The sequence below is a fragment of the Oryctolagus cuniculus genome, chromosome 12, assembly GCF_964237555.1.
Source record: "Oryctolagus cuniculus chromosome 12, mOryCun1.1, whole genome shotgun sequence".
In the NCBI taxonomy this organism is placed as follows: domain Eukaryota; kingdom Metazoa; phylum Chordata; class Mammalia; order Lagomorpha; family Leporidae; genus Oryctolagus; species Oryctolagus cuniculus.
The window spans coordinates 106,191,297-106,315,671 of NC_091443.1; the positions used below are offsets into that span (position 1 = coordinate 106,191,297).

Genomic DNA, 124,375 nt, shown 5'->3' on the forward strand with positions numbered 1-124,375 from the left:
TGAACCAATAGATAGAAAATCTCTCTTCTGTCTCTCTCTTCCTCTCTCTCTCTGTAACTCTGTCAAATAAATAAATAAATCATTTAAAAAAAAAAAAAACAGAAAAACAATTTAACGGCTTTGTCCTTGGTGCGCACGGAGTGTATGGGCTGCACGTGGCTGCTGCCCTCGCAAACACAGCCACTGTTCCTTCTTTTTGTGTTAGCTTAGATGCAAGGACCTGAGTCTAAGCCACACCTTTTAATTCCGTTTTCCCACACACTCTTCGTGTAAGTGTGCAAATGGAAGAATCGGCTCTGTCTCCGTCAAGGGCACATTCAACCTATCCGGGTGGAAGCACAGGCGGAGACTGAGGGCCCACATCCCACACTCACAGTGGAGACTGTGCCCAAGAAGCCGCCAAAGAGGAGAGAGGCTGCAGGACGAGGTCCATGTCCCTCCCTCCCATCAGACCCGGCTGATCAGACTCTTCTGATCCCTTGGCCACACGCTCTAGCCCGGCCACTGACTGCAGCCATGAGCTCTGTGGGTTTCTACGTTGCCACCGGAGGCTGACCAGCCCTGTGACCAGAAGCTGGGTCCTTCCATGGCCCTGGGACTAGAATGAAACAGCGGGTGTGGGATCTGGCTTGCCTGGTGGCTGCCCAACAGGGCTTGGGGACGGGCGGCCATTGTGGTCATTTGGGGAGTGAACCAGCAGACAGAAGCTCTGTGTGTGTGTGTGTGTCTCCCTCCCTCTCTCTCTATGTAAGTCTACCTTTCAAATATATTTTTTTTTAGATTTTATTTTATTTATTTGAGCTGTAGATACAGAGAGACATGTCCTCCATCTGCTGGTTTACTCCCCAAGTGGCTCGAACAGCCAGAGCTGGACCAATCCGAAGCCAGGATCCAGGAGCTTCTTCTGGGTTTCCCACACGGGTGCAGGGGCCCAAGGACTTGGGCCATCTTCTGCTATCCTAGGCCATAGCAGAGAGCTGGATTGAAACAGGAACAGCCAGGACATGAACTGGTGCCCATATGGGATGCCGGCGTCCCACACAGAGGCTTAGCCTACTACGCCACAGCTCTGGCTCCTACCTTTCAAATCTTTAAAAAAAGAAGAAGAGGAAGAGGAAGAGGAAGACACAGTTGGGACACCCGCATCACATGTCAGAGTGGTTATGTTTGAGTCTTGGCTCTGCTGCCAACCCAGCTTCCCACTGATGTGCACCTGGGAGGCAGCGGGAGTTGGCTCAGGTAGTTGGGTCCCTATCACTCACATGGGAGACCGGGACTGAGTTCCAGGTTCCTGGCTTTGGCCTGGCCTAGCCCCAGGACAGTTGCAGGCATTTGGGGAATGAGCCAGCAGGTGGAAGCTCCTCTCTCTCTCTCTCCCTCTCTCTCTGCTGTTCAAGTAAAGTGAACATTAATTAAAGGAAGAAGCGGCCTATGGCCTGCCTTGTCGACAGCCTGAGGGCGTCGTTACCTGGAGAGCATGGTTCTTCGTGATTCTGAGTCAAAGGTGATTGTGCCCTTCGGAAGCGAATTCATTCTTGCTTACATTTTTCTAGAAAAGGGATACCCTACCACACTCTGACGCCTGCAGACGTGTGACAGCTCCGTCAGAGGTCTTGGTGACAACAGGAAAGCCGGAGCCGTGGTTTCACGGGCAATGCATCTTCTCTGTTTCCAGTGGCGCCTCTTAGAACACGCGACCCTGCGTCCCACGGAACGCGCTTCGTAAGCATCTCCACTACCCCTTACAGAGTCTCTCTATTTATTTATTTATTTATTTATTTTTGACAGGCAGAGTGGACAGTGAGAGAGAGAGACAGAGAGAAAGGTCTTCCTTTGCCGTTGGTTCACCCTCCAATGGCCGCTGTGGCTAGCGCACCACACTGATCCGATGGCAGGAGCCAGGTGCTTCTCCTGGTCTCCCATGGGGTGCAGGGCCCAAGCACTTGGGCCATCCTCCACTGCACTCCCTGGCCACAGCAGAGAGCTGGCCTGGAAGAGGGGCAACCGGGACAGAATCTGGCGCCCCGACCGGGACTAGAACCTGGTGTGCTGGCGCCACAGGCCAGAGTCCCTTTAAAGGCACAGTACCCAGTCTACACAGATGATCTCCTCGAATCCACTCCACTGCCCTGTGCTTTGCTAAGGAACAAGAGCAGGAAGTCACTTGTTCAAGGCCGGCAGCTGGCGCGCAGAGCTGGGACCCATCCCAGTGGACTCCACTGCCTGGGCGCTCAGCTTCTCTACCCTCTCCCCGGAGGCTGGTCCCCCAGGGCGTGGCTAGCAATGGCCAGGGTGGCAGAGACAATGAGACCACGTTCAGCTGCATGTGGGCCGGTCCTCCCCCCACCCCACTGCCTCTCCCAGTTGCCAGCACCCCAGCCAGAACCAGGCTCACTGCGCGGCGTCACGTGGGAGCCACTGCGGGCCTCCAAGCTTGCCATGGGAAATAAAATGCATGTGCCGTGGCAGCTGAGAGGGGCTTCACAGGACGGAGATGCTGGCTAGGCTCCGGGTGAAAAAGGTAGTCCCAGGCCAAACCCACACCTCTGCAATTTTCCTTTTATAGGAGGGTCCTGGCCGTGTAGATTCCACCACACTGTGGAACGGCGGGGAGTCCTTGCAGCCCAAAGCCAGGGGGAACGCATGCAGGGCCTTCATCAATGTGCAAATAATAGAGACCCAGCACATGTATCCTATTAGCATCATCAAGACTTCCTCCCCTAAAGCAGCAGGGCCTCCCTGCCACATGGGGTGAGGGTGGGGTGGGGGGGTGCAGGGAGGTGGTGGGCATCATGGTAGGAATCAAAGACCTGTGTCGGACTCTGAAAACGTGTGTGACCTTGGGCAAGTCCCTAGGCTGTGCAGGCCCCACGTCCCCGCTCCCTTCACGTGGACGTGCCAGTTTCTGAAACTAAACGGGGGCTCAAGTTCCCTCTCCCCCAGAAGCCCCGTGAGGTCTGGTTTCCATTCTCATCATCTTGCAGGGCCTCCGAGCAAGTTCCGGTGCCCCGTTCCCCTGCGCGGGGATAACTACTTCCACCTGCCGTGGTAATTCCTGCCCGGGACAAGGAAAGCCCTTGAGGAGGCAGGCCTGCCCCACATATGTGGGAGAAGCTTGGACCGCGGCCGCCTCTCCCCCTCCCCCGCCCCCGCCCCGCCCCAGCACCGAGGCCGGGATGGACGCATCCAGAAGCCCCAGCGCCTGTCTGTGTTCCAGGAGCAGGAGCTTTACTGTTCTCTGAGCACGGAAGAGGGTGGGCTGCGGAGTCTTGGGTTACTCCCTGCCTGTGCGGGACCGGAGCCATGGAGTTGGCAAGTCCAGCCGTTCACTGCACAGACTCAGAGAGGGGAAGGGTTTGCTCAGTGTTGTGCAGCAACTGGTGGGGGCAGAGCCAGCACACGGGTCCTCTGATCTGACTCCCACCCAGCGCTGGGAATGAGGCAGCCCTGGAGGGTACGGGCTGCGGGCTCGAGCCAGCTAGGGTGGAAACCCAGCCCTGCCTCTGGCACAGCGGGGCCTCCTCTGCTTCTTCCTCCTTAGAATGGGAACGTCTAAGAGGAAGGCGGTGAGCACCCACGGGGCGATGAACCAAGCCTGTGCCGTCTACGGCTTAAAGCCAAACAAGAGCCAAGTGGCCAGGGCTTTATTGAAGATGCGGAGAGAATACTGCCAACCTGCACACACGGGGGCTCTATGCTGAGACACCAAGCAGGACACGGAAAATCTCCGCTCGTTTAAACACGTGAAAAGACATGGAGGGGGCAGGCATTGCAGCGCACAGGGTTAAGCCACCACTTGGGGCCCCTATCCAATCCCAGTTCCTGCTAATGCGCGGGGGAAAGCAACAGAAGATGGCCCCAGGATTTGGGTTTCTGCTATGCATGTGGAAGACCCAGATGGAGTTCCTAGCTCCTGGCTATGTCCTGGCTCAGCCACGGCCGTTGTGGCCATCTGGGGAGTGAATCAAGAGATGGAAAATCTCTCTCTCTCTCTCTCTGTGTCCCTCTGCCTTCCAAATAAATAATGTTTTTGGGGGCCCTGCACTGTGGTGTAGCGGGTAAAGCTGCTGCCTGCAGTGCCAGCATCCCATATGGGCACTGGTTCAAGTCCCGGCTGCTCCACTTCCAATCCAGCTCCCTGCTGTGGCCTGGGAAAGCAGTAGAAGATGGGCCAAGTGCTTGGGCCCCTGCACCCAAGTGGGAAAACAGAAAGAAGCTCCTGGCTCCTGGCTTTGGATTGGCGCAGCTCGGGCTGTTGTGGCCATCTGGGGAGTGAACCAGCGGGTGGAAGACCTCTCTCTCTCTCTCTCTCTCTGGCTCTCCTTTCTCTGTGTAACTCTGACTTTCAAGTAAATAAATAAATCTTTTAAAAAAATGAAAGAAAAGATGTGATGTTACAGAAACCTGGGGTGGGAAAAGTCCCTTCATTCAAACAGGCACCAGAGACAGCGGAGGAGCCAAGCGGTTTAGGAACGCCAGGGGCTCAGCTGGAATCAATTCCTGAGACCCGAGCCACCATCCCGAGTTTCCTACAATATGTATAGGTTCATCAGCATCACACCTTAGCCATCATGGCATTGGTGGGTATACATTACAGCCTACGTGACCTAGGACCACACTTCCAATGGCCGGTGGGCCCGGTGTGTTTGTAAAAGAGGCAGATTTCTTAGGACAGATTTATGACTGGAGTTACAGAAGCAGAGCTTAGGACGTCTTCCCTCCCTAGACAACCTCCCTAACAGTAAGCAGCCACTTTCCAAGATTTGTGTGGGGGGGGGAGGGAAGGGAGTCCTCCTCTTCTTTGTCTCTGGTTGCTGCTGTGTTTCCTCCACGGTGGAACCTCACTTGTTAAAGGAACAGACAGGAATCAAAGCTGCCCTGGGCATCACTGAAAACTGTTCCTCAATAAAGCTGATTTTTTTAAAACTTTACCCTGATCTTGGGAAAGATCCAAAAGTCATGGGGGGAGGTGGAGGGAGTGGTGCTGTGGCACAGTGGATAAAGCCTCCGCCTGCAGTGCCGGCATCTCATATGGGCGCCGGTTCAAGTCCTGGCTGCTCCACTTCTGATCCAGCTCTCTGCTGTGGCCTGGGAAAGCAGTGGACGGTGGCCCAAGTCTTTGAGCCCATGTACCTGCATGGGAGACCCAGAAGAAGCTCCTGGCTCCTGGCTTTGGACCAGCCCATTTGAAGAGTGAACCAGCGGATGGAAGATCTCTGTCTCTCTCCTCTCTCTCTGTAACTCTGCCTTTCAAATAAATAAATAAATCTTTTAAAAAATAAAATGTTAAGACACTGATTAAAATGCCCCCGTTCCATATCAGAGTGCCTGAGTTCAATGCCAGGTTCCAGCTCCTGACTCCAGCTCTTCTAATGCAGACCATGAGAGACATCAGCAACACAGAATAATTGAACACATTTATGGGGGGCAGCACATATATAGGGTATGCAGCAGGTTTTGATCAAATTGGGGTCATTAACATTTCCATTTCCTTATCATTTATTTATATTTGGAGTCTATGAGCAGTGCATAGACTAATTTTAAAAAACATTTATTTATTTGTTTGAGAGGCAGAGCTACAGAGAGTGAGAGGGACAGACAGAGGTCTTCCATCTACTGGTTCAGTCCCCAGATGGCTGTAACAACCAGAGCTGGGTCAATCCAAAGCCAGGAGCCAGGAGCTTCTTCTGGGTCTCCCACGCAGGTGCAGGGGCCCAAGGACTTGGGCAATCTTCCACTGCTTTCCCAGGCCACAGCAGAGAGCTGGATCAGAAGTGGAGCAACCGTGACTCCAACCCGCACCCACATGGGAGGCCAAGCCTACTCCTCCATAGCGCCAGCACCCTCTAACGTTTTTTAAGAAACAGAGCAACAGACAGCAAGATCTCCCATCCACTGCTTCTCTCCCCAAATACCTGGGCCAGGTCAAAGCTAGGAGCTGAGAATCTCATCCAGATTTCCCACGTGGGAAAAGACTCAGTCTCCTGCGCCATCACTTTTGCCTCCCAGGGTCTGCGTTAGCGGGAGCAGAGCCTGAACTTGAACCCAGGTACTCTCTGTGGGGTGCAGAGAGCACCACTAGATCAAATGCCCACCCCAAGGCCAGACATGTTTTACCTGAGTGCTTGGAACTTGTCCCTGCCTAAGGATCTTCCATAAAAAGATTGGGACGTTCAGCCCTTGCCTGTGCAGATCTACTCCATCTGGTCCCTTGCATCCAGGTCCTTCGTCCCCCAGGCCCGGGATCACCCACAGACAAGGCCGGCTTCCGCCAAAACAGGGCTGGCTGGGACGATACTAGGCAGGGACGTTGTGGGGGGTGGGGGACGGGGAGGGCGAAGGCGCGCGGTGTTCCTCGGAAACCCCAGCAGAGCAGGAGCCCCCCCCCACCCTCCTTACCACCCACCCTCCACCCCCACCCCGGCTTGGCTGCGTTTGCCTTTTTCTGCCTTTTTGGCGTCTTAGTGCTTAGTGTTTCCAGGTCATTCCCCTGGCCCGGCCCTCCCCGGCTGCACTATAAATTCTCTGTCCACTTCCCGGTCTTGGCGCGGTCCAAGACGTTGACTCAAATTTAGGAAACCAAGAAGCATTGTGACTGCATCAATCCTGCTTCTGGAGCGGCTCATTTTTATTTTTACCAAATTCTTTGATGTTCAAACAGAACCGAAACGAGGGCAAAACTGCCCTTCCTAACCCCCTCCCCCTCCCCCTCTTTGTCTTGGACTCTTAATGGGAGTGGCAGAGCAATCAGTAAGTGAATTGGGCTTTTGAAATCATTAACAAAGCTTTTAAGGAGCCCATGAACTTGCAAATAACAGCTACAGAAGGTTTTAATTAACATGATGTTGGGAAAAAAGTCACTTGACCTTCACATGCCCTTCTTTAAAAAGTGGGATAATGAGACCGGCCACCTGCCTAGTGCACCGAGGTCCCGTGCTCCTTAATGAGACAGGTGGTGACAAGGTGCTGGGGGGCCCTTGGAGCAGACGGGGGCCGCATAAAGCTCTCCAAATACAAACTGTTATAATGATGCCTGCAACCAAAGACCCCGTCATAGCCAGACTCCCTCTGGTGACCAGTTTAGCACTCTGTATCAGATACGTTTGCAATTAATTGGCTTCTGCGGTCTCTCAGGAGCTGGGTGCTGCAGATTGACCGAAGACATGGTGGATCTCGCAGAGGGAGACCGAGAGGAGTGCCCCTGCTGCCTCTGACATCCTAGGCCCCTCATCCCAGCCACTGTGACCAGAATCAATAAAAATACCTTACTTCTGGGGGCCGGCGCTGTGGTGTAGCTGGTGAAGCTGCCACCTGTGGTGCCTGCATCCCATATGGGTGCCGGTTCGAGTCCCAGCTGCTCCACTTCCAATCCAGCTCCCTGCTATGGCCTGGGAAAGCAGTGGAAGATGGCCCAAGTCCTTGGGCCCCTGCACCCATGCGGAAGACCCAGAAGAAGCTCCTGGCTCCTGGCTCCTGGCTCCTGGCTCCTGGCTCCTGGCTTCGGATCAGCACAGCTCTGGCTGTTGCAGCCATCTAGGGAGTAAACCAGTGGATGGAAGACCTCTCTCTCTCTCTCTCTCTCTCTGCCTCTGCCTCTCTGTAACTCTGCCTTTCAAATAAATAAATAAATCTGTAAAAATCTTACTTCTGCTAGTCTCCACGCTGGGTTCAGTATCAAGTCTCTCTTTGGACCGGCTGCGGGGTGAGTTGGTTTATGCAGCTATTCAACCATGGGCCAATCTGGATGTGGACACAGCAGTAAGTCCTTGCCCCCGTGGAGCCTGGCGGGAGACGGTCAGCAAAGCAGCGGAATGCCCAGCATGCTCCTGGCAGGTGTTTGGTCTGGAAGCTAAGATGCCAGTTTCGACACCCACATCCCACTGCATTCCAGGTTCTGGTCCCCAGTTCCAGCTTCCTGCCAGTGTACACCCTGGGAGGCAGCAGAGGTGGCTCAAGTAGTTGGGTCCCTGCCATCCACATGGGAGACCTGGATGGAGTTCCTGGCTTCTAGCCCTAGCCATACATTGTGGGCATTTGGGGAGTGAACCTGTAGATAAGAGCTCTGTGCCTCTCTCTCTCTCTCTCTCTCTCTCTCTCTCTCTCTCTCTGTCTCCTTCTGAAATAAAACCAACCAAAGAAAAATGTATCGCATGGTAGAAGCTGGGAAGTGCCATGAAATAAGAATAATGAATGTGTACCTAGCCAGTGCTGAGGCTTGCCTTGAAGGTAGGCATTCAGGAATGCCCTCACCAAACAAGGAAAAGCAGAGCAGGGAGCCCAAGAATGGGAAGGGACAGGCGTGTGGATGGCAGGGAGCAGTGTCCCAGGCTGAGACCTGCCAGCACCCAGGCCCAGAGAAGGTACTGTGCATGGTGCTCAGGGGTGGACGGGGGTCTCGCAGACCCTGGCGAGGACGCGGTGGAAGTCCAGCAGAGGCCGGCCCAAGCTGGCTCCCACCGCAGTGCAATCCCTGTGCTGGCTGGGTTGACTCTAGCCAGGAGGCTAGTTAGGGGGTGTGGGCTCAGACCAGGATTAGGTATTTTATCAGTGGGGAAGAGTGGGAGTTTGCAGGACACACGCCCAGCGCACCAGGGCTTGAACCTTCTGGGCAGGGGATGAGCCTTCTCGCAAGCAGGTGCTCACCGCCAGCCTGTCTCTCTTCCAGGGCAGCCCAGCTCAGGAGGCTCCCCTGAGAGTCCCACAGTGCTTCCGGTACCTGCAGCCTTGCGTGCAATCGAGCCTGGGGGGCTGGCGCCTTGGAAAGGGCCATTTGGGGGGTCTCAAATGTCGTGTTAAAAATTCACCGTTGTGGCTGGCTGGAAGATGCAGCTGGGAGAATCATTCGCTTATTGTTCCCTTTGCGTTTCATTAAGGGCTTACCTTTAGGGTCTGTGTAACGCTCAGCCTATACAGAGCCTCCCGCTGCTGCCCCCCAGAGGCTACTCTGCCTAACAGCAGCCCGAGCAGTAGCTCCGGCACTCGCCTGGTTCTTTTCCGGGCACAAACCATTCTGCATCTAAGAGCCCTGGGAGCAGTGAGCGGGGACCGGGCTCTAAGAGGGTCAGAGCCCCAGAAGGGGTGCGCACTCCTGGCCTGGAATCTGGTTTCCTGTTCCAAGCAGGACCTAGGCTGTGTACAGAGCTGTTACATCGGCTCTCGTGTTCTCTGGGTGCTCCGACATTTCCAGTGTTTATGAAATCTGTAAATTAAACTGGACACGGGGTCTGCATCACCTCAGATTCTTTTCAGGTTCCTCTCCCCCGAGGTGTCCCTCCTGGCACCCAGCACTGTCCTCTGGCCATCCAGGAAACCGCAGGGCAAGGCATGCCCTGAGGCTCCCTTCCCTGCAGGTACTCCAAGGGCCGGCCCTTTCCTCTTGCCGTGTTCCCATCAGCACGGACTGCCCTCTCCCAGTCCCACCGACAGACCAATGCGTGCTCGTGAAGGGTTATATTTTTCCATGGCCCCGAGCTTCAGTTTTCTTTTCTGTGCAATGAGGCTACTAAGAATATTTACCTTCAAGGTTATGATGAAGACAGCACATAGCTTATGCATGCCATCTGGACAATGTCGGAGACATCCATAAATGGAAGACATTCCTTTAAAATAGATTCAGCCCAGACATTGTTTTTTTCCTAAGAATTTTTGCTTTGATTCCCACCCAGTGGGGTTACATGCTCTTCACCTGTGCTTCAAAGGCTAGGACAATGATTTACTGAGTGCTGGATGTATATGCAGACCGGGATAGAACCCCAGGGTAGGCAGACTCATCCCCCCACCCCCAGCCCTCCGAAGACACCCACAGCCCGACCCCCGGAAGCTGTGACTGTCATGTTCCCTAGCAAGGCTGCAGTGGGGTTCGGTTTGCTTTTCTTCTGACTGGAGATTCCCCCAGACTATGCAGAGGGGCTCGGGCTATCCCGTGCGTCTCCATGCAGGGGGACTCAGGCTATCCCATGCGTCTCCTTGCAGGGGACTCAGGCCATCCCGCGTGTTTCCATGCAGGGGGGCTCGGGCCATCCCACGTGTCTCCTTGCAGGGGACTCAGGCCATCCTGTGCGTCTCCTTGCAGGGGGCTCAGGCCATCCCGCGTGTCTCCTTGCAGGGGGCTCGGGCTATCCCGCGTGTCTCCATGCAGGGGGTCTGGGCCATCCTGTGCATCTCCATGCAGGGGGGCTCGGGCCATCCCATGTGTCTCCTTGCAGGGGGCTCGGGCCATCCCATGTGTCTCCTTGCAGGGGGGCTCGGGCTATCCCGCGTGTCTCCATGCAGGGGGCTCGGGCCATCCCACGTGTCTCCTTGCAGGGGGCTCGGGCTATCCCGCGTGTCTCCATGCAGGGGGGCTCGGGCCATCCCATGCGTCTCCTTGCAGGGGTTCTGGGCCATCCCGCGTGTCTCCTTGCAGGGGGTCTGGGCCATCCCATGCGTCTCCATGCAGGGGGTCTCAGGCCATCCCATGCGTCTCCATATAGGGGGTCTGGGCCATCCCGCGTGTCTCCATGCAGGGGGTCTGGGCCATCCCATGCGTCTCCATATAGGGGGTCTGGGCCATCCCGCGTGTCTCCATGCAGGGGGTCTGGGCCATCCTGTGCATCTCCATGCAGGGGGGCTCGGGCCATCCCATGCGTCTCCTTGCAGGGGTCTCAGGCCATCCCGCATGTCTCCATGCAAGGGGCTCGGGCCATCCCACGTGTCTCCTTGGCAGTGGCAGAGGGAGGAGGAGAGTGAGAGGAAGGCACAACGGCACAGGCCAAGGTCTCAGCGAGAGCCCTGCTGGCTTCCAAGACGGAAGGGCGCCGGGGAGCGAGATGCGGCCAGAAGCTGGAAGAGCTGGGGCGCTGAGTTTCCCAGAGGCCTTCCGGAGAGGAGCGTTGCCCAGTGGCCCCTCAACTTCAGTCCATGGAGACCCGTTTCAGACCCAGACCCAGACCCAGACCTGGGACAGACAAGAAACACATGTGGTTTTAAGCGATCACTTGCTAACAGCCGCAGCTGGCAACGAACACAACCCCTCGCGTGCATTCGAGTGGCACAAACATCCAAGGAGTCTGCGTTCTCACGCTCGCATTACAGTCGAAGAAGCTGCCGCGCGGAGAGTCTACGGATCGTGCCCAACACTGCACAGCTGCGAGACGGCTCTACCAGTTAGGTTGCTGTGACGTAAGTCCCCCAAATCAAAAAACGCAAATCGACTTAAACTACTGCCAAAGAGGAACTGGTGATCGGAGGCAGTTCAGAGACCCACCCGACTCTCATCTGTGACTCTGGAGTTGGGCGGCACCTCGCACTGGAACCCAGAACGAGCTGAGCAGGGCGTGGGCTTCAGAGACACACAGGGTGGGAGAAGGCAGATTCTGAGCAGAGAGGAGCGCGGTCCTTTCCCAGCCGCTCTCCTTGTTCAGATAAAGGACGGAGGATTTCCTTCCCGTGCCTGCTAAGACACGCCCGACCGGAGAGCTGGCTGTTAGCTCTTGCTGTCTCTTTTTGTTTGTTTGTTTTGAAGGCCAGATAAACCACTTAGACCTTCAACATAAGTAACTGCATTTTGGTTTGGTCTGTTGGGCCTGTTGCAGGAGCCTGCTCCAAACCACTGACCTTCTATAAATTTTATTTGACACAGAAAGGCAGGAGTGTTGGCTCGCAACACTGAAAGGAGCTCCAGAAGAAGTTCTTGTAGGGGCTGGTGCTGTGGTACAGCGGGTACAAGCCGCTGCCTGCAGTGCCGGCATCCTGTGTGGGCGCCAGTTCGAGTCCCGGCTGCTCCATTTTGGAACCAGCTCTCTGCTCTGGCCTGGGAAAGCAGAAGAAGATGACCCAAGTCCTTGGGCCCCTGCACCTGCATGGGAGACCTGGAAGAAGCTCCTGGCTCCTGGCTTTGGATTAGTGCAGCTCCAGCCATTGCAGCCATCTGGGGAGTGAACCAGCAGATGGAAGACCTCTCTCTCTCTCTCTCTCTCTCTCTCTCTCTCTCTCTCTCTCCCTCTCTTCTCTCTGAGTTAACTCTTTCAAGTAAATATATAATCTTTTTTTTTTTTTTTTAAGAAAGTTTCCTTCTCTTAGAAGCCCCAGGAAGTCTTGTGATTTGTTGCTTCTGCTTTAATTATATCCCTGATTCCTGAGCTCAGAAGTGGGTCCAACGGTGGACTGTGCCGGCCTGCGGCACAATGAACTGGGTCTTCCTGAAACTGAGAGTGGGAATGCGGGGACAAGGACGCAAAGAATGGAGCCAAGACAAGTCCTGATCAAGGCTCGTTTATTGAATAAATCCAGTAGTATTTAAACATGACCAGTTGTTTACAAGAAGGAGCACAAAAGATTTACATATCAAAAAGGCTCTTAAGGTTACAAAGAGTTCCCAATAAGGTTCTTAATTATTGATTACAAGGGTACAATAAAACACTGAGGTGATAAATGCAGGTTACAGGTGTGACTGATTATCTATATTATCTCTTGTGAGAGGTTTAGGTTCTTCCTGCCTCTTCCCAGAATCTCCCTAGCCCAATTGTCTGTGCCCGGGAAGTCTCCATTCATATGTTTAAGTGTAAACAAAGGGAGTGACTACCTGTGGCTGCCCACAGTGGACCAGTGACAGGATGGCAGGAGGGAACTTCAAAGGACATTCAGAGTTGCAGGAGGAGCAAGAAATGGATATCAAACGTCCGCAAAGATCCCGAGCACAAAGGCTCTGAGTTCAAACCCTGTCCCCTCCCCACCCCACATCATCTCCCACTTCAGACACATCATTGTGGTCTGTTTACTTCTCAGCGTCCCTGCCCCAGACTTAGGGGCGAGCCCACAGCCATCCCTATGGCTCCTGCATCCCCAGCCCGTGTCGCAGGGCCTGGCTGAGATCAGCTCGCTCGGCAGGGGTGCCCTCGGGGCTTGCTCAGTGCACCTGCCCGTGATGCTGGAAGGGAGCCGGGCCGACGCCCCTGCACCGGGCTGCCTGGTCCTGGGATAACGTGAGTGTGTCTGTGGGGACAAGCAGTGGCTTAGATTCAAGCTGGTTCGGGTTGGATGCTTCTTGGCTGGTAGCTGAAGCATCCTCACGGAAACCAGGCCTTCCAGGAGCGTTCGCAGATTGAAACGAGATAATGCAAGAAGCACTCAACAAGGTTTAATAGGTGTTAGCCGTCATTATTTTCATTACCACATTCTCTATTTATGGGCTCCCCGAGGGCAGGCCCCACCCTCCTCGCTAGCAGAGAATGCTCACACGGCCCTGGACCAAATTGTTCAAGTCATTGCTCAGCAGGAGCCAAGCTTCCATCAGATGATTTTTTTTTTAATCTAAAAAGATTTATTTATTTATTGGAGAGGCAGAGCTACAGACAGAGAGGGAGAGGCAGAGAGATCTTCCATCTGCTGGTTCACTCCCCAGATGCTGCAATGGCTGGAGCTGCTCCAATCTGAAGCCAGGAGCCAGGAGCTTCTTCTGGGTCTCCCATGCAGGTGCAGGGGCCCAAGCACTTGGGCCATCTTCCACCGCTTTCCCAGGCCACAGCAGAGAGCTGGATCGGAAATGGAATTAGGATAAGAAATAATGAGAATCTTATTGTGCCATATGTAATATAGAAGATAAAGCAATTATAACAAAATGTTAATGGTAATTATCTGGTACTCTTTCTATATTTTTTTCCAAAATAAAAAATTTAATTAGAAAAAAGAATGGAGACGAACCAGCTTGGACACTGTCCAGGATGCTGATCTGAATAGGCACTAAAATTACCACTGGAGATGTGACTTGAAAATGTACCGTGGAAACACAGTGGTTTGGTTCCCGTGTACCGTAAACGGGAGAATGGATTAGTCACTCCGGGGACAGGGATGAGGAAGGGGCAGCTTAGCAGGACAGCTGCTGCGGTTATGGGAGGGCAGTTTGAGGACCGTCGGAGGCGCTCTGCATTCTGACTGTAGTGGGGGGGTCACACGGATCTACACGTGTAAGCACACACCCTAGAAAGGAAACTGTGAAACCGCCCGAATCGGAAACCGGCGAAAGGACCGCTTCAACGTCAGGTCCCTTGCTTTGACATCAGGCTGTGTTGCCTGCAGCCCAGGCTCCTCTTCCGATCCGGCTCTCCGCCTGCAGCCTGGGAGAGCCGTGGAGGATGACCCAAGTGCCTGGTGGGCCCTGCACCCGCGTGGGAGACCCGGATGGAGCTCCAGGCTCCTGGCTTCGGCCTGGCCCAGCATCGGTCCTTGCGGCCATTGGTGGTTGGGGGAGGTGAACCAGCAGGTGGAAGATCTCTCTCTCTCTCTCTCTCCAACTTTGCCTTTCAAGTAAAAAAAAAAAAAACAAAAAAACAAACAAAACACAAAGTGGTGTTGGTTGGATAGGGTGTAGAACTCCTGGTTTAATTTCTGGTCCATGAGAGGCCTACTGAGGGTCTTCGGGAAAATATTCTCTTTTCTGATAAAAAGGGAGAAGCGCTCTGGGTCCCTTTCCCTCCTGCTCTTGAAGGTGTAGCTGCGATGACGTCATGCTGCGGTCCCCAGGAGCAAAGCCCGGTGCTGAGAAGTGCAGGGCCAAAGTAGCGGGCCTGGGTCTTTGATGGCGCCGTTGCTTCTTTGTGCCAACTCGGGGACCGCCTACTGCGGACATCGTGAGGTGAGATAATTACAGGTCTGGGGTGTTTAAGCCGTGGTTAGCGGGGTGTTCTCTTGCATGCATTTGAAAGCATCTGAGACATGAGAAATACAGCCCGTGGACAATCACACTCATGTGTAGAAGTGTCTTAACTGAAATACAGGATGTGAGGGAGGCCATTTCTTCATGGTCCCAACCCAGACGGGGAGGCAATCAGAGAAGACTCCCGGTAGGAAGTGACAACAAATGGACAGAGGCCCGAAGGAGGAGGAGCAGGTGTTAGCCCGACGGGGAAACACAGAGCGACGGCGATACTCCAGCGGTGACGGACAGGACAGTCTGCCTAAAAGGTCTGAGCAAAAGGGTAGAACAGCACGCGTGAGGGCCCAAGTCGGACACGTGTGCGTGTGCACCCGTCCGAAGGGAGTTCAAATCCCGAGTCAGCCCTCTGGGAGCTGGGGAACGCTGGGTAAGTTACTTAAGCCCCCGATGCAGGTTCAGTTCCCTGGCGGTGAAAATGGGGCTTGCGGCAGGTGCTCGGGCCTTTCTCAGAAAAAGGCCCCAGCCATCTAGACCTGCAAGCCTTAACGGGTATCTACAGCTAGGAAGGCGGGTACGGCGTGGGAATCGGGGCTTGCGTGGACAGGGTTTGGGTCAACGGCTGAAGGCGCCATGGACAGAACGTGCCGGCTGGCGGCCTGGGCGAGTGCACACACTACTGACGGCCCAGATGCAGAGGCAGCCATGGCTGTAAGGGGAAAACCTTGAGTTGGGTTTTGGGGTGCTGGCCCAGCAGGTACCAGGATGCCCACCTCCCGGCTTAGGAGGTGGACTGGATCCCAGGCGGAGCCAAGAGAGAGGCTGAGAGGGGCGGGGAGAACTCGGGGAGACCTGGGGTGCACCTGCTGCCCGGTGGGAGGAGGGGGCGGAGGAGCGCAACCGGAGGGGTAGGAAGGGAAGGAAAATGCAGGCTCTGGGACCCCAGGCGCTGGGGCACGCTGCGGCGCGCGAGTCGGACTGCGGGACGCGAGGTCAGCGGGCAGCCACGGCCGACCTCGGCCCCGGGCACGAGTGGGCGCGGAAGCCGCGTGGGCGATAAGGCGCCCCGCGGCGGGGCCCGGGGCGGAGGAGACACGTCAGCACGCTTTCGTACGGAACATCTCCTGCCTCAGCAACCGCCCGCCAGCGGCCCGGCCCCGCGCTCTCGAGGACGCGCGTGGGGGCTGCCCGCGTCAGACGCGCTAACGTCACGGACGCCTTAACGTTCGCAGAACCCGCTTCTTGAGCGGTTTCCCGCGACCCCTCCCCGAATCTGCTCCCCACCCCTGTTCCCGAAGACCCCCCAGCAGGAACCCGCCCCCGCAGCCCCACCTCGGAACCCCCAAAATGGACACTGCGAGCTACGGCCCGGTAACGGGTCGCTACGAGGCCACGCTAGTGACGCCAACGCCGCAGCCTCACCCCCGCGCCCCGCCTACGCTCGCGAGAACAGCCGCGGCTGCGCCCCGAATCGCCTTGCGCGTAGCCCCGCCCCCTTCTCTTTCTTTGTTTCCCCGTCGGAAGATCTCGCGGGAGTTCGGCGCCAAATCCCGCGAGCGCAGACCCGGGGCTGTCTCCGCGGCTCTCGCGGTGTTTGCGCGCGAGACTGCTTCCTTCCTTCCTCCCTCACCAAGTCCGCCTGTCTTCCTCCCCCTCCTCCCCGCCCGGCCTTCCCCCCCAACCTTACCCCGCCGGCCCCCTCCCCGCGGGGAGAATATGGTCTCCGGCGATGGATGCCCCAAGCGCAGGTCAGTTGCGGGCCGCCGCACTCGGGTCTGGCTGCTGCAGACGCGCGCTGCGCGGGCGCCGGGCCCCCTCGCTCCTGTCGCCCACTGTGGTGGCTCGGCCGGCGTCCGAGGCGCGCGGGGCTCGGGTGGTGCTGCCCTCAAGGCCGCTGGGTGTCGAGGCCGCGGCCGCCGGGCCTGCTCGCCCCTCACGCCCTGCTGCTGCCAGGCAGGGCCGCCCTTGAGGCCGCCGGCCTGGACTCGCAGCTCCCGGCGCCGGGCAGTGACCCCTGGAGCGGGGAGCAGCCCGCCGTCTGCCCCCCCCCCCCATGGCGAGCGGGGAGGGTGGGCGCCGGGGCCGGGGTCTCCTGCGGCTTCCCCGTTGGTTCCGCTGGCGCACTTGAGCCGCCCCTCCCCCGTGTGCCTGGGGAGCGCAGCGAGGGCCGGTCAAGGCCGAGGTCTCCCCGAGGTCTCGTCCCCCGCCCACCCTCGCAAGACCCCCCCCCCCAAAAAAAAATAGCCGGAAAAAAAAACAGAGGAGAGGCTACTCATTCTGAAAGTGGCCTGGACCGGTCGCTTCTCGTTTTGGACGGCGGCCCCGGCCGTCCCGGGGGTCGCGCCCACCCACCGCCGGGAGCCTGCACAAAAGGTCTGGGGGTGCTTTGCAGCCTCAGCCTCCCTGCCACGGCCCCCCAAGAGCGCTTAGAAGCTGGGGCGCGTTCCGAGGAGGCCGCCTCCCACCCCCAGCCCGGCCCCCGGCCCCGCGGGGACCGTGCCCGCTTGCCTAGCTAGGTGTTGTGTTGCCTTTTGTCTTCGGGCCTCATAAGGTCTTACCCGAGAAGTTTGCGTTGTGTCTGAGTGCTCTGTAACTGTCTTTTGACTTTCGGAGTTTTTTTTTTTTTTTTTTTTTTTAATTTCTAATGTGACGGTGAAGTTTTCTCGTTATTCTGCCTGTGCTTAGGGAACTTGCAAGACCCGTCTCTCCCCAACTCGCTTAGGCGTCGTGTCCTTTTCCAGGGCTTTGCAGAAGCGAGTGATCTGCTGGGACTGTCCCATAGGGTGGGCCGTGGCGACCTGTCGGCTGAATTGGGATTAAGTCTCCGCCGCCACACGGCCAGCGCTCAGTAGCCACACGTGGCCAGTGGCTGCCTCACTGGACAGCGCAAACATTGCAGAAAATTCTCTGGGATCGCGCTGTTTTTACTTTGAATAAAATAGGCGGTAGCCGTGTGTAGTGCGAAGCCGTTTAATGAACACGTGATTTTTCTCCCTGCAGGATCTGCCTTTGAGCACCTTATTGAAACGTTAGGTGACAGCTCACAGAAGAAGTTCTTCAATGTACCCAGACTTGGAGGCGCCAAGTATGGTAATGTCGCTTACACTTTCTTTTGGAATTTGTTTAGTTTTTGATAACTACAATGCCTTTGTCAAGCCGAGCTGACAAGGTTTCGAATCTACGTCCACTCTGTTGTGAGAGGTACACCCGCATTTATCTCTATTTAAAAAGCTCCTCGTGGGGTGGTTTTTGTTGGAGGAAGAAGAAAGCCCGTGACTTCTCATTCAAAAATCTGCATTGATTAAGCAGTAAGTATTTTCCCTGAAGAAACTACTGTTGCAATTTTTGGTTTTGTTTTGCTTTTTAAAGTTTTGTTCATTTGAAAGGCAGAGAGATGAAGAGAGACAGCGCGGTCTCCCATCTGCTGGTTCATTCGCCAGATCTGCAACAGCCAGGGCTGGGCCAGGAGCCGGGAACTCAGTCCAGCCCTTCCACATGGGTGGCAGGGACCCAACTACTTGAGCCGTCTCCTGCTGCCTCCTGGGGTGCACATTGGCAGGGAGCTGGAGCCAGGAGCGAGCAGGACTCACACCCAGGCAAAATCGCACCTGCTGTGCCAGCCACCTGTCCTTAGGTTTGGTATCGTGTGGTTTTGTTTTTTCATGTTTAGCGTTTATCTTTGCATGGTAGTGGGATCTTCTGGAATTTTTTTTTTAATGATTTATTTATTTATTTGAGAGGCAGAGGCAGAGAGAGAGAGAGAGAGAGAGAAGTCTTCCATGCATTGGTTCACTCCCCAATTGGCCACAATGGCCGGAACTGGGCCAATCCGAAGCCAGGAGCCAGGAGCTTCTTCTGGGTCTCCCACGTAGGCGCAGGGGTCCAAGGACTTGGGCCATCTTCTACTGCTTTCCAGGCCATAGCAGAGAGCTGGATGGGAAGCGGAGCAGCTGGGACACGAACTGGTGCCCATATGAGATGCCGGCTTATTTTTACCCGCTATGCCACAGCGCCCACCCTTGTTTTGTTCTTTGAAAGCCTGACTGATGTCACTCCACAGCAGTTCGTGTGTCTCGCGCTGTCACATGGTCGGTGCCCGCAAGCTTTCCTCATGCTGTTCTTGGTTTGGAATTGACAGCAGCGCCCCGTGATCTGCCTGGCTCTCCAGGACCCGCCCCCCCTTGCAGCAGACACCTACGTGCACCTGTCACCCTGGTCTCAGGAAGCTGACCTTGGCCGCCCTCCGGGCCGCCGGATGCGAGTTGAGTTTAGTGATGGTTGAGAAACTCTCACTCAGGGCAGTGAGGGGAAGACTGTCTCAGAGTGAAGGTTACTCTTTGGGAGCTTCCCTGTGAGAACTGCGTGAAAGACAGGCGCCAGATCTCCTGCAGGGGCCTTGGAGGGAGCGTCCCTGCAGTCTCGAGGTTTTGGTTTGTTTTCTTTCTTGCATCAAATAAGAGGATTGTTCTTGTAATTTTCCTGTAGATTGTGAATAAATAGCTGCCGTGTGCAGGTTTTTTGCGAGATTTAGGTATCTTGGCGTACCTGATGTCTGTCGTAGAGTTAGGTTGCCATTTAAAGCAAGAGCGGTCTGCTGCACCGTGCATGTTAGTTGCGGTGGTTTGCCAGCCATGCCTGTTAAGAGAGCTTGGTCTTCGGCGCCATGTGAGTTCTACATTTATTTTATTCCTTCAATGGTGAGGAGTTTACATTAGTTCTGAAAAAGGAACAATGAAATTGATGGTAAACAAGAAAGACCTTTTATTTCCTTTCCCCATATGAGAAGAGTGTGTGTGAGGGTATAAGTAGATAATTTCCATGGAGCTCTTGTGGCGGTGCACCTACTTGATGAGTGGCCTGTATTTGCCAAGTGCAGGGGATGAAAAACAACTATTAAGTGCATAGGAAGGTAGTGACTAATTCTGTGAAAGTTAAGTATCTCTAAGGAAAAATAAGCTGGCATGGGCATCTGTACCTAACTTTTTTTTTTTTTTTTTTTAAGGTTTATTTATTTGAAAGCGTGAGAGGGAGAAAGAGATCTTTGATCTGCTGGTTCACTCCCCAAATGATTGCAGCACCCAGCATCTGGGCCAAGCTGAAGCCAGCAGCCAGGAACTCCCTTCTGGTCTCCCACGTGGGTGGCAGGGGTACCTCACTGTCTCCTCTGGATTGGAAACAGAGTAGCCAGGACTCGAACCAGCACTGCACTGTGGCCTGCGGGCATCGTGAGTGGCAGCTTACTGTGCTGTACCACAGTGCTGGCTTTTTTTCTTTTTTTAAAAAGAATTTTATGTATTTATTTAAGAGGCAGAGAGAGAGAGAGGTCAGTCTTCTGTCTGCTGGTTCACTTGCTGGATGGCTGCAAAGGCCAGAGCTGCGCCTATCTGAAGCCAGGAACCAGGAGCTTCTTCTGGGTCTCCCAAGCAGGTGCAGGGCCCAAGGACTTGGCCATCCTCTACTGCTTTCCCAGGCCATAGCAGAGAGCTGGATCAGAAGCGGAACAGCCAGGACTTGAACTGGCGCCCATGTGGGATGTGCCAGCACTGCAGGCGGCAGCTGTACCTGCTACACCACAGCGCTGCCTCCCCCCCCCCCTTTAAAAATTTGTTTACTTATTTGAAAGGGAGGGTGACAGGGATAATTTCCATCCACTAGTTCATCCCCCCAGGTGTCTGCAACACCCGGAGTTGGGCTGGGCCAGAGCCAGGAGCTCCGTCTGGGGTATCACGCATGGGTGGCAGGACTCAACTGCTGGCTCTGCGGTACCTTAGCAGGCTGTGTCTGAGACATGAGGAGCCAGGACTGGAACCAGGCATCCGTATGGAATCGTGTGTCCCGAGCAGAGGCCTGACTTGCTGTGCTACCACTGCCCTGTATATGACTTTGAGAGTGCATGCATAGGTAACCTAAATCAAGAGTTGCCCAAGTCTTTACAGCCATGCTGAATGGAATCATGGGATGCTTGTAAACATAAATGCCTTTAAAACAAATTTGTATTGGGATCAATACCATGGTTTTCTTCATAGAGTGTGTTGTGAGAGGTTTATGAAAAATTGCCTTAGTCATTTCTTAAATGGGAAAAAAATTTCCAAAAAAGAAGGGACTTTTAAAGAAAGGAGCACCTTGGGTACAGAGTATTTTGTTTGTTCAGTGTCTGAACAGAAACCCTTGCTGTGTTGTGGAGACCCGATGGAGTGGCCCCTCCGACGTGTGCCCAGAGGGGCCCTTGCTTCGCAGTCACCGGGACTCAGGGCCGCCGCGTTCTGACGCCTGCCAGGCCGAGAGGCATGACAAGTAGTTACTCGCTGCTTTGTTAGGGAGTGATGAATGAAGAGTGTGTGCCGTCCCTGTGTAAGTCGGGGAGGAAAGACAGTCAACCACTGTGTAGGCTCCAGGGTAACTAGAACAAGGACGCCTGCAGCTGCCAGGACTTAAAAGCATTGGAAAGGCAGAGTTACAGAGAGAGGGGAGACAGGTCTTCCATCCGCTGGTTCACTCCCCAAATAGCCACAATAGCTGGGGCCTGACCAGGCCAAAGCCAGGAGCTGGACCTCCATCTGTGTCTCCCGTGGGGGTGACAGAGGCCCAAGCACTCAGCCATCTTCTGCTGCTCTCCTAGGCACATGAGAGGGAGCGGATCGGAAGGGGAGCAGCCGGGACTTGAATCGGCCCCCGCGTGGGATGCTGGCGTTGCAGGTGGAGGCTTAGCCCCCTGCACAACACTGACCCCGCTTTGATTCTTTTGGTTGCACCTCCAGGCGTTGTATTCTTGTTCCAAGAAGCTGGAAAGCAAAAGAAGAAAATCCCTACACATAGGCTTTTGGCTCTTTGGCCAGAATGTCAGGGGCCACTCTTACCTTAAGGAAGCCTAGAATAGGAAGGGTTTTAGCTTTACAGCTTTTACAGTAGAGAAGGACAGAGAGGGGGCGGGGCATGGTGGTGAGGGAGCCGGCCCAGGCCGCCCGCCTTGCTTACTTTCCTTATCTCAGGAGTACAGCGCAGGTATGTGAGCGCTGCTTCCCACTGCCGCTTTCTCTGTGCGCCCAGGTTAGGCTCAGGAGCCTTTATACACGTGGGCACGCAGACACTGGTCTCACAGGCACTCGGGTGTTGACCAGCAGCAGACTTGGAGGGACGCGGTAGCAGGTCTCTGAGTGGGAAAGCATGCCTCTGTGCGGGGAGGGGGAGACATGCCTGTTGGCTGGAGCAGTCAGACTGCTTTCTGAGGAGTGGAGCCTTGAATTGTGTCAGACAGGGGGCATGATGGCAGCCAGTCCGTGTGGGGAGTCAGAGTGAAGGTGAGAGTGAGGAGGAGGATGGTGGAGGCGGGGCCTGGCAGGAGGGGGCGTTTATTTCAGGCTGGGAGTAGCTGTTGGCCGTGGGACTTCCATCGGGGCTCTTGGTCATCTCACGCACCCTTTCCTTTGTCCTGCCTGCTGGCTTGTGCAGCCGCAGTCCCACTCAGTCTTCAGTAGAGCCAGGGCTTCGTGTCTTTGAAAGGCGATCTGTGTGTGCATTCTTCAGAGAGTTTTTCTTGTTTGTGACAATCATGAAAAGTCAAGAACATCAGACACCACAGGAAGCCTTATTTTTATGTGTATATGCAAAAAATGTAAATGCTGCTTTCAGCAAAAATACAGTGTACGTTGTTTTGTAGCCTTTTCTTCCCACCTGATATATCATGCACATCTTTCCATGTCATTGAATACAGGTGTCCCTTGCTATCTGCATCTGTTTGGTTTCTGAGTGAGGGGATGAGTTAGGTGGAAAGGGATACCTGTGCCTCTCTGCGGCCTTCTCACGGCTGCACCGTGCTGTTGTGTGAATGCCTCATGGCTTAGTTAACAGACCTTTGAGTATTTTACTTATAAATAAAGCAGCTGTAAGTGCTGGTTTTTAAAATTATTTATTTATTTATTTATTTGAAAAGTAGAATTACAGAGAGGAGGCAGAGAGAGAGGGAGAAAAAAGGAGAGGCAGAGAGAAAAGTCTTCCATCCAGTGGTTCACTCTCCAAATGACTGCAGCGGCTGGAGCTGCACCAAACCGAAGCCAGGATCCAGGGGCTTCTTCCAGGTCTCCCATGTGGGTGCAGGGGCCCAAGGACTTGGGCCATCTGCTGCTGCTCTCCCAGGCCGTAGCAGAGAGCTGGATGGGAAGAGGAGCAGCCGGGACACCAGCTGGTGCCCATATGGGATGCCGGCACTGCAGGTGGAGGATTAGCCAACCCCGGTGCAGCGCTGGCCCCAGATAGTAACCTGACTATGGTGAGGTATGGGCATGAGTTCATCCTGTTGCCGAGTCAGGTGGGGTTGCAGGCTTTTAAAAAAATTTTTATTTTTAGCCAGCGCCGCGGCTCACTAGGCTAATACTCCACCTTGCGGCGCCAGCACACCGGGTTCTAGTCCTGGTCGGGGCGCCGGATTCTGTCCTGGTTGCCCCTCTTCCAGGCCAGCTCTCTGCTGTGGCCCGGGAGTGCAGTGGAGGATGGCCCAAGTGCTTGGGCCCTGCACCCCATGGGAGACCAGGAGAAGCACCTGGCTCCTGGCTTCGGATCAGCGCGGTGCGTCGGCCGCAGTGCGCTGGCCGCAGCGGCCATTGGAGGGTGAACCAACGGCAAAGGAAGACCTTTCTCTCTGTCTCTCTCTCTCACTGTCCACTCTGCCTGTCAAAAAAAAAAAAAATTTTTTTAAGGCTTTCCTTAGCCCTGTAATAGTTACCTGCTGTATTCCACCTGCCTGATGCTGTCTCCCTCCCCCCCGCCCCCCCCCGGTTTATTTATTTATTTGAAAGTAAGAGTTACAGCCAGGGAGAGTGATCTTCCATCTGCTGCTTCAGTCCCCAGATGGCTGCAACAGCCAGGGCCGAACCAGGCTGAAGCCAGGAACCAGGAGCTTCATCCCCGTGGGTGGCAGGGGTCCGAGTAGTTGGGCTATCTATCTTTCACGGCTTTTTCCAGGCCATTAGCTGAATGGAAAGTGAAGCAGCTGGGACTCGAACCAGGGCCCATATGGGATACTGCCGGCAGCTTAGCCCGCTACGCCACAGTGCCAGCTCCAAGAAGGCTCTCTAGAACAGATCCCTAACCTTTTCCCTGGGGCCCTGGTCTTGAGCAGGGTTTTCATGTTTTCCCTACAGGTACTGCTGCTCACTGTTGGTCCTAGCCCCCTCTTTCCCAGAATGGACTCCCAAGACCACCGTCTCTGTGGGACTTCACAGGCCCAGCACACTGTGACTCCAGTCCTGAGTGCTTCTCCCTGTGGTCTGGTGGTCTTCCCAGTGTTGTCTAAAGCTTACCAGCTGTGTTAATGTTGGTACTCCCTGTGGGTGCTTCCTTCATCTACTGTTGCAACCTGGAATTTTCCACTTTTGCAAATGACAGAACGCTTTTCCTTCAGTACGTTGCGTCTTGGTACAGGGAGGGTAGTTTTAAGTCCACTGTATGCAGACACAGTGAGGGTACGAGTCTGAAGTGATTTCCCTATGGTTAAGACATCTTTTATGGAAGGAAACAGTTTTAGATCCGTATCTTATGATTTAAAATAGAAACCGGCTGTACTCCTCTGTTTCCCACCTTAATAATGGCAGTAATAAACTGCTTGTATGTATTGTTTACTGTATCCAGTTCTAAATACTTGTAATATCCACTTGACCAAGATCGCAGAAGTCTGATTCCACATCTCCTGCTTGTGAGAATCTGTCACAACACAGGTGGCAAGCTGGTGCTTCCAGAACCAGAGAGGCAGTTGGAACAAGTGGATGGCCTGGGTAGGGAACATGTGCCCTTTATAAGGGGTGAGGTGCTGGTGAAATTACCCACCAGGTTTTTATCTTGAAGCCAGAGATTTGTGGTTTCTTTTAAATTTATTTATTTATTTTGAAAAAGTTACAGAGACTGTGGGGGAGACAGAAAGAGAAATTGATCTTCCACCCACTGGTTCACTACCCCAAAAGGCCACAATGACCAGGGCTGGGCCAGACTGGAACCAGGAGCCAGGAGCTTCATCTGGGTCTCCCACCTGCGAACCCTTGGGTCATCTTCCACTGCTTTTTCCGGGCCACTGGCAGGATTGAAAGTGAGGCAGCTGGGACACGTTGTAGGTGGTAGCTTTACCCACTATGCCACAGCACCAGCCCTGCAGAGACTGGTATTTTCATGTGAAAAATGTCTGGGTTTTAAATGTTGGCAGTTAAACTTGAAAATGTTAAAAGTCTGCAGAAGAAACAAAACATGTGTAGGCCTGCAGCTTGGGACCCGTGTACTGAGAGGTGCACTGTACTGCCTGGTGCAGAGGGAGCCGTTCAGCCTGGAGTAGCGGGAAACCGGGGGTGCCTTTCCCCCGGCTGCCTCCGCCGGAGCTCAGCGACTGTCGCGGAGCCTCAACCACCTGCTGGGTTTTCCACTGAGTTACTGTTACCAGCTCATTTCAGAAGTGTGATCATGTGCATTAGGTTTTCCCAGGGTCAGTTAAGCTACGACACCAGCAGTTTTACTCACCGTTGGTTCTGAACCATTTGTGCCAATGTCAGAATGGTGGAAAAGAACAAATAACATCTCAGTTGACCGCAGAAGGGTCCCTGAAAGGGTTTTAGGGTCCTCCAGGAGTCCAGGGGCCACACTTGGAAAACCACTGGTTCAGGGCGAGTCGTGGGAGTGGGAGGATGACCTGGAGAACTAGGACGAGAGGAGGTGTGGTGGTGGTGATACAGGTAGGCAGGCAGGGCTGTGAGAGGTGTCGAGGGTGGTGTCCAGCGTCTGGCGTGAGCATCTGCACAGGTGGGTGGCAGTGCTCCTCAGTGAGGGGCCCGAGAGCAGGTGGTGATAGGAACAGGGCAGCGAGGACTTCCAGAATTCAGCCGAGGGCACTCAGGAATTTGGGTACATGTCAGTATGTGTTCAAGAGGCTTTTTTTTTTCCATCGGGGGCTAGGCGGACTGTGGTATTGAGATAGACGTAGGAGCAGCTAAGCCCTGTGGGAGACGGTATAGAAGGAGAAAAGCAGGAGCCTGGGTAGGAATTCTGAGCAACTCCTGCATGTAAGATCGGGGAAGGAGTGGAGGCTGGCGAGGAGACCGGGGCAGGGCCGCAGGGGGTGAAGAGCTGTACAGGGTCTGAACCTTCACCGTCCTCGCAGGTGTGCACGTTACCCTGACGGAGTTCCACGGATATGGGCAGGGGGTCTGGCAACTCGTGTGTCAGACGATGGACAGTGTTTACCCGGAGCTCTGCAGTGCCCTCAGTATCAGCAGTTGTGTTGCTTTCCCAGGCTCCGGGTTCTGCAGGGTGGTGTGGAAGAGGGCCGAGAACTCCTGTACACACAGGCTGTGCTACAGGGGAACTGTGACTCAGCGCACCCAGTTCTCAGTAATGGGCAGTGAGCATGTCTGCCCTTTGCTCCAGAGGGAGGCCTCTTCCCTCCAAGGCTGTTCCTACACGTCCTTTAAGGAAAAGGCTAGAACAAAGGCAGGCATTGCGTCTGTTCTTGCGTCATGCAGAAATGGGGGATGGGAGACATGGGACATTGTCTTCCAGGCGTTGTGGAATCCAGTAGATAATGTTCCAAGGAGGCCATTGTTCATCCTGTGCAGTCGCTGAGGGGAGATCAGGACTGTCAGGTGGGGAACGTCGGGCCATGTAGAGCTCACAAAATCATTCTGTTTGGTCGAGGCCGCCGCAGGCAGGGCTCAGAATTCAGTCAATCTGTAGCAGGCTAATTTTAAGTTGACAATTTTTGTATGGCCCATGAATGATGTTATAAATATCCAAATGGCCCTTGACAGGCATAAGGTTCCCACCCCTGCTCCAGCTAGACTTTCTTAGGTTTGCAGGCTGGACATCAGATGGTGTGGGCTGAGGGAGTGAATGGAAGGTGGAAAAGTAGGCACCAGCAACAAAGATAATTCTTTAAAGAAAAACTTGGTGTGGAGAATTCAAAGAAAGCAGTTCTTGGAAACTTTAATTTTGTTAAACCAAGACTAGAAGCTGTTTAAATGTTGTTTAACTTCCAGTTGAAGGGTAGATTGTTTTAAAAAGTAAATAAAAGGGGCTGGTGCTGTGGCGCAGTGGCGCAGTGGTGCAGTGGGTTAACGCCCTGGCCTGAAATGCCGGCATCCCATATGGGCGCCGGTTCTAGTCCTGGCTGCTCCACTTTCAATCCAACTCTGTGCTGTGGCCTGGGAATGCAGTAGAAGATGGCCCAGGTCCTTGGGCCCCTGCACTCGCGTGGGAGACCCAGAAGAAGCTCCTGGCTCCTGGCTTAGGATTGGCACCGTTCTGGCTGTTGTGGCCAATTGGGGAGTGAACCAGAGGATGGAAGACTTCTCTCTCTCTCTCTCTCTCTCTCTCTCTCTCTCCCCCCCCCCCTCTCCCCCTCTCTCCCTCTCCATGTAACTCTGACTTTCGAATAAATAAATAAACCTTAAAAAAAAAAAAAAAAAAGAGCGGCGCCTCGGCTCCCTTGGTTAATCCTCCTCCTGCAACATCAACATAAATAAAAAAGTAAATAAGAAAGGAGAGAGGACCGGACTGGTTGCTGACTGCCTGGGAGTGGGCTGCAGCTGTCCCCGGAGCTGTTGACTGTAGGAGACGTCCTGTTCTTCCCTTCTCCACCCAGGAACGGTGGGTCTCGGGGCTTGTGGGTCGAGGGCAAGGGAGGTAGGAAGGAACTGCTACTTTTTAGGGAGAGTGGATGAAGGTGTGAATGAATGATTGGGGAGTGTGGAGAAATGAGCATGTAAGAGGAACAAAGGACAGATCTGGGCGAGCAGTGGAGACCCAGCAGACGTTTTCAGCATGTGTCTGTCTGTGCTGACCCCGGTTGCCCTGGGTTGATGATTAGTTTGTTTCTCTTCCTTGTCCTCACACCACTGAACAGCACAAGAATGGGTGTGGTAGGAAATAACAAATGCTGGGGCGTGTATGGAGAAACGTAACCTGAACATTGCTGGTAGGAATGTAAAATGGTGCCAATTTGGAAAACAGGCATTTTCTTTTCTTTTCTTTTCTTTCTTTCTTTTTTTTTTTTTTTTTTTTTTTGACAGGCAGAGTGGACAGTGACAGAGACAGAGAGAAAGGTCTTCCTTTTCCTTTGCCGTTGGTTCACCCTCCAGTGGCCGCCGCGTTTGGCGCGGTGCAGCCGGCACACCGCAGTGATCCAATGGCAGGAGCCAGGTGCTTCTCCTGGTCTCCCATGGGGTGCAGGGCCCAAGCACTTGGGCCATCCTCCACTGTACTCCCGGGCCACAGCAGAGAGTTGGCCTGGAAGAGGGGCAACCGGGACAGAATCCGGCGCCCCGACCGGGACTAGAACCCGGTGTGCCAGCACCGCTAGGCGGAGGATTAGCCTAGTGAGCTGTGGCGCCGGCCTAAACATAGATTTACCACATGACCCAGCAAGTGGAAACATTTGTCCACACAAAGATTTGCAGACAGGCATCTTCTAGCAGCATCCGTAATAGCTGAAAACTGGAAGAAACCCGGCTGTCCTTCAGTGGGTGATTGGATGGGCCACACGTGGCACGTGACAGCATACTGCTCAGCAGAGAGATGCTAATGCAGATGCTGCAAGGAGCGTGCTCGGTGAAAAAGCTGGCCAGCGAGACCTTGTGTGATGTCATCCAATAGCCAGAAATGGCACGAGTAGATGAGCGGTTTCCCGGGTTTGGGCTGGAAGGGGAGGAATTAACAGTAAATGGGCATGTGGGATCTTTTTGGATGATGAAAATGCTCTCAGACTGATGGATGGTGCTGTTTGCATGACTCGGTTCAGTTACTGAAGATTCATTAAATTACACACTTGGAAAGAACAACTTACAGGATAGGCAAAATATAGTTCAGCACAGTTATTTTTTTTAAAAATGAAAGGACAGGTTTTTTTTTTTTTTTAATATTTATTTGAAAGATTTACAGAGAGAGGGAAGGACAGAGAGAGAGATCTTCATCCGCTGGTTCACTCCACAAAAGGCCGCAACGGCCAGAGCTGAGCTGATCCAGAGCCAGGAGCCTCTTCAGCATCTCCCACGCGGGTGCAGGGGCCCAACACTTGGTTCGTCCTCTGCTGCTGTCCCAGACTCGTTACAGGGAGCTGAAATGGGGCAGCCAGGACTCAAACAGGCATCCGTGTGGAATGCTGGTGCTGCGGGCCAAGGCTTTAATCTGCTGTGCCACAGCACTGGCCCCGAAAGGACTGTTTTTTATGAGCAAGGAAATGATATGGGGTGCACCAGCTTCAAAATAGGGTCATCGTTTTCTTGGACAGATCAGGTGGAAAAAAAAAAAAAAGGTGGGGGAGAGATGAAACCGAGTAGACCCCGAGTGCATAAGGAGGGAAGGTGTGGGGGCCCGGTGCCGCCAGGTAAGGGAGGAGGACATGCGTGCTGAGGTGGGCGTCAGCGAGTTTGGAAGTGTAGGGAGTTTTTATGATGGCAGAGTTGGAGCATGGGACTATGCGGGATGGGCTGGAGAGTGGGGAGGGAGAAAGGACCTTCCTGAACGCTGTTCCTGTTCCAAAATGGGCAAGACAGGCAGAGCATCTGTGCCCATTTCCCACAGTTGCTGGCTTGCTGTCCACTTTGGTACTGGAATATGCCTGTGGGCCTACTTTAAGGTCTAAATGAGGTAATGCATGTGAAGCACCTCAGTATTTGCCCCTTAGTGGGTCCTAAATAACTGCTTATGTTATTGTTTAAAAAGTTGAGGAAGAAAATTATATTTGTTTGTGCATAACAAGTTAAGCCAAAAACTGGCTGTGCAGCAGCAGTAAACATTTATCTCTTACAGTTCCCGTGTGTCGGGTTGTGGATGCCTTAGCTGAGAAGTGTGAGGTAATGGGCAGGTGTCACTGGCGCAGAGGCCGGTGCCTGCCCTCAGGGCTGGGTGCTTGGCCCGGTACCAGGTGATCAAGAGAGGAAGCCTGAGGCCGCCGTGCTTTCCTAGACGTGCCTTGGAAGCCCCACACAGCCGTGTTTGTTGGTCACATAGGCAGAACTGGTTCAGTGCAGTCTGAAGTACACCAGGGAGGGAAGGGTTTGGTGTTGTCTGGAGACCAGCTGGGGGGGCGGGGGGGGGGATGTTCATTTGCATCTTTTCTTGCAGTAGGCAAGTTAATTAAAGCTTTGAAATTGGATAGAATTGTAATAGCGCTTCTTAATGACAATTATTTCAATAACAAAAAGCCCAGTTAACATCTGTGATTAGCTTTCTCTCCTAACACTCTTTGAAAATTGCTTGTTAAATTTTCAAATGATAGATTTTATTTTGTTTTATTTTAAAGATTTATTTATTTATTTGAAAGTTACACGAAGAGAGAAGGGGGGGGGGGAGTCTTCTATCCACTGGTTCACTCCCCAGATGGCCGCAATGGCAGGAGCTGTGCGGATCCGAAGCCAGGAGCCAGGAACTTCTTCTGGGTCTCCCATGTGGGTGCAGGAGCCCAAGGACTTGGGCCATCTTCTACTGCTTTCCCAGGCCATAGCAGAGAGCTGGAATTGGAAGTGGAGCAGCCGGGACTCGAACTGGTGCCCACATGGGATGCCTGCGCTCAGGCCAGGGCTTTAACCCACTGTGCCACAGCACTGGCCCCTCAAATGATAGATTTTAAAGCCCCCACCCAGGTAATAAACATACAAAGTAGTAGTCCCTTAATCCCTTAATCCCCGGTTTCTACTCCCCACAGAATATTTTCAAAGCTTTGGTGGCTTTTTCTGTACTAAATAACTTTGCTTATATACAACTTTGTTTTTTGATTTTTTTCACTTTTAGGCTTTTCAGTTTTAGACTTTCCATGATAGAAAATGACACTTTGACACTTCTACATATGAGAGTATATCAAAAAGTTTGTAGAAAAATGGGATGAAAAGGAAAGTTGCTTTTGGTGCAAAAAAATTTGAAATCCATGCAGTTTTTTTTCATAGTACACCTTTTCCATGAACTTTTTGACGATCCCAGAAATGCAGATTTCAAAATTTCTTGCACCAAAATGAACTTGACCTTTTAATTCCATTTTCCATGAATTTTTTGAAGTGTCCTCTCCATGGACTCATCATAATTTTTGGTAAGATACTGAATGTTGTTATGACTGATAGTTCTCAGCCAGTCCAGGTCCAGACGGGGATGACATCTCATTTCTCTCACAATTTTGTATTTTTACTAGATTTTATTTTTTAAATGTAAACGAAGTTTTATTATTTTTATTTTTTCCACCTTATGTGAAAGACAGAGCTCTTCCACCTGCTGGGTCATTCCTCACTCACATGCCCACAACAGCCAGGGCTGGGCCAGGCTGAAGCCAGGAGCCTGAACTCCGCCTGGATTTCCCATGTGGGTGTCAGAGACCAAAGCACTTGAGCCATTACCCTGCCTCCTGGGGTGCACGTGATCAGGAATTTGGGTCGGAAGCAGAGTAGCTGGACTCGCAGCCAGGCATTTGATACGGGATGCGGATGGCCAAAGCGATGACTTCAGCACTGTGCCCGCCCTGTTGTGTCTTTGCTTGCGTGGTTTTCTGTGACTTAGTCATCCCCAGACTCTGCCGCGTGTAGTCAGGTAGTCACCAGCTGACCCCCCCCTCTGACAGTGTCCCACCTGGACTTCATCTGCTGCTGCGATTGAGGCCGAGTGCTCTGTGGCTTTTGTCCTTGAAGGCCTCCTGGCTCTTGCTCCTGTGCTGAACACTGTTCTAGATTTCATGGTTTTCTAATTTTCTGCTCTTGTTTTATATGGCACATCTTCCAGCAGCTTCCTAAGAAAGGGTGCCTGGGAAATAGATTTTTGATACCTTGCATAATTAAGTGAAAGTTTGCCTAAGTGTAAATTTCTAGGCTGGAAATTATTTTCACTTGGAACTTGGAACACTTTGTTCCATTGTCCTTTAGTTTCCCTTTTCTTTTAGTGAGAGGGAGAGATCAGTCCATCCATCTTCTATCCATTGGTTTACTCCCCAAATGGCTGCCACAACCAAGGCTATTCCAGGCCAGAGCCAGGAACCCAGCACTCCATCTGAGTCTCCCAAACACCTGGGCCAGCTTCCACTGCCTTCCCAGGTGCATCAGCAGGGAGCCGGGTTGGAAGCAGAGCAGCTGAGACTTGAAGTGGTGCTCTGGTATGGGATGCCTGCATTGCAGGCAGCTGCTAGCTCACTGTGCCACAATGCCGGCCTCTGTCCTCTAGTTTCTGATGCTCCTGCGAAATCCAGGGAATCCCAGTTCCTCCTCTTGGTGTTGGCATTTTAGTTTCAGAGTGCCACGGGTTAGCACTCACCTGCGCACTTTCTGTTTTCCTGGATTTTGTTGGTTTTGCTTCTCCTTGTGGGTTTATAGTGTTGATATTTTTCATCTCTTGTCTTAGTGGGATTCAGGAGGGAGCAGAGGTAAGTGCTGTGTTTACCATGTTTAGCTAAGTATTTAATGGAATTCTTAAAAAGTATTTCTGAGATTGTTTTTGTAGACTGATTAACCAAATTAAAAGGTTAATCTTGTGTATTACCTTCGATGATATATTTTCCTTCTTGTTATTTCCAAATGGTCTGTTAAAAATTTTTTGGGGCCAGCACTTATAGTGTAGTGGGTAAATCCGCCTCCAGCAGTGCCGGCAACCTGGCTGCTCCACTTCTGATCCGGCTCTCTGCTGTGGGCTGGGAAAGCAGTAGAAGATGGCCCACGTCCTTGGGCCCCTGCACCCACGAGGGAGACCTGGAAGAAGCTCTTGGCTTCGGATTGGCGCAGCTCTGGCCATCGTGGCCAGTTAAGGAGTGAAGCAGCTTCTTCTCTCTCTGTATAACTCTGACTTCCAAATAAATAAATTAATTAATTTTAAAAAATTGGTTTTCTTGGGGCCTACGCTGTGGCATGTGGGTAAAGCCGCCGGCTGCAGTGCAGGTATCCCATAAGGGCTCTGAATCTTTAAAAAAAAGGGGATTTTGTTTTGTTTTAAAAAAGGCCATCCCACTTTCTGAGAGATGGCCTCACTGCTTACTGCAACCAAGGAAGTCCGCGTCGTCTTTGCTGCCGAATCCTCCTCACGTCCCTTGCAGTGCCTGCTGCTGTTTGTACACTTCTGTTTGTGTTCTGTGGTCTGAACCTCTCAGGACAGATGCCACGTCTGATTAGTTCTCTCCGTGCTGGAACAGTCTCGAAGAGTCAGTAAATTTTTTTTTTTTTTTTTTAAGATTTATTTATTTGAAAGGCAGAGTTACAGAGGCAGAGGCAAAGAGAGAGTGATAGAGAGATCTTCTCCCCACTAGTTCACTCCCCAAATGGCTGCAACAGCTGGAGCTGTGTGGATCAGATGCCAGGAGCCAGAGCTTCTTCCTAGTCTGCCATGCGGGTGCTGGAGCCCAAGGACTTGGGGCATCTTCCACTGCTTTCCCAGGCCACAGCAGAGAGCTGGATCAGAAGCGGAGCAGCTGGGACTCGAACCAGCTCCCATATGGGATGCCGCCACTGCAGGCGGCGGCTTTACCTGCGACGCCATTGTGTCAGCCCCAGTAAATACTTTCTTAATGAAAAAAAAAAATGTAGGGAGAGAATAGTATAATGCATTATGTATTTATCAGCCAGGTATCATCATTTCATTAGTGTTTTTCAAATATTCCTGCATTTTCTTAACTGAAAATATTGTCCTATATCATAGCTGGTGTCTAAAAGGACCGACAGAATCATAGTGTCCTTCTTACACTAAGAAAATAGTCATTCCTTACTAAAGTCTAAAACCTGGTCCAATTTAAATTTCTCTGCCTCAAAAGTGTAATTATTAATTTGGTTTGATCAGCTGATATCCAAATACGGGGCGCACACCTCGCGTCTGGCTGAGTGAAGTCTCGGTCTCCAGCAGTCCTCCTCCTCCCCCCGCTGCTCCCGTGCTGGGGACGCTGGATGTCTGTCCTGCGTCTCGCAGGTTGCTGCTTTCTGGTTTCACTGCGTTCCACGCTCCCTCAGACCTCCTGGTAACTGAAGGTTGAGGCTGCTGTCTTGATGAGACTCACGGTATTTAAGGGCACTGTTTGTTTACTTTTGCAAGAACATGTCCTAATCCAGGATGGCGAACGCCTGGTTCTCCCAAGGCAACTGCAGCTGAGACCTGGAATTCACTAACTCTATAGCAGGCTGTATGGCTGGCCTGTGAACGATGTCACAAATACCCAGTGGCCCTTGGTGGAACAAAGGTGCCCTGGCCCTGGCCTTGTTGCTGCTTGTTTCTGTTGTGTGAGGAGACGAATGGTATCTCACTCTGATGGCAGTGAGTCTGGTTGTTAGCAGCCTGATGGCCCTCACCTGTTCCCCATGCACACAGAACCTTCTGATGGTAGTACTCTGATCATTGTCCAGATCCATTCACAGGGTGCTGCTCATTGGTGGTTTTTCTAATTATAACATTCTAAGTTTATTAGAATTTTTATTAGCTCATCTGTAACAAAGAACTTTGAGTTAACTACTTGGTGATTTGAAAGCAGGAAAGGACAGTAATGATTTTTCACTTTGTCACCTTTCGGAAGTTGCCCTAGCAGCTTCACTGGTGATGGTTGCAGGGGTTTTTAAGAGTCAGTGTGAACTCAGGGCTGTTAATCTGTCTGACGGGTGTCGGTGAATTGCAGTCAGCAGTCGCGGATGCTCACCTTGACCCAGCAGTGTCCCCATTAGTCTTTGGTAACTGAGAGAGGATGTCCTGGGCTCATTTGTGTATCATTCTTCTCCAGACATAGAAATTGGCCGTTTCTCCTGAGAGCTTTTTGACTTTTTTAGATGAGAAATAGTATTTACAAACAATAAACTGATTTCCCTAGGAGTTTGTTACTGTTAGGTTGTCATTGTTTTGGGTGTGTTCAGTGGATAGAACTAGGAAATACGTGTGTTTTTAGAAAGAGAAGAATAAAGCATGAGTTCATACCCTTGTTTTCAATTGAAAAAACTGAAATTGTTAATTTTTTAAACGTAGCTACTCTGATTTTGTACATGTGTATCATTCCTCAGGAAACCCTTGTCTCCAACCATAGTAACAAAAATACTTACTTGCTTTCTTATACCGTATAGGACAATAACAGTGCTAACGACTTTATGTGGTTTGTTTTCTCAGTCTTTCTTCTTTTCCTTAGTGTATATCTCACTGAGGAGCCCAGTCGGAAGTGCTGTGTGGGACACATGCTGGGTTCTTCAGATCAGCCTTGCATTGTTCTCTTGGGAAAAAACACTGTAAATGTATACTTTAAATTTATGTTTTGTTATTATTTTTAAAGATTTATTCATTTATTTGAAAGGCGGCTTTAAGAGGTATATAGAGAGGAGAGAGATCTCCCATCTGCTGGTTCCCTCCCCAGGTTGCCGTGATGGCTGGAGCTGGGCCGATCCAGAGCCTGGAGCCAGGAGCCTGGAGCCTGGAGCCTGGAGCCTCCATCTGGGTCTTCTGTGTGGGTGGAGAGGCCCCACAGGGCCATAGCAGGGAGCTGGATCAGAAGTAGAGCAGCCAGAACCTGAACTGGCGCCCATATGGGACGCTGGCACTGCTGGTGGTGGCTTTATGTAACCACTGTGCCACTGTGCCACAGCGCTGGCCCCTTTAATTATTTTGCATGTGTGTGTTTAACCTCCTTTCTTGAGGAAAGGTGGTCTACTGTGAACATGGCTCATGCTGCTTTATTTATTTTTTTTTAATATATAAAGGAAGTCCTTTACAGGATTTTTTAAAAAAGATTTATTTATTTATTTGAAAGGCAGAGTTACAGAGAGGCAGAGGCAGAGAAGGAAGGGAAAGAGAGGTCTTCCATCCGCTGGTTCACTCCCCAAATGGCTGCAGTGGTCAAAGCTGAGCCAATCTGAAGCCAGGAGCCAGGAGCTTCCTCTGGGTCTCCCACATGGGTGCAGGGGCCCAAAGACTTGGGCCATCATCTACTGCTTTCCCAGGCCATAGCAGAGAGCTGGATCGGAAGTGGAGCAGCCAGGACTAGAACCAGCGCCCATGTGAGATGCCGGCACTGCAGGTGGCAGCTTTACCTGCCATGCCACAGCGCTGGCCCCATCATGCTGCTTTTCCCTTGAGGACAGAATTCTGGCGATCACTCCTTATCAGTGTGTAGAACCCTTCGTTCCTTTAATGTGAGCTAGCATGATTTATTCCCTCAGTCTTCCCTTTAAGTACTGAGGAAACACTGTGACAGAATCTGATGTGAGAATTAAATAGGACTAAAAGTTTAAAAATAGCAAAATCTGTCTCCTTGATACCCTTAAACTAGTAATCAAGAGTGAATGAGGTTCCCTGAAATGAATTTTAATCACCCAAGCGTCCTAATGGAATTTAGACAGCATAACCATTTTTTTTGCCACAATAAGAGTTTTTTTCATTATTGTGTTGAGTTGACATTGTGTGCTTTTCAGTTTTTTTGTGTCTTCCCTGAATGTCAGCTGTTCATTTTTCACGATCATAGGCCGATAGGTCCAGATCAGAGCGTCTGTTCCTTGGAGGTTTTCTTCTCTGCCTTACGTGTGGTGAAGTAGTTACAGAAGGCCTGCTGTTACAAGGGGTGGGGTCGGATTCCAGGTGTACTCACCTGAGCAGTGAGTGTTTTTGAGAGAAAAATGCATCTTTTTGTTATTGTGATTTTTAGAATATGTAGGTATGACTGTTCTCTCACTAATAGTCATCTTTTCTTTTGGATCAGATGTTCTGCCTTACTCAATACGGGTCCTGTTGGAAGCTGCTGTACGAAATTGTGATGGCTTTTTAATGAAAAAGGAAGATGTTATGAACATTTTAGACTGGAAAACCAAACAAAGCAATGTTGAAGTGCCCTTTTTCCCAGCCCGTGTTCTTCTTCAAGATTTTACGTGAGTGATAGTTTTTTGCATAGTGAATCTTCATTGTTCCCTTATTAGAAATCAGTCTCCTTGGTGGATGGCTTTTTTTTTTTTTTTAATTTTGAAGATGGGTTTATGAATTTTAAAAATTTCCCTTTCTAAAGTGAAGCAGTTCAGTAGAAACTAGACATGTATTCCTTAAAGCATTTATTCTTAAACCATTTATTATTTATTTTTGCTTAATTGCCTGCTTGTTACCTCCACATAGCTGATAGGTTTCTCAGACAACCCACCCAGTACTTGATTTCTTGACTGCCCGGCCCACGTCACCTGTTCCTTTCTAAGCCCTCTGTCCTACTGACCGGCACCATTGCCTCCCAATGGTTTAGGCCAAAAATCTAGTAGTTAGCCTTGGCTCCTCTTTGCTTAGTACTGCGTATTCTGTCAGCATATCCTGTCAGTGCTGCCTTTGAAATGTGTCTGTGTTCAAATATTTCCTACCATCTCTACCACTGTCACCCGGTCCTAGCCCCTTCCTTATCTGGACGACAGCTGCTGTAGTCTGGTAGTCTTGATTCCACACTTGCAATCTGCAGTCTGTCTTTTACATAGTAGATGGGGTGGCTTAGTTAAAAATATTATTCGGGCCTTATCATTCCTCCATGCACCAGTTGGCTTCCATCAGACTTAAAAGAAAATCCCAAGTCTTTACAATAGCCTGAAAGACTGCCTGGAATTAATCACCGTAAGAGTTAGCCTTGGCCTAAGTTTTAAAGGGTCCTAAGAGTTAGGTAGAACATTCCCTTCACGTGCCCACCAAATCTGATTTGTGTGCCCCTGCTCTGGGTTCCTGGTGTATAGTACTATCTCAGTACTTATTCTGTAAGCATTGCTATGCCTTCGCTACAGATTCCTTGAGAGCCAGAGCTATGTGGTACTTGGCCTTGTTTCATTGGTGTCTAGCACATTGAAGGCATTTGGTAAATACTTGTTACAAAAATATGTGTATGTTAGTTGTTTATTAGACAATATAAAAAGCAATTAAAACCATATTATGATTTGACCATTTTTTGTTTTGTAGTGGAATCCCAGCTATGGTGGACTTTGCTGCTATGAGGGAGGCGGTGAAGGCTCTTGGAGGTGACCCTAAGAAAGTGCATCCTGCCTGTCCGACAGATCTCACAGTCGACCATTCTTTACAGATCGACTTCAGTAAATGGTACTTAAAGACAGATGCTTGGGAAGACGCCATGCAAGTTAACCAGAGTGTGTGGTGTGGAGGGAAGGATAGAGGTGGTTTGTCCAGAGGAAAGTGTGCTAGCATACAAGAGGACAAAAGTCAGTGCATTGGCCAGGTTGCTTGTACACAGACTGAGTATAGAGCTGTTATCACCTTGTGTATTTTTGTTGCCATATTGGATGGAAATATAAGCTTTTTGGAGTGACCATCTGAGTTCAGTCTTTGTTTCCTTTTTGTTTTTTGACCTACTTACCTTTCAGAGAGAATAAGGATTTGAGCCATGCATGTCTTTAATTAATTGATTGGAAACACTGAGCTCACTACAGCTCTGTTTTCCTTCCGCTGAGATCGGTTTGTTCTGTTTCTGAAGCCCCTTGACCAAGGCCAAACTAGAGAACACGCATTTCTGTTGCCGGGCATCCACATTCTCTTACACTCCTGGAGTGACCGAGGTAGACTCCAGTGTGTTACAGCCTGCGGGAGACTTTGCCTTGTGTTTTTAGACTGTAGCTCTGAGCATCTCCTAATTTGTTAGATGAAAGAAAAAAAATTTATTTCCAAATTCTTGATAAAAGTTATTGAGGCTGATAGAACATGAGAATGATTTAATTGAGTGTGAATGTGTAGCATTATGTTTTTATCTTCATAAATGAAACTAACCTGTTTCTGTTTGTTTTTTTCTTTAAATCTGAGATTTGATTTTGTTAAATTATACATTAGCTTTCAGACATCATCCAGTTATGTTGTGTATGTTATTTGAAGACCTAACTTTTCCGTCACTTGAAACGGTTTTATTTTGTCTCCTTTTCGGCATGCCAGTGCAATACAGAACGCGCCGAATCCTGGAGGTGGTGAGCTGCAGAAGGCAGGCAAGCTCTCTCCACTCAGAGCGCAGCCCAAGAAGCTACCCTGCAGAGGCCAGACTGCCTGCCGAGGGCCCTGCGACTCTGCAGACCTGGGCCGGCACCCGGGAGCCTTCGCTTCGCAGATCGAGAACACGCCCATCCTGTGTCCTTTCCATCTGCAGCCAGTGCCTGAGTATGAGAGCGCTCTGTTAATACGCATTGGTGCAGGGGGCTCTGCGCTTCGGCAGGGGTGCCTGAGTGGGAGACGTGCTCTCCGACATGTTAGTGCCAGGCGGTGTTCTCTTGAGGAGATCAGCCCCTTCCTGCCTGATGCCTGGTGCATTCATTGCCCTGACACTCATGTGCTAGATTGCACTTACACTGTATCTCCTATGTTTCTGAAAGAGGCAAACTTAAATAAAATGATAGTCTACCACTCTTGATTTCTGCTCCTTAGGAAGCAAACCTTTCTTAAGATGTATCTGAATATATATATATTTTTTTTTTTTTTTGACAGGCAGAGTGAACAGTGAGAGAGAGAGACAGAGAGAAAGGTCTTCCTTTGCCGTTGGTTCACCCTCCAATGGCCGCCGCTGCAGCCGGCGCACCGCGCTGATCCGATGGCAGGAGCCAGGATCCAGGTGCTTTTCCTGGTCTCCCATGGGGTGCAGGGCCCAAGCACCTGGGCCATCCTCCACTGCACTCCCTGGCCACAGCAGAGAGCTGGCCTGGAAGAGGGGCAACCGGGACAGAATCCGGCGCCCTGACCGGGACTAGAACCCGGTGTGCCGGCGCCGCAAGGTGGAGGATTAGCCTATTGAGCCACGGCGCCGGCCTCTGAATATATTTTGTATCTATGACTGATGCAGGCAGAAAACAGGATCTCATTTTCAATTGGGTTTTATATTTTCGTGAATTTGTGTCATTCATACGCTGGTTCTCAATCTTGATTTCCCTTGGGTATCAGGTACCCAAGTATTTGAGCCATTTTTTGGTGCCTTCTAGGGTGTGAATAGGGAGCAGAACTGGACTGAAACCCAGGCACTCCCGTGTGGGATGCCGGTGTCTCGAGCGGCGTCTCCGTTACTGCCCCGAGTGCCCTCTCCTCCAGTATTTCATAAAGCCAGGGCTACAGTGAGCTCCTATGCTCGCTCTTTCTAGCAACTCGATATAATCCCTGTGCTTGGCTCTCAAATTGTGACAGGCTCGTGTTGTCACTCCTTATTCCTGCTACCTGTTTGTACTGGTGGTTAGCAGCCTGTTGCTTTTGTGGTTAATGTCTTTTGTATGGAAAATAATTCCAGAAAAGGAAGATTTATTGATTTAAAAATAATTGATTCTTTAGTTGCCTTTTTGTAACTTGCAGAGAATGAGTGAGTTACTGTATATTTTCATTTCTAAAATTCAATCAAATTTCCCCTCAGTGTTGCCTCTAAATTAAGAACGATTGTATTGTAATTCTTGGCTGTGTGACATAGTAAAGAATTCTTTTGTGTTCTTTAGTTCTTCTGTAAAATGTTAATTGTAGGTTCAGGCAAGAAGTTGAGGGCTAGAACGTTGCGAGCATGACATCTGACACTTGAACTCAGTGCCTGATTTGCAGGCCGGTTCAGCACTGCGTGTTTGGCCCTGTGTCGCGTCGTGCAGTGGAAAGGTGAAGTCACTCCAGTGGCTCCAGAAAGCTGTGTCCCTGAGGTCCTGAGAAGAACCTCACTGTGCTGTGGCTTCAAGTCATCAATGTGCAATGAATTCCTTTTTTTTTTTTTTTTTAAGTTTTATTTTTATTATTTATTTGAAATAGTTACACAGAGAAGGGGAGAGAGAGAGAGAGAGAGAGAGAGAGAGGTAGAGAGGTGTCTTCCATTCTCCAGTTCACTCCCTAACTGGCCGCAACGGCCAGAGCTGCACCGACCCAAAGCCAGGAGCTTCTTCCAGGTCTCCCTAGCAGGTGCAGGGTCCCAAAGACTTGGGTCATCTTCTACTGCTTTCCCAGGCCATAGCAGAGAGCTGGATCAGAAGTGGAACTGCTGGGACTTGAACCTACACCCATATGGGATGCCAGCACCGCAGGCGGTGGCTTTTCCTGCTATGCCACAGCACCGGTCCTGCAATGCGTTTTTTTTTTTTTTTTTTTTTTTCAAAAAAAGATTTATTTATTTATCTGAAAGAGTTACACAGAGAGAGAAGGAGAGGCAGAGAGAGAGAGAGAAAGATCTTTCATCTGCTGATTCACTTCCCAACTGGCCACAGTGGGCGGAGCTGTGCCAAACCGAAGCCAGGAGCCAGGAGCTTTTCAGGGTCTCCCACACAAGTTCAGGGGCCCAAGGCTTTGAGCCATCTTCTGCTGCTTTCCCAGGCCATAGCAGAGAGCTGGATCAGAAGTGGAGCAGCCGGGTCTTGACCTGGCGCCCGAATGGGATGCTGGCACTGCAGGCGGCAGCTTTACCTGCTGTGCCACAGCACCAGCCCCTGTCCCTGTTCTTTAAAAATACTGACAGATGACTGCAGATCCTGGAGGACCTGTGTAATTTAGGTTAGATTGATGTTTAGTCAGTGTCTAATCTCCAGCTGGCGGGTGGAATAAATAAATGCTGTTTGAAATAATTTTTAAAAAATATCTATTAGGTAAAATTAGTTTCCCCACGGTGGTATGATATTTACTGCTTAGAGGTGAGTTATTGTTGTCTCTTAGTTGAAATAATTAACATAAAATGCATTTATAATCCATTTAAAGAAAATTATTGATACATAAAAAAAGAGCCCTCCATTTTGGGTGAGATGAATAAAAGATTTTCACCAAAAGCTGTTTAAGCCATAAATGTGGTCAGGTGTACTGCCTCATGTCAATAATCAACACCCGTTTCCCAGTGTAACCGTGTAGGAGCTAACTGCTAAATAAGCATGTACAGGCCCCTCCTTTTTTTTTAATTGCAGTGGAAAACAAAACATACCATTTATTGAGCTTGTAGCCAAGTCTTTCATAATAATGCATTTTAAGTATAGCTTTGGACACTGGTGTGGACATTGCTTTGTTGTACCTAGTAAAATAGTAACTCCTTTCTATGCCTGTCGGGGAAGTTATTTAAAGCACAACTTCCTTGTTGGAAAAAAAAAAACCCTAATTCTGAGAAGTCTGGTAAATTGTTCTAAGGCTTTAAAAAAGTGCTTAATACACAGAAGGAGAAATACTTAGAAACAAGGCTTTTCTGTAAGATGTGAATTTAACAACAGCTCTTCTTTTCAGACCTGAAACAGTATTAAAAAATCAAGAAGTAGAATTTGGCAGAAATCGCGAGAGGCTTCAATTTTTCAAGGTATAAAAAGATTTGGGGGAGCTTTTGTACTGAAATTTGTAAAATATTGATAGGTGCAATTTTTTATTTGTATCTTTAGTGTGTTTTTAAAATTTATTTATTTGAAAGGCAGAGTTACAGAGAAAGGAAAAGACAGAGAAGGATCTTCCATCCGCTGGTTCACTCTCCAGCTGGCCACAGTGACCAGGGCGGGCCCCGATGGAAGCCAGGACCTTCTTCCAGGTCTCCCACATGGGTGCAGGGTGCTCAGGCACTTGGGCCATCTTCCACAGCTTTCCCAGGCGCATGAGTGGGGAGCTGGCTCAGAAGTGTGGAGCAGCTGGGACTCGAGCCAGCGCCCACATGGGATGCCAGTGTCGCAGGTGGCAGCTTTACCTACCATGTCACAAAGCCAGCCCCTCTTTGGTGCTTTTTAAAGCTGTTATGGTAGTTGAAAGCTTTGTTCAAATAAAATCTTACTGGAAACCCCAGTGGCAGAAGTGTCTCTGGTTCAAGGGAGTTTGGCGAGTTTGTGCCTGGGGTCTTCCTATCTGCTCATCTCTGGGAATCTTTGAAACATGAGTAGATCATTTACTGGAGCTATTGGAACATACTTCTTTGACCTAACTTAGTTTTGTTTTAAATATCTGTAAAGCAGATGTTAGGTTGAATATCTGCACATTTGTTTTTAAGGATGTGCTATAAACTTTGAACTGACCATATTGGACATTGATTATTTTTATGTGTCAATATATTTTGATTATGAATACAATCACATTCCAGTACTAACCCTTGTGTTTCTTTGAACAAAATCTAGTGGAGTTCCCGAGTGTTTAAGAATGTGGCTGTGATCCCTCCTGGAACTGGAATGGCTCATCAAGTAAACCTAGAGTACTTGTCAAGAGTAGTGTCTGAGGAAGAGAACCTCCTCTTCCCAGACAGCGTGGTCGGCACGGATTCTCACATAACCATGGTGAATGGCTTGGGGATTCTAGGCTGGGGTAAGTGCGCCAAGAACGTTGTAACGGGACGTAGATGGTGGGTGCATACCCTCTCTGAGGCGCTTGTCTTCATCAGTCGTCTTTGTGAACTGAGTAGTAAGAGAGGTTTTCTGAAAAGAGATTTGCTCCATGCCCAGCACAGCTCTACTGCCGGTGAAGCAATTGGGGTGAGGGTGAGGGTGAGGGTGAAGGGTCAAGTCCTTCAGCACCTCTTCCTGACCTTGGTTATGAATCCAGATTCCTTGGTGTTGTATGCAGAGCCCTTCCCAAGCTGCTGCTCTGAGGCCCTTGGCCACACAGGCCTCAGAAACCTGACCCCCATTTCCTGAGTGGGCCATGCTCTCTGTCAGGCTTCGCACAGACCGTTGTCCCTGGCAGAAGAAATTGTGCCAGCTGCAGCTTTCGCTGTTGAAATATGGTCGCAGTCCACCTGCTTCGAGGCCGAGCTTGTGGCCCTGGAAGCGTGAACTTGCCACACTGAGTTAAGGGTGCCTCGCTCTGTGCTTAACTCTTCACAGGGTGGCATGCGATTATTAGGGTGTTTCCTTTTTCTTTAGATTGAGCTTCTTGAGGGCCATAAGGCTGGGTTTACACAGTTGTGTCTTTCACACTTGCGTCTTAGCACCATGCAGTGCCAAACGGAAGTTCCGTGAATGCTTGTTGGGTTGTTTATGTGGGTGGGGTGATTCCTCCCAGCAGGGCTGTTTGCAGTCCCTGCAAGACGAGCAGTTAGCGAGTCTGTAAGGTCCTGTGTAAGACGAGGTTGTGAAACCCCCAGGGATAAAGTGTCTGCAGATGTGTTCTGCTGACCCGCCTGCTCTTTCCTTAGGGGTTGGAGGCATTGAAACAGAGGCTGTGATGCTTGGTCTGCCAGTTTCTCTTACTTTGCCAGAGGTGGTTGGATGTGAGTTGATGGGGTCGTCAAACCCCTTTGTTACATCCATAGATGTCGTCCTTGGCATTACGAAGGTAAGCATAAGGTGATAAGGTGTGGTGGCTCTCTGACTTAGTGCACACTGACTGTATTAGGGATCAGGGCTCTATCCTGATCCTTAGGGCTCTCACGTTAATGACACCATCATAATTAGCACAGCAGTAGTAGCAGCGATATGTAATATTTGCTTTGTATGATTGTTGTCACTGTTCACTTAACATGTTAATTTATTTGCTCCTCATTAGAAGCCTGTGAGGTAGGTACTGTTACAATCAGCATTTTCATTCTGAGAAATCTGAATGTTTAAGGATTGAACAAAGGGTCATGGGGTTGGACAGGAAGTGGGCAAACAGGGATTCTAGTCCAGCAGCCAGGGTCTTGAGTCCATGAGGGTGCCATTATGTCATTGCCTCATTTTCTTCTGACTACATGAAATTTAGAAATGCCATACTAAACAAGAACTTGATTGCATCTCCTTTAATATTTAATCATTACATTAAATGAAGCATTACTACATAATACTTTACATGATGGTATCAAATGTTTCTATGGGCTATTTTAACATTTTTTTGAAGATGCAGAAACTTTTTGTATGGATTTGAAAATATTGACTGCATGCCTTTAACAGCTGTCCACAAGAAGTGTTAATTCTCCATTCTGAATTTCTGGTTTTCACTCACTTTGTCTTAATGATGAAGTCCTGGGGCAGGCGTTTAGCTCAGTGGTTAAGATCCTGCTGGGGATGCCTGCACCCCATGTAAAGTGCCAAGGGCTGAGTCCTGGCCCTGCTTGCAGTCTTGCTTCTTGCTAGTTTTGAGGGTATTGGAGGAGTGAACCAGCAGATAGACAGTCTCCCTCTGTCTCTCTGCCTTTTTAATAAAACAAAAATAATTAATCTTTGAGGTGTCATTTTAAGAGGCACTTAAAAATGTCTCTTATGTAGTTCTATTGTGGATCCCAGTGTCTCCGCATTTTTGGGGATGGTTGAGTCTGAAGGCTTCCAGGTCCTCCACAAGGTGAGAAAACACTAATGCCTCCCCGGTAGGCTTTGGCTTTGATTCTTCTTCCTGTTTGGAGGAAATGTGGCATCTTAGGGAAATGACTGATTCAGTGGATGTACCAGAAGATCAGGAAGTTACATTGAGAAAGCAGGATTATTCCCAGAGGAAAAGTAATAGACCATTTAGAAAAGTCAGTTCTTCAGACATCCTGAAAGCTACGCTGCTTTTCAGATCCCCCTGGCTCTGCTTTTTTCTGAACAGTCTTACTCTGTGTTTTTGACATTTTAGCATGCTAATGTAGTATGTATGTTTACATTTGTTGAATATATTATTTTTGAGGTTCTGTTCTTGTTCTATTCATTATCTTTAAGAGGTTAGTCATGTATTGTTGGTTCAAACATACACTGTGATGCCTCCTTAATTTGAGGAAGGCAGCATTTGGTGTAGTGTATCTAATACGTGTTTTCTGTAACCCTCGGAAATAGAATCGTAAATATAAGGAAGTGTCCTTGTGTAAGACTTGTTCCTGTAAGCAGGAGTTCTGAAATGCTAGGGTTCACTTCAGCTCTCCCTGTGCCAATCAGAGACAGTTTTACAACCTAGGAAAGATGTGTGGCTAGCCTTGGTAGTCGTGAAGAAAGTTTTAGGGGCAGGAGTTTGACCTAGTGGTTAAGGTGCTGCTTGGGATACCCATCTCTTCTTTGTTATTTAATTTTTAATTTTTATTTATTTATTTTTCGCCTACCCATCTCTTCCATCAGAGTGCCTGGGTTCAAGGCCAGACTCTTCTCAATTGTAGCTTCCTGCTAATGCATGCGCTGAGAGGCAGCAGGTGATAGCTTAAGTACTTGGGTCCCTGCCGCCCACCTGGACCTGGGAGACCTGATGTTGGCCTGTCCTGGCCCAGCTGTTGTGGGCATTGTGACGTGAGCCAGCAGACGGGCACCCTCCCCCCTATAAAATTTACTTGTTTACTTTCGTTTATTTGAAAGTCAGAGAACATCCATCCACTCTCCAAATGCCTGCAACAACTGGGCCTAAGTCAAGCCAGAGCCAGGAACTCAGAATTTATCCAGGTTTCCCATGAGGGTAGCAGGGACCCAAGAACTTAAGCAGTTATCTGCCTCCCAGGGTGCTCATTAGCAGGAAGGTAGACTGGAAGCAGAGGTGGGACTTGATCCCCAGCACTCTGATATGGGATGCAGTTGTTCAAAGAAGCAATGTACCTGCCACAACACCCGCCCCCTGCCATCCATCTCTGCCTTTCAAGTAAAACAAGTACAAGTTCTTTTGTTGTTGTTGTTGTGTGTGTGTGTGTTTTTTTTTTTTTTTTTTTTTTTTTTTTTTGACAGGCAGAGTGGACAATGAGAGAGAGAGACAGAGAGAAAGGTCTTCCTTTGCCGTTGGTTCACCCTCTAATGGCCGCCATGGCTGGCGCGCTACAGCCGGTGCACTGCGCTGATCCGATGGCAGGAGCCAGGTACTTCTCCTAGTCTCCCATGGGGTGCAGGGCCCAAGCACTTGGGCCATCCTCCACTGTACTCCCTGGCCACAGCAGAGAGCTGGCCTGGAAGAGGGGCAACCAGAACAGAATCCGGTGCCCTGACCGGGACTAGAACCCGGTGTGCCGGCGCCGCAAGGTGGAGGATTAGCCTAGTGAGCCACGGCGCCGGCCACAAGTACAAGTTTTTAAAAATAGTTGAAAAAGGGGGCTGGTGCTGTGGCACAGCAGGTTAACGCCATGGCCTGAAGCGCTGGCATCCCATATGGTCACCGGTTTGAGACCCGGCTGCTCCACTTCCGATCCAGCTCTCTGCTATGGCCTGGGAAAGCAGTGGAAGATGGCCCAAGTGCTTGGGCCCCTGCACCCACATGGGAGACCCAAAAAATCTCCTGGCTCCTGGCTTCGGATTGGCGCAGCTCTGGCCGTCGCAGCCGATTGGGGAGTGAACCATCGAATGGAAGACCTCTCTCTCTCTCTCTCTCTCTCTCTCTCTCTCTCTCTCCCCTCTCTCCCCTCTCCTCTCTCCCTCTCTCCTCTCTCTGTGTAACTCTTTCAAATAAATAAATAAATCTTTAAAAAATATAGTTGAACAAGAAAAAGCTATTTTAGAAGAAATGAAGTTTGAAGCTGCATGTTAAATCCTACCAAAATTGGATTTATTTATAATTAATAATATTTCCAGTATTTGGGCTGGTAGCTATAATTTGGAGAGTTTTTGTTTCAATGCACAGCTCATCACCACTTAGTGTTTGGTAAATCTGAGATGCCATCAGTGGTTGGAGCGCCATTGCCTTATGTGCTGCTAGGAAAAGAGGGGGACTGCCTGCTAAACAGACGGGCGTCCCAGTGCGCCTGTTCCCAGAGACGCTGAGTGTGAGCTGTGCAGCCCTGACCTGTCAGCCCCTTTCTACCGTGATTGTCAGCGACGTTGGGCTACCTTGTGTGGACTGTGAAAATACTTGCGGAACTAAAATGAGTTGATATGTCCTAACTGAAGGATCTCATTCCTTCAGTACTGCTAGAATTGGTTTAACAATTGGGTTTTCTAGTTTTCAGGGAATCCATGCTAATCTCGTCTTTGCGGTTTTCTGTGTGTTTCTGTGTTCTTGTTCAGCACCTCAGGCAAGTAGGAGTTGCTGGAAAGTTTGTCGAGTTCTTTGGCAGTGGAGTTTCTCAGCTGTCCATCGTTGATCGGACTACAATAGCAAACATGTGTCCAGAATATGGTGCTGTCCTCAGCTTTTTCCCTGTTGACAATGTGACGCTGAAACACTTAGAACACACAGGTAAGGTTCGTGGCCCTGAGATGGAACGTCTGTCCGACGGTATTGCCGTCTCACGTGCCAGTGAATGTTCATGACGTTCCCTTATTTTGAACCAACGACTCTCAGACTGCACATGGTGACTTGACAGAGTCACCTCAACCCCGATGGGATTACTCACACCACTCACACCACTGGCCCTCACGTCCTCCCTTTCCACGCGTACTCGGCACGGAGGGTGCATGTGATGCAGTCAGGCTTGTGCACAGTCACACCTGTCCGTCTCCACGCAGGAGGACAGGAGCAGCTGACAGGAGAGCTTGGGATCGGGGTTCTTGCGGAAGAATAGCAAGTGCGTCTTTTTGTGAAATCCAGTCTAGGTGCCGAGTGTTTTTATCATCTTTTTGTTTGTTTGCTTGTTTGTTTTATCATCTTATTAGGGACATGGACCACTGTTGTGTTGATTTTTTTTTTTTAAGATTTTTTTTTTTTATTTGAAAGGCAGAGTGGTAGGAGAGGGAGAGACAGAGAGAAAGAGATCTTTCCGTTGGTTAACTTCCCGAGTGGCTGCAGCAGTTGGGACTGGGACTGGCTGAAGCCAGGAGCCAGGAACTCTGTGTCTCCCACGTGGGTGCAGGGGTCCAAGACTTGGGCCGTCTTCTGCTGCCTTCCCAGGCACATCAGCAGGGAGCTAGATTGGAAACAGAGCAGCCGGGACTGGAACCGGCACTTCAATATGGGATCCGGTACATCAGGCTGCAGCCACAGTGCTGGCCGTTTTATTTACTTGAAAAGCAGAGTTAGGGAGAGAGAGATTGACTGATCGATCTTCTGTATACTAGTTCACTCCCTGAGTGGCTGCAGTGGTCAGGGCTGGGCCAGGCCAAAGCTAGGATCCTGGAATTATATCTGTGTCTCCCACATGGGTAGCAGGGCCCAAGTGTATGGGCCATTTTCTGCCTCTCTCCCAGATGCATTTGCAGGGAGCTGGATGGGAAGTGTAACAGCTGGGACTCAAACCAGTGCCCACATGGGATCAGTGTCACAGGCGGTGGTTTAACCTGCTGTGCCCACATGGGATCAGTGTCACAGGCGGTGGTTTAATCTGCTGTGCCACAACGCTGACCCCTGTTGATTGAAGTTGGCCCAAGTGCTTGGGCTCCTGCAGCTGCGTGGGAGACTTGGAAGAAGCTCCTGGCTTTGGATTGGCCCAACTCAGGCCATTGTGGCCATTTGGGGAGTGAACTAGCAGATGGACAATCTCTCTCTTTCCCTCCCTCCCTCCCTCTCCCTCTCCCTCTCCCTCTCCCTCTCCCTCTCCCTCTCCCTCTCCCTCTCCCTCTCCCTCTCCCTCTCCCTCTGCCTCTGCCTCTGCCTCTGCCTCTGCCTCTGCCTCTGCCTCTGCCTCTGCCTCTGCCTTTCAAATAAGTGAATAAATCTTAAGAGAAAAAAAATGTATCTGTAAAACCAGAAGGTGTTGGTATTTCGTAAGGCTACTGTTCTTCAGTCTCTCTCTCTTTTTTTTTAATTCCATCCATTTCCCTTTGTGAAGAGATCATCGCTAAGCTACTCATCTGTAATCATAGAAAGTCTGGGGGATGTATTCTTCAGCTCGGGGCAGACAGATAAGTCAATGACTGAAATGCAAAGTGGATGACTGGCTCTGTGGGACCTGGGTGGAATGTTCCTCATAAAATGGGAAACTTCCCTGTATCTGGTTTTGGGTTGCCAGAGCATTCCAGAGAAATGATTAGAGCTGCCTCACTACTTCACACTAATCTTACTACTTCACACTAATCTTACTACTTCACACTAATCTTACTACTTCACACTAATCTGAGTTAAGATATTAGTGATCTGTTATGTAACAAATTATCCTAAACTCAGTGGCATTGAACAGTAGTAATCCTTCATGGCCTGTGGGTACAGTGGGCCAGTGGTTCAGACGGGGGTAGTGGGGACATGGTGCCCTGCTTCATGATATCTCGGGTCTCAGCCGTCAGGGTCTGACAGAGCCTTGGATCCTGAAGACTCCTGCCATGCTGGCTGGCAGCTGGGGCTCAGTGAGATCCATAGCAGACCACACTCCCATGGCCTCGAAGGCGGGAGAGGGGCATGAATAGGTGTGGGCAGCGGTTTCTCGCCCAGCTCTGGGTTTCAGAACTCCTTAACAGATTTTGTCCCTGTTCATCTTTTCAGGTTTTGACAAAGCCAGACTCAAGTCCATGGAAACATACCTTAAAGCTGTGAAATTGTTTCGAAATGACCAGAATCCTGGAGAACCTGAGTATTCCCAGGTATGTACAGATAAGCCACAGACTGGTAGTTAAAGGTGTACATTCTGGTTTGAATCCCAGCTCTAAGCCTTATAGCTGTCTAACCTGGTGTAATTGTACAGTCTTTCTGCCTCAGTTACCTCTTCTCTAAAATATGGTCAAATGCAACATAAGATTCTTAGATTAAATACAAATGCATACAGTAAGTGCTTAATAGGGGCTTTTTTTTTTAAGAACTTTCATTTGTAGCCCAATCCTTTGATTTTATTAATTTTTAAAAAACATTTATTTATTTATTTAAAAGTCAGAGTTAACACAGAAAGAGAAGAGGCAGAGAGAGAGGTCTTCATCTGCTGGTTCACTCCCCAATTGGCCACAATAGCTGGAGCTGCGCCAATCCAAAGCCAGGAACTAGCAGCTTCTTCGAAGTCTCCCACACAGGCGCAGGGGCCCTGTCGCTCCCCCTCTTCGTGGAGGAACGACACGGGACCCTGCGCTGTTCTTTCGTCTGCTCGGCCCTCCCCGGGTTTGCTGCTGGTTCTTCCCGGGTTGGCTACTATCCCTTCCACCTCCGTGGAAGGGCAGTTCCCCCTGGCCACATTCCCCACTTCCGCAGGGGAGCGGCACACCGCCGGCCGGCTCTCTCGGGGGCTGCACGGGTGTTCCTTCAGCTAGATGTTCCCCTTAGATGTTCCTGGTGCGTGCCGTCTCTCTCCCCCTTTATAGTCCTCCTCTGCCAATCCCAACTCGGCTGCCCACACGCCGAGTACGCTGCTCTCCTCCAATCAGGAGCAAGTCCTACAGTTTATTGGTTGAACTGGAGGCAGCTGTGCAGAAGCTGTTTACTTCTCTCCCAGCGCCATATTGTGGGAGAGCAGATGCATAGAATAAGTCCCAATTCCAGTAACTCAGTCTAGTCCGGGCTGCTCCCCACAGGCCCAAGCACTTGGGCCATCTTCCACTGGTTTCCTAGGCCATAGCAGAGAGCTCGATTGGAAGAGGAACAGCCGGGACTAGAACCATGCAACCATATGGGATGCCAGCGCTTCAGACCAGGATGTTAACCCACTGTGCCATAGTGCTGGGCCCTGATTTTATTAATTTTATCTAGATTCCTGTATAGTAAATTTTGTAGCATTTTCTGGTCCTATTTTTAGTAGTGATGTAAAGATTTATTTATTTGAAAGAGTTAAGAGGAAAAGACAGAGAGCAAGACCTCTCACATGCCAGTCCACTCCCAAATGGCCGGGTCTTGATCAAGTCAGAGCCAGGAGCCAGGAGCCTCCTCCTCGTCTCCCACGTGGGTGCCGGGGCCCAAGCATTTGAGCCATCCTCTGCTGCTTTCCCAGGCCACAGCAGGGAGATGAGCAGGGAGCAGCTGGGACTGGTGCCCACATGGGATTCTGGCGTCGCAGAATAGCTCCACCCGCTGTTCCACAGTACCGACCTCCTTTTTCAGTATTTAAAGTTGACTCAATTCTTTAACTTTTTTTTTGACAAGTACTGTTCCTCCGAAGCAACAATTTTGGTGTCTCTACTTCTGCTTTATGATTGTGTCTTGTTTTTATTGTTGTTTTTGGATTTGTTTATTAATCGAAAGGCAGAGTTAGAGAGATGGAGAGACAGAGTAAAGTCTTCCATTTGCTGGTTCACTGCCCAAATGGCTGTAGAGGGCAGAGCTGGGCCAGGCTGAAGCCAGGAGCCAGGAGCTCCGTCTAGGTGTCTCCCATGTCTATGCAGGGGCCCAAGCACTTGAGCCATCTGCTGGTGCTTTCCCAGGCACATTAGTAGGGAGCTGCGTTTGAAGTGTAGCAGCTGGGACTTGAACCGGCACTCATCTGGGATGCTGGCATCATTGCAGGTGGCCCCTTAACCCGCTGCACCACATCAGCGCCTGTGACTTCATCTCGGAAAGTTCTGTTGTCAGAGATCACGGCTACATGATCTTAAATGTTTGTTTTAAAGATATTTTATAATCTAAGTAAATATTTTATCTGTTATAAAATTATATTGAACTCACATTCAGGAAAGTCTTAACTTGAATAAAATTCATTTTCTAGGAGTGTGTCAGGCCTGTAACAACTTGGTGTAAGTTGTTAAGCTAATTTTTACAAGAAAATATTTTTTCCCCAGACTTATTTTTCTTCATGGCATGTGCCAACCTGTACACTTGTTTGTCTTTCCCCACTGGGATGCCAGTGTGTGCTTTGGGGCCAGGAGTGCGGTTTGGCTGGGTCTCGGGTCCCTGGCAGATGTTCAGGAAGCACGTTAGGCTAGTAAATGAATAAATGCAGACATACTGAAGACCAGCATAGAACCACAGGGATTGAATTCATGTGGCACTTTGGACAAATCTTTCAACTTCTCTGATAGTTTTCTAATTCCTTTTGCTTCCCTTGGACTTAGTGATTTGTCTCATTAAAAGAAAACAGAGGGGCCAGCGCTGTGGCAGAGTGGGTAAATTCATCGCCTGCAGTGCCCGTATCCCATATGGGCACTGGTTCAAGTCCCGGCTGCTCCGCTTCTGATTCAGCTCTCTGCTGTGGCCTGGGAAAGCAGTGGAAGGTGGCTCAAGTCCTTTGGCCCCTACACCCATGTGGGAGACCCAGAAAAAACTCCTGGCTTTGGATTGGCCCAGCTATGGCCGTTGTGGGCATTTGGGGAGTGAACCAGTGGATGGAAGAGTTCTTTTTCTACCTTTCAAATAAAGAAATAAATAAGGGGAAAACAAAACAAAACACCAGAATTATCAGTGAGCCAACTATTGCTGCTAATGCTTAAAAAAAAAAAAAAAAAAAGGAAATAGAAACAAATAAAAAGAATAAAAAATATTAAATAGAAAAACTTGGGTGGTAGAATAAAATACAATAAATTTATCTGGAAAGAATCCTGATCACATAAAGAAACTATAATGTCAGGATACTGATTTTTTTTTTAAAAGGTTTATTTATTTGAAAGAATTACACAGATAGAGAAGGAGTGGCAGAGAGAGAGGTCTTCCATCCACTGGTTCATTCCCCAAATGGTCACAATTGCTGGAGCTGCGCTGATCCGAAGCCAGGAGCCAGGAGCTTCTTCTGGGTCTCCCTTGTGGATGCATGGCTCAAGGACTTGGTCATCTTCCACTTCTTTCCCTGGCCATAGCTGAATGTTGGACTAGAACCGGTGCCCATATGGGATGCCAGTACTGCAGGTGGTGGCGTTACCCGCTACGCTGCAGTGCCAGCCCTCAGAGACAATACATTGATGACTGGCAGAGGCATCTTGTTACAACAGGTTATCATTATCAGGAGAAAACATTTGGGGAGCTCTGCTTTTTATTTTTATTTTTTATTTTTATTTTATTTTTTTTTTTTATTTTTGACAGGCAGAGTGGACAGTGAGAGAGAGAGAGACAGAGAGAAAGGTCTTCCTTTGCCGTTGGTTCACCCTCCAATGGCCGCCGCTGCAGCCGGCGCACCGCGCTGATCCGATGGCAGGAGCCAGGATCCAGGTGCTTTTCCTGGTCTCCCATGGGGTGCAGGGCCCAAGCACCTGGGCCATCCTCCACTGCACTCCCTGGCCATAGCAGAGAGCTGGCCTGGAAGAGGGGCACCGGGACAGAATCCGGCGCCCTGACCGGGACTAGAACCCGGTGTGCTGGCACCGCAAGGTGGAGGATTAGCCTATTGAGCCACGGCGCCGGCCGAGCTCTGCTTTTTATACAGCTAATTTTATACAGCGAATTCAGTCAGTGGTGTGGTAGTTTGATTGCCTACTAATTTACTAGCTTGTCTTTAACAAATGTTCATATGTTTCACAAGTTTAAATGAACTAATTTTAAATTTTGATTTCTGGGGGCATGTTTTACCATTTAAACAAACCAGTGTTAAAAGAAATGTGAGTGTAATGATTCTCCTTTAGAAAGTAATGCTTGAATGGGAATCTGTTTAGGAATTCTTTTTTTTTTTTTTTAAAGATTTATTTATTATTTGAAATTCAGTGTTACACAGAGAGAGGAGAGGCAGAGAGAGAGAGAGAGAGAGAGAGAGAGAGGTCTTCCATCTGGTGTTTACTCCCCAATTGGCTGCAACTGCTGGAGCTGTGCCGATCCGAAGCCAGGAGCCAGGAGCTTCTTCTGGGTCTCCCACATGGGTGCAGGGGCCCAAGGCCTTGGACGATTTTCTACTGTTTTCCCAGGCCATAGCAGAGAGCTGGATTGGAAGTGGAGCAGCCAGGTCTCGAACCGGTGCCCATATGGGATGCCGGCACTTCAGGCCAGGGCGTTAACCCACTGCGCCACGGCGCTGGCCCCTGTGTTTAGGAATTCTGATTCTTTCTCTGCCCTTTCTCCCTCATCTCCTAGGTCATCCAGATCAACCTGAATTCAATAGTTGCATCTGTCAGTGGTCCAAAGAGACCTCAGGATAGAGTTGCTGTGACAGACATGAAAAGTGATTTCCAGGCTTGCTTGAATGAAAAGGTTGGTTGCTTTTATTGTTGTCTTCGTCAAATGCCTTTGTGCTAAATAGTCAAGATCCAAGAAAGTGACGTGTTCACTCAGTCCCCAGCCATTCTATATGGTCACCCAGCGTTCACACATTTATTGCTTCTGACCAGCATGCAAGTCAGTTTTGTTTTTTTAAGATTTTGTTTGTTTATTTGAGAGGTAGAGTTACAGACAGTGAGAGGGAGAGAGAGAAAGGTCTTCCATCCACTGGTTCACTCCCTAGATGGCTGCAACGGCCGAAGCTGCACCAATCTGAAGCCAGGAGCTTCCTCCACATCTCCCACGTGGGTGTGGGGCCCAAGGACTTGGGCCATCGTCCACTGCTTTCCCAGGCCACAGCAGAGAGCTGGATCGGAAGTGGAAGACCCGAGACACGATCCAGCACCCATATGGGATGCTGGCGCCGCAGGCGGAGGCTTAACCTACTGCACTGGCCCCACATGGTCAGAACCTTGAATGTTAAATCAGCCAGCGAGGATCTGCTATGTTTTCTACCAGTCTTTTTTTCCTCTACATATCCATAATGCTTGTTTTTTTTTTTTTTATGTACAAATTTGCGTAGGTTGGATTTAAAGGCTTCCAAGTTGCAGCTGAAAAGCAAAAGGATGTCGTGTCTCTTCACTATGAAGGAAGTGAGTATAAGCTGTCTCACGGGTCCGTGGTCATCGCCGCCGTCATCAGCTGCACCAACAATTGCAACCCTTCCGTCATGCTCGCTGCAGGTAGGTGTCCTTCACTGCCACAGCTTTGCTTCCTTCTTTTTTTCTTTTTTCTTTTCTTTCTTTTTTTTTTTTTTTTTTTTTTTAGTAATTTTGCTTTTTTATAACATAAAAGAAATTTTTTTGTGTTGTGACTTACCTATTAGTTTCTGGTCATAGGGCCAGGACCGTGGCTCAGTAGGCTAATCCTCTGCCTTGTGGCGCCAGCACACCGGGTTCTAGTCCCGGTCGGGGCGCCGGATTCTGTCCCGGTTGCCCCTCTTCCAGGCCAGCTCTCTGCTGTGGCCAGGGAGTGCAGTGGAGGATGGCCCAAGTGCTTGGGCCCTGCACCCCATGGGAGACCAGAAGAAGCACCTGGCTCCTGCCTTCGGATCAGCACGGTGCGCCGGCTGCAGCACGCCGGCCACGGCGACCTTTGGAGGGTGAACCAATGGCGGAGGAGGACCTTTCTCTCTGTCTCTCTCTCTCACTGTCCACTCTGCCTGTCAACAACAACAACAACAAAAAAATAAAATAAAATTCAGGTCATAGCCAGGTTTTTTGTGTTAATTTAGAAATATAGTTCATTACCAAGCCTTTATTGATATTCTACAAGAAGTTTCCCAAATTCCAGAGATTTTTATTTATTTATTTTTTGACAGGCAGAGTTAGACAGTGAGAGAGAGACAGAGAAAGGTCTTCCTTTTTCCGTTGGTTCACCCCCAAAGTGGCCGCTACTGGCAACACATTGCGGCCGGTGTGCTGCGCTTATTCGAAGCCAGGAGCCAGGTGCTTTCTCCTGGTCTCCCATGCGGGTGCAGGGCCCAAGCACTTGGGCCATCCTCCACTGCCTTCCTGGGCCACACCAGAAAGCTGGACTGCAAGAGGAGCAACCAAGACAGAACCGGCGCCCCAACCAGGACTAGAACCTGGGGTGCTGGCGCCACAGGCAGAGGATTAGCCTAGTGAGCCATGGCGCCAGCCAATTGCAGAGATTTTTAACAATGGTTGTAAATGAAATCAAATTGTATAAACTATGGAGCAATTTGTTAATAGTAGAAGACTGTGCGTGGTGTTAGATTGTTCTTAGTTTATTATGATTGTGGCATTTAAAATGGTTCAGTTAATGACATCTGTTATACCAGAGGTCTCCAGAAAGTTTGTGGAAATCATGTATTATGGAAAAGTAACACTTGCGTGTTCTCTGTACCAGAGTAACCATCTTTCAGTTCCATTTTCCACAAACTTCTGAGGTCCCTTCTGTGTGCACATTTTTCTAATTGTTTCCTTGAGGCCACAGTATCAACGTACCTTAATAATGTACAACCTAAGGGCTTACATGTCTACTGCAGTTTTTAAATTGTTGTTAGTAATGCGAATCAGTAGAATAAAACGGCCACGATAATGGCAGTAAGTTGATGAGTGTGGGCTTTCACTGTAATCTGAACAGGAGACTGGTCTGTTTGCTTCCTGCCGTGGTATGCATGACGGGGAAGACGCGCTGCACTAACCAGCGTTGTTTGTTGCCTGCAGGTCTTTTGGCTAAAAAGGCTGTGGAAGCTGGACTGCGAGTTAAGCCTTACATCAGAACCAGCTTGTCGCCAGGCAGTGGCATGGTCACACATTACCTCAGTTCAAGCGGTGTGTTACCGTATCTCAGTAAGCTCGGGTGAGTGACGGTCGTCACTGTTGACACTGATGCGTGTCGAGCAGCAGGTGCGGAAGCTGCCACCTGTTACAGCCTTTCCTGTGAAGAGAGGATGGGACACTCGTGCTTTAGTTGTTGCTCAGCCGGCACTTACTGGACGTGTCCAGTGAGCAAGGGCTGTGCTGGCGCTGAGAAGTGGGAGACCTGGCCTCTCCCTTCAGGATACTGGGCAGGGAGGACGAGGCAGCACAAGCCAACCAAGTGGCAGTGACGGACGGTCTAAGTGATGGTACCAAGTCATACTTGACTATCTTAAATTAAAATAAAGTAAAATTAAGATTTATTTAAAAGGCAGAGTTAGAGTGAGAGAAGGAGAGAGAGCTTCCATCTGCTAATTCACTCCTCAAGTGGCTGCAATGGCCAGGATGGGATCAGGCCAAAGCCAGCCACCAGGAGCTTCCTCAGGGTCTCCCACGTGGGTGTAAGGGCCCAAGCACTTGGGCCATCTTCTGCTGCTTTCTCAGCCAGAACTTGAACAGGTGTATGGGATGCCTACATTGCAGGTGGCAGCTTAACCCTCTGTGCCATACACAACGCTGGGCCCAATACTCAGTTTTTGTGAGTTGTGTAGATCTGTTGAGACTGGGATCTTACAGATTGCATTTATTAACTCAGTAAATTGCCATAATTGAGGTTTTGTGAGGTTACTGGATCTCTAATACATAAAGTTGTCCCTGAACATTGAAGAAAATTAATTTTACATTTTTTATGTAATAAAAAATTGATGCTGATTGTGATTTTGATGTATCTTTTGGAATGTATCTTCTCACCTAAATTATCAGTTCCTTTGTGAGTGTGATAAAGTGTAGGTTTCCTGCTTTTCCAACAGTAGTTGAAACTGGTTTAGAGGATTATATTTCTAATCTTCTAGCTATGTTGTCTTGGACCTGTTTTCAGAGGCTCCAGGAGAGTTTAGTTGGCTGAGAATGGATTTGTGTCCAGTGAGTGCTGGGTCAGAGCACCTTTGTAGGTCTTCATTCCGATTGTTACGGGGCGAGGCCTCCTGGCACTTAACAGCTTGAGGAAACCCCAAGGATGGAGATACAGTATGAGTTTTTTAAGAGGTCACGTTTCATTCCTAGCAAGTAGTATCTGAGGGATTCCCTTGTGTGGCGTGGTCGGTGCTGTTGACCTAGCAGGGATTGTTGTGGGTACTGGGCCTCCTCCCAGGCTTGTGTAGGGTTCAGGTAGCACGCGCGTGCCTAAGGGTCAGATGTGGGATGAACATAGCGACGGAGGTGAACTGTGGGTTGTGTGTGCTAAGCGCTCTCATTGTAGGATGGAAATGAGAGAAGGCTCGTCCTTTCTTTACAAACATGAGATGCTGTCCAATCACATTTACTTTCTGAAATGCAGGTTTGAAATAGTTGGCTATGGATGTTCAACATGTGTGGGGAACACAGCACCCTTGTCAGAAGCAGTTTTAAATGCAGTAAAGCAGGTAAGAGGTGTGCATTTGCAAGATGTCCCAGTGGGTTGTCCTAACTGCGCTCTCTTCTAGATTGTAGGAAGTACAGTTGTTGCATTGATAATTCTGTATCCCAGGTGAAGATGGGTCAGCAGATCATTTCTGGCTCTTAGAAGTAATGTCCTGATAACGTAAGGGGTTACTCACTCTGTTTGCCGGATTGATAATTCTGGGCCTAAACGTTACTGCTGGGTTTTTGGTTGTCTTGCCCTCAGAACTGTAATGTTGGAGGCTGCTTATATGTGATGATCCAAGTGTGTTGCATCTCTTGAATATATTTATATGTGTGTGGTTTTTTTCAGGGTGATTTGGTTACCTGTGGAGTTTTTTCTGGAAACAAAAATTTTGAAGGTCGTCTTTGTGATTGTGTTCGTGCCAATTACCTTGCCTCTCCACCCCTAGTGGTGGCTTATGCCATAGCCGGCACAGTGGATATAGATTTCCTGACGGAGCCTTTAGGTATCGTTCCTGTTATTATGTATGTATGTCTGCACACACCTTTTTTCCATAAAAATTTTACCATCTTTGAGATGCTTCTTGGACCATCCACTTTGTGATGTGTTTCAGGAAAATTTATGATAATGCGCAGTTAATAATTCCAGTGCTCGTGAGAATGTGAAGTGTGTGATTCTTCCAGCTGCTAAGTGAGCAGCCTGTTGTTGAGTGATTTACTTGATTTCTGTGATATGTTTTTGAAAAGGTTTGAACATTTTGGGGGTTGTTTTTTTGCCATAAATACCATGCTAAAATCTTTTTATCAGGGACTGACTCTACTGGCAAGAATATTTATCTGCATGATATTTGGCCTGATAGAGAAGAAGTTCATCGGATCGAGGAAGAACATGTTATATTTTCCATGTTTAAATCATTAAAGGAAAAGGTAGAGGTAAGAGAAGAACTCACTTGTTTGCAGAAATAGTCTAAGTTACATGTTCTTTTATGCATCCTGCTTTCTGAATGGAATAAAAATTACACTGTTTTTAATCCTTGGATATTAGTGAGTAATACTCATTTTATATCTGGAATCACTAATTTTAAAAAGAACAGAGTTTTAGAATTTATTTACTTACTAAAAATGCATAGCACTTATCTAATACTTAGTACTGTGTAAGCTCAAGTCCTTGTATTTGGCTTCCTGAATGTGGCACACTTCACAGAAACTGCCCTTGCTGGTCATTCCCACTCAAGTGCTTCAGAAAGATGCCAGGGACCCTTGTGGGAGTACCTGGGTTCCTGACTCCAGCATCCCACCAGTGCAGACCCTGGGAGTCAGTGTGGTGATGGCTCAAGTCGTGGGTTGCTGGCTGCTGGCTCCAACCCCGGCCTAACCGCAGCTGTCATGGGCATTTGGAGAGTGTTCCAGTAGAGGGGAGCTCTCTGTCTCTCTCTCTGCCTCTCAAAGAACCTTTTTTTAATTTAAAAAATGGTAACAGCAAACAGTGAAATCTCTCTCAACAGTTCTCTAGCCTTTTACTTTACCTGTCTCACCAGTGATGTGGAGATTTTTTAAGTTTTTATTTATTTATTAAAGATTATTTATTTGAAAGAGTTGCAGAGAGAGAGAGAGAGTGAGAATCTTCCATCCGCTGGTTCACTCCCCAAATGGCTGCAACAGCCAGAGCTGAGCCGATCCGGAGCCAGGAGCCAGGAGCTTCTTCTGGGTCTCCCACACAGGTGCAGGGGCCCAAGGACTTGGGCCATCTATCCACTGCTTTCCCAGGCCACAGCAGAGACCTGGGTTGGAAATGGAGCAGCCGGGTCTCGAACCGGCACTTATATGGAATGCGGCATTGCAGGCGGCAGCTTTACCCAATACACCACAGTGCCAGCCCCAAAGTTTTTATTGATTTATTTGAAAGAAACAGAGCTCTCCCTTCCATTGGTTCACTCCTCCAATCCTACAGCAGCTGGGGCTGGGCCAGGCTGCATGCATCTGGGTCTTGGGACTCGATCCAGGTCTGCCATGTTGGTAGCTGGGATCCAACTGCTTGAGCTGTCATTTGTTGCCTCCCTGCATGCTCACTGGCGGGAAATCAGGATTGGAGCCTGGACCAGACCCAGGAACTTCCGTATAGGATACAGGCTTCCCAGTGGCCTCTTAACCACTGTGCTAAGTACCTGCCCCTCCAGAAATGGTTTTGTGTTTGTTTGTTTGTGTTTTTAAGATTTACTTATTTATTTGAATGAGTTAGAGGAGAGGCAGAGAGAGGTCTTCCATCTGATGGTTCACTTCCCACCCCAACTGGCCGCAACGGACAGAGCTGCACCGATCAGGAGCCAGGAGCTTCTTCCAGGTCTCCCATGTGGGTGCAGGGGCCCAAGGACTTGGGCCATCTTCTACTGCTTTCCCAGGCCACAGCAGAGAGCTGGATTGGAAGAGGAGCAGCCGGGACTAGAACTGGCATCCATATGGGATGCCAGCGCTTCAGGCCAGGGTGTTAACCTACTGCACCACAGCGCCGGCTCCTTTTTGTTTGTTTTTTTAAAGATTGGTTTAGTTATTTGAAAGAGTTACACAGAGAGGGAGAGAGAGAGAGAGAGCTCTCCCATCTGTTGGTTCACTCCCCAAGTGGCCGCAGTAGCTAGGGCTGAGCCAAGCTGAAACCAGGAGCTTCATCCAGGTCTCCTGTGTAGGCAGCAGGGCCCAAGCACTTGCCCATCTTCTGCTTTCCCAGGCCATTAGCAGAGCTGGATCAGAAGTAGAACAGCTGGGACAAACTGACACTCACGGAATGCTGGAGTCACCGGCAGTGGCTTTAACGGCTGTGTCCCAATGCTGACTCCCAGAAATGTTTTTATGTATATACAGACACACACACACATACAGATTTTTTTAGGTCTTGAGAGTCACACAGTGTTTTAATCTTCTGGTTCTCTCGCCAAATGCCCGTAACAGCCATGGCTGGGCCAGGCTGAAGCCAGGAGCCAGAACTCCATCTGATTGTCCTGCATGGGTGACTGAGACCCAAGTACTTGTTCCAACCTACTGACTCCCAGGGTGCTCATCAGCATGAAACTGAAATTTAGGTTAGAGCGAGGCTCCAGTGTGGGATGTGGGCAGGCATCCTAACCTCTTGGCCAAGTGTTCCCCCCCAGACCTTTTATTTTAAGAACAGAATATAAATATGAAGACAGAAAGGTACTTATCGAACCCCTTGTGTTTGTGTGGTACTCTTTTTAGGTGTTTGAAATCATCAGTGTACAAAACACAAAGACAACTTCTACATTTCTTATGTAATCAAAAAATAACTAATACAAGCTGTGTTGTCAGTGTTGCAGTTTTATATAGAATGAAAGGATATCTTTGCAAAGTTTTGAAGCAAGTTAGGAAGTAGATTTGAAGGAAGTTTTGAATGAGTTACCCTATACCTGTTCAGTGTAAGAGACATTAAGGAGGGAACTTTAATGAGAGCAGTATGGAGACAGTGACTGTGGACCATGGTAAGAAATGACGTCACAGAGCCTGGTGGAAGCAGAATCACCCTGGGGACCCAAGCCGTGGTAGCAGCCTGAAGTTTGTGGAACAGGGCAGCCGTGTGAACTGCTGGTTAAGACACCCGGGTCCCACGTCAGATACCCAGCTGACAGTTGACGCCGGCTTCCTGGTGCGGATGCTGGCGTGGAGGCAGGGGCAGCAGTGGTGTCTCAGGTAGCTGGGGTTCCTGCCCACATGTGGGTCCTGGACTGAGTTCCTGGCTTCTGGCTCCTGCCGACGTGGGCAGTGAACCAGGGGCTGAGAGCCTCTCTGGCTCTGTCTCCCGCACTCCCCACGTTTCCTTCCTCCCTGTCTCTCCCCTGTCAGATACGTTTTACCCTGAGTGAGTGAGAGGAGGGCCTTTGGAAGGACTGGACCGAAGAGTGCCACAATCTGCTTAGAAGGCGCACTGCACTGAAAGCATGCTGGTGGCCCAGTGCTGTGGTGCGGCAAATTAAGCCATCTGCTGCAACGCTCGCATCCCGGACGGGCGCCTGTTTGAGTCCCGGCTGCTCTGCTTCCCATCCGGCTCCCTGCTAATGGCCTGGGAAAAAACTGGAAGATAGCCTAAGGGTTTGGGCTCCTGCCATCCACATGGGAGACCCGGATGAAGCTCCTGGCTCCTGTCTTGGACTGACCCAGTGCTGTCCATTGTGACCATCTGGGGAGGGACCATTGAATTCAAGATCTCTCTTTCTCTGTGTCTCCTTCTCTGTAACTCTTTCAAAATAAATAAATTCTTAAAAAAATTGTATTGGGGTGAAATTGAGTAAGGAGGATAGAATCAGGAAGAGAAATTACTGTTGTCCTGGATAAACAGTGTTGATGGAGTGGAGAGAAATTGTGATGTTTTAGATAGAGTTTAAAACAGAACAAGCAGTGATAGGGGCTGGTGTTGTGGTGCAGGGACTTAAGCCACTGCTTGTGACACTGGCATCCTGTATCAGAGCACTGGCTCAAGTCCCAGCTGCTCCACTTCTGCTCTGGCTTCTTGTTAATGCACCTGGGAAGGAGCAGAGGATGCATGTGGGAGACCTGGGTGGCGTTCCTGGCTCTAGGCTTTGGCCTGACGAGTGCTGGCTTTTGCAGCATTTGGGGAGCGAATCAGTGGATGCAAGTTTTCTCTGTCTCTTCCCCTGTTACTCTGCCTTTCAAATAAACAAGTCTTAATAAAAGGAATAGGCAGTGACATAAGACAGATACATTGAAAGATGGCAGTTTTTCTCAGCGTTAAGGTTCTTCAAGATTAACAACACAGAAGCCCCACATACGCAGCTTCTCTTGTGTGAAGATAGGTCTCTGTAGAATCTTTATGTTCAGTTTATGTTAAAATGTAACTTTAAATGCTTCTGAAGATTCAGCTGTTAAAGTTTGAAGCGCAGATCCGTTTATTTCTGCGCAGGGCGTCAGGGTTTCGTGGAAGACGCCCTCAGCTTTCTCTGACAGACCCTTTTTTGTTTTCCTTGTGACCTGGGTGCTGCTTTGTTGCCTTCGACGTTTTCAGAAACTTCCTGACAGCGTTTGTCTTCCTCTTGGTTCTTCCCCACAGACTGGAAATAAGCGATGGAGTTCCTTAGAAGCGCCTGATTCAGCTTTGTTTCCGTGGGACGTAAAGTCTACTTACATCCGATGTCCTTCCTTCTTTGATAAGCTTGTAAGTACCTTTACCCTCTGATCCTCAAAGCATGTAATCAACTGAAGTGCCTGTGAGGAGCTCAACACCTTGGACCTTTACCTTATAGACCAAAGAACCAGTTGCACTGCAGGCTATTGAGAATGCCCACGTCTTGCTGCACCTGGGGGACTCTGTCACCACGGATCACATATCTCCCGCGGGGAGCATCGCCCGGAGCAGTGCTGCTGCCAAGTACTTGACAAACAGAGGGTGGGTCGAGGGTTTCTGTTTTGTCTTCTTTCTCTCTGGGGAAGGGGCTTCTCCTGGTCCGGTGCCTGATGCTATCCTGACTGTTGTGTTTGAAGCAAGGTCTTTGCGTGTAACTTTAGAAGTTGAACACAATTGCTTTAGTGCTCACTTTGGCAGCATACATACTAACATTGGACGAAAGTGCTTGTTTAAACGGAGCCCTTATAGTATAAATGAGCACCTGACTGGACACGAGGTATTCTCTCAGAGCCGCTTTGTTCCTTACCATGTGGCCCAGTCACTTGGTTCTAGTGAGCTTCCTTTTATTGGAGTGCAGTGAAGGGGTACGGAGCCCAGAAGTGTGTGTTGGGAGGCTAGGGTTGATGTGCACTAATCAAAAGACAATGAATTAGTGCTCAAAATTGTGCATTTAACAATCAGCATGAATGTGTAAAGGACTTTGATGTAGGGGATTAGAAACCCAACACTGGGAAGATTTGATTTACACACGCTGAATGATGTGGAGTCGCTCTGCTATTGAAGGGCTGTTTTGACACCAGAGACGCAAGTTTTGCTACAGCAGGAGCTGCAGTGTTGGACCTGATTCACTGCTGAGTGCTTGCTCGACCCTTGAGCCGTTCAGGTGGTGGGAGTTTTGCACAGAGACGTTGTATCAGTGCCGTGTAGCTCGATTTGACTGGCGAGAAAACTGGAGAGCTGTGATCACAGAGTAGTAAGAACTAAAGGAAGTCTGCTTTCTCATACTTTTTGGTTATGATTTCCATCTTGATGATAATTGTGACAGTTTCCGTAAAAGAAAACTAGTCACCATTTCTCTCGGATACACACTTTTCATATATAGTATATGTTTGATATGAATTTCTTAGCTCATTTAATCCAGTAATTCTTGTGGGTTTGCATTTCCTAAAAATAAAACATCCCTACCACTGTGGACCTGAAGTAAGAAATTTAAATGTACACATTTAGAGTATTGTTGCCTCTGGGAAACCAAATTAGAGGCTAAATAAAGTTGGGTTGTTGGGGCTGGCATGTAGCACAGTGGTTTCAGCTGCCACCTGTGCCACTGGTATCCCTGTGAACACCGGTTTGAGTCCCAGGTGCACCCTGCTAATGTACCTGGGCAAGTAGTGGAAGATGACCTGTGTGTTTGGGTCCTGGCTACCTATGTGGGAGACCTGGATAGAGGCCCAGTCCCGGCTGCTGCATCCATTTGGGGAATGAGGCATCAGATGGAAGATCTCTGTCTCTTCCTCTCTCTCTCTCACTCTAACTTTCAAATTTTTTTTTTTTTTCCTAAAAGTTGGTTGTTAATTGTTCCTAAAGTCATTTCTGTAGTTACTAATTCAGTAGCTGTGAACACCCCACTAAGGGTACTCACCCATACTGTGGTCAGTTGGTCAGTCTTTCCTCCCCCTCTTCCTCCCTCCCTTCCTTCTTCCTTCCTTTTTTTTTTTTTTTTTTTTTTTTTTTTTTTTTTTTTTTAAGATTAACTGATTTATTTATTTGAAAGGCAAAGAAAGAGAGAGACAAACAGAGGGTGATCTTGCATCTGCTGATTCACTCTCCAGATGACCTCTGCAGCCATCCAGGTCTGACGTGGGTGCAGGGGCCCAAGCACTTGGGCTGTCTTGCACCGCTTTCCCAGGTGCATTAGCAGGGAGCTGGATCGGAAGGGGAGCAGCTGGGACTCGAACTGACTGTCCAGTGTGACCCATTGTGCCACACGCTGCACCCCCAGCCCCTGTATTATGGTTTCTAAATACCATTCCCAATAATAGCAACCGTTCTTGGAGGTTGATTGATTCCATATCTGGGACTGGGAAATGTCCAAGATGATTTTGCACATCTTCGACAGAAGCAAGGGAGCTGTCAGAGACCATCAGGCTTCTGTCAGGGATTTTAGAACCAGCTTGGCTTCGTCACTGTTCAAAGATGGGACGCATTGAGCACCAACAAAACAGTAACTAGAAACGACTTGAAACATGAGGAATGTGTTTTCATCTATCAGTTGGTGATGATTCTAAAGGAAAAAAAGTTAAATTTCTTACGTTTGAAAGATGTTAGGGAACCAGCTCATAATTTTGAAAACTGATAGGCACTCAAGCCTTTAATGTTTCTTGAATGAAATGTATGAATACAACCAAATCATTGCTGAAGGAAATTTTACCTTTCCTGAAGATTTGGAGCCTTAAGAAAAAGGGGAGGGCCCTGCATTGTGTATTTGACAAAGTTGTACCAGCATCCCATATGGTTGCTGATTATTGTCCCAGCTGCTCCACTTCTGATCCAGCCCCCTGCTCATGGCCTGAGAAATGCAGCAGAAGATGGCCCAAGTCCTTGGGCCCCTGCCACTCATGTGGGAGAGCTGGAGGAAGCTCCTGGCTTCTGCCTGGCCCAGCGTTGGCTGTTGAGACCGTCTGGGAAGTGAACCAGCAGATGGAGTATATCTTTCTCTGTCCCTCCCTCCATCCCTATAAATCTGACTTTCAAAATCCACAAATCTTTTTGGTTTTTAAGGGGGTGGGAGTGGGGAGGACGATGAATGTGTGAATTATGGTAGCGCCATCTTAGGGTCTGATGACGCAGCCAGCATAGACAGTCATGATTCATGGCTGTGACAGCGGGGACCGAGACAGTGTCAGGTGCCTCCTGAGGGGCACGCAGGACCTGTGAAGCTTTGTTGCCAAACGCTTGAAGTCCAGGTCTTCTCGAGCCATTGGATCTGACGTCTGATTTACAAGAAATTCAGGGGACCAGAAAGCATGTTCATGGGAATACAGTAAACGTAGTCGGGATACAGAGAGCTGTCCAACAGATGACTCGGTCTCTTCAGATGAAGTGCAGGGGACACACAGATAAAAGGGACTTGAGACCAGCTGAATACACTTAGGAACTATATTTTGAAGGCTGATTTGAACTGACCAACTTTCAAAAAGTAGTATGGGAAGAGCAAGGGCCATGTGAATATTGAATGACTATCTGGTAGTAACAGGTGATTAGATTTTTCTGTTGTGGGGAGTGTATAAGGATGGTATATATATTTTATTATAGTTTATTTTTTTGACAGGCAGAGTTAGAGACAGAAAGGTCTTTTTCCATTGGTTCACCCCCCAAATGGCTGCTGAGGCCGGCGCACCGCGCTGATCCAAAGCCAGGATCCAGGTGCTTCCTCCTGGTCTCCCATGCGGGTGCAGGGGCCCAAGCACGTGGGCCATCCTCCACTGCCCTCCTGGGCCACAGCAGAGAGCTAGACTGGAAGAGGAGCAACTGGGACAGAATCCGGCGCCCCGGCCAGGACTAGAACCCGGGGTGCCGGTGCCAAAGGCAGAGGATTAGCCTAGTGAGCTGCGGCACCGGCCACTGGTATATGTATTTTAAGAGTCCATATCTTTTGGAGAAACAATGAAACAGTTAAGATATACATCTGAGTATTGCTTCAACACAGTCTAATGGAGTTGATAAAATTTTGGATAAATTTTACAATTCCCTATTGTGTAATTATTTTCCATCTGGAGTGAAAACTGACTCTGAGAATTTTATTGTAGCCTTACCCCCCGTGAATTCAATTCATACGGAGCCCGAAGAGGCAATGATGCTGTGATGACAAGAGGCACATTTGCAAATATCAAGCTTTTCAATAAATTTATTGGAAAACCAGCTCCCAAAACCATTCATTTCCCATCAGGACAGACGGTAAGGGTGCACACCGCGCGTTGAGGCTGCGGACCTGGGGCGGAGTGTGTACTAAGTCTTTGTGTTTGATCCACAGCTGGATGTATTTGAAGCTGCAGAGCTGTACCAGAAAGAAGGGATCCCACTGATAATCTTAGCAGGGAAGAAATACGGCTCTGGAAATTCAAGAGACTGGGCTGCCAAAGGACCCTACTTGCTGGTATTGGTTCTTAAAACTTCTTAGCATCTGAAAGTCAGAGTTACAGGGAGAAAGAGAACTTCATCCGCTGGTTCACTCCCCACTTGGCTGCAAGAGGCACTGGGCCAGGCCAGAGCCAGGAGCCAGGAGCTTCTTCTGGTCTCTCACATGAGTGCAGGGTCCCATGTACTTGGGCCATTTTGCGTTGCTTTTCCCAGGCCATTAGCAGAGAGCTGGATCAGAAGTGGAGCAGCTGGGATCGAATTGGTGCCCACATGGGAAGCCAGCATCACAGTGGTGACTTTACCTGCTGTGCCGCAACGCCAGCCCCAAAATAATTTTTAATACTCCCTTTTGTCAGAAACATCCTGTAAAAATTCATTTTGCTTACTTGGGCTTTTTAATGGTTATTCAGTCCTCATTGCTAGGGTACTTTGAAATGTTTGTGGTAAATGAACTAAAAGGTGTTTATTTTTGGTGCAGAAAGTTTGAAATCCATGCATAGTTTTCTTATAATGCACATTTTCTATGAATTTTTTGTAGGCCCCTTGTATTTATGTATTTTTTTCTGCTAGCAGTTTTGGAGAATATTTTGTGCTGATCTGGCTGCATTTTAATATCTGAATTTAATTCAGCATTTTCTTAGGTGACAAAATCCGTATGGCAGAAGTATCTGTCTTACGGTATAATAATAGGATGTGGTGGTGCCTGTGAGCCTGAAAAGCCTTTCTCCCAGGACTGTTCCTCTGTTGCTGTATCCCTGGTGTGCGGGGGGGCAGTCATGTGACTGTGTGCCCGCCCCTTCCTGTTCCCCAGCTGTTCTCACGGGGGCTGGAGGAAGGCTGCCAAGTGCACCCTCAGCGCCCATCTCATCCACCGCCTGCTTTCTTGAACTTCCTTGATTTAGTTTCTTCCTCCAGATATAAACACCCTAAGGAGCTGTAGCAGTAAACCAGATTCTCTACTATTTCTGAGATACTATTTAGAAGTATTACAAATGTTAATGATAGTTACAGATTCCTTTTATTCTAAACATTTCTCAACTTTTTTTAAAAAAAGATTTATTTATTTGGAAGGCAGAGTTACAGAGAGAAAGATCTTCCGTCCACTGCTTTACCTCCCAAACGACTTCAGTAGCCGGGCCGAGCCAGGTGGGAACCAGGAGCCAAGAACTCAACCCCAGTCTCCCACGTGCAGGGCCCAGCGCTTGGACCATCATCCACTACTTTCCTAAGCACATTAGCAGGGAGCTGGATTGGAAGTGGAGCAGCCAGGACTTGAACCCATGCGCATATGGGATGCCAGTGTTGCAGGCGGCGCCCTAACCCACTGCGCCACAGCACCGACCCCTCATTTACGTTTTTCTGTGGGAAGCTTTCCTCATACCGTGAGTGGTCTTTGGCCAGCCCCACAGTTATACATGAAAATCTGATCCCAAGCTCCAGCCATGGCTGGCTTTTGTCCACCTGGAGCTGTGGGCTAAGCCCTGGTTGTGGGTGCCTGTGATGCCTTCTAAGACGGCTGAATTTCAGGATACAGTCACCTGTGCCGCCCCTGTTTCCAGCCTGGTGTTCTCAGGCCAGCCTGTCCCTGTGCCCAGTGAGCCTCGGTCCCGAGGTGATCCCAGCAGAGCCATTGGGACGAACGCTGGGTCTTCAGTGTTAACAACGACTGTATTCATTGTATGTGCAAAGTACAGTAAGCACACAGCGTCACGTGAGCACGCACGCAGTGTGTCTGTGGTGCTGCATTTTTGGAGGGAGAGAAGAGGTGAGCAGGAAGACAGGACTAAGGTAAACTGGCCTAAAAGGCCTGAGTGAGACCCAGATTAGAGCCTTTCGGGCTTGTTCTCTGGAGAACAGACAGTTCCCCTCCCAGCATGGGACCCGCCTTACTGTGGGGCGGGGTGCGGAACCGGTTTCTGCCGAGGGCTTTAGATATTTATGATATCATCTGTGGGCAGATTTATTGAATTTCGAGTCCTGCCTGTGGTTGCCTTGGCAGGGCCAGCCCAAGTGATTTCGCAGCCCTTGTGTTCCCCACCCCTGCTCTGAGACTGCAGTACTGCCAGTCTTCCAAGAACTTTGGATTCTCGGCTTAGCCTGGGTTCCTGCTATAAAGTGACTCAGACCCTAGGGTGTTGTTCCCTAGCCTCAGCCTCCTCATTCCATTATTTCAGCCTTGTGTGCTGTATCAGTTATCCTCTAGTTTGTAATGTTTGGAGAATTTCCTCTGCTGTCCTCCCTGTCATGGGTTCATACCTTCATCACGCCCTTATTTTAGTATTCTATTTCAGAGAGCGTGTTGGGCATTCGTTCATCCTAGCAGGTGAGGCACCCGCGTTCCATTTCCTAGGGCCTGGGCTGGATGCTTGCTCTGCTTCCTGGGAGACAGCAGCGAGGCGCAAGTGGTTGGGTCCCTGCCACCCAAGCGGGAAACACAGACTGAGTTCCCGGCTCCCAGTGTCTGCTCTGGGCTAGTGTTTGGGCCAGGAACCAGCAGATGGGGCCTCTTCCTCTGCCTTTTAAGTAAGAGTTCACCTGTCTCAGCTCTGCTGTGAAGGCCGCCCCATCTGCAGAGCCCTGACTGCAAGGGGGGCACGAGAGGTGGCTGACGGCCTCAGAACAACTTCGGGAGCTCCTTCAGGCGCAGGAAGTCATCTGCAAAGAGCCTTTGGGAACCCGGTCCCAGTGTGGGGTGTGAGGGTGAAGTGTTCAGGGAAGATCGTGGTAAATCTTTTCCCCTTTATAATGCTCAATAAATCAACTTTCAAATGTGAGTAAAGGAAATGAAATACTCATTTATTACAGGGTGTGAAAGCTGTTTTGGCTGAAAGTTATGAAAAAATACACAAAGATCATCTGATCGGAATTGGCATAGTTCCACTTCAGTTTCTTCCGGGAGAAAATGCAGAGTCCTTGGGCCTGTCCGGCAGAGAGACGTTTTCTTTAACGTTCCCTGAAGAACTCTGTCCTGGGACTGCGCTGACTGTAAAGGTATATCCCAGCCCTCAGGTCTGCGCTTGCGCTCCGCTGGCTGGCTGGAGCGGGAAGCAGCCCCAGCGAGTCGCGTACCAGCGCCGGCATAAGTGGCGCGGTGTGAGGCGGCGCTGTGTCCTGCACCCTGCACCCGTGTTCACGTCGCGCAGTGTGAAATGGTGCTGTGTCCTGCACCTGTGTTCACGTCGCGCGGTGTGAGGTGGCGCTGTGTCCTGCACCCTGCACCCGTGTTCACGTCGCGCGGTGTGAGGTGGCGCTGTGTCCTGCACCCTGCACCCATGTTCACGTTGCGTGGTGTGAGGCGGCGCTGTGTCCTGCACCCTGCATCCGTGTTCACACCGCGCGGTGTGAAATGGTGCTGTGTCCTGCACCCTGCACCTGTGTTCATGTTACGCGGTGTGAGGCAGTGCTGTGTCCTGCACCCTGCACCTGTGTTCATGTTATGCGGTGTGAGGCAGTGCTGTGTCCTGCACCCTGCACCTGTGTTCATGTTACGCGGTGTGAGGCGGCGCTGGGTCCTGCACCCTGCACCTGTGTTCATGTCGCGTGGTGTGAGGCGGCGCCGTGTCCTGCACCCTGCACCCGTGTTCATGCGGGTCATGTTCTGGGAGCAGAGGACATGGAATGCTCACTGCAACAAGGAAGACATGGAGGGGAGTACCCTAGCCTCCTGTGTCAGCGTCTGCTTTGTGATTTTTGGCTCTCTGTGCTGATCTAACTTTAACACAGGCGTGTGCTCTACTCACGTAGAAGGCAGAGCAGGCTGAGCGCTTGGGGTGAGAGGGTGGCTTTACCACTCAGGGAGAGTGGCAGAGTTGGTGTGAGATCAGGGACATAGAGTAATGTCCCCAAATAGCAGTCAGCCCAAAGCCCTTGATTTATGGTTATCGCAGTGTGCCATTTGTGATTTAGAATCAGGAATGAAGATTCTGTTTTTCTACTTAGCTACGAAGCCCAGAGTCAGGTATATCTCAGTGTTTTCCAAATAGCAGAAGGGTTTCCAGAGCAGAATGTCTGGAATTAGAACCAGGAAAAATAGACAGCATAGGCGGCAGGTGTAGTCAGTGACCATGAGAACAGATGGCCCGAGCACAGGTAGACAGCATAGGCGGCAGGTGTAGTCACTGACCGTGAGAACAGACGGCCCGAGCACAGGTAGACAGCATAGGCGGCAGGTGTAGTCACTGACCGTGAGAACAGACGGCCCGAGCACAGGTAGACAGCATAGGCGGCAGGTGTAGTCACTGACCGTGAGAACAGATGGCCTGAGCACAGGTAGACAGCATAGGCGGCAGGTGTAGTCAGTGACCGTGAGAACAGACAGCCCGAGCACAGGTAGACAGCATAGGCAGCAGGTATAGTCACTGACCGTGAGAACAGACGGCCCCAAGCACAGGTAGACAGCATAGGCGGCAGGTGTAGTCAGTGACCGTGAGAACAGACAGCCCGAGCACAGGTAGACAGCATAGGCGGCAGGTGTAGTCACTGACCGTGAGAACAGACGGCCCCAAGCACAGGTAGACAGCATAGGCGGCAGGTGTAGTCACTGACCGTGAGAACAGACGGCCCGAGCACAGGTAGACAGCATAGGTGGCAGGTGTAGTCAGTGACTGTGAGAACAGACGGCCCGAGCACAGGTAGACAGCATAGGCGGCAGGTGTAGTCACTGACCGTGAGAACAGACGGCCCGAGCACAGGTAGACAGCATAGGCGGCAGGTGTAGTCACTGACCGTGAGAACAGACGGCCCGAGCACAGGTAGCACTGAGGGTTTAGCACTCACTTCCTTTTTTTTTTTTTTTTTAAGACAAGTTCTGGAAAAGTATTCAACATGATTGCTGCATTTGAAAATGATGTGGAGGTCACATTGTACAAGCATGGAGGCTTATTGAACTTCGTGGCACGAAAATTCTCATAGTATCCGCCCATCGGGGAGAGACTGCTGCGTGGCGCTGGAGAGCCCTGCGCTGCGCCGGGCGCCGCCGCGGAGGTGCTGGTGGCCCCCGCGCACTCAGTTATCGTCCACGGATGTAGTGATTACGAATCATCGTAGGGACTGAATGAAGTCTTCTTGATTTTAAATCATATCTGAATGGTGCTATTAACATTGCTAAAATCAGCGTGTGAAGTGTGTTGTGGAAGAGACCTGTAAGTATGGGGAGGGGTGTGTTTTATCAGACCATTTGTAAATAAAGGCAGAGTTTGAACTTGAAGATTTCTGTATGAGTGACCTGGAGTTGTCTGCTCAGCTTTGCTCCTGTGAACTCTGCTACTGTTTGTTGGTTTAAGATCAGCACATTGGAATAGAAGGAGGTTAGACTCTGAAACTGTGGAAGTTGGTATCTGACCTATAAAGGACTGTTAAGTGTATTAATTCCCTTCTAGCATTGCGCTGGACACAGTTGGCATTCTTAGTTTGTGAATGAGCCAGGTTTATCGTAGATTCAAGGGATGACCTTGCCCCAGGTTGCAGTCATTCTGTCCACCCCAGCCAAGGTCCTCCGTGGAGAGGGACTGCAGCGGAACAGAGCCGACCGCTCGGCCCTGCGCAGCGACCACGCGGGTGAGCCTCCCCCAGGGCACGCCCTCTGGCGAGCCGCGCCACTTGATTTGATTCTTTTGCTCACTTTCTGTGATGCTGTAACTCCCCGTGACCTAGTTAGGTACTGCTAACTGAAATTCCATACTTGTTTTTCAGTTGCTAAAGAGAACTTGAACCATTAAGCTCTGTGCTGGTTCCCTCTAGACTCTTAAGTGACTCACCCTAAAGGACATGGATGCTCAGCTGTAGGCATTTTTAAGTATTGCTGTTTCTTAATTATTTAAGTTGGTTTGAAATCATTGTTTGCCTAGGTTGCGTGGTTTCTGTTCATTTCTGTTACATTACTGGTGTGATCCAAGCTGACTGTAAGGGCGAGACACTTCAGTTGTGGCCGAGTGCCGTGTATTCCCGACACGCGAGTCTGCCCACCACGGCAGGCGGGCCGCGCCATCTGGCAGAAGCGTGGGCAGTTAACTCCAGAAGATGCCGTGCTTAGTAGGTGCAGGGTCGTAGTGATTTTTCCTGTATGTGAAGATTTACATAGAAAGCAGTTACATCCGTGCAGTTCCCAGTCAGCTCACGCTGCTCAGAGTGAAGAAGTGCTACAAGCTAAAGATGCTGGAACCACAGCCAGTGGGCAGCGACCACTGAGAACCACGCACAAAGTCAATCATGGTGTCTGAGAGTATTTTGCAAATATGTATTTAAACAGGAAGATGGATGAGTTTATCAAGACAGTTTCCCTTCTGTAAAATGTTTGTGTTTTCTTTGGTACTTTGAAGTCATGCTTTGTTCTGCATATTTACTGTGTCTCTCAGTGCATGTATGTTTGGCTTACGTGAAAACAGGAGTTGGGGTGGAGAATTGACAAGTTAAATGTTAGATACCTGTTACATGCTTTGAAAAACTGGTCATTCCACATTAGGTGGGTGGGTGGGGTCTGTGGAAGGCACACTCGACATACAGTCTGTAGGCAGAGGCACGGGCTGGTCATCATGGCTGAGCCCGGGGAGAGGGACGCTGGCCGCCTGTGAAGGAGACGTCGGCGTCTCCAGGCCTGCTGGTCCAGTGGTGATACAAGCAAATCGTGTGTTTCGGGAACAAAACCACAGTTCCCTTAATCAGCTGCTTGTATACGTTGGAGCAAGAGCTTCAATAGCATGGTTATAAGTTGGGGAGAGTCGTAGCTGTGTGTACCTGCTAATTCTGCCTCTAGCCAAATGCTGTGGTTACAGAGATGTGGCATCTGCTGGTTTTTACTGTTTTATTTACCTCCTCTGTGACTGCATCTGGGTAATTCTGTATTACAAAAGGGAGTGGAGAAGCGCACAGGAGAAGCAGGTCCGTGTTGTGAACTTGAAGTTCAGTTTCAGAGTCATTACCAACAGCAGCAGGTTGTCTTGTAAGCAGCACTGTGCTACACACTTGGTTTGGTTTTGCTGCTCCTGAGAGGTGAAGTCAGCGACAGTGTCATCCTGCCCCTGAGTTGCCATTATCCCTCAGAGGTTCCCACGATGGCAGTGGCCCTGTCCGGCTCTGTCATCTGCTGACACTTGAATGAGAGCTGTCAGAAGCCTGTCAGATCGCTCAGTGTTCCCATTGGTACTCGGACAGCAGGTGTACCAAAACAAAGCAGGTGCGGCTGAAACCTCGGAGTTGCGGCTGTTGGCACGTACTGTAATGAGGTGGTTGTGTCCACTTTCTCTGTGATGAGTGACGCGAGAAAAGTTACTTGACTGACATTTTTCTAGGGTTGAATTAAAAGACCCTTTCTTCTGCCTGTAGATTTAGAAGATACTAAAATCCTGGCTGTTGACCCTCAGTTTGGTTTGGAGTAACGAAAGGGGAAGGGGGTGGACGTGACAGCGTTTTCCATGGGTTTCCCCCGATGGACAATAGTGCCGATGTTTCTATCAGTTTTACACATAATATGTGGCTACGAGACCATGTATTTCACTGAAGTAACTATAAATCATTGTCTATTATTTAAAGCCAACAAAACAGTGTAACAGTTGTAAGTTCAATAATGTTAAGTATTGTATAGAAATATATTGGAGGCAAAGTCCAGTTGATGACAATTGTGTATATGTTACTGATGCTGTAAATTATTTTTAATAAAGAGAATTGTATTACACTTGACTCTTGTTAGAAAATATTTTGTGGCAATTGAAAATCAAAAACCATAACTTACAAAGAAATGTGCCGCCATCCAGAAATTTGTCTTCAGACATGCCGTCTGGTGTTCTGACACCAGTCCTTGCACACGACGACTGTAGGTCCCAGCCTCACACTCTGCAGTTCCTCTTCCGCTCCAGGGCCGATGAGAATGAAATTGGGCCAAAAGCTGAACCTGGTTCAGCGGTGGTGGCAGTGAGCAGTCACATGTTGGAGTCGGGAAAACCTCATGCAAAGTAGAGTGGAGGTTCTGTGTGTCCTTTTTAAATTTTTTCAGTTTTAAAGATTTATTTAGAAGTAGAATTGCAGACAGAGAGAGGGAGAGACAGAGAGGTCTTCCATCTGCTGGTTCACTCTCCCAAGTGGCTGCAGTGGCTGAAGCTTCGCCAATCCACAGCCAGGAGCTGCTTCCATGTCTCCACGTGGGTGCAGGGGCCCAAGCTCTTGGGCCATCTTCTGCTGCTTTCCCAGGCCATAGCAGAGAGCTGGAACAGAAGAGGACCAAACCAGTGCCCATATGAGATGCCGGCACCTTTGCCCACTATGCCACAGTGCTGACCCGCTCTTATTAAAGACTAAAAGTTTTACTTAAGCAGACAGCTCCTACCTGTTGGTTCTCCCCGAATGCCTGAAAGCCAGGAGTCAGGTTATTGCAAGCCAGATCTGTGTGGGTGGCGGGGACTTGACTGCCCGAGCCATCCGCCTCCTCCGGGGTCTGCATTAGCAGGAAGTTGGAATCAGGAGCTGGAGCAGGGAATTGAACCAAGCACTTCAGTTCGGGCATCCTCAGGGGCGTCTTCACCACCAGGCTGAACCCACTCCGGGCACTGTGCATCTCTTTATTAAGATTGATTTGAAAGGCGGAGATCCTCACAGGGTCACTCCCCACGTAGCTGCAGCAGCCATCACCGCCATGTTGAAGCCTGCAGCCAGGAAACCACTTTGGGCTTCCACATGGGTGGCAGGGGCAACACGTGGGCCATCGGCTTCCCAGGCGCATTAGCAGGGAGCTGGACTCGCAAGCAGAGCAGCCAGGACTGACTCCGCTAGGAGATGCCGGCGCTGCAAGCCTAGGTTTCCTGCTCCGTGGCAGAGCAGTCCCTGCGCGGTGCTGTGTGTTCTGGCCCGGTGCCGGAGCACCACCTCATGTTGCTGCCTGCCTATCCAGGATCCCGGGAAGCAGCATCCGCAGCTGGGAGCTGAGACCGCGGGTCTCTACCGCACGCGATGTTTGTCCACGGGTCTAAGGGCCATTTCTCCACTCTTCGTGGGTGATTACGGTTTATTAAAAACGTGTTTGTAATCAAAACTGGCATATTATTAGGGCTTCCTAAGGATGTTGGTGCACTATTCTGAGCGGTTCGTTGTAAAGGCAATAACACAGGATGTGCTGATGGGAACATCCAGGCTTGGAGGAAAGCGGAGGGCACCTCTGACTTGCATGTAGTCAGCTTACGGTTTTCACTTGGTGCACGTTTTGCCTTTTAGTCGTTAGCTTCCCTTCAACTGTATCGTGTTACTTAGATGTGAATTGTTTTGATGATTAGTTTTCCAGAATAGATGGATGTATGACTTTAAGACCTGCGTTCGGTATACTTAAAAAAGGAGTATCTACCGCAAAAGCAGATGTACCTATAGTCCCATAAGATTTGCTTGTGTAAGGACAATTGTGTTATCACCGAATTTTTGTTTGCCTGGTCTTGATGCTGAATTTTTGAGCATTTTAAACAACCTGCACAATATAAAACGTGTAACTAGTGGGCTGCTAGGTTTTTCTTTAAGATTTATTTATTTAAATGGCAGAGTCTCAGAGGGAGAGAGAGGTTCATCCCGGAGATGGCCCAACTGCGGAAGCCAGGAGCCAGGAGCTTCCTTAAGGTCTCCCGCACGGGTGGCAGGAGCCCAGGCACCTGGGCCATCTTCCCTGCTTTTCCCAGGCCACTAGCAAGGAGCTGGATTGGAAGCTGAGCAGCCAGGACTCCAACCAGTGACCACGTGGGATGCCAGCATTGCAGGCGGAGCTTTATCCACTACACCACCACACTGGCCTGGGCTAGTAAGTTGTATAGGCCATTGTTTCATGATACAAAGTCTTGTCTACAGTCTTGTTCTGCAGATGGTTCATCTTGTAGGACCTCCAGTATCTGAACTCCGGGAGTCACTACCTAATGTGTGCCAGTGGCTAGGTGGAAAAGAAATGTTACTGCAATGCTGACCTGACACATCTTAGATTGGTGGAATCTTTAATTTGTTTCTGAGGCGGCTCCGCGGCTCACCAGGTTAATCCTCCGCCTGCAGCACCGGCACCCCGGGTTCTAGTCTCAGTTGGGGTGCCGGATTCTGTCCCGGTTGCTCCTCTTCCAGTCCAGCTCTCTGCTGTGGCCTGGGAAGACCCAAGTGCTTGGGCCCTGCACCCCATGGGAGACCAGGAGGAAGCACCTGGCTCCTGGCTTCGGATCGGCGCAGTGCCGGCCATAGCGGCCATTTGGGGGGTGAACCAACGGAAGGAAGACCTTTCTCTCTGTCTCTCTCTCTCATTGTCTAACTCTGCCTGTCAAAAAAAAAAAAAAGTTTCTGAGACCAACGCAGCTCTTGTGGCTGGTTCACTCATGAGATGCTTCCAACGGATGTGAGATGGGGGCTGAAACGGGAGCCTAGAGCTCAGTCCAGGCCTCCCACGTGGGTGGCAGGGACCCAAGTACTTAGACATCACCTGCTGCCTCTCAGTGCATTAGCAGGAAGTCGTCGGGAACCAGGGCCAGGAGGCGGGATGCAGGCATCTTAGCCTCTAATGGAAATGTTTTTTTTTTTTTTTTTTTTTTTTATTTATTTATTTTTTTTTATTTTTTGACAGGCAGAGTGGACAGTGAGAGAGAGACAGAGAGAGAAAGGTCTTCCCTTGCCGTTGGTTCACCCTCCAATGGCCGCCGCGGCCGGCACACCGCGCTGATCCGATGGCAGGAGCCAGGAGCCAGGTGCTTTTCCTGGTCTCCCATGGGGTGCAGGGCCCAAGCACCTGGGCCATCCTCCACTGCACTCCCTGGCCACAGCAGAGGGCTGGCCTGGAAGAGGGGCAACCGGGACAGAATCCGGCGCCCCGACCGGGACTAGAACCCGGTGTGCCGGCGCCGCTAGGCGGAGGATTAGCCTAGTGAGCCGCGGCGCCGGCCTAATGGAAATGTTTTTAACCATGGTAGCCAACGTTGACATTACTGGGGAGAAACATGCTCTGGCAGGATGTATTAAAGAGTTTTATATGGGGCTGGCGCCGCGGCTCACTAGGCTAATCCTCCGCCTTGCGGCGCCGGCACACCGGGTTCTAGTCCCGGTCGGGGCGCCGGATTCTGTCCCGGTTGCTCTTCCAGTCCAGCTCTCTGCTGTGGCCCCGGAGTGCAGTGGAGGATGGCCCAGGTGCTTGGGCCCTGCACCCCATGGGAGACCAGGAGAAGCACCTGGCTCCTGGCTTCGGTTCAGCGCGGTGCACCAGCCGTGGCGGCCATTGGAGGGTGAACCAACGGCAAAAGGAAGACCTTTCTCTCTGTCTCTCTCTCTCACTGTCCACTCTGCCTGTAAAAAAAAAAAAAAAAGCTTTATATGAAGATATTCCCTAGTGGGTTAAGCCGCTGCCTGTGACCTCAGCATCCCATATGGGCTCCAGTTCGGGGTCCAGCTGCTCCACTTCCCATCAGGCTCTCTGCAGCCGGCTGCTGCGCCCATTCACGCCCGCAAGCACTTGGGTCATCCGTTGCCTTCCCAGGCGCAGGAGCAGGGAGCTGGCTCCAAAGCGGAGCGGCTGCTGGAGAAAGGCCGTGCACCTGTCCGCTGGCCGCGCCTCTGTGCCCTGGGCGGCTGAGAGCCCCAGCTCGCAGCTGTCAATCACGAACCCCGGCTGCAGCCTCCCTGGCGCGAGCCCCCTGCACACTTCCCTGCCGACTTCGATGCTGCTCGCGGCCAGCGCCGCTTCTCTAGGCGGCGACCCCTGGGGGTCCCGGGTTTTCGTTCTCCGGTCTGGGCCTCTAGTGTGTGTCCCGGCCCAGACGCCCCCGTGTCCCGGGAACGCGGTCAGCCCCGACGCTTGCAGCTCCCGGAGCTGGGAGCAGGAGCGGCAGGGGTGGGGGGGGCAGAAAACGGGCACGCAAGTTCTACCCAGACACTTGGAACCCAGAGAAAAGGCGGCCACCGCGCGGCCACCTCCGCGAGGACGCGGAAGAACTGCGAAGTGCCGCTCAAGAGCCGAGAGCCCGCTAAGTGGCTACTCACCGCGGGACGGGGCGGGACCTCAGAGAGCCAATCAGGAGCAAGTTATGGAAAAGCTAGGCTAGTTCTGATTGGGACGCTCGCCGAGAGAAGGCAGGATCAGGACTGCAGTTAGCCAATCAGAAGTCGGATATCTGTGCGCTCCCAGCCCCCGGGGCGTGACCGGGAGGGGAGTCCCAGGCTTCAGAGGCGAGCCTCCGTCCTCAGTAGTCAGCGCTGACTGGGCGCTGAGCGTTCGGAGGAGCCAATCAGAAGACAGGACTCCCAGGGCGCGGTGGAGGGGCGGGGCCCGGAGCTCGGGCTCCGCCTCCCGCGCGAGTGCGGGGCTGCGGCCAGAGTCCGCGACCGCAGGGAGCCGAGTCCTCGGGACGTCTTGTCGCGGCGGGTGAGCCGGGGTGGGGCCCGCAGAGGCGAGCACGGGTCGTCCTGGGGAGGGGTCCGGGGTGGGGAGTGCTGCCTGCGTGCGGGGCGACCCCCGCACTCCGGAGACCTCACCCGGGACCCGCGGGCTGACGCCGCGCGTGTCTACACGGACAGGGCCGAGGGCGCGTGCGGGGACCCGGGACGAAGGTCGGGAGAGGCCGGCGGAGAGCCTGGGCTTGATGGCGCAGCCTCTGCGGGCAGGAGACCCCGCCGGGCCCCGTGGGAGTCGCATCCCCCCTCGGCCGCCCACGGGGGTCCGTGGAGAAGCCGGGGTGACTCTCACGAACTCTTTCCTTACTTCCGGGGGCTGGCGGGACCCGGGCTGTCAGGTCTGAGACCCGGAGCCTTCGGGGGGCTGGCGGGACCCGGGCTGTCAGCTCTGACATCTGGAACCCTTGTATCAAAGCAGAAAGGCTGTGTCAGGCCGAGGAGAAGGAAGTCCAGACGTCAGCTGGTTTTCCCAAGCCTTGCACAGGTCCACCCAGCTGACCACGATCAAAGTCCCGGTTCTCCTGCCTCTGTGACCCGGACCACAGCAGGCAGCTTGGAAGTCACTACTTTTTTTTTTTTTTTTTTTTAAAGATTTATTTATCTGGGGTCGGTGTTGTGGCACAGTGGGTAAAGCCACTGCCTGCAGTGCTGGCATCCCATGTGGGTGCTAGTTCAAGTCCCAGCTGGTCCATGTCAGATCCAGCTCTCTGCTGTGGCCTGGGACAGTAGTAGAAGATGGCCCAAGTCCTTGGGCCCCTGCACCTGTGTGGGAGACCCAGAAGAAGCTCCTGGCTCCTGGCTCCGGATCGGCTCAGCTCTGGCTGTTGCAGCCATTTGGGGAGTGAACCAGCGGATGGAAGACCTCTCTCTCTCTCTCTCTCTCTCTCTCTCTCTCTCTGCTTATACCTTGCTGAATTACAGAGAGAGACAGAGAAAGAGGTCTTCCATCCACTGGTTCACTCCCCAAATGGCTGGAATGGCCAGAGCTGGGCCGATCCGAAGCCAGGAGCTTCTTCTGGGTCTCCCACACAGGCGCAGGGGCCCAAGGACTTGGGCCATCTTCTACTGCTTTCCCAGACCATAGCAGAGAGCTGGATCGGAAGTGGAGCAGCTGGGACTCGAACTGGCGCCCGTATGAGATGCTGGCACCAGAGGCGGAGGCTTACCCTACCACGCCCAGCACTGGCCCCATGGAAGTTGTTACTTTTGTTGGAGGTAGGCCGACTGGAGAGTAAAACCTACCTGCACCACACATGTGAGTGAGTGAGAGCGATCCACTGACTGAATGAGCGCTTCAGACTCCCACCTGCCGGGACCTCGCAGCCTTCAGACCAGTTGAGCGAAATAGCCTGGAGAGCTCTGAGTCTGGGAAGTGCTGGGTTTTGCTTGTTTGTTTGTTTTAGATTTATTTGAAAGAGTGACGGTGGGGGGGGGGGTGAAGAGACAGAAAGGACATCTGTCCATCTGTTCACTCCCCAAATAGCTGGCTGTGACGGTTGGGGCTGGGCCAGGCCAAAGCCAGGAGCCTGGAACTCCATCCGGGTCTCCCTCGTGGGTGCAGGGACCCAAGCACTTGGGCCATCTTCTGCTGCTTTCCCAGGCCACAGCAGAGAGCTGGATAGAAAGTGGAGCAGCCGGGACTTGAACTGGCGCCCGTACGGGATCCTGCATCCAGGTGGCGGCTTTACCTGTTGTGCCTCCACACTGGCCCAAGCGCTGGCTGTGATGATGTCAGTATTTATATGATCAGTCGGGCACTTCAACCTGCTCTGCCCAGAAGGGAGACACACAGACACACAGCGGCATTCAGATGCTGCCTTCCAAGTGCCAGTATCCCACCCTGCCCGGGTACTGTCTCCCTGTGCTCTGTTCCCCTGCCCTGCCCGGGTACTGTCTCCCTGCACTCTGTTCCCCGCCCTGCCCGGGTGCTGTCTCCCTGTGCTCTGTTCCCCCGCCCTGCCCGGGTACTGCCTCCCTGCGCTCTGTTCCCCCGCCCTGCGCGGGTGCTGTCTCCCTGCGCTCTGTTCCCCCGCCCTGCCCGGGTGCTGTCTCCCTGCGCTCTGTTCCCCCGCCCTGCCTGGGTACTGTCTCCCTGCGCTCTGTTCCCCTGCCCTGCCCGGGTGCTGTCTCCCTCCGCTCTGTTCCCCCGCCCTGCCCGGGTGCTGTCTCCCTGCACTCTGTTCCCCCGCCCTGCCCGGGTGCTGTCTCCCTGCGCTCTGTTCCCCCAGCCGGTCCTCAGCTGCCTCGCTGTCCTCATCCCTGCTCTGGTCTGGAGCTGCAGCATCCATCTTTGTCCTTTATTCTGAGCCCTCCTGGTCGCCTTTCTGCTGCGGCCTGTGTGCTCCGAGAGCTGCTTTTAAAGGCACACCTTCGGGAGGGCCACGCCTTCCGCTGCCCAGGGCACATCCGTGGCGTTGGGCGTCTTCTCCCGCCTCCCCTTCAGTGCCCAGTTTCTGGCCCAGGATGTGGTGCGTCCCGCATGAAACCACTGGCGGGGATGTGGGAGATGGCACTCAAGGCCTCCTTAGAGATGTTGACCCTGGCCGGGAGTGCCTCCCCAGTGGTCCTGACGGTGACAGTGACGGGCAGCTTTCGATCCTCAGGCCGTTGGCCACTTGGCCCGAGCCTTCGCCTCCAGTCTCCTCCATGGGTGCCTCCTGGTCCGACACCCGGCAAAGTCAAGACCAGTGCAGAGTCGGAGGGTAACAGCACACTGCACTCGCTGGCGCCGTATTTCTCCCAGCTCAGCAGCTTTTTGTTACACCAGGCTGGCTTTTTTTTTTTTTTTTAAAGATTTATTTATTTATTTGAAAGGCAGAGTTACAAAGGCAGAGAGAGAGGTCTTCCATCCCCTGGTTCACTCCCCCAGTGGCCGCAGCAGCCAGAGCTGGGCTGAAGCCCGGAGCCAGGAGCTACCATGTGGGTGCAGGCGCCCAAGCACTTGGGCCATCTTCCACTGCTTTCCCAGGCCATAGCAGAGAACTGGATCAGAAGTGGAGCAGCCGGGTCTCGAACCGGTGCCCATATGGGATGCCGGCACTGCAGGCGGCAGCTTTACCCACTACGCCACAGCGCCAGCCCCCAGGCTGACTTTGGATGGCCAGAGCTGCCTTTTAAAACAGGGCTCTGCAGACAGAAGCGTAACAGCCCACGGCGAGGATGCCGCAGGCACGTTTCCTGGGCTGGAAGGGAGCTTGGCCTTCAGTCACCTGCAACGAGAGAAAGTCACTCTTTCTAACGCTAAGAGTTCGTATTCAGCAGCAGTTACGGTGCCGCTTGGGCTGCTCAGATCCCACCTCAGAGGGCCTGGGCTCGAGTCCCAGCCCAGCTCCCGACTCCAGCTCCCTGCCCATGCGCACCCTGGGAGGCAGCAGGTGACGGCTTAGGTACTCGGGTCCCTGCCTCCCACATGGGGGACCTGCGTGGAGCTGCTGATTCGTGGTTTTTACCAAGACCGATGATGGAGAGTCGAAGGCCAAGGCCATGACCGTGGCTGGGTTCTTTTTTTTTTTTTTTTTTTTTTTTTTTTTTTTTTTTTTTTGACAAGCAGAGTGGACAGTGAGAGAGAGAGACAGAAAGAAAGGTCTTCCTTTGCCGTTGGTTCACCCTCCAATGGCCGCCGCGGCCGGCATACCACGCTGATCCGATGGCAGGAGCCAGGTGCTTCTCCTGGTCTCCCATGGGGTGCAGGGCCCAAGCACTTGGGCCATCCTCCACTGCCTTCCCTGGCCACAGCAGAGAGCTGGACTGGAAGAGGAGCAACCGGGACAGAATCCAGTGCCTTGACCAGGACTAGAACCCGGTGTGCCGGCGCCGGAAGGCGGAGGATTAGCCTAGTGAGCCCAGCCCGTGGCTGGGTTCTCATTGTGACTTAGGACGTGACTCTAGGCCAGTGACTTCACCTCTCAGGACCTGAACTTCCACTAGGGAGGGACGGGAGGAGGATGGACGGGACGGGGTGACCCCAAAGTGCTCTCCTGGCCTGCGTTCTCTCCCCGGGAATCGCTGTCATTCGGAGTGGTAACCCTGAAAGTCATTGACGGTGTGAGGGTTTTTATTCACCTGTGGAAACATCCACTTAGCTCATTGCCTGCTCGGATCGTTTTTAACCTTATACTTAAAAGTAAATAGACGAAGTAGGGCACTGGTTCTCTGGAGAAAAATCGGTTCAACAAGTGGACTCGAACCACGCCCCTTTCTGATTTATTGTCCTCTCCCTCCCCCCAGAGGCGATGTCCAGCGGAGAGGATTCTCGGTCCTGGGCGCTGGCCAAGCCGGCTTTCACGGAGGCACAGGCCTCTGCCTTGGTGGAATCCGTCTTCGGGTTCCGAGTGTCGAAGGTCCGGCCCCTTCCCAGCTACGACGACCAGAACTTCCACGTGTGTGTCTCAAGAAGCCAGGACGCCGCCGACGGCCCCGCCGAGTACGTCCTGAAGATAAGCAACGCCGAGGCCAGCAAGCACCCGGACGTGATCGACGTGCAGAGCCGGATCATCGAGTTCCTGAGGGCCGCCGGCTTCCCCACCGCCTCCGTGTGCCGCACCAAGGCAGGCGGCCTGAACTCCGTCGTGGCCGTGGGTAAGAGGTGGCCGGCTCCCCGGCCAGCACCTGTCCACGCGCGGGCGTCTGCCTCTGACCCCGGGTAGAGATATGGTCTCAAGACCAAGTGCGTGAGTCCCGCTGATGTTTCCCAGGAGCTGGGAGAAGCCGCAGCATCACCACCGTGGAGAGCGGAGCTCTGATTGGGAGAAGTCAGGGCGGGGATCGGGGTAACCAGGACCTGGTGGTACTGATGGGCGCGTGTAGGAACCAGGGGGCGTGTTTTGTTTCACTTTGTTTTTAATTTGTGCTGCATCTGAAAGAACTTCTTTCTTTATACTCAATTCTCTTGGGTTTGTCAAGATTTATCACTTTTTTTAAAAAAAAAATATTTATTTATTTGAAAGGCAGAGTTACAGAGAGACAGAGGCAGAGAGAGAGAGAGAGAAAGAGTCTTCCATCCACTGGCTCACTCCCTGAATGGCCGCAATGGCTGCAGCTGGGCCAATCTGAAGCCAGGAGCCAGGAGCTTCTTCCAGGTCTCCCACGTGGGGGCAGGGGCCCAAGGACTTGCGTCATCTTCCACTGCTTTCCCAGGCCATAATAGAGAGCTGGATCAGAAGTGGAGCAGCCGGGACTCAAATTGGCACCCATATGGGATGCCAGCACTGCAGGCTATGGCTTTACCCGCTATGCCACAGTGCTGGCCCCTTGTGGGTTTTTTCAATCAGGAACTAATTGGGTATTTGTATTTAGTAGACTGGTGGTGGATTCTGGTGCACACAAGACCAGAAATCAGGAAGCTGGGCGCCCAGGTCTGTCCTTGTACTGTCTGGGGGACCTTGGGCACACTCCTGGAACTCCCCACCTCCGATCCTGGCCCGTGAGACTCGGTCCATTCCACTCCTAAATGCCGAGATTCACCCAACTCAGCCCTCTGAGCAGCAGTCTGGAACCCATTCCTAGAATGTTTGTCCCTCTGTTTATGTTCATTGTTTATTTTATATATATACATTTTAAAGATTAATTTTTTAAATTTTATTTATTTTATTTTTATTTTTATTTTTTTGACAGGCAGAGTGGACAGTGAGAGAGAGAGACAGACAGAGAGAAAGGTCTTCCTTTGCCGTTGGTTCAACCCTGCAATGGCCGTCGAGCTGGCACGCTGCGGCCGGCGCACCGCGCTGATCCGATGGCAGGAGCCAGGTGCTTCTCCTGGTCTCCCATGCGGGCGTAGGGCTCAAGGACTTGGGCCATCCTCCACTGCACTCCCTGGCCACAGCAGAGAGCTGGCCTGGAAGAGGGGCAACCGGGCCAGAATCTGGCGCCCTGACCGGGACTAGAACCCGGGGTGCTGGCGCCGCAGGCGGAGGATTAGCCTATTGAGCCGCGGTGCCAGCCATAATTTTTATTTTTTTTATTTGACAGAGTTATAGACAGTGAGAGAGAGAGAGACAGAGAGAAAGGTCTTCCTTCTGTTGGTTTACTCCCCAAATGGCTACCATGGCCGGTGCTGCGCCGATCCAAAGCCAGGAGCCAGGTGCTTCTCCTGGTCTCCCATGGGGTGCAGGGCCCAAGTACTTGGGCCATCCTCCACTGCCCTCCCGGGCCACAGCAGACAGCTGGCCTGGAAGAAGAGCAACCGGGACAGAATCCGGTGCCCCAGCCGGGACTAGAACCTGGGGTGCTGGCGCCGCAGGCGGAGGATTAGCCAAGTGAGCTACGGCACCGGCCCGATTGATTAATTTTTGAAAGGCAGAGTTACAGACAGGAAGAAATAGAGAGGTCTTCCATCCTCTGGCTCACTCCCTAAATGGCTGCAACAGCCAGGGCTGGGCCAGGAGGAAGCCAGGAGCCAGGCTCTCCATCCGGGTCTCCCATGCGGGTGCAGGGGCCCAGGCCCTTGGCCCCCGAGGAGGAGGTGGTGTGCAGGTCGCACACACAGGCCGTGCCTCAGTCTACCGAGAAGCCTGTATTCCACAGTGCTTGTTTCTATGCCTCATTTTCCGCAGGTGCAGACTGGGGGGGGGGGGGGGGGGGCTGTCAGCATTTGCTTACGTGATTTCTGCCTGGAGCCCCGGCCAGCAGAGCTGACTGTCATTTATTGGCATAGAAAGGGCCAATTCCAACTTTTTATTTTAACTTTTACTTGTTTGAAAGACAGAGACAGACACAGAAAGACCTTTCTGTTGGTTCACTCCCCAAATGTCCACAACAGCTGGCCCTGGACCAGGCCAAAGGCAGCAGCCAGAGCTCCATCCGGGTCTCCCACGTGGGTGGCAGGGACCCAAGTACTTGAGCCATCACCGGTGCCTCCCAGGACATGCATTAGCAGGAAGCTGGAGTCAGGAGCAGGGCCAGGACTTGACCCAGGGCCTCCCACGTGGGATGCGGGCATCCTAGGCTGCCTGTTAACCACCCCCCCACACGTCGGCTTCCCAGTGCTCTTCAGGTTTGTCTGTTCCGCCTGCTTATTTCATCCACTCAGCACTGTGGCCTAGAGTCCTGCTGAGTTGTTTCAGGTTAGTACGTTTTTGCCTCTTCTGTAATTTTTATTCTTTTCAGAATAAAAGTTGCAAAGACCAAATATAAGCTAATTTTTTCAAGAATAGTTGATGGGTCAGTGCTATGGCACAGTGGGTTAAGCCACTGCCTGTGACACTGGTATCTTATATGAGCACCAGTTTGAGTCCCGGCTGCTCCACTTCTGATCCAGCTCTCTGCTGTGGCCTGGGAAAGCAGCAGAAGATGGCCCACGTGCTTGGGCCCCTGCCCCCATGTGGGAGACCCAGATGGAGTTCTAGGTTCCTGGCTTCAGCCTGGCCATTGCGGCCATTTGAGGAGTGAACCAGCAGATTCTCTGCCTTTCAAGTAAATAATTGTTATAAAAAGAAAATGCTCCATTGATGAGCAGTGTCCTTTGGTCCGCAGACAGGGACTCCAGCGTCAGGAGCTACGTGGTGAGGCTGCTGACCTACCTGCCTGGCAGACCTGTGGCCGAGCTGCCCGTCAGCTCCCAGCTGCTGTATGACATCGGGAGGCTGGCGGCCAAGCTGGACAGGACCCTGGAGGTATGACTGTGGGGCTTGTTCATTTGTTTATTTGTTTCAAAGTTCACTTATTTATTTGAAAGTCAGAGTTCAAGACGAAGAGAGAGAGATCTTCTATCTGCTGGTTCACTCCCCAGTTAGCCACAATGGCCAGGACTAGGCTAAGCCAAAACCAGAGCCAGGAGCTTCTTCTGAGTCTCCCATGTGGGTGCAGGGGCCCAAGCACTTGAGCCATCTACTGGCAGCTGGTTCAAGTCCCTGTTGCTCCACTTCCTATCCAGCTCCCTGCTGATGCGCCTGGGAAAGCAGTGGAAGATGGCTCCTGAACCTATGTGGGAGACCCCAGAGAAGTTTCTGGCTCCTGGCATTGGCCTGGCCCAGCCCTGGACATTTTGACCCCTCTCCCCCGGTACCAGGCCCGTCCCAATCCCTGGCCTGATGGCTGGCCCACTAGGAGGGCCTTGGAAGCTTAGCGAGGTTCCAGGGTCGGGCAGCCCAACTCCCGCCCTCCTGGCCCGCAGAGAAGCCGAGACCTGACGCCGGGTGTCCCTCCTCGGGGAAGCAGGGCCCTGAAGCCAGGGCCTGTGTGAGATCACCACTGGGATTTGGATAGGGAGCGCATCGACTTCTTCATCCTCAGCCTGCCTTCTGCCTTCTTTGTGGGCGCACCCATCCACCTATTGCCATTTGCATCGCTGTCGTGGGGCACGGCGAATCCAGCTTTCAGAGGGTGGCAGGGCCACATCCCCACCGACACTGGGTCCTGCGCAGTACTACCTGCTGGTTGGTGTCCGAGGTTTGTTTTTTTTTTTTTTTTTTTTTTTACAGCCAGAGTGGACAGTGAGAGAGAGAGAGAGAGAAAGGTCTTCCTTTTGCCGTTGGTTCACCCTCCAATGGCCGCCACGGCCAGCACGCTGCGGCTGGCGCACCGCGCTGATCCGATGGCATGAGCCAGGTGCTTCTCCTGGTCTCCCATGGGGTGCAGGACCCAAGCACTTGGGCCATCCTCCACTGCACTCCCGGGCCACAGCAGAGAGCTGGCCTGGAAGAGGGGCAACTGGGACAGAATCCAGCGCCCCGACCGGGACTAGAACCCGGTGTGCCGGTGCCGCAAGGTGGAGGATTAGCCTAGTGAGCCGCGGCGCCGGCCATTGTCCGAGGTATTTTAAAATGTCCTACAGGGCACAGGGGAGCTACAGAGAGAACCAAGGAAAGCTGTCCCCCCTTGGTGTCGCAATGACTCTGAGCAGGTTTGACCGCTGTCACTCATCCGCTTGCCTAAGCTCACCCTGCCTTCGCAGGGAGTAAGTTCTGAGTCTTTTCTTAAGTGCTGGGGGCTGCAGAATCTGTGCAAGATAAAGTGCAATGTGGGCCTGGCAGCGATCTGACTGCTCGGCTGGGGACGTGGCTGGGCCACTGCGGTTTCCGGCAGTTGGTCAGGGGGATCCAGAGGAGACAGGAGCCCCTGGGCTGGAGGGGACTGGAACTAAGAATTCAGAGGAGAAGGCTCCGCCTGGCCGGTACTGGCAGCTGGGTGCCGTTTGGACCACAGATTGACTGGAAGGTGAGCTCAAGAGTCGCGTCTTTTTTTTTTTTTTAAGATTTATTTATTTACTTGAAAGAGTTACACTGAGAGAGAAGGAGAGGCAGAGAGAGAGAGAGAGAGAGAGATCCTCCATCTGCTGGTGCACTCCCCAATTGGTCGCAAATGGCCGGAGCTGTGCTGATCCGAAGGCAGGAGCTTCCTCTGAGTCTCCCACATGGGTGCAGGGGCCCAAAGACTTGGACCATCTTCCACTGCTTTCCCAGGCTGTAGGAGAGAGCTGGACCGGAAGAGGAGCAGCCAGCACCTTTATGGGTTGCTGGCACTGCAGGCAGAAGCTTAGCCCACTATGCCACAACACCAGCCCCTGAAAGACTCTCTCTCTCTCTCTGCAACTGACTTTCAAATAAATAAAATAACTCTTAAAAAAAAGCTATCAGGAATATAGAGAACTCAGATCTGCAGAGTTCATGTTCAACAAATATTTACTGAGTACCCGTATACATGAGATCTTTATTTTTTTTTAAAGATTTTATTTATTTTTATTTGAGAGGTAGAGTTACAGTGAGAGGGAGAGACAGAGAGAGAAGTCTCACTCCCCAACTGGCTACAATGGCCGGAGCTGTGCCAATCTGAAGCCAGGAGCCAGGAGCCTCCTCCTGGTCTTCCATGCGGGTGCAGGGGCCCAAGCTCTTGGGCCATCCTCCACTGCCTTCCCAGGCCACAGCAGAGAGCTGGATGGGAAGAGGCGCAGCCAGGACTAGAACCGGTGCCCATATGGGATGCCGGCCCCTCAGGCAGAGGATTAACCTACTGCGCCACGGCGCCAGCCCCAAGACTCAATATTCCTGTTACTACCCCATGTCAGAGCTGAGCCCTCCTGCAGATGCAGGGCTAACAGGGCCCCCACTGCGAGGCTGACTCTGCGCCTCCCCGGAGTAGGCTGGCGCTCTGGTGGAAACCCACCAAGTGTTCTATTTCACCTTCTTTATACATAAGAGTATTCGGGTTGTTCATGGAAAATCCGTATAATGAAAAACTACTTGTGGATTTCAAACCCCTTGCATATAATAAAAAAATTTATCCTCTCTCTCTCTCTCTTTCTCTCTCTCTCTCTCTCTTCAATAGATAGGCAGACAGAGTTCCCATCCACTAGTTCACTCTCCAAATATCTGCAATAGCCTGGCCTGCATCAATCTGAAGCCAAGAGCTGGAAGCTCCATCCAGGTCTCCCGTGTGGGTGGCAGGGACCCAACCACTTGGGTCATCATCTGCTGCCTTCCTGGGTGTGCATTTGCAGGAAGCTGAATGGAAACAGAGCTTGGGGGCCAGTGCTGTGGCACAGTGGGATAAAGCCCCAGCCTGCAGTGCCAGCATCCCATATGGGCGCCGGTTCGAGAGTCCTCTCTCTCTCTCTGGCTCTACCTGTCTCTGTAACTCTGTGAAAGAAAGAGAGAAAGAGAGAGAGAGCGAGAGAGAGAGAGAGAAAGAGAGAGAGAGAGGGAGGGAGGGTGGGAAGGAAGGAAGGAAGGAAGAAAGAAGGAAAGAAAGAAGGAAAGAAGAAAGAAGGAAGGAAAGAAAGAAAGAAAGAAAGAAAGAAAGAAAGAAAGAAAGAAAGAAAGAAAGAAAGAAAGAAAGAAAGAAAGAAAACAGAGCCTGAACTCAAGCCAATGCACTCTAATAGGGGGTGCAGCTTCCAACGGACAACTCTGCTGCCACACCCCACACACCCACCCCGCAACTTGTCTCTGAATTCCATTTTCCCATTGCATTTTAATAACCCCCCCCCCCCATAGATGCATAGTGAAAATTTCAAGCGGTGCTGAAAGATGTCACATGAAAGCCACGTCTACACCATCACGATTCCTGCTTGGAACCCACCTCCCCGTAAGCAGCTCCTCAAGGTGTCTGAGTGTCTTCTGCTTGCTCCGCAGAGCGCTTCACACCCGGTGGTGAGGACACTGGAAGTCTCGTCCCGGGAGGAAGCCCGTGAGGGTGTAGAAGGCTTATCTGCAGAAGTCAAGGCTCAGGGCAGGCAGGAGTGCCGAGTTCAAGGATCGGGGACAGTCATGTGGCAGAGGCATGCGTCTGGTTCCAGATGGCCCCCGAGGTCACAGTGGGGCCGGTGGACACTGCTGGGGAGGCAGCTTTAAGCCCAACAAAAGGAAGACATAGAAAAAACACAAAGTGCCAGAACCCATCACAGGTAATGTCTCAGTATTATTGACTGCGATGGTTTTCTTCTGCATGTGTATGTGTGCCTCTACAATGAAATGCAATGTAAGGCACGCTCAGAAAGATTGGAAGGCTACTCATGTCAATGGGTGCCTACACAGGCACTCGGGGACAGAGATCTGAAGTCAGGAGACCCAGGCCCTCCCACGGCCACAGAGTAGCAGGTCACTAGCCCTCCCTGAAGCTCAGTTTCCCTGTGCATACACGGATGGCCACAGTCACTGAGAACTTTAGACAGAATGGTTAAAGTCTGGGCCCAGTGTAGTGGCGCAGCGGGTTAAGCCAACATCCCATAGTTAGAACACTGGTTCAAGTCCCAGCCGCTCCACTTCCAATCCAGCTCCCTGCTAATGCACCTGGGAAAACAGTGGAAGATGGCCCAGGTACATGGGTCCCTGACACCCTTGTGGGAGAACCAGATGGAGTTCCTGGCTTCTGTCTCTGGCCTGGCCCAGCCCCAGCTGTTGCAGCTATTCAAGGAGTGAATCAGTGAGTGGAAGAGTTCTCTCTGTCAACCCACCTTTCAAATAAATAAGTAAATCTAAAAGAAGAAGAAGCAGAATGGTTGAGGTCTAGAGGCCCTTCCAAGGTCAGAATGTCTTATCCTAGGAATATCCATGAATTCCGCGGGTACTGAGTGGTACCTTGTAACCGGGCACTGCTCGAGGTGTGGAGCCACAGTGGTGAACAAAACAGGCCCCTGGTCCTCAAGAGCTTAACTGCTAGTGAGGATGAGCCAGAAGGTAATTAAGTGGGTTATGGCAAATGCGGATGGCAATAAGGTCAGAAGAAATAAGCAGAGGAGAGGATCGTTAAATGTTGGAGAGAAGGTGAAATTTTAGATGGCGTGGTCAGGCGGCTCTTGTAGAGAAGGTGGTTCCTTGAGTAAAAATCTGGCAGAAGGAGGGCACTATCCACGTGACCCACTCTGGAGGGCAGCCCAGGACCGGGAAAGTCGTGTTGGGAAATGGGACTGCAGCAGGTGCACTCACTGGCCAGCAGGGGGCCGGTGCAGTCCAAACAGAGTGAGCAGGAGCAGAAGCTGAGGTCAGGGGGGTCACCAGGGGCTGGGGTCAGGTGAGGGGGTGAGAACAGTTCTGTAGGGCTGCCTCCGACTCCTCGTGTCAACTCTACAGTCCCGGGGCCAGGAGTGAGGTGCAGTGGGTAAGGTGCTGTCTGGGACGTGTGCACCCCTATCAGAGTGCCTGGGTGCTTTGCAGCTTCCTGCTAACGTGCACCCTGGGAGGCCTCGGGTGACGGCTCAAGTACTCGGGGCCCTGCCACCCAAGTGGGAGACCCGGATGGAGCTGGCTTCCGGCTCATCCCGGTCCAACCCCAGCTGGTGTGGGCATTTGGGGAGTGAACCAGCAGATGGAAGACTCTCTCTCTCTCTCTCTCTCTCTCTCTCTCTGCCTTTCAAGTAAAATAAAAACAAATAGCAATGTTTGAAAAGCACCTGTGTGCACACCAGTGAAGGAGGGACCAGGAGCCCCTGCACATACAGGAAGGCGTGACTGGCCTGTGGGTTAACGTGCCCGCGGTCAGTGCACACGCGTGACTGTGAGAGGCAGCCAGCTGTCCCCGGCCGGCACTCCCGGCCACTGCGGGGCACACGGCGGCCCTCTCCGAGGTGCGCGTTCTGCCAGCGGGCTGAGCGTTTCTCGCTTTGGGGTTTAGGAGTTCCGTCACCCCGGCGTACGTAGTCTGCGTCGCGAGGACTTCATCTGGAACCTGAAAAGCGTTCCTCTTCTGGAACAGTACCTGGACGCCCTGGGCCAGAGCCGAAACCGGGCGATCGTCGAGCAGGTCATCCAGCTGTTCAAGCAGGACGTGAGGACCAAACTCAGCGAATTTCGGGAATGTGAGTGCCCCCCGCCCCGCCCCGCCCCGCCCCATCACGTCAGTGCTTTGCGCCATAAAACCGTGGAGGTGCAGCTCAGCTTCGTCAAATCCTCAGCCCACGGTGCGTGCTTGGCGCGGCGAGTGGGTCAAGCTGCCGTTTGGGGTCGTCCCAGCCTGCGCAGGTCCCGGCGGCTCTGTGTCCCGTCCCGCTCCCTGCTAACGTGCCTGGGAAGCGGTGGATGCTGGCGCAAGTGCTTGGGCCTCTGCCGCTCGCGTGAGGAACTGGATGGAGTTCCAGGCTCCTGGGTTTCGCCTGACCCAGCCCCTGGCTGTTGCGGGCATTTGGAGTGAACCAGCGGATGAAGATGTCTCTCTCTCTCTCTCTCTCTCTCTCTCTCTCTCTCTCTCTCTTTCTGTCTCTTTGCCTTTCAAATAAATAATCAACCTTTTTAAAACTTCATTTAAAAAGTCTGCAACCTTTGCCATACGATTCCACTGTTTTTTAAGTTGATCCATTTGGAGTTCCCCAGAAACCTTTTATTTAAGGAACACAAGCTTCATGCATTTCATAAGCACAGCCTTAGGAACACAGTGGTTCTCCCCACCGTACCCACCCTGCCACCCACACTCCCACCCTTCCTCCTCCTCTCCTATTCCCATTCTTATTTTTTACTCAGATCTATTTTCAATTAATTTTACACAGATAACGATGAACTCCATACTAAGTAAAGAGTTCAAAAAAAGTGTGAAAATAAAAACAAACCTGTTCCTCAGCGGCTGAGACAAGGGCTGCTCAAAGTCATCACCTCAAAGTGTCAAATTCGTGAAGCTCCCTCTTACGCGTCACAGGAGCCCACTTCTTTTTTTTTTTTCTTAAAGATTTTATTTATTTATTTGAGAAAGAGAGTTACAGAGAGAGGTAGAGAGAGAGAGTGAGAGAGAGAGGTCTTCCATCCACTGGTTCACTCCCCAGATGGCTGCAACGGCTGGAGCTGCGCTGATCCAAAACCAGGAGCCAGGAGCTTCTTCTGGGTCTCCCACATGGGTACAGGGGCCCAAGGACTTGGGCCATCTTCTACTGCTTTCCCAGGCCACAGCAGAGAGCTGGATCAGAAGTGGAGCAGCCAGGACTGGAACCGGCGCCCATATGGGATGCCAGCGCTGCAGGCGACAGCTTTACCCGCTACACCGCAGTGCCAGCCCAGGACTACGTTCCCTTGTGTGATCTTCTGAACTTTCATGTTAGGTCTATAATCCATCTGGAAGCTGGTTTTATGTAGTGCATACACTTTTGCTTAGGCTTATGCGTGCTCCCACCACGCTGTATTGAAGCAACCGCCTCTTCCCTGCTTTGTCTGGGTCCCACCTCTGCTGCAAACCGTGCCCGGTTTATTCCTGTGGCCTCTGCTCCCATGCAGCCCTGTGTGCCTCAGTGAGGCAGGGTCAGCCACGGGAACAGACACCCCTCCGCCGTGGCGGGCCACGTGCAAAGGCTTAGTGCTGGCTCCAGTGACACGCCTACCGTTCTACCCATCCTCACTTTGGGATGGAGACTGATCGGACCTTCACCAACCCAAATCCTGCCATGGTGTTGAGGAGGAGAATGTAGCCAACTGTATGCCGGCTCTTCAGCCTCCGGCCCGGAAATGATGTCCCTTGTGCCCCTGTGTCAGTGACCATCAATCATGTGGCCCGCTAAGCCACAGCGCCGGCCCCTGGCTGCTCCACTTCCTCTGCACCCACGTGGGAGACCCAGAAGAAGCTCCTGGCTCCTGACTTCAGATCTGCACAGCTCTGGCCATTGCAGCCATCCAGGGAGTGAACCAGTAGATGGAAGACCTCTCTCTCTGTGCCTCTGCCTCTCTGTAACTCTGTCTTTCAAATAAATAAATAAATATTTTTTAAAAATCCACCCATCTATATAACTAGGGAGATAGATTAAACAGATAGATACTAAGTTTTATAAATTTCCCTTGTGGCTGGCATTGTGGTGTGGTAGGTTAAGCCCCGTCTGTGGTGCTGGTATCCATATGTGTGCTGGTTCATGTCCCAGCTGCTCCACTTCCAGTCCAGCTCTCTGCTGTGGCCTGGGAAAGCAGTAGAAAATGGCCCAAGTTCTTGGGCCCCTGCACCCACGTGGGAGACCTGGAAGAAGCTCCTGGCTCCTGGCTTCGGATCAGCCCAGCTCTGGCCGTTGTGGCCATCTGGGGAGTGAACCAACGGATGGAAGACCTCTCTCTCTCTGTCAGTACCTCTCTCTGTAACTCTTTCAAATAAATAAAATAAATCTTTAAAAGCTAAGTAAGTAAATTTCTCCAAGAGGACTTCTGCTTTTTTTTTTTTAATTTGATTTAGTACTAGATGCGTGATTTTCTAAAATGCTAATGTGAATTTCATTCCTAATTTCACTTTTTGTTTGTTGCTGGTGTATAGAAATAGCACTTTGGTGTATCCACATAGTTCCCAAATACTTTCATTAATTCAAATAACTTACCTCAAGATGCTTCAAACATGCACAGTGATACCATCTGTAGATAATTACAGCTTTAAAAGGGAGAAACAGTCCTGTGTTTCCCCTCTCTGTTCTCCTTCACTGAGCATCCTGTGTTCCCCACCGCCCCGCCCACATCCGGGGGAAGGAATTGTGTAACCGTTGACCGTGACCGCTGCCTTACGCCTGTATAACATTAAGGACATTCTTCGGGACAGGAGTTGGGCATAGCGGCTGAGAGCCTGCTTGGGGCGCCTACATCCCACACAGGAGTGCTGGGTTCGGTCCTGACTCACTCCTGTTGTTGTACCTCCTGGGAGGCAGCAGGCAAGGGCTCGAGGGCTTGGGTCCCCGCCACCTGTGTGGGAGACCCGGACTGAGTTACATGCACTTGGCTTTGGCCTGGCCCAGCTGTGGCTGTTGCAGGCACTTTGCGGGTGAGCCAGCAGGCCAAACAAATTTTTTTTCTTTCTACTTTTCAAAAAATATTAATTAATTAAAATAAAAATTTTAAGAAGTTCCCTTCTATTCCTGGCTGCTAAAAATTTATATGATGAATGAATGTTTTAATTTTACCCAGCATTTTTATGCATAGCTATCAAGATGGTCATATTGTTTTTCTTGGTTGATATGGTAAATTACATTGGTTGTTTGAGCAGCAGACTTACAGAGAGAGGAGAGAGAGAAAGAGACAGAGAGAGAGAGAGAGAGAGAACTTCCATCTGTTGGTTCGGTCCCCAGGTGGCCACAATAGCCAGGGCTGGGCCATGCTGAAATCAGGAGCCAGGAACTCCATCCAGGTCTCCTAGGATGGGGGGGTTAGGACTTGAGCCATCCTCGCTGCTTTCCCAGGCACGTTAGCAGGGCGCTGGACTGGAAGTGGAGCAGCCGGGCCTCAAGTGGTGCTCATACAGGATGCCCGCACTGGCCCCTGACCCTGTACTTCTGACTGATCCTCAGCTGAGAGAGAAATGGACAGAGAATGAACTGGGCTATTAAATACCTGTCTCTACGCTTTGTCTACTTTCAGGCATTAATCATGGGGACCTTAACGACCACAATATCTTAATACAGTCCAGCAAGACAGCCTCTGGAGATACCGTAGACCAGGTGTCCGGGATCCTGGACTTTGACGACATGAGCTATGGCTACTATGTGTTCGAAGTGGCCATCACCATCATGTACATGATGATTGAAAGCAAGGACCCCATTCCGGTGGGCGGTCATGTGCTGGCAGGCTTTGAGAGCGTCATCCCACTCACCGCCGCCGAGAGGGGCTCTCTGTTTCTGCTCGTCTGCAGTCGCTTTTGCCAGTCGCTCGTCATGGCTGCGCACTCTTGCCAGCTAAACCCCGAGAACCGGGACTACCTCATGGTCACGGCCAAAACCGGCTGGAGGCACCTGCAGCAGCTGTTCGAGATGGGTCAGGCGGCCGTAGAAGAGATCTGGTTTGGAACGGCTAAGTCCTACGCGTCCGGGGTCGCCGTGTGAGACCAGGTGGAAGTTGCGTCGTTAAAACTCAGCAGGACCAAGTCCGGTTTTGTGCAGGGCTCACTCGCCCAGCATAGCTAAAAATGAACTGATTGACAAGATCGGTTCTGAACGTGACAAAACATGTGTGAAACCTCTCAAGCTCTTCAGGCCATCATGACCACTTTTTAAACTTAAAGGGCGGCAGGGGCAGGGGCCAGCTGCATCCCGCACCAGGAGGCCTGGCTGGAGTCCCACCTCCACTTCCTCCCAGTGCTCTGCTAACGGGCACCCTGCCAGTCAGCAGATAACGGCCCGAGCACTGGCTTCCTGCTGCATATGTGCAGACGGGGCTGGAGTTCTACCTCTTAACTTCGCCCGGCCCAGCCATGGCTGTTGTAGGCATTTGGGGGAATGAACCAAGGGATGGAAGACTCTCTCTCTCTCTCTCCCTCTCCTTCCCTCTCCCTCTCCCTTTCCAATTAATAAATAAAACTCTGAAAATCTATTGGGACAGAAGTGGTGCCTGGGGACACGTGTCCTGTGATCCCCTTTGCCTTGGGTACGGAACACGCATGATGATGTCATTTTGAGTCAGGTAAGCGCTCAGGTTCTAGTCCAGCCCTGAAATCAAGGACTTCGTTAAATGTTGGCAGGAATTGATTGAGAGCTACATAGAGATGAAGTAGTCGCATATTTGAAATAACCAGACACGATGCACAGACCTGGCTAGAGCGCCTCTCACCCCACTGTCCCTGGCCTCCTGTCGCGTTCTGTAGCTGGTGGCACGTGGCTTTGCACAGGGGTCGTGGTTGTGCAGACACCTGCTCCACGAGCACCGTGAGGCCGGAAACTGTGTGGAACGTGCTCTTGTCTCCTCCCCGCTTCTCCTCACACCTGCAGGAGTGCCCTCCCACGGGAAGATCTTTCCTTACAGAAGCTTGCAGAGTGAACGCGGGCTGGAACGCGCACTCTAAAATGCACCGGCAGTGCCTACTCAGATGACGGTTCCGTGAGAAAACGTTCGCCTTAGCCTGAGAGGGTGGCTGGAACCGCAGCTCCAGAGACGGGTGCCGGGAGACACTGGACCTGCAGGGAAGCAAATGGAGACGTCCAGACGAGCCCGCTGAGCCCGGAGCTCCCGGAACACGGGGCCCGGGGGAGCCCCGAACAGAGAAAATGTCCCTGTAATTTGATCTCTGACTCTGTGAGGAGGTGGCGGATGGGATGAAGCTCGCTGTATCCTCGGCTTAAATCTACTACTGTGTTTCCTCCAGTCCTTTCTCCCATCGTGGTTTTAACTGCCTTTTCTACCGATGACCAAAGTTTATTCAAATGCCCTCAGTGTGTATGTGTCTGCATTGGGTGCATATCTGACTTGTATACCAGTAGGCATTGATTCTAAATGTTTAGCTGCCTACCTACCTAACTCTGCTTCCCAAGCTAAGTTTTTCTCTCGGTGTTCTCGTATCTATTTTTAAAGTGATGTTTATTTGTTTATTTGAAAGGCAGGCGACAGAGAGAGAGAGAGAGAATCTTGTATCTGCTGATGCAGCCCCCAAATGGCCACAACAGCCAGGTCCGGGCCAGGCTGAGGCCAGGATCCAGGGACCCCATCCTGGCTCGTGCATGGGTGTCAGGGGCCCAAGTACATGGGCCATCATCTGCTGCCTTCCCAGGGGCTGCAGCAGGAACCTGAATGGGAAACTGAGCAGCTGGGGCTGGAATTGGCGCCCAGTGTAGGATGCTGGTGGTGCAAGCAGTGGTCACCTCATGACGTCACAGCACGAGGCCCTGCATCGTTTATTTGTCACTTCGCGGTCCCTCCACTTCTCTGAGAGCTGGGGTGATGGTAGTGCCGACGTCACAGTCGGATTTCAGAGGAGAAAAACACTGAGTGCTTGGCACCTGCTAGCACCTGCTACGTATTGGCCACCCAGGTTGTCCAAACTCAAAACACCGGGGAGCTTTGGGCTTACCTTTCTTATACTTAATTAGCAAGTCCTGTTGGGTTCTTAGAATCACAGGGCTTTAGCCCCATGGGCCCTTCCTGCCTCATGTGTGTCAGGAGGTAACAAAAGCTGAGCATCGAGGGCTCTTTACAACATGCCCACGAGGGAAATTCCGCTGTGATTAACGCTCACGTTCAGGGAAGGAAACAGATTTAGAAGTGTCGCTGCCCAACAAGAGCCAGGGCCTCCGTCAGGCCTTCCTGAACCAGACGCTCTGCCCCACTGGCCCGGGCGGGGCGCGGAACGTCCAAACCGTGCGGCCTGGCCTTGCCCGGGCGACAGCGGGTGGGACTCAGAGTTCGGTGGATCCAGAGCAGGCTCGTTTTGAAGCTGGTAATGGTGTGTGGCCTGCGATGATGTCATAAATACCCGGACGGCCCTTGGCAGAAAAACGGTTCCCCCTCCCTCCCAGGGCCCCTCGGTACTTGCTCCCCTTCCTCCCTCCGCTCCTTGGCCCCTAGACACACAGACGGGAACAAATAAGATCATTCACATAAAAGCACTTGGGCTTCTCAATCATTAAAGGATTTTGTGGTTTTTATTTTTGTTTCACCGAGAGACAAGACAGCTGCCATTCTCTGGTTCAACCCCCAAATGCTCACAATGGTTAGGGCTGAGCCAGGCTAAAGCCACGAGCCAGGTGTCCCGCGTGGATGGCGGGACTCAACCACGTATAGCATCACCTGCTGCCTCCCAAGGCCTGAGTTGGCAGGAAGCTGGGGTCAGGAGCCGCAGGCACTAGAGGTGCTCAGAGATGCGACGCAGCTGGCTTAGACACGAGGCCTGACGCCCACCCCAGATGATGGCTTGTAGTCTAGCTTGGTCAGTCAGGAAACTGAGGATCAGAAGAATGGACTGAGCCTTGGGTTTTACTCCCGGACCACTTACGTGATGAAACTCTTAGAGTCCCTTCGGGATTGCGTTTGCTAACGTGGATTCCCCGTCAGTGAGTCTGCAATGCAGATCCTGCCGATCGCCGTTTCAGAGTTTTTCTATATGCTGCCTTGCACTGATGTCTCCGGTTCGGTTTTGGTCTAGCTTACCTCCGACCCATCAGTTCCGTGTGCCTCTGATGGTTAATTTTAGGTTGCTGATGTGAGTGGGTTAAGGGATACCCAGACAGCGGACACAGACACATTGTTCCTGGTATGTCTGCAGGGCTTCCTGCAGACGACCCATCCTCACCGAGGTGGGTGGGCATCCTGCAGTCTGCCGAGGGGCCAGACAGAAAACACGCAGAGAAAAGACAAGTTGGCGAGGCACCCATCCTCTCCCGGCTCACACGTCGCAGCTCCAGGTTCCTGGCCTTCGGGCTCCAGGCCCGACCCTCGCAATCCCCGCCCCGCTCTCTCCCTAGGTCCTCACCAGGCCTCAGGCTCAGGCTGAGCCACACAGTCACATGAGCCAATTCCTGTAATAAAACCTTGTAATGCCGGCGCTGTGGCTCAATAGGCTAATCCCCCGCCTAGCGGCGCCGGCACACCGGGTTCTAGTCCCGGTCGGGGCGCTGGATTCTGTCCCGGTTGCCCCTCTTCCAGGCCAGCTCTCTGCTGTGGCCAGGGAGTGCAGTGGAGGATGGCCCAAGTGCTTGGGCCCTGCACCCGCATGGGAGACCAGGAGAAGCACCTGGCTCCTGGCTTCAGATCAGCGCGGTGCGCCAGCCGCAGTGGCCATTGGGGGCAAAGGAAGACCTTTCTCTCTGTCTCTCTCTCTCTCACTGTCCACTCTACCTGTCAAAAAAAAAAAAAATGAACTGTTTAGAAAAAAATTTATTTTAATTGAAAATCTCGACATACAAAAATTGTACACATTTATGGGGTGTGATGTGATGTTTTCGGTAGTCCAATCACCAAACCCAAATCCCGTCTTCCAGGTTAAAGAGACATGCACAGCACATTACCTTATGGGCAGTCACCCTACTGTGCAACAGAACCCAATAGCTGAGTTGGGTTTTGGGGTCTCCCCGGGCATCTCTGCTCCCAGGCACACAGGGGTGAACACACACAGAGTGGCAGAGGGCCTCGCCCAGACCCAGGCCCCCGCCGCTGCCTAGGTTTACCCCACAGAATTCAGAGTTTTTAAGTGAGGAGATTTCTCAGTTAAAAGTGAGATCAAAGAGGGAAGGCCGAGCAATGACTGTGGGTGACCCAGTAGGTGACAGTGGCTGAACCGCGGGGACCACAGAACTTCAGGAAGATCGCGGGAGGTGCACACTTTGAAATCCATCCGCAGCCCTTTCCTAACAGGTGTTTCCCACGAACTTCCAAGGGCCCTTCCTGCAGGGACTGACCGAGGGAGGCCTCGATGCAGGGTGCCTTCAGCGGTAGACTGTTTCCTGTCGCAGTGGGAAGACGTGACGGCAGCGATGTGTGGGATGATGAGACCCCGACATCTCCCCTCCCACGGGTTCCGCTGTCACGTGCCACTGCTGTTTCCCACCGACAGGCTCTGCGCCTTGAGTCTGGGTGAGCCTGTGACTACCCAGTGAATGAGCCCGAGGGCGGGCTGTACAAGGTCCCCCTGGGACCCGGACGCTGTGTGGACCACACAGAGAGGACTAGCGGCCCAAACAGCTCATTTCTAAGCTACCTGCCTTTCAAAACCTACCCAGATCCAACAATGTTGCACCCTACATAAAAGACGCTACCCGGCCGGCTGCTCCTAGGGGGCGACTGGGAGCGAATGACGTTGTTAACCCAGCTCTGGTCCCCCTTCCAGCCTGCGGACCCCTGACCGGGTGCAGTCGGCGGCTGAAGGTGGGCGGAAAGGGCGGGAAGGCGAGCTGGGCACTTCCAGGAGATCCTTTCCAAGTGAGAACGCTGGGAGGCGGCTGGAGGCAAGGTGCGGTCCGAAGCGGCGGGGACCGCCCTGGGGCCCCGGGCAGGAACGAGAGCCACAGGCGGGCGCCCGCTGTCCCTCCCCCGGGCCTGTGACCAGCCGGGACGCAAGCCGAGGTAGAGACGAAACCATAGGAAACGGAACCCAGCGCTCAGGCCACCTCCCGCCCCGGCCAGAGTCCTCAGCTCCGCCCCTGCGCCGGGCCACGCCCTCCCGGGGATAACCCCGCCCCGCAGCTCCCATTGGGCGCCCCGTGCTCGCCCCGCCCAGGACCGCTTCCGCGTCCCCGGCCGCCCCGCCCCCGGGCGGCTCTGCGCACGCGCGGGGGCCATATTAGCGGCTCGTACTCCGGCGGCGGCGGCGGGTTTCCTCCCCTGGAGTCCAGCCCTCGTGTGGATTTCCAACTCTTCCGTGTTTTCTCTCGGGTGAGCCTGAGCCCGCTGGAGGGGCGGAGGTCTTGGGTCTTGCGCTCCCTGTGGGCGGAGGTCTTGAGACGGCCGGTTTCGGCCTGCGGCGGCCGAGCAGCAGCGGGCGCGATGACTCTGCACCCGGCGGCCTCGGCGACGGGGCTGGCCCGCGCCGGCCACCGTCGGGCTGGCGTGGACCGGGCACGGGGGGCCGGGGGCCGGACGCGGGAGCCCGGCGGGTGACAGTTGGCCCTGCGGCAGGTGCCGGTGAGCCCCTGGTCCTGCCGGGCCCGGCGTCAGGCGGGGAGGTGCCGAGAGCCGTGGGCTCGCGCGCCTGTCGTGTGCCCGTGGCCTCGCGGCCTGCTGTCGCGGCGCCCCCCCGTGACCCCTGCCGCGTGCCGCCGGCTCCTTCCCTGGTCACCCTGCCCTGGCCCGCCAGCAGCCCGAGCGCTGGCTAGAGTACCGCTCGGTTCCTGGCGCCCCAGAGTCGCCCTGGGGAGCCCCGCATTGACTGAGAGCGAGAAACCCGGCCTCTCCGTGGGTCCGCGGGCCCTGCTCACCTCCCCGGTCCTCGTTGCCGGGACTCCGGGCTGTGTCTCGTGGCCGGCTGAGCCTCGCGCGTCGGGAGTGGGCGTGGGGGCACGCACGGTCGCCGCCCCGGTGCCGCACGCTGGGCTGTGCGTTCCGGGCGCTGCGGGGTCCGGCCGCTCGCTCAGCCCTCCGGCGTCCTTGCGATCTGTCTTTGAACTTCAGCAGCTGTCTCTTGCCCCTTGAGCCAGCCTGCCCCACTGCCCTTTGCTCCCCGTTTCTGCCCCGTCTCCCTCCCGTCCCCAAGTGACTTCTCGAAAAGTACTTAAGCCGGCGCTGTGGCTCACTAGGCTAATCCTCCACCTTGCGGCGCCGGCACATCGGGTTCTGGTCCCGGTCGGGGCGCCGGATTCTGTCCCGGTTGCCCCTCTTCCAGGCCAGCTCTCTGCTGTGGCCAGGGAGTGCAGTGGAGGATGGCCCAGGTGCTTGGGCCCTGCACCCCATGGGAGACCAGGAGAAGCTCCTGGCTTCAGATCAGCGCGGTGCGCTGGCCGCAGTGGCCATTGGAGGGTGAACCAATGGCAAAGGAAGACCTTTCTCTCTCTCTCTCTCCCTCTCTCTCTCTCTCACTGTCCACTCTGCCTGTCAAAAAAAAAGTACTTAAATTGATTTTCTTCACCTCGGTGCCTCGCCCACGCTACTGTCCCATTTGTGTCTGACCCCCTCGCATGACTGTCTCACCCGTTCCGGGGTCCCAGTACCCGGCACAGGGCCTGGCACCCAGCAGGTGCCCGGCAGAGCCGAGCTGAGCGGAGGGCGTGTTGTGAAACGCGTGTGTTTCATTCAGCGGATGCTTAGTTGTGAATTGTGGATTTCGTTTCTAATGCCGACCCTCTTCTCTTCCCAGAGCCGCGTTACAGAGCTCAGGAACCATGGTGAGTTGATGCACGCGTCTGATAGCTCGCGCCGGGACGTGTCCTAAGAGGGTGTGGGAGCTGGCCTGCGGTGGGTCGGAATCATGGGTGTTTTTCCTTTGCAGTCTCGGAGATACGACTCCAGGACCACCATCTTTTCTCCCGAAGGTAAAGTACAGACTGCCTCGATCTGCCAAAGCAGTCCTTCAAGTGTTGCACTTGGGGGAGGGGAGGGGGCTGCCGACGGTTTTTTGTAGTTGCGGTACTCAGGTCGCCGGGTGGACCCGGTGCGGCTTGGCGGCTCTCGCGGCCTGCCGGTGCCCTGACGTGTTCTTTGGCATGGGCGGTGTGGGAGCGGCTCCTCACGGCCTGTGTCCGCAGGTCGCCTGTACCAGGTGGAGTACGCCATGGAGGCTATCGGACACGCCGGCACCTGCCTGGGCATTTTGGCTAACGACGGAGTTTTGCTCGCGGCCGAGAGGCGCAACATCCACAAGCTCCTGGACGAGGTCTTTTTCTCCGAGAAGATTTATAAACTGAACGAGTGCGTAAGCTCCCCGGGCAGAGCTCCGGCCGGCCGCGGCTCTCCCCGCGGCTGCTCTGGTAGCAGGAATGGGTGGGGCCGGATGCTTGGAGGACACGCCTCTCTGTAGGGTGAGAGCCGTCGCGCGGGTGCAGGTCCAGGCTCCGGGGTGAGCCGTGTGGCCCTGCGTCTCACGCCCTCCTAGAGTGACAGCAGATGAAACAAATTTAATAAGCCAGAAGTGGCTGGCACATCAGGGGTTCTCAGAGTGTTTGGAATGGCAGCTCATGAATGAGGCTGAATGACAGGATTGTCACAGAGAGCAGGCCCCTGGGGGAACCGCGCAGCAGGCCCTGTGTGCTGGGTGGCACTGCCGTTCCCTGTGGGTGCAGCCAGTGGAGAGCTGGCCAGACTTTGTCCTCAGTCGGGGGCCTGCAGGGCCCGGTGATGACCTCACCCAGGGGGCGCTGTGGGGCCCGCCCAGCAGCTTGGTCAGGCGTGGTGGTGGTGGGTGTCTAGGCTGGATGCAAGCCTGGGCTGCAGCCCTGTGGGAGGCCAGCTGTGGGCTTCCTGGGCAGGCCGGTTGCCCTGCGTCTGTCGGAGAACCTGGAGGGGCGTCTCTTGATCTTGGGTGTTGAGTGACATCACGCTGATGTCTCCTACGAAGTAAAACTCGAGTAGTTTTCTCCCGAGGGTGGAGCGAGCCTGGTGAGCGTCTCAGGAGCTCGGTGCTCTGTGAGGTGGGTGGGAGGCTGCGGCTCGCAGGCGCCCCCCTGCTCACACGTGCGTCTCTCCCTGCAGGGACATGGCCTGCAGCGTGGCGGGCATCACGTCGGACGCGAACGTTCTCACTAATGAGCTGAGACTCATCGCGCAAAGGTGTGGTCGCAGGGCCGGAGCTGTGAGAGTGGAGGGAGCCTGGGGGTGTGGCGCTCAGCTCGCTTCCGCAGGCGGGCAGTCCCTGCAGATCGGTCGTGGGAAGCAGTGGGTTTTTAAACTTGCAGTGTTGCTTACCCTGAGTCTGTTGGGATGTGGATGGAGTCCCACCCCCGCCTTCCTCTGCGGATTGCAGGCTCCTGTTACCTTGTCTGCGGGCCTGGTTTTCCCCTTGGAGGGTGTTTCTTTAGACTGTGGCTGGTTTAGAAGAAGCTGCTCTGCCCCTCTGCCCTAGGTATCTCCTACAGTATCAGGAGCCCATCCCCTGTGAGCAGCTGGTGACAGCGCTGTGTGACATCAAGCAAGCTTACACACAGTTTGGAGGTACTGATTTTTTTTTTTTTTTAAAGATTTATTTATTTTACTTGAAAGAGTTACACAGAGAAGGAGAGGCAGAGAGAGAGAGAGTCTTCCATCCACTGGGTCACTCCCCAATTGTCCACAATGGACGGAGCTGTGCCAATCAGAAGTCAGGAGCCAGGAGCTTCTTCCAGGTCTCCCACGTGGGTGCAGGGGCCCAAGCACTTGGGCCATCTTCCACTGCTTTCCCAGGCCACAGCAGAGAGCTGGATCTGAAGTGGAGCAGCCGGGTCTTGAACCAGCATCCACATGGGATGCTGGCAGTGCAGGTGGCGGCTTTTACCTACTACACCACAGCATCGGCCCCAGTACTGAATTTTTTAAAAAGATTTATCTTACTTATTTGAAAGGCAGAGTTAGAGGAAGCGACAGCAGTATCTTCCATACCCTGGTTCACTCCCAAAATGACTGCAATGGCCAGGGCTGGGCCAGGCTAAAACCAGGAGTCGGGAGCTTCCTCTGGATCTCCCATGTAGGTGCAGGGGCCTGAGCACTTGGGCCATCCTCCACTGCTTTCCCAGGCACATTAGCAGGAAACTGAATCAGAAGTGGAGCAGCTAGGACTCAAACCAGGGCCCATATGGGTCACCAGCATGGCAGGCTGTGGCCCAACCCACTGTACCATATTGCCAGTCCCAGTACTGAATGTTTTAGAAATTTTATTCCAAAAAGTTAAAGTGTTTCATGAGTAATAACCTTTTTGAGACAATAAAAAGAAATTGAAAATTTAGTAAACACATCATATGTTCCTGCTTTTTTTTTTTTTTTTTCTAATATTTATTTTAAAGGCAGAGTTAGAGTCAGGGACAAAGAGAGGAGAGAGAGAAGTCATCCATCCACTGGTTCGCTCCCCATATGGCTACCATAGCTGGAGCTGAGCCGATCCAAAGCCAGGAGCTTCTTCTGGTGTCCCACGCAGGTGCAGGGGCCTGAAGACTTGGGCCATCTTCCACTGCTTTCCCGGGTCATAGCAGAGAGCTGGATCAGAAGTGGAGCAGCCAGACTCAAACCGGCACCCATATGGGATGCCTGCACTGCAGGCTGCAGCCTTACCCGCCACACCACAGCCATTGGTCCCCATTCCTGCCTCTTGAACAGACCCGATTCACCATGTCAGTTAGCCCGAGTTTTATCGATAGGTTGTTGAAAGGCCAAAATCACATTTTCAAATCTGGAAACGGGTTGCTTTTTACATCATAATGAAATTCAGTGCTGGTCCCGTGTCTGTTTCATTTCTTAGCTGTATCCAAATCCTAGAAACAGAAGTGGGATTTGTGCTGGAGCTTATCTGTGGTGGCCAGAGTGTACAGCAGTTACTAATGCTTACCCTCACTGAGCCCCAGTAACCATAGTGATGCCACTTTAGATGGTTGTTCTTTTTCTTTGGTAAAGGCAAGCGTCCCTTTGGTGTCTCCTTGCTGTACATTGGCTGGGATAAGCACTACGGCTTTCAGCTCTACCAGAGTGATCCCAGCGGGAATTACGGGGGCTGGAAAGCCACCTGCATCGGAAACAACAGCGCGGTGAGTATTCCGCCTGCACCCCATACCTACGTAATTCTGTACTGGTGATGGAAACGAGGTCTTCAGATTAACTTTAAAATGTTATTTGAAAATATGAGGTAGAGAAAGACAGAAATAGAAACCTGCCCACAACAGCCAGGGGTTGGCCAGCCCAAAGCTGGGAGCCAGGAACTCAGTCCAAGTCTCCCATGGGGTTGGCAGGGACCTCACCTCTTGGGCCTTTGCCTCTGCCTCCCAGGGTGCATGTTGGTAGGAAGCTGGAATTGAAAGTGGATCTGGAGAGCCGGCGCCGCGGCTCACTAGGCTAATCCTCCGCCTTGCGGCGCCGGCACACCGGGTTCTAGTCCCGGTCGGGGCGCCGGATTCTGTCCCGGTTGCCCCTCTTCCAGGCCAGCTCTCTGCTGTGGCCCGGGAGTGCAGTGGAGGATGGCCCAAGTACTTGGGCCCTGCACCCCATGGGAGACCAGGAGAAGCTCCTGGCTGCTGCCATCGGATCAGCGCGGTGCGCCGGCCGCAGCGCGCTGGCCGCGGCGGCCATTGGAGGGTGAACCAACGGCAAAGGAAGACCTTTCTGTCTGTCTCTCTCTCACTGTCCACTCTGCCTGTCAAAAAAAAAGAGGATCTGGGACTCAAACCTGAGCGCTCCAGCCACCTTAATGTGGTAGGACGATGCCTTTCCTTTCTGTTAGTGACACTCATCGGTCCTCGTAATATAGTGGGGTTTGTTGGCTGCATTTGTAATTAAAGGTGGTTTTCTGTTAGAAGTTGTAGAAGTGTAGGTGTAATTTTTCCTGTTAGTTTTACACTCTGGATTCTTTGGCACACCCCTGGGAGACAGCAGATCCCAGGCGCGGGCCCCAGTGGCGAGCACCCGTGGCCCGCTCTCCCCAGCACCCCCGGCCACCTGCCCTGCCCTCAGAATCTTCACCCGGGTGCACTGCTAATAGAAGTTCCGGCATTTTCTGGTAGACAAAATGCAAACACTAAAAAGTGGCTCTGTTTTACAGGCAGCTGTGTCAATGTTGAAACAAGACTACAAGGAGGGGGAGATGACCTTGAAGTCGGCGCTCGCTTTAGCCATCAAAGTGCTCAACAAGACCATGGATGTCAGCAAGCTGTCCGCTGAGAAAGGTGACCGCTGTGTGCTCCCTGAGCGCGGGCTTGGTGGGAGCAGCTGCTGCGTCGGCTGACCGCCGACTCCTTCCTGGAACGCTGGCCCGGCGTCAGGTGGCCTTTCCCTGCTGGCTCAGTGAGAGCCCTGGGGCGTGGGGAAGTGCAGCGGCTCGACCAGAGTCGGCACTGATAGGTGGGGGAGCCACGGGCCCACGCTGCGTCCCGGGTGTGCGGAGCCTGAGCCTGATTGTCCTCAGAACTCCCGGCTGGGGGAGCCTGCGCTGTGTTGCCTTCGCTGACAGTGTTGTCACTGCTCACGTGGTCTCTGCGTGTGCGCGTCGTCACGTGCACGTGGGCGGGAGACTGGTGGCGCTCTCTCCAGGACGTGTGGGCTGCGATGTCTTGTGTGAAGCCCACTTAGCAACTCCAGACCCTTTTATTGACCCTCAGTTGTGTGACTGTAAAACATAATCCAGTGACAGTGGCCATCAGAGCAGAGTACCCATGAGCCACCGCGAGCAGGAGGCCTGGGCAGAGGGAGCCAGGCTCGGCGGCCGCGGGGCCGGTCCCTGAGCGTGGCTGTCACGCCTGCCTGCCGAGCGTGCCTGCCCCTAACGCAGATGTGTCTGTTTGTAGTGGAGATTGCCACGCTCACGAGAGAGAACGGAAAGACGGTCATCCGAGTGCTCAAACAGAAGGAGGTGGAGCAGCTGATCAAGAAGCACGAGGAAGAGGAGGCCAAAGCCGAGCGAGAGAAGAAGGAGAAAGAGCAGAAGGAGAAGGATAAATAGGAGAGGCGGCCGGGCAGGCTCTTCCTCCACGCCGAGAAGGGGCGGGCGGGTGGGCGGGCTCTTCCTCCCACGCCGAGAAGACGCGGACTGTTTTTAACTGCCGCGGGGACCGCGGATGTGCGACGCCGACCCGGTCCTTGGCCGTCCCAGCCGATCCAATCCATTACCGTATTGTGAGGATGGTGATTACTCTTCACGGACATCTTTACCCCCACATACACCCTTTTTTGGAATAAAACTTGGAAAGAATGGAGATGGTGACGGGAACGTTGTATCGCAGTTGTTGGGAAGAGTGCCAGGGCTGCTGGGCTGTTGCTTCCCGTGCCTTAGCCCCCTGTGGTCTACACTGCCTTCCCGCAGGCCACGAGATGGCCCGTCTGTCCAGGGATGGGTCAGAGGCGGACAAAGGCAGAGCCGATGCGCAGGTGTGGGACAGGAGGCCGTAGATGCCGGGGCCGGGGCCGGGGCGGGGGCGCCGCAGTCAGCAGCCGCAGCCGCGGGGAGGACGTGGGAGGACGTGGAAACCAGCCGAGAAGGGGTCTGTTTGACCGGAGGGAGCTCCGTCCTGGAGCAGGTGGTGTCATGATAGAAGTGGTAACAGAAGCGACGGACAGCGTCGGCATCTCCTGGGGTGTGGCAGGAGTACGAATCGGACGTCCTCAGCCCTGCTGAACCAAACAGGGCGGAGCAGTGCTCTGTGCAGGTGGGGATTATGCAGGTGGAAGTTTGAGAAATGTTTTGTTGCATTTGAATCACCTGAGTCGCATTTAAAATTCTTTTCATTTATTTGGAGGAGATGTTCGGACTACGGGAGCACTCCCCAGCGTCCCAGAACAGCCAGGAGCCTGGACTCAGTCTGGCTCTCCCAGAGCGTGGCAGAGACTCATAGCTGAGCCGTCGGCGCTGCCTCCCAGGGTGCACGTTAGCAGGAGGCTGGATCAGCGCAGAGGGGCCAGGGCGCTTACCCAGGCGCTCTGGCGTGGGATGCGGGAGCCCCAGGTGGTGGGGTGAACCACTGCACCACACTGCCTGGGTTGGGGTCGCTGTCGCGGCACAGCGGGGTTAAGCTGCTGCCTCTTCTGCTTAAAACTTTAGAGGCGCTTGATTTCCTGCGTGTTGATTCATGAACATAGAACTCGGCCAGCAGCACTTTGCAAGGCACTTGGCAGCCTTCTGGTGCGCGGGAGCCTTGAACAGCACCGACGCCATAGGAAACCAGTGACATACGGGTCCCCCACAAAAAGCACAGAAGTGCAGAAAGCGGGCCCAACATGGACCCCAAGAATACATAGAGTGTCCTGGAGGGCACCCAGGGCACGTGGCAGGCGGGAAAATCCCCAGCTAATGCGGTTAAAACCTCCCAGCCCCACCCAGACAAATCACCCAACTGGGTAACCCCATTGGACCACCAGAAGGCAAACAGCCTAACTGGCGGGAGGCTGTCGTCACGAAGGTACCCTCGGGTTAGCCCTGTGCAGCCGTCTGCCTGGGGCTGTCTGCCCGTGGCTCCCTTGCTGTGTGTTCAATAAATCCTAGTTCTACTCACTCTACCTCCTCTGGTGACCTCGTCACCCGCGACACCAGCCTCAGTCACTCCCACAACAGGTGTGAAAGCTGGAAGGAAGGGCAACGTCACCTTGTTGGACGGCAGCTGGGAGGTGTGCCGTGGGCGCTCCAGTTCCACTGCTGGGGGGTGCTCGCTGTGGGACAGGGAGCTAAGCTGCTGCTGGGGGCGTCCACATCCCGAGTCAGGCCCCAGCCCATCTGCTTCCGATCCAGCTCCCTGCTAACGCATCTGGGAGGGCGGCAGAGGGTGGCCCAGGTGCTTGGGCCCCTGCACTCACGTGGGAGATGCAGGTGGAGTCCCTGGTTCCTGATGTGACCTGGTCTGGCCTTGGTTGTTAACGGGCATTTGGGGAGTGAGCCAGCAATGAAAGATAGCTCTCTCCTCTACATTTCAAGTAATGTCACTGCTCCGCATGTCTGCAAATGACCATAAATGCTCAAGTATTGATGTCAGGCTTACAAATGGGTTTTAGCAAGTTTGCAAATTCTAAACTACAGAATTCTCAAGTAATGAACTGTCCCTCGTCACCTCTCTGGCTGCGCGGGCAGTAGAGGTCGATGGGAAACTGACCGGCGGAACCCACTGGCTCTGTCTCCAGAGTCCAGCTACACACCCCTGGTGCAGAACTCCGGTCCCCAGCCCCGTTAGTTCTTGGCTTCAATGGCCAGCAGCCTCCTAACCAGGCTTCCTGTTTCCAGGTCTTTCCCTACGTCAGTTGACACAACTGCCAGAGAGATCGTTCAACATCTAGACGTGCGACTATTACTCCTGTGTGGGGGCTCCCTGTTGTGGTGGGGGAGACCCCAATATAGGGTCTTTGGCTCTGTAATAAAAGTGAAGACACGTGTCCGTAGCACGAGAATGGGGGAGCAGGGCCCGCCAGGCTGAGTCGGCCTGGACACGGCGACAGGGAAGAGGGGCACGGATGCTAACGAGCGGGAGGAACCTGCACAGTTTCCTGGGAAAGGGGTGGCGTGCTAATGGGAACTGGCCCTTCTGCGGCCTCTAGTGGACGTTGTGATTGTCAGTTGTCATGGCGCTGGTGCAGGTGTCATTTAGCATGGAAGCCAGGTGAGAGGCCTGGGGTCTCCCAAAGGCTGCTCAGGCCACCGTACCGCTTCTGGCTGGTGCCGGCTGGTGAGCCTGCACAACTGTTGGCTGCCAGGCTTCCTGTTGCCACAAGAGCTGAAGTTAGGGTGGGGGTAGGAGCGTACGCAGGCCGTGTAGACATTGCCCTAGGTAACACGACAGCTTGGCTCCGCGCTCTCCCCTGGCTTCCTGTGTTGTCTTCACCCCGGCTCAGGAGACAGCCGCTCTTCCACTGCCGCCTTTCCCACCATGTGCCTCTCGCCCTCGCTCCGTGTTCATCCGAGCCAGCCTTCTGTCGTTGCTCGAACAGGCTGTTACGCAACCCAAAACCAGGTGCTCGTCCCAAGGGAAGCCGAGGACTCGGAGCACAAGCATTGGGTGGGAAAAGAGAGGAAGTTCGGGGTGCTAGCACCCGGGGAGGTGGCAGGCTGACACCCCAGCACCCAGCCTCTCCATCAGAGGGAAACGGGTCAGGGTTTGCATGGGGAAGCAGTGTTACCTGCGTGACGACCGTTATGCAAGAGGTGTGTAGGAGGTGAGGTCTCCCAGATGTCCCATCTCGTGACTGTCGTGTCAGCCCAGCCTGCACGGAAACGCAAACCCAATGCTTGCTGAGTCCCGGCTCAGTCCTAGGCCACTCACAGCCGTGGGCTGCCAGCCGCCGTGACAGGAGAGCCCCTCCGTGCCCTCTGCGTCTGCGAAGAAGCCATCCACTCCTCGCGCCCGCCCGCTGCCCCTCGTACGCGTGGCTGCTTCCCCAGAGCACTCACCGCCAGCTGGCGTGGTTGTGTCTCCCACTGGGATAGAAGCGCCTGGAGCGGCGGCTTTGCCTGTGCGTTGGGTTGCTGTGGCCCAGTGCCGGGACGGCAGCCAGCACTCACTAGGCAACAAATGAATATTGATGAGTGCATCAGTAGTGCCTGTTGATGTGCTGGAGTGATTTTTTTTAAAATGTATTTATTTGAAAGGCAGAGTTAGAGAGAGAGGGAGCGATAGAAATCTTTACCCAGGGCCACTGCTGTGGTGTAGTGGGTAAAGCTGTCAGCTGCAGTGCCGGCATCCCATATAGGCGTGAGTTCAAGTCCCGGCTGCTCCTCTTTCGATCCAGCTCTCTGCTGTGGCCTGGGAAAGCAGTAGAAGATGGCCCAAGTCCTTGGGCCCCTGCAGCCATGTGGGAGACCTGGAAGAAGCTCCTGGCTCCTGGCTTTGGATCAGTGCAGCTCCGGCCACTGTGGCCAATTGGGGAGTGAACTAGCAGATGGAAGACCTTTCTCTCTCTCTCTCTGCAACTCTGACTTTTATATAAATAAATGTATCTTTTTAAAAAAATCTTTACCCATTGGTTCACTTCCCAAATGGCTGCAGTGGCAAGGGCTAGGCCAGGCAGAAGCCAGGAGCTTCATCCGGGTCTCCCACATGGGCCCAGGCACCCAAAGACTTGGGCCACCTGCTGCTGCTTTCCCAGGCACATTAGCAGGGAGCTGATTGGAAGGTGGCGGCTTAACCCTTTGAGCCTCAGCACCAGCCCCTGGAGTGAAATTCTAAACGCTTCCAGGGTGGGTATTTGCCTGCTGAAGATGCCTGCATCCCTGGGTTTGAGTCGCAGCTCCACGCCTGACTCCAGCTTCCTGCTCATGCTCAAGTGATCGGGTTCCCACAGGGGAGACCTGAAGCTCAGTTCCCACCTCTGGTTTGGTCCCGGCTCGCGGGGACCACTGCAGGCATTTGGGGAATAAACCGTGGATGGAAGCCTGTTCTCTCTTTCTTCAAACATTTTTTTTTTTAAAAAGATTTATTTATTTATTTGGAAGGTAGTTACAGAGAGAGAGAAATCTTCCATCAGCTGGTTCACTCCCCAGATGGCTGGAGGCTGGACCAGGCCAAAGCCAGGAGGCAGGAACTCCACCTGGGTCTTCCATGTGGGTGCGGGGGCCCAAGCACGTGGGCCGTCGTCTTCTGCCTTCCCAGGTGCATTAGCAGGGAGCTGGGTCAGAGGCAGAGCAGCTGGGACTCGAGTCCATGCTCATGTCGGTGCCGGCCTTGCAGGTAATGGCTTAACCCTCTGCGCCAAACTACAAACAGCTCATTTTCCAGCTGAATCAGAACTGGTGAGCTTTCTGTATCCTGACGGCCCCTTCAACGCTTTCCCGAAATTACAATTTCTTCTACAATGCAGAAATCAAAATCTGAAGTTGATTTCACTTGTGGTGAGTTTCAAATTATGCTTTTAAAAATAAATCACGCGAAAAGAAATCCTGGTCCTATGAGTAATCTCACTTCTGGTGTTTTTCTTAATCAGAAAATAAGTAAGACTGACATTTCTATAGTCTAGCACTTTGAAAGTCCTGTGAAAGTATTTGTTTTAGCTGTGCAAAAATATGCCATACTGAAAAAAAAAAACTAGAAACTAATTTCTTTGTTGAATACCATGATTTTGGGTTTTTGGGGATGGGGTTTCATTTTAAGAAAGACAGGTCCTGGCCGGTGCCACGGCTCACTAGGCTAACCCTCCACCTGCGGCGCTGGTACCCCGGTTCTAGTCCTGGTTGGGGCTCCGGATTCTGTCCCGGTTGCTCCTCTTCCAGGCCAGCTCTCTGCTGTGGCCAGGGAGTGCAGTGGAGGATGGTCCAAGTGCTTGGGTCCTGCACCCCATGGGAGACCAGGAAAAGCACCTGGCTCCTGGCTTTGGATCAGAGCAGCGCCGGCCATAGCAGCCATTTTGGGGGTGAACCAACGGAAGGAAGACCTTGCTCTCTGTCTCTCTCACTGTCTAACTTTGCCTTTCAAAAAAAAAAAAAAAAAGACAGGTCCTTAGCTCCTAACTTACAGTCTTGCAGGAAGGACAGGGTGACCGTCAACATTGCTTTTTAAAATGTTTTAATTTTTATTTTATTTGAAAGGTAGAAACAGACACAAAGAAATCTTCCATGTGCTGAATCAATCCCAGACACCTTCAGTGGCCACCAGGGGGCAGAGCTGGGAGCCCAGAACTCAGTCCAGGTCTCCCTTGTGGGTGGCGAGAACCCGACCCTTTCAGCCATCACCACTGCCTCCCAGGGGCTGCATAGGCAGGAGGCTGGAGTCTGGACCAGTGCTGGGGATTGAACTCAGGTACTCTGATGCAGGATGTATGAGTCTTAAGTACTAGGCCAAACGCCCACTGCTATGTTTAATCATCCTCATACCGTATATTAGTGAAAGTTTTTATTTTTAAGATTTATTTATTTATTTGAGAGGCAGAGTTACAGACAGAGAGGTCTTCCATCTGCTTGCTCACCCCCCCCCAAATGGCTACAATGGCTGGAGCTGGGCCAATCCAGAGCCAGGAGCTTCTTCTGGGTCTCCCACATGGGTGCAGAGGCCCAAGCACCTGGGCCGTCCTCCACTGCTTTCCCAGGTGCATTAGCAGGGAGCTGGATTGGAAGAGGAGCAGCCGGGACACAAGCCAGCACCCACATGAATTGCTGGCTCCGCAGGTGGAGGCTTAGCCCACTATGCCAGAGCGCCAGCCCCGGTGACAGCTTTTTATTCTTTTTTAAAAACCCGTTAATTTATTTACTTACTTGAAAGGCAGAGTGACAGGGTTGGGGTACAGGGGTGTTTCCATCTGCTGATTCACTCCCCAGATGCCCACAACAGCTGGGGCTGGGCCAGGCTGAAGCCAGGATCCAGAAATTCCACCCAGGTCTCTCACACGGGTGTCAGAGACCAAAGTAACTGGACCATCCTGTGTTGCCTCCTAGGCACATTAGCAGGAAGCTGGATCCGAAGCAAGGAGTGGCTAGGACTCAAATCAGGCAGTATGATGGGGCGTGGGACACCCCAGGCAGTGGCTTAACCTGCTGTGCCTCGCACCTGCCCCAGCGACACTGACTGTGAAAGGAGCCTCTTCTGCCTGTGTTCTCCTGTAAGAGCCACTAGGGGCTGGTGCCGTGGTGCAGCGGGTGGGGCTGCTGCCTTCATGCCAGCATCCTGTATGGGCACTGGTTCGAGACCCGGCTGCTCCACTTCCCATCCAGCTCTTTGCTATGGCCTGGGAAAGCAGTAGAAGATGGCCCAAGTCCTTGGGCCCCCGTGCCCATGTGGGAGACCCGGAAGAAGCTCCTGGCATCTGGCTTCGGATCAGTACAGCTCCAGCCGTTGTGGCCATCTGGAGAGTGAGCCAACGGATGGAAGACCTCTCTCTCTCTCTCTTTCTCTCTCTCTCTCTCTTTCTCTCTCTCTCTGCCTCTGCCTTTCAAATAAATAAATAAACCTTAAAAAAAATTAAAAAAAAAGAGCCCACTAAAACTTAGAGATGGTTCTTTGGCCCTTCCAGTGAACATAAGGGATTTCGTTAGTTATTGTTGAAAGTGGTCCCAGAGAGAGGATTTTCACTTCCTTTAATCTTGGCAGGAGACTGTTTTCTGAGTCCCTTTATACCAAACCGTAACACGCTCTGTGCAGAAGTCAGCATCGCGCCCATGGAGGAATCCGGGGAAAAACACCTCTGCGTCCCGAACAGCCCGACAGCTTACTTTCTCTGATGATGGCCAAGACGTGGTCGCCTTGGGAAACTCACACAATCAGCACTCGTTACGTCGTGCCCCGTGTTAGCCACCATTGATGTGTCTCACGGGCCCAGTTTGGGTGCTGCACTGTGCATTGGTGACCCTCAGCCAATCAATGCAGGCTCTTTCCAAACAGTTGTAAAGGAGAATTTAAAATGTGGTCTTTCCTGGGCTGGCGCCATGGCTCACTGGTTAATCCTCTGCCTGCGGCGCCAGCATCCCATATGGGCGCCAGTTCAAGTCCCAGCTGCTCCACTTCCGATCTAGCTCTCTGCTGTGGCCTGGGAAAGCAGTAGAAGGTGGCCCAAGTGCTTAGGCCCCCCACCCACGTGGGAGACCCTGGCTCCTGGCTTCAGCCTGGCTCAGCCCCAGCTATGTGGCCATTTAGGGAGTAAACCAGCTGATGGAAGATCTCTCTCTAATCCCTCCCTCTCTCTCTCTCTCTAACTCTGACTTTCAAATAAATAAATAAATCTTCTTTTTAAAAAAAGTTGAAAGGAAATGGGTATCATGATAGAACTGCGCACGGAGTTCATTTTTTTTTTCTTTTTTGTAGCAGAGTGAACGTCCCTCTTAATTCCAAGCTCCGTGCATTTTCTGAAGGACCTGGTGGCGCCAAGTCCCTGAGGGCCCACTGCTCTCAGAGGCTCAGAGGGGTTTCCCTGTTACGTCACGGAGGAAGCTGAGGCTGAGGAAGGGGGATCATCTTGTGCCGAGTCCCATAGCTCCAGGGGCCTCCGTCCAGGGCACCCCATCACTGCCATCCCTTGCTGGGACTTCTGCCATGCCCACCCACACTCGCCGCCTCTAACCTGTGTCCCCTCAACCGCCAGTGTAATCTTTTTTTTCTTTTCTCTTTTTCTTTTTTTGACAGGCAGAGTGGACAGTGAGAGAGAGAGACAGAGAGACAAAGGTCTTCCTTTGCCGTTGGTTCACCCTCCAATGGCCGCCGCGGCCAGTGCGCTGCAGCCAGCGCACCACGCTGATCCGATGGCAGGAGCCAGGTACTTATCCTGGTCTCCCATGGGGTGCCGGGCCCAAGCACTTGGGCCATCCTCCACTGCCTTCCCGGGCCACAGCAGAGAGCTGGCCTGGAAGAGGGGCAACCGGGACAGAATCTGGCGCCCCGACCGGGACTAGAACCCGGTGTGCCGGCGCTGCAGGCGGAGGATTAGCCTAGTGAGCCGCGGCGCCGGCCCCAGTGTAATCTTAATCCGTGAATGTGCACACAGCACATTGGCCTGCACTGGTTTCCCATCAGAGGAATCACACGCAGCTACTGGGAAGCTACTGAAGCTTCCAGACCCCTCGCCGCACAGCCCTGGGAAGCATCCTAACGGGTTCTTTAGCCCAGACTCAAAGTAAGGCCTTTCCCCTGCGGTTGGTAGGCGCTGCTGTCTGCACAAACCTGCCCTCCCTTGGAAGATGGCAGTGGGTGTGGGTGGGTGTTTTGGGGTATATCCAGTCACAGTCCATCGGATGCATGCTGGGGTGGTTGGCCATCTGGGTGTAGAAGTGGCTTCCAGGCTATCTCCTGCCATCCGTCATGGCACCTCATGCAGCCCCGTGACAGGAGGTGTTGGGGCAGAAGCTGTGTCACCCCATGAGCGGCTTAGGGGACTCACAGCAGTTTACAGATATGAATGATGCGTTTGGAGTCCAAGGTTAGTCTAAGGAAAACCCCAATGTGTGCAGTTACAAGCTGACAGGAGCCAGCGCTGTGGCGCAGTGGGTTAAGCCACCATCTGCAAAGTGGCATCCGACATGGGCACCAGTTCAAGTCCCGGCTGCTCCACTTTGGTCCAGCTCCCTGCTACTGTGCCTGGGAAAGCAGCAGAAGATGGCCCAAGTGCTTTGAAGCCTGCACCCATGTGGGAGACCTGGAAGAAGCTCCTGGCTTCAGTTTGGCCCACCGGGCTGTTCTGGGCATTTGGGAAGTGAACCAATGAATGAAATATCTCTCTTTCTCTTTGTTTCTCCCTCTCTCTCTGTAACTCTGCCTGTCAGATAAATAATTTTTTTAAAGTTTATTTTAGTGCCAGAAATTTGTTTTAAAGAATTATTTATTTATTTGAAAGGCCAATTTACAGAGGGGCAGAGGCAGAGAGAGAATCTCTCATCCGCTGGTTCACTCCTCAAGTGACAGCAACGGCAGGAATTGGGCAGATCTGAAGCCAGGAACCAGGGACTTCTTCTGGGTCTCCCTTGTGGCTGCAGGGGCCCCAGAACTTGGGCCATCTTCCACTGCTTTCCCAGGCACATTAGCAGGGAGCTGAATTGGAAGTGGAGCAGCCGGGACTGGAACCGGTGCCCATATGGGATGCCTGGCGTTGCAGGTGGTGGCTTTACCCGCTATGCCACGGCGCCGGCCCCAGTCCAGGGCTTTTAAGGAGTGCTGCTGCTGAGGCAGACACGCAGCCGCTCGCCGGTCTGATCACGGAGCCCTGGACTTCAGCGCAGTTCCCTGGGCAGCTTGCTTGATGGCTTGGCTTTATCAGGAGGAGGGGATGGCGGGATAAGGGTGGGGGCAGCTGCAGTTGGTCTCTGGCCAGGCGATAAGGGGCTGCTTGGAGTCACCATGGCTACTTTCATCCTGCACCGCTGACCAGAGAGGGCCAGATCACTCTGCAATGCAGCCGCCTTTCCGAGGCAGGGTTCCAGAATTCTCAAGCGAGCCTTAATTATCTGCCGAATGGAACAGACCCTCATCCGTCCCTGCTTATCGGATCATGGAAAAGAAAAGAAAGACGCATTAGGTCTGATTTTGCAGCCTAACGGACTCCCTGCCGTAAACCTGGACCAGCCCTGCTTTCCTTTGTCCTTGGGCTGAAATCCAACCCCTCCTTCTATTCTGACCTCCAACTGCCCCCAACCCCTCGCCTGCACCTTCCTGACGATGCGCTGCTGTCGCTCCCCCTCTTCGTGGAGGAGCAACACAAGACCCTGCCTAGGCTTCATATCCGAGTCACGGCACATTATGTCGCTCCCCCTCTTCGTGGAGGAACAACACAGGACCCTGCGCTGTTCTTTTGTCTGCTCGGCCCTCCCCGGGTTTGCTGCTGGTTCTTCCCGGGTTGGCTACTATCCCTTCCACCTCCGTGGAAGGGCAGTTCCCCCTGGCCGCATTCCCCACTTCCGCAGGGGAGCGGCACACCGCCGGCCGGCTCTCTCGGGGGCTGCACAGGTGTTCCCCTTAGATGTTCCTCTTAGATGTTCCCGGTGCATGCCGTCTCTCTCCTCCTTTATAGTCCTCCTCCACCAACCCCAACTCTGCTACCCACACGCCGAGCACGCTGCTCTCCTCCAACCAGGAGCAGGTCCTACAGTTCCTTGGTTGAACTGGAGGCAGCTGTGTAGAAGCCTCTTTCTTCTCTCCCAGCGCCATATTGTGGGAGAGCAGATGCATAGAATAAGTCTTAATTCCAGTAACAATATAGTCCGAGTTGCTCCCCACAGTGGGAGAGCAGATGCATAGAATAAGTCTTAATTCCAGTAACAGTATAGTCCGAGTTGCTCCCCACAGATCCCCCTTTCTTTTTCTTTTTATTTTTTTTATTTTTTATTTTTTTTTTTTTGGCGTTGTGATACGCGCCTGTCTTCGGTGTCCCGCAGCACACACTCTGCTCTACTTGCTAGAGTTGCCACAGGTTCTTACAAGTCCTATCAATGAGGCAAACCGAATCCGGGTCCTCTCTTCGCCATGTTGTGAGGAGGTTTTTAGGCGCTGATGCGTGCCTGTGTTCGGTGCCCTGCAGCGCATGCTCTGCTCTGCCTGCAGGGGCTTACAAGCCCTAACAATCAGGCAAACCGAATCCAAGCCTTCTCATTGCCTTTTTGTGGGGAGGCCTTATTATTGTTGGTTTGTGCCTATCTTCGGTGACCTGCAGCTCATGCTTTGGTCGAGCTGCTTGCTGGTGCTTACCGCCTTAAATCAGGCAGACCGAATCCAAGCCTCCTAATTGTTGCATTGTGGGGAAGCCTTACTGATGTTAATTCGTGCCTGTCTTCGGTGACCTGCGGCGCATAAGCTGCTAGCCGCCCAGGTGCTCATCGCCTCACTTAATCAGGCAGACCGAATCCAAGCTTTCTCATTGGCATGTTGAGGGGAGGCCTTATTTTTCTCTATTTCTCTATCTCCGGGCATTCCTATTTCTCCCATTTTACTTCTATCTTCCAGCATTCTTATTTCTCTCATTTTATTTCTAAACTTCTGTTTCTCTTATCCCCGCAGCTTCCCGGCGCCTCGCCCTGCCGGCAGCTTCACGGCTCCGCGCAGCTTCCCGGCGCCTCGCCCCGAGACTGCTTCTCGGCGGCTTCCCGGCTCTGAGCCGCTTCAGCCCGCGCTTCTCCGATCTGCGCAGCTTCCCGGCTTTGCGCGGCTTCCCAGCGCCTCGCCCCGCGGCAGCTTCACGGCTCTGCGCGGCTTCCCGGCGCCTCGCCCCGCCGGCGGGTTCCCGGCTCTGCGCGCACGCTCCGCGGTCTCCACGCACTTCGCGCCCGCACCACGGCCTCGCGCCAGCCCCGGCGTTCCCCATCTATTCACGCCCCGTGCTCTCTCTGCACGCGGCGGCTTCCGCGAATGTTTCCGCCACCACCGGCATTCAGTCCAAGTTCCCCGGACTAACCTGGCGAATCCTGGCGGCCCACGTCTCTGCCTCTGGTTCCAGATCTTCGCCTCTTGCTCCCCGGGGTGACTTGAAGAATTCCAAGATGGCTTGGCCTGCACTCGCGGCTTCATCCTCCCTAACATTTTTCTCTACCCGGTGTGTTTCCCTAAGTTTTCTTCCAACAATATTCCTCTCATTTCTCCTGGCTTCTCCCCACAGTCCGTATCCGAGTCCAAGCCTCTTCCAGGTTTCACTTTCGCTTTCAGTCTCCTAGCTTCCCCGCCATAGTCCGCATCCGAGTCTATGAAAGCTTTCACTTTCACTTTCAATCCTAACTTCTTTCCCACAGTCCATATCCAAGTCTATGCCTAGGCTTTCAATAGCTTCTTCCGGCACCTTTCTCGTCCGGCTTTCCCCTAGGCTCTTCGCTAGTCTCTCTCTCCGGTATTTTCCTGCTTCTTCCCGTTTCTTCCCTCCTAAGTTTCCTATCCGAGTCACGGCCCCATTATGTCGCTCCCCGTCTTCATGGGGGAACGACACTAAGCCCTGCCTAGGCTTCATATCCGAGTCACGGCACCACTTGCTGCTCCTCCGCACGCGGAGGAGCCGCACCGGACCGGGCGCTTGTTGTTCCCTTTTTTTACAAGTCCTTTCTATAGTAAAGTAAGAATAAGTAAACAGCAAACTCCCAAAGCAAGAATGAGTAGAGAGAAATGAGAAAGAACGAAGTAACGAACTTCCCCGCGAACTCTCCAACGCACTCTCCAACCAACCCACACCACCATGCCGTCTCTCTCCTCCTATATAGTCCTCTCCACCAATCCCAACTCGGCTGCCCACACGCCGAGCACGCCGCTCTCCTCCAATCAGGAGCAGCTCCTGCAGCTTGTCAAGTTGGTGAGAGGCAGCTGGGTAGAAGCTGTTTACTTCTCTCCCAGCGCCATATTGTGGGAGAGCAGATGCATAGAATAAATCTTAATTCCAGTAACAGTATAGTCCGAATTGCTCCCCACACGCTGCCCCTTGCTTGCATTAAGCTCTTTCCCGCCTCCGGGTCTGGACCTGCCCCCTGCTCTCCCTGGGGGATGCTCTTGCCCAGCCGTCAACCTGCCTGGCGCTTTCCCGTCTCTGCTCCTCATCAGAAAGGTGACTTCTGAGCGCCCTTTTGCCCCCTCCCTTCCTGTTTACTTCCTGCAGTTTGAAGTCCTTTCGTCTCTCACCTGCCTCTTGCCCCAGGCCGAGCGAGCGTTGGGAAGGAGGGAGCGTTCCCTCCGTGCAGAATCGGACATAGAGCTGACTCCCAAATCGTCATCGCTAGCTGGGGACGTGACATCACGGCGATTCAAACTCGTGCTTATCTCACAGCCAAGACCAAAGGCTGTGCACATCCTGCCATGCCCAGGACACAGCCAATCTAGCCCTGGTCCTAGTGGCTGAGAAAACCGACGCCATCATAGACCCCTTTCCTGACAGGTGGCTGCAGTGTCCCTCAGTTTTCAAAAACCACGGAGACCAGCTAGAATGCATCAGACATGGTACCGGAGAGAAAGGAAAGATCGCGTCTTGTGCACCAGCTGCGGGCCTGGAAATGAGCCACCGATTTCCAATGTTAAGAGATTCGGAGCAGGTGGCTTGGGATTTGGTTAAAGGCTATCAATTCTCTGGGACAATCCACGCCAGATGTCACCCCAGCCCTCGCAGGGCGCTGTCTGTATCGCCACACGACTGCTCATCTGGTTCTCGCTCCCCATGCAGAATCTTGCTGTCAGCCGGCGTTCCACAGGAGAGGAAGCTCCGGGAGAAATGGAACCGTGGCTAAATAAGTTAGAGGAGTGGATAATTAGAGCAGAGGTTCCAAAGCTGCTCCCCTTGTTTTTCTTTTTTTTTCTTTTTCTTTTTGACAGGCAGAGTGGACAGTGAGAGAGAGAGACAGAGAGAAAGGTCTTCCTTTTCCATTGGTTCACCCTCCAGTGGCCGCCGCGGCCGGCGCACCGCGCTGATCCGATGGCAGGAGCCAGGTGCTTCTCCTGGTCTCCCATGGGGTACAGGGCCCAAGCACTTGGGCCATCCTCCACTGCATTCCCTGGCCACAGCAGAGAGCTGGCCTGGAAGAGGGGCAACCGGGACAGAATCCGGCGCCCCGACCGGGACTAGAACCCGGTGTGCCGGCGCCGCTAGGTGGAGGATTAGCCTAGTGAGCTGTGGTGCCGGCCTCCCCTTGGGTTTTATTTTAGCCTTACTCCTCTGGAAGCATTCGATGGAGGTTTTATAATTACACAGTGAAGTTTGAATTTTTGCGTGAGGATCAGACTTTTATAATGTTCCCTGCTTGGGGTGAGAACAAGCTGGGAATCGTTACGCTGGCAACCAGTGAGTTCAATTCTAAGATGGCCATTCTGGGTGGAGCCACAAATATCCATCCAGGGGATAGTGGCCTACACCTGCAGGAGAATTTGTGTCCTTGGAGTCCGCAGCGGGGTCTGCGAACACCTCTCCTGCTCAGAGTAGAAGTCCTGTGGAAGACACAGGCTGCATATTGGGCAGGATTATTCAAATTCTCTGTTTTACGCAGTGGTCTTATAGACAGTAAAGTCAGGGCACAGGGCGGGCATTGCGGCATAGTGACTTAAGCTACTGCTTGCAACGCTGGCTTCCGTTGTCTGGTTCAAGTCTCTGCTGCCCCGCTTCTGACCCAGCTTCCTGCTAGTGCACCTGAGAAGGCGCTGAGGGATGGGCCCAAGCATTTGGGGCCCTGCTGCCCATGTAGGACTCCAGGCTGGAGCTCCTGGCACTGTAGCCTGGCCCAGCCCTGGCTGTTGCAGTCATTTGGTGAGTGAGCTGGCAGATGTAAAATCTCTCTTCTCTCTCTCTCTTCCTTCCTCTCTCTCTCACCTCTGTCACTCTGCCTTTCAATAAATAAATATTTTTAAAGAACGAAGAAAGGGCATACATTTCTTTTTTTTAATTAAAAAAAAGATGTATTTATTTTAAAAGCAGTGAGAGACCAAGAATGACACACACACACACACACACAGAGAGAGAGAGAGAGAGAGAAAGAGAGAGAGAGAAAGAGAGAGAGAGAGAGAGAGAGAATCTTCCATCTACTGGTTTATTCCCCAAATGCCCCAAAATAGCCAGGGCTGGGCCAGGCTGAAGCCAGGAACCCCATGCAGGTCTCCCACCTGGGTGGCAGGAATGCAATACTTGGGCCATTGTCCACTGCTTCCCATTCACGTTAGCAGGAAGCTGGATGGGAAGCATGAAGTAGCAGGACTTGAACCGGGCACTCTGACATGGGATGCAGGGGGCCCAAGCAGCAGTTTAGCCCACTGCCCCACAATGCAACACCACAAGCTTCCTTTTTTTTTTTTTTTTTTTTTTTTGACAGATAGAGTTAGACAGAGATAGAGACAGAGAGAAAGGTCTTCCTTCCGTTGGTTCACCCCCAAAATGGCTGCTACGGCCGGCGCTGCGCTGATCCAAAGCCAGGAGCCAGGTGCTTCTTCCTGGTCTCCCATGCAGGTGCGGGCGCCCAAGTACTTGGGCCATCCTCCACTGTCTTCCTGGGCCACAGCAGAGAGCTGGACTGGAAGAGGAGCAGCCGGGACTAGAACCCGGTGCCCATATGGGGTGCCGGCGCCGCAGGACCAACAACAAGCTTCTTTTTAAAATGTACAATATGCGTATCATCTCAGGAGAA

At 52.2% G+C, this 124,375-nt stretch overlaps 3 protein-coding genes and 1 long non-coding RNA gene across 12 annotated transcripts; 3 read left to right on the forward strand and 1 right to left on the reverse strand.

Annotated features, from left to right (window-relative positions):
- Window positions 1–14,337: 14,337 nt before the first annotated feature.
- On the reverse strand, window positions 14,338–16,062 carry LOC127487814 (uncharacterized). The gene is made up of 2 exons (XR_007915058.2): window positions 15,962–16,062; window positions 14,338–14,942 (listed from the first exon to the last, which is right to left on the reverse strand). It is a non-coding gene; the product is annotated as an uncharacterized lncRNA (long non-coding RNA).
- Window positions 16,063–16,166: 104 nt separating this feature from the next.
- On the forward strand, window positions 16,167–75,040 carry IREB2 (iron responsive element binding protein 2). 4 transcript variants are annotated; one of them, XM_070054616.1, is made up of 22 exons: window positions 16,167–16,377; window positions 17,630–17,719; window positions 36,276–36,441; window positions 37,493–37,630; window positions 38,471–38,689; window positions 41,741–41,810; window positions 42,607–42,790; window positions 43,620–43,759; window positions 47,344–47,515; window positions 49,691–49,788; window positions 54,113–54,229; window positions 54,819–54,978; window positions 56,488–56,623; window positions 58,019–58,103; window positions 58,433–58,589; window positions 58,892–59,016; window positions 63,155–63,259; window positions 63,348–63,490; window positions 67,036–67,183; window positions 67,260–67,382; window positions 70,172–70,357; window positions 72,167–75,040. In XM_070054616.1, the coding sequence occupies exons 1-22, from the start codon at window positions 16,359–16,361 to the stop codon at window positions 72,275–72,277; spliced, it is 2,892 nt and encodes a 963-aa protein (XP_069910717.1). In that variant the 5' UTR covers window positions 16,167–16,358; the 3' UTR covers window positions 72,278–75,040. The 4 variants fall into 4 exon arrangements, 3 of the variants coding, with proteins under 3 accessions (XP_069910717.1, XP_069910719.1, XP_069910718.1); XM_070054618.1 differs by having other exon boundaries at window positions 16,169–16,377; window positions 17,630–17,937; XM_070054617.1 differs by lacking the exon at window positions 16,167–16,377 and adding an exon at window positions 16,892–17,002.
- Window positions 75,041–79,607: 4,567 nt separating this feature from the next.
- On the forward strand, window positions 79,608–99,453 carry HYKK (hydroxylysine kinase). 5 transcript variants are annotated; one of them, XM_070054619.1, is made up of 6 exons: window positions 79,684–79,718; window positions 80,967–81,002; window positions 83,975–84,325; window positions 87,218–87,357; window positions 92,792–92,975; window positions 96,478–98,257. In XM_070054619.1, the coding sequence occupies exons 3-6, from the start codon at window positions 83,980–83,982 to the stop codon at window positions 96,936–96,938; spliced, it is 1,131 nt and encodes a 376-aa protein (XP_069910720.1). In that variant the 5' UTR covers window positions 79,684–79,718; window positions 80,967–81,002; window positions 83,975–83,979; the 3' UTR covers window positions 96,939–98,257. The 5 variants fall into 5 exon arrangements, with proteins under 5 accessions (XP_051690516.2, XP_002721640.3, XP_051690515.2 ...); XM_051834556.2 differs by lacking the exon at window positions 80,967–81,002 and having other exon boundaries at window positions 79,608–79,718; window positions 97,821–99,453; XM_002721594.5 differs by lacking the exon at window positions 80,967–81,002 and having other exon boundaries at window positions 79,608–79,718.
- A 2,595-nt stretch (window positions 99,454–102,048) lies between these two features.
- On the forward strand, window positions 102,049–109,115 carry PSMA4 (proteasome 20S subunit alpha 4). Of its 2 annotated transcripts, XM_008248451.4 has the most exons (9): window positions 102,049–102,192; window positions 103,610–103,637; window positions 103,742–103,784; window positions 103,998–104,160; window positions 104,941–105,018; window positions 105,311–105,399; window positions 106,828–106,958; window positions 107,966–108,089; window positions 108,708–109,115. In XM_008248451.4, exons 2-9 carry the CDS (start codon window positions 103,635–103,637, stop codon window positions 108,860–108,862), a joined length of 786 nt encoding a protein of 261 aa, XP_008246673.1. In that variant the 5' UTR covers window positions 102,049–102,192; window positions 103,610–103,634; the 3' UTR covers window positions 108,863–109,115. The 2 variants fall into 2 exon arrangements, with proteins under 2 accessions (XP_008246673.1, XP_069910721.1); XM_070054620.1 differs by lacking the exons at window positions 103,610–103,637; window positions 103,742–103,784 and having other exon boundaries at window positions 102,080–102,221; window positions 103,972–104,160.
- Window positions 109,116–124,375: the final 15,260 nt, after the last annotated feature.

Excerpts from the sequence above, each read along its gene's own strand:
- HYKK (XM_002721594.5), top strand. The coding sequence starts at position 83,980 with ATGTCCAGCGGAGAGGATTCTCGGTCCTGGGCGCTGGCCAAGCCGGCT. Across the intron at positions 87,358-92,791 it reads AGCTGGACAGGACCCTGGAG|GAGTTCCGTCACCCCGGCGT; the intron begins GTATGACTGTGG and ends TTTGGGGTTTAG. Across the intron at positions 92,976-96,477 it reads ACTCAGCGAATTTCGGGAAT|GCATTAATCATGGGGACCTT; the intron begins GTGAGTGCCCCC and ends GTCTACTTTCAG.
- PSMA4 (XM_008248451.4), top strand. Across the intron at positions 103,785-103,997 it reads CACCATCTTTTCTCCCGAAG|GTCGCCTGTACCAGGTGGAG; the intron begins GTAAAGTACAGA and ends CTGTGTCCGCAG. Across the intron at positions 108,090-108,707 it reads CAAGCTGTCCGCTGAGAAAG|TGGAGATTGCCACGCTCACG; the intron begins GTGACCGCTGTG and ends GTCTGTTTGTAG.
- IREB2 (XM_070054616.1), top strand. Across the intron at positions 41,811-42,606 it reads AGAGGCTTCAATTTTTCAAG|TGGAGTTCCCGAGTGTTTAA; the intron begins GTATAAAAAGAT and ends AACAAAATCTAG. Across the intron at positions 63,491-67,035 it reads AAGTACTTGACAAACAGAGG|CCTTACCCCCCGTGAATTCA; the intron begins GTGGGTCGAGGG and ends ATTTTATTGTAG.